At 48.8% G+C, this 106,856-nt stretch overlaps 3 protein-coding genes across 4 annotated transcripts; all 3 read left to right on the forward strand.

Moving 5' to 3' along the window:
- The first annotated feature begins 17,234 nt into the window (after window positions 1-17,234).
- On the forward strand, window positions 17,235-20,314 carry LOC100125642 (uncharacterized). 2 transcript variants are annotated; one of them, NM_001112573.1, is given in 5 exon segments: window positions 17,413-17,752; window positions 18,154-18,514; window positions 19,276-19,448; window positions 19,526-19,730; window positions 19,843-19,862. In NM_001112573.1, coding segments are annotated over 4 exon segments (966 nt in total). In that variant the 5' UTR covers window positions 17,413-17,475; the 3' UTR covers window positions 19,681-19,730; window positions 19,843-19,862.
- A 1,114-nt stretch (window positions 20,315-21,428) lies between these two features.
- On the forward strand, window positions 21,429-35,847 carry LOC103638165 (endoplasmic reticulum metallopeptidase 1). The gene is made up of 14 exons (NM_001347987.1): window positions 21,429-21,775; window positions 28,290-28,607; window positions 29,018-29,256; window positions 29,693-29,849; window positions 30,406-30,483; window positions 30,918-30,989; window positions 31,346-31,465; window positions 32,420-32,584; window positions 32,791-33,316; window positions 33,390-33,546; window positions 33,662-33,771; window positions 34,253-34,365; window positions 34,892-35,255; window positions 35,408-35,847. The coding sequence occupies exons 2-14, from the start codon at window positions 28,299-28,301 to the stop codon at window positions 35,722-35,724; spliced, it is 2,727 nt and encodes a 908-aa protein (NP_001334916.1). The 5' UTR covers window positions 21,429-21,775; window positions 28,290-28,298; the 3' UTR covers window positions 35,725-35,847.
- Window positions 35,848-71,039: 35,192 nt separating this feature from the next.
- LOC100277642 (uncharacterized) lies at window positions 71,040-72,014 on the forward strand. Its single transcript, NM_001151152.2, has one exon. It carries the CDS (start codon window positions 71,131-71,133, stop codon window positions 71,845-71,847), a length of 717 nt encoding a protein of 238 aa, NP_001144624.2. The 5' UTR covers window positions 71,040-71,130; the 3' UTR covers window positions 71,848-72,014.
- The last annotated feature ends 34,842 nt before the right edge of the window (window positions 72,015-106,856 follow it).

The raw sequence follows: 106,856 nt of genomic DNA on the forward strand, positions 1-106,856 counted from the left end.
GGGCGCTGATAGGCGGGCCAGGGGCGCAGGGCGCGCGTGTGCGAAACGGTATTCAACGTTACTATTCATCATCGGTACTATTCACCGTTACTATCCAACATTGTTACTATTCACTATTACTATTCATCATCGTTACTATTGAACGTTACTATTCAACGATGATATCTATAATTACTTTTCTGTCGTCACTATTCATCGTTACTATTTATCGATCATTCGATCACCCCAAATTTCAACTACTCATCCATCATGCTGTCCCGTCCACCTAAGACCAGCTAGACCAACATTCCAGTCATACGAACTCCGGTGACTGTGATTTTTTTCCCAGTGGGAACTTCCCATCTGGTCACCCATCCTAGGTTTCTCCAAGTTGAGCACGCTTAACTTTGAGATTCCTTCGAACCAGGCTTCCAAACTCAGATTCCAATAATTCTTGTTTCTAAATTCTTATCAAACTATTCCTTATCCAACCATGTCATCCCTTAAGCATGGTTCATATTCCAGAAAACTCCCAAAATACTCTTGTCTCATATTCTGCCTATAACTCTCATGTTCGTACTAAGTCATTGTGCTACACCACATACACCCAGCTATAAATACACCCAGCTACCCTCTCCCTCTCCACACACTCAACACCCTCAGCCAAGGCAAACACCCACCCACTCAGTTACTCCGCTCTGCCGGCTACGCGCATAGTGTCGCTTTGCCTCCAATCCACCCTCCTGGTAAGCACCTCCACTCCACCACCAGTAATATCACAACACCATACGACACAGATTCTACTCAAGACTCTACCCATCCATGTATCGCCATTCTGACCACTATACTAAATATTTGTTGATATACTTGCTGGTTTGTATGTTTGCTTATTCATATTGCATAGTTATCGGAGCGTTCGTGCCGTCTCGTGGAGGCCAGATCTGCAAGTCTACGCCAGGCGGTGGAGCCAGAAGCCAGTTCCGCGAGCTCTTCCCTTTCGCCGAATAAGCACGGCAAGCTCACTGGATCCCTTTGATGCATAAATTACCTATGTTTTCAACCACAACCCTCAGCCTGTTATTTTATGCATGATATGATTTTGAGACAAGTTATTATGGCAACCCAGCCGCTTGCCACAATTAATCTTTATACTCCTTGATATCTTTGTTACAAATGGTTTTAGTAAAGGTGTGAGTTTTCAAAAGAAAATGCTTTTCAAAATGGGTATGATGAAGGGTTGTCACCCTTATCACCTTTTGAACGGGATGATCAGGGACTCCCTGGTTTAGAGGAGGGCCTAAGGTGTTGGCTCAGCCGGGTTAGGTGTGAGAAGAAGGATTGTCCCCTCATATAAGGACCAGTTTGTCATCCTTCACTACCTGTACTCATGACAAGTACAACCACTCGAGACTGTATGGGCAGTCACTCAATCTGAACTCGTACGGTCCAAACCCCAGGGTTATGATGGCTGGGGAGCACCGGGAGGATAAGAAGGGGGAACGTTTTGTCCAGTTTGGACATGGCAGTGGCCTGACTCCTTCCGGTATAACCGTTAAGGTAAGGACGTGCGAGGAAAGAGAGAGATTCAGCATTCGGATCTCACGACGGTGAGATTGCAGAAACCGGACTAGTGGGTAAAGTGTACCCCTCTACGCAGAGTTCAAACCTATTCAAATAGTTCGTATCCACTAGTATGGACGAGTCTGGTGTGGTATGACAATTAGTGTTTTGTTTTCCAAAAATGCTTTTGAAAAGTGGTTTTAAAAGGTCCAGCGGTTGAGCCGTGAGCTATGGTGGACGAGAAGTCCAGTAGCTGTTTTTGAAAATGAAAACCAGTGGGAAACTGCTGAGATACCTGGATGGTTTAGTCTAGGGGATTTTGCTCTATATGGAAAAAAACTTCCTGCTCCTTTGGGAGAGGATGCGCTTTGAAAAATACAAAATGTTTTACAAAATAACCCTCCATCAAATATTGCTATTTCTGCAAAATATCCTAAGCTCCACATATTCCATGCATTATATCTGATTTCCCCATTCCGCGGGTGAAGGTGGGCTACTCAGTACGTAAGTACTCACCCATGCTTATTTGTTGTTTTTCAGAGAAGGTGATCGCTGATCGGGTAAGAGTTACGCCTGTTCCCAACCTTGCTTGTGGCTGTTGGATCGCTGATTTGCTTCGCTGCGTATATCGGGCTGCTTCAGTCCCACTCTGATGATATGTCCCGAGTTGTGGACCAACTCTTAAAGTTGATCGCCACCTTTATAGGTTTGTCTCGTTTAAGCAGATCTGGAATCATCTGATGTATAAATGTGTTTACTAGCCTACTGGGACTAGTAATTGTATCACATTTGAGTCCCAAGGGATTGGGGCGCTTCATCGGGACACCCTTCGGTGTGCCCTTCCCCTCTCTGTTTCGTCCGGTCCGCGCTCACCAGAGCGATTCTTGCGCTGCCGGAGCCCCGCCGCCGTCGCCCTGTCGTATCCTTGTGCCTGCACCGTTGCTCCGTGACCCCAACGCTTCCCCTCAAGGTGAGCAACCCGTCTGTACCCTTAATTTGGTCGTTACTGCTCTGTTGCTCGCGCGATTGCTCGCCGGAGCTGTCTCGCATCATCGTTGGCCTGCCTCGCCGTGTGCAGTGCCCTTTGGTGTCCCGCGTCGGCGTGAGGGCCATGGCCGAGTCTGCCAGACCGCCCTGAACACGCCCGAGCTAGCCCCTAAGCCTCAGGAGCCCCGTCGTGGCCAGCCTCCTCGTCTCCGACGAGCCCTCACCGCGGGACCGAGCGGCGCCACCACGCCTGTGTCCGCCCCTGGCCGTTAGATCTCGGGCGTCCGTCCGAGATCGGGCGGTTTAGACTTAACCCGAGCGGATCTAATCCCAGCCCTCCGATCTAGATCTGACCGCCTCTCTCTCTCCCCCTCACCCGCGCCCCTGCCCCTGGGCCCGGCTGGTCAGCCCTCCCTGGCTCGCTGACACCCTGGCCCCGCCTGTCAGCTGCGTCCGCGCGCCCGCGCCCGTGCGATCTAATCCTGGCTGTTGATCTCTGATCCGATGGCCAAGGTTACCCGGTACCCCTTCGGGTGTAAGTTTTGTTTAAGAAACCTCCTGGTTTTAAGAAATCAACCTGTTGTCCTCTGTTTTAGCGTGCAGGCCCCTGGCTTTTTTTAAATAGCCCCCTGTATTTTTATTTAATCACAGATTTAGCCCTAATTTCATATTTCAAACTTCAAAACTTGTTTATTTCATATCTTTTTCATATGAACTCCAAATTTAGTGGTTCAAATTGCAAAATGTTCATAAAATTATTCTCTGTTCAAATAAAATATGACCAGCCATAGTCTGTATACTTTAATTTTACACTTAGAATATAGGATCAAAGTATATGTTGATTTATTCATTTAATGAAATAAATAAAATGAGAATCCTAGGAGTTAAAGTATATTTAATCTTGTGAGATTAATAATATGTACTACATGAATTCACCTTTGGTTTAACTTTTAGGTCTAAATGAAATGAATATAATTAGGTTATGTAATTATGGATAACACTTAAAGGATAATCAAATTCCTAAAGGAGAGTAGTTCATCTTATAATTTAATCTTTTCTTTGTTTAATTACTACTTTATTTTTTGAGCTATGTTCCAACACTTTGAGAGTAATCAATCCCCAATTAAGATTAGTCTATTTTATAAGTTGATCTCATTCTCTTTTATTTAATACTATACCTTTTGAGATGTTTTCCAATGTTGGTATATGCTTGATGTGATGTTCATTTGTACTTTCCAAATGTATTGAATGTATGATCGCTTTATTTAGACAACGAGCAGCTCGTGGTTCCTGAGTGTGTTGCCGAAGATCCCTCTGAGCAACAACCTGGTGAAGGCAAGTGTCCTCAGACCTATCATATCCTACCTTACTTTATAATTCACTGTCCCGCATTACATTATTGAAACTTAAGGATTGACTAGTCTGTATTTACCTTACCCTTGTTTACCTTTTTGGGTTAATCATGGTTAGCTTATGCTATTGCTTAAACTTAATCGATGAACATGATGTGATTATTTATGATACAATGATGTTATCCTGATGAGGTTCTTGTGATTACTTTAGGGGGCTCAGGTTGTTTCCTGAGTACCTCTCCGTAAGGACCTGTTTGGGGAGTGACAACCCAAGATAACAGTGCAACCATGAGGGTGGAATGGGACACCCTTAGCTGATTAATTAGAGGAACCAGAGGAGTAGTTGGCTTCGTCGTAGGGTCGTCAATGGGGTCCGGGCACAATACTTTCTCTGCCAAGGCTGGTTGCAGAGGTTCTTTGATTTGGTTTTGTTAGTCACCCTTCCTTTGGGGAGATGTACTGTGTTTATCAAACTAGAGAAACCTAACGGGCGACTATGACCTCTGGGAAATCTTTGTAAAGGCTACATAGTGAGACCCTGCTAGGTCACCTTGGTAGTGATCAATGGGGAGGCTAGAACCCCGGGCAGAATGGGAATCACGGCTTGTGGGTAAATTGTGCGACCTTTGTAGAGTGTTAGAAACTGGTATATCAATCGTACTCACGGTTAAGAGCAGCCTTGGGATCCTCTTCGATTAGAAGAACTTTGGTTACTTTTATGATGATGGTTAATAATGTTGTTTATAATTCTGATCTATGGTATTTCCTCTTGGAGGGAGTACTTCTGGGTAATAACTTGGTTTATTACTAAAATTTGGCTCTACTTATAGTAATAAAACTTGACCAACTAAAAGCAACTGCTTAACCTTAACTCCACATACAGCTAGTCCACTTTAGCCAAACGGGACATTTGCTGAGTACGTTGATGTGTACTCACCCTTGCTTTACAAACCACCCCACCCCAGGTTGTCCCCACTGTACTCAGTGTTCAGGAGGTGAAGCTGGCAACATGGAGGACTTTGAGGAGTTCCAGGACTACGACGAGTTCTAGTTTACTTTAGTGGCAAACCCCCAGTCAGCTGCCAGTGTAGGCTTATCTTCTACGTTTTGTTACTCCACACTTTGATTTTAATGTTAAACACTATGGATATATATTAGACTCTGTGGATGTCTCAGACATCTTGATGTAATTAATTTGATGTAATTAAGTACCTTTCGGTTATTTAATTCGAGCATTGTGTGATGATGTCCAATTATGTAATCGCTGTGTACGTGAGTTCTGATCCTGGCACGTACATGGTTCGCATTCGATTTACCTTCCAAAACCTGGTGTGACACTGTAGCAAAAATATGCCTTCGACAGACATATTTATACACAAGACAAGCATCTTCGTCAGCAGTATTACTATGCATCAATTGTGGAAAATGTGCAATATTGAATCAACAGAAGGGAAATCTTTTTTTTCGTGAAGCATGAAAAGAAGGGAAGATGTTTTTTCACCAGCAGCTCAAAAACGGTATGTACGGAAGTTTCATGCATCATAAAGAAATATATTACATCAATATACACAAGTTGTTTACAAGTGTTTTCTGCAAGACTAAAAATCATGCTCAACAATTTTGAACTAGCAAAAATAAAAGTTCTAGTCTTCCTTTAGGACCTTCTCGGCAGCTTCGTTTAGCAGCTTGTTGATAGCTTCGTCAACAGCTCCATCGGCAATTTTGATGGTCTCGAGTGCCTCTTTTAGGAATGGGCCAGCTTCTGGATTGTATGGCTCCGGAGACAGAGATAGTTCAGCTGCACCAAAGTATATGTTTGTTAGTTCTGAAGCTAAAACATATTACCAAGCTAAAATATAACAGATGTACCTATAATCCTAGCCCGCTCGACAGCCTCTTCAGCCATTCTCGCCGCTTCTGAAGCATCATGTGACTCCTTTTCGTTCTTTTTAATGGCTTCGTCAGCGACTTCTCGGTTGCCCTTCAGCCATATCTCGGAGTAAAATTTCCCACCGAGGGTAGCAGCTTCGTCTGAAGGATTCTTGATGTCATCAACTGAGAAGGCAAAGTTTGATTGAGCCACAACCTTAGTATGTTCGCAACCAGCCTTCTCCAAGATGGACGTGGCCCCCTGCGCACCAGCAAAGGCACAGAAATCTCCTCGGTCACTTAGAATTTCGTCAAAAGCTTCGGCTTCCCCGCTGATCCACTAGACAACTCCATCAGGGTCACCGCGAATGAATCTCTGCTCAGAGGAATATGCCATAACCCTAGCAAAGTTGTCCTTTAATTTCCTAGCGCATTCCAAGGATATTTCATAACATCTTTCTTTGGAAGCACGAAGCTCATAGTCATTCTTTTGTGCTCTTGACCTTTCGATCTCGCATATCTCATGCTTCACCACCTCAACTTCAAATTTTTCGGTTGTTTCAGCAACCTTCCTTTTCAGTTCTTCCACTTCGGCTTTATGAGCTTCGGCTTGTACATCAAGTTTAGCCTCGTTATATATCTATCCACTAAGGAAAGTAATATCTTATCCTTTTCAAGAGCTTCGTTCCTTAGTGTGATGACTTCTGAACGAAGATTCCCAAGAGTTATTCGGTAGCTCTCATCTTCTGCTTTCTTCTAGGCCTTTAGAGCCTTGCTTAAGCCCTAGAAAATGAAGAGTGGGCACATAACAGTAGCAAGAAAAACCATAAAAATAATTTATTTTACACAAGTCAAAGTATACACACCTTCAGACTATTGCAAGCAAGGCTGTCTGCAAGTTGATCTTTTGACATTGTAGATAGGCCAAGTTAAAGCTTCAGATATCCTATATTGTCCATCATTTCCTGGCAGACATGTATTTCTTTGTTGTCTGGTAGACAGTAAAGGAAGTCATCTTCGTCATTGCCACCATATACCAAGGACCCTCGGGGGTACTTCAGATCCCTAGCATAGTGTTGCACTTCAGCAACGTACTCTTCTGATAGCTGCTTTCTCGAAGCATGTCGAACAATGAATTCCAGCTCTTTAACGGGTGCTTTAGGAGCAGGAGATTTAGATTTCTCAAGAACACTCTCTTTCTCCAGAGCTATCGGTGCAGTTTCTGAAGGTTTAGCTTCAGCAGGAGCTTCTGAAGGTCCAGCTTTAGCAGGAGTGTGGGCCATGCTGGCATTAGCAGTTTCGGTAGAGGCAGGAGCTGATGAATTTACGGACTCTAGAACAGCATCTAGCACGCTAGCCATTCTCCTTTTCCTTGGAGTCACTGCGGGAATGCTTGATGGCTTTGGCAGTCCTATTGCACATGATGGACTCAACACCTTCAATTGTTATGTTGTCTTCTCTAATTTTGGCTCTTCGGTCAGATTTGTACTAGCCTCGACTGGCACAACATGACCTAGTCCTGTGGCAGGAGCAACCCCTGCTCGTTCGATAAGCTTCGGCACGTCGGCTGTTGGGGACCTTCGGCATCCGAAGGTCCTCAAAAACAGGTTTAACAGTGCTTCTGGAGTATAATGTGTGAACAGGTATCTTCGGACTCAAGTCAGGCATCACAGTAGACCAGAATAATATGAAGGTTGGTGAAGCGCCGAAGGTGTAAGCAGGAAAGCTTCGGCGTGACAGCAGCAGGTGAAACCGACTTAAAGATGAAAAGGCTATTTAGACCTTGACAGATTACTATAGAATTATTATCAAGTGAAAAGGGCATTAATGTAATTTTGCACGGGCTGCGTCCCGTGCCTATAAATAGGTGAACAGTACTCCCGTACTGTTCACGCTGACTTGGCATTCGCTTTTTGCGTTACACTTGTACTGTCATCTCCTTCCAATTGAAGGTACACTTGTAATTTAATGATATTTCTGTTTATGCTTGATATTAATATATAATTGTTCATGTTGTCTTTTATATTCTTTACATTTCATCCTTCGTCATTGTCTGAGTTTATGAAGGTACGTCCTTCATAACCTTCGTCCATAAACCATTATATCCTAAGGGAAATAATGCTTTGAAGGACGAAGGACTTTAACGATTAACATTTCTATGTTGCCTCGTTCTTAACTCATAGCACTTGAGAACAAGTCTCCAACATTGGCGCCCACCTCCGGTGAACTCACTTCCACTCTGAGTTTTTCGAACACCTTCGGCGATCATAAACCATCGTTATGGCGCCGAAGAAGGCTTCAGCGACTGGGGCTACAGCTCTGCAACCACTGGACCACAATCAGGAGACAGTCTCCCTGCGGGAGGCCCGAAGCCAGAAAAGGAAGGCTGTCAGCCCGACACCACCAGAGGACGAGATAGATCAAGAAATCAGAAATATGGAGATGCTTCATCAACAAGTACAGAGGAAGAAAGAAAAGATGGCCAGGCTAGCTGAACTGCAGAGGCAGATAGACGAAGCCTCTGAAGAAGTTCGTCATCTTGCTCAGGATGAGCAACACCGAAGGCCTCAGCACCAAGACCTTCATCAGGAGGGTTTTCCCAACGAAGATGACTGGTATGACAATTTCCATCATGGGAATTTTGTTTTTGATGATGCTTCTCCTCTGTCCGCTGAGCTGCAGGCTACACCTTGGCCTCCGTCCTACAAGCCGCCTCAGCTTCCCGTATTCGATGGCCACTCAGACCCGAAGCAGTTTTTGATGAGCTACGAAGCAACAGTATCTTCGTATGGTGGCAATGCTTCAGTCATGGCCAAATCTTTCGTTATGGCTGTTAGAAGTGTTGCTCAAACCTGGTATTCCTCCCTTCGACCAGGAACGATCACTTCATGGCAGAAGCTGAAGGACTTGTTGTTAACTAGCTTTCAAGGATTTCAGACGAAGCCGGTCACTGCTCAGGCTCTGTTCCAGTGCACCCAGGATCACGAAGAATATCTTCAGGCATATGTCCGAAGGTTCTTGCGTTTGAGGGCACAGGCACCAACGGTGCCCAATGAAATTGTCATCGAGGCCATGATCAAGGGGCTTCGGCCAGGACCGTCAGCTCAGTACTTCGCCAGGAAGCCTCCTCAAACTTTGGAGAAGCTGCTCCAGAAGATGGACGAGTACATTCGGGCCGATAATGATTTTCGCCAAAGAAGGGAGGAGGCTTTCAGGTTTTCTGAAATGACCAGGGGCTTCGGAGGGAGGTTCTACCCGAGGCACGTGAGATCAATTCACAACTCTACGCAAAATGATGATAGAGGAAGCCAACAGCAAAGGCCACAATGCTCCTCACAGGCTTCGGGGCAACAGCAAAGCTCCTTCCGACCACCAGCTCCAAGAGGCAGAGGCGCTAGGGGCTTTGGAGGAAGATTTGGCGATCAACCGAGAAGAATCTTTTGCTTATTCTGCGGTGAGAACAAAGGCCATACTACCAGGATGTGCCATGTTACTATTCAGAAGCAAAAAGAAATAGCTGAAGCCGCAGCACAACAAGCTCAGCCGAAGCAGGTCATGCATACAGCTTCGTGTCATTCGCCCTACATCCCAGAATATGTGGGCAATCATCCTGCAGTTTCTGTTGCTTCGGCGAGCCAGCCTCAAGCTTCCTGGCAACAGCCTCCGCCTCCACCCCCGTTGCAACAAGGCCAGCAGCCAGAAGGGAGCCAGTATGCTCCACACCAGAGGGACTTCAGAGAGCAGTCCGAAGCTCGTACAGTCAACAGCACTGTGCCAGAGTCAAAGCACATCTATTGACGAATATCCTACCTTAATAGCAATCTTTTTCATTCAGTTTTATTTTCTGTAATAAAGGACATTGTTTAGGTTTCATGTAATTAGTTTCGTTGATTCCTACAAGAAAAATATGTTTTCTTCACAGGCTTAAATTGATTGAAGTTTAAAGACTTGTGATAATAAAAAGGACCTTCGAACTATCGAAAATTCTTCAAAGCAACAAAAAGTCGTTCTAAGGAACGCAGAGTAAGTTTGCCGAAGTCACAAAAAGTCGTTCCAAAGGGAGCGCAGTGTAAGTTTTCTGCTCCAAAGTCGTTCCAAAGGGAATGCAGAGCATACAGCGAAAAGTCAACGCTGATACCGCCTAAGTAAAAGGCGAAGCGCGAAAAGTCAACGCGAATACCGCTGAAAGTAAAAGGCGAAGAAGCTCCTAAGGGAGGCTTACAGCGAAAAATAAACGCTGATTCCGCTGAAGTAAAAGGCGAAGAAGCTCCTAAGGGAGGCTTATAAAAGATTGTGTTTTATTGCAGGGATGCGTATGTATCTTCGGAATAAACATCATCTCACATAACATAACATCATCGCATCATTTCGCATAGCATAAGCATCATACATCATTTTGCACATGGCACAAGAGGTGGACACATTATCAATCTACAGAAGAACGCTTTGAAAAAAGGAGAAATCATAGTCACAAAAAGATACATCATTGATCTTCGGAAGTATAGCTTCGGAAAATATTTTCACGAAGCCTGGATATTATTCATCAGAACATTGGATATTGTTGTGACAAAGAAGAATTCTTCTTCACGAAGCATGAAAAGAAGGGAAGGTGTTTTTTCGTCAAAGACTCAAAAGCGGTACGTGTAAAGTTTCATGCATCGTAAAGAATTGACTAACAAAAATAGGTATATTACATTTGGGGTAACAAAATGTTACAGTATATTACATTTCAGAAGTTTTCGCAAAAATACTTAATCTTCTCTCAAAACGACTTCTGCAGCCTCGTTCAGGAGCCGATTGACGACTTCGTCCATAATTTCTTCAGCCATCTTTTTAATTTCGTCGTCTCCCTTCGGCTGAGGGCCCGAAGACGCTTTAGTAGGATCTGAAGTAAGACAGGATACAGCTACATTGCTATTACGAATCGCAAACAAATCTTAAAGCCTAAGATTGCAACACAAAAAAAAACTATTAGTTAATACCTAATTGACCTTTGGCCTCTGCGCTCTTTTCAGCAGCCTCAGCTACTTCTCTAGCATCGTGAATGCCCTTTTCACTTCTTCGAATAATTTCTCCGGCCATTTCTCGGCCACCATTATCCCAGATATCGGTAAAAAAATTTCCACCAATTATGCTAGCTTCGGCCGAAGGATCTCTTGCATCTTCAAAGGACAAAGCAGCTTCGGATTGTGCAAAATTTTTTACATGTTCGCAGCCCTTCTTCTCTAAGATGGTGGCAATCCCTCTGGCACCAGAGAAGGCACATATATCTCCTCGGCTATTTAAAATTTCTTCGAAGGCCTCAGCTTCGTGGTCGATCCATTCGATGGGAACTTCGGGATTGCCTCTCGTAAAGTTTTCTTCGCTTGAGAAGGCCCCGACCCTGGCGAAGCTAGCTTTTAACTTCTTAACACACTCTATAGATTTGTTATAGCATCTCTTTCTGGACGAACGAAGCTCTTCAACGGTTATTTCTAGGTGATCGGCCCATTGGTCGCTGAGTTCTCGCTTTGTTTCTTCAAGTATGCGTTCTTCCTTGGCTCTGGCCAGTTGTTTCCGAAGATCTTCAATTTCGCGCTTCTGAGCTTCAGCTTGACCTTTAAAAGCAGCTTCGTCTTCCTTTATTTTATTTATCAATGAGTGTAATATTTTATCTTTTTCAAGACCTTCGTTCCTCAGTTCAATAACTTCGGAACGAAGGTTGCTCAGGGCTATAGAACATCCTTCGTCTTCAGCATCTTTCTGAGCCCTGAGGGCATTGCTAAGTATCAGGCCCTGCAAAGAGAAATATGTGTGCGTCAATAGGTTTAAACAAACGAAAAATTTTGGACTCAACAAAAAATACAAGGATTTCATTTGTTGCACCTTTAAACTATTGTAGGCCAGGCTGTCGGCCAGATCGTTCTTCGACAGCACCGAGAGCCCGTCTTCTAAAGTTGGAAATCCGAAGCTCTTGCTCATCTCCCGACAGACAGAAATCTCCTTGCTGTCGGGAAGACAATACAAGAAGTCTTCTTCTCCACTGCCATTGAATATTAACGCCCCTTTGGATATTTTAGTTTTTGGGCGTAGTGCTGGGCCTCTTGCTCTTCTTTTTCTGATAGTTTTTTCCCCGAAGCATGACGAACAATATAATCACGAACTTTGGGGGATGCTTCGGGGGCAATAAAACCGGTTTCTTCAACAAAAGTTGGCTTTGATATTTTTTCCGCCTCACTTTCCAAGGGTTTTATCTTTGCGGGCTCTGAGGGCCCAGCTTCGGCTTCAGTCTCTTGCTCTGGAGCTTTAGAACCACAAATTTCAGTTGTTGTTTCAAGAATGACAGCAGCCTTCTTCGGAGGTGTGCTTGAAGATTTGATCGTTTCCAGTACATCTAGCACATTAGTCATTCTCTTTCTTTTCGGAGTCACTGCTGGCACTTTTTGATTTTTTACTGTCTCAATGTTTGCTGCAGGACTCAAAACTTCTGATGTTTTGGAGCCCTCAGTTGCTTCCTTTACCTCTTCCATTTTTTCTGTGGACGGCGCTTCGGCCTTCTCTTTCGTTTCTGATAACAAGATCTTTGATTGTTTCAATTCTATCTTTGTTGACACTTCGGCCGTTTCTGCGACTTCTGGCAGCAAAGTTGGCTCGGTTGGTTTTTCAGCTTCGGTGGCCGAAGAAGTTTCTCCAGTAAACTCAGGCACCGAAGCTGGTTCAATATAGCGCGGCCGATGTGTGAGGACCTTTATCTTCTTTCTTTTCGGTTCTGGCTCGCTAGGGGCAATTGCAGCTTCTTCTTTTGCAGAGGTTGTGTTTTTTCTCTTCTGCCTTCGAATGGGATAGCAATAATCAGGATAGATAAACCCGATTGCATCAAATACCCGATTCAGCCTCTTCTTTTTTCGACCTCCGAAGGCTGCTGACATTGCAGTGTCTTCGGCCTTCGAATAAGCCCCAAGCAGTTCATCACTTAAATTTTCAATACTTTTTAACCAGTCATCATCTGGCTCAACGAATTTATCTCCAAATTTAAAAGTGTACTTCAACCTGATAAGTCCACCTTCGTCGGCCTCTTTTACGGTTTCTTGTGGCATTTCCCATTTCTCCGCGAGCGGCCATACCCTGAAGGCAATATGCTCTTGTACTAAGTCTCTCGTTCCAATAAAAGAACAAACTGCGCCGAAGGCCCTCTGGCATTCTTCGACAGCTTCATTCATTTCAACCTTCGGCCTCCGAAGGCCGAAGCTTTGCCAAATAGGGCGCATAATTATACCTTTGATATCTTCTCGTATTGTCAGATCATTCTTCACATAGAACCATTCTGTCATCCAGTCTCCGGGCCATCTCTTCCGAAAGGTTGGCACGGGGCAGCTTGACCCGGACCGAGAAACGAAACTGTAGCAGCCAAAATTGTTGTGATACTGTTCCTTACCCCAAGGTTTTGTTTCATATGATAATTCATGTATATTGCAGAAGCTTTTTGCGTCAGGCTTCAGACCTTGGCTTCTCACGGCCCACACGAAGATATTCAGCTTTATAATTGCCTCGGGGGTAAGTTGATGGAGATAGATTTCGAATATTTTCAGCACCTCCACAACGAAGCTGCTCAAAGGAAATCGCAGTCCAGCTTTCAAAAAGCTTCGGTATACTACGACTTCATTCTCTTCAGGGTGTGGGCAAGTTTTTTCCCCTTCATCGGCCCTCACAATGGACAAATCCCGAAAATACCTTCCTCTCATGTTGATAAGATGATTCTCTTTGATAGTTGATTTTCCATAAACTGAATGGCTTGGTCGCCATGGACGATCTTCGGAGTCTTCGCCACTACTGTCCATGTCATAGCTGTCACTGTCACCAGTATCCTCAGACAAACCTTCCAGAATCTCCTTGGTGATTTTTTCTGTGTTGGTCTTTGACATCGCTATAAGAAACCCCAATTTTTTCTCTTCGTCGAGGCTCAGCTTCGTCTCAGCAGCAGTCTTCTTATCTTCGGACATCTTCGGAGACACTAAAAAACTATTTTTCAAAGCCGAAGCTTCAAAACTAAAAGCTTAGCAAATCGTAGTGCACAAGAGCTAAAAATTGAGTGAGCGGGAGCAGTTGGCCAGAGAGCGTGCCAAATGCGATTGCGGTATGGCCGTATTTATACGCCGAGTACGTTGAAAATTGAAAGACCCCGCTTGTCAGTGAATGTTGCTATTCTAGCAAAGGGAAGGTGTTTTTTCGGACCTTCGGCGTAAAGCCTTCGTCCAGGTCGCAATCTAAATTTATTATTTTGAACAAATTAATATTGCGAGGGGCTACTGTTGGGGACCTTCGGCATCCGAAGGTCCTCAAAAACAGGTTTAACAGTGCTTCTGGAGTATAATGTGTGAACAGGTATCTTCGGACTCAAGTCAGGCATCACAGTAGACCAGAATAATACGAAGGTTGGTGAAGCGCCGAAGGTGTAAGCAGGAAAGCTTCGGCGTGACAGCAGCAGGTGAAACCGACTTAAAGATGAAAAGGCTATTTAGACCTTGACAGATTACTATAGAATTATTATCAAGTGAAAAGGGCATTAATGTAATTTTGCACGGGCTGCGTCCCGTGCCTATAAATAGGTGAACAGTACTCCCGTACTGTTCACGCTGACTTGGCATTCGCTTTTTGCGTTACACTTGTACTGTCATCTCCTTCCAATTGAAGGTACACTTGTAATTTAATGATATTTCTGTTTATGCTTGATATTAATATATAATTGTTCATGTTGTCTTTTATATTCTTACATTTCATCCTTCGTCATTGTCTAATGAGTTTATGAAGGTACGTCCTTCATAACCTTCGTCCATAAACCATTATATCCTAAGGGAAATAATGCTTTGAAGGACGAAGGACTTTAACGATTAACATTTCTATGTTGCCTCGTTCTTAACTCATAGCACTTGAGAACAAGTCTCCAACATCGGCCGCCTCAATACGTCGTGGTCTATGGGTCAAGACCTTCACCTTCCTTGCCTTCGGCGCACTAGAAGACGTCGAAGCAGCAGTTTTCCTTTTTCCCCTTTGTTTCCGAGCAGGAAAACAATATTCAGGGTAGATAAACCTGATAACGTCAAAAACCCTATTTAGTCTCTTTTTCCCTCGAGCGCCGAAGGCTACTGTCATAGCTTCGTCTTCGGCCCTCAAGTAGGCTCCAAGCAGTTCATCACATGTTGCCTCTATAGCATCCAACCAATCATCATTTGGATCATCAAACCGATCCCTAAATTGAAATGTGTACTTCAGATAGATCATGCCACTTTGGCTGGAGCCAGCGGTAGCTTCCTTCGGCATTTCCCATCCACTCGCAAGGGGCCATACTCTGTAAGCAATATGCTCTTGAGTCAAATCCCTTGTGCCGATGTAGGTGCATATAGTATTGAAAGCCGTCTAGCACGCTTGCACATCATTTTCGAGTGCGATTGAAGGTCTTCCGATGCCGAAGCGAGACCATATATGACGTTGAATGATGCCCCTTATATCCTCCCTCTGGTCTAGATCGTTTTTCACATAAAACCATTCCTGCATACAAGAGCCCGGCCACTTCTTCCGAAATGTAGGCACAGGGTAGCTGGTCCCAGAGTGGGGCACGAAGCTGTAGCAGCCGAAGTTATTGTGATAATGTTCTTTCCCAGTTGCTTTTGTCTGATAGGATAATTCGTGAATATTACAAAAGCACCTGGCATCTAGTTCCAACCCTTGGCTCCTCATGGCCCATATGAAAACCCCTACTTTAATAAAAGCCTCGGGGATAAGCTGATGAAGATATATTTTGAAAGTTTTCAAAACTTTGACCAACATCTTATGTAGTGGGAAACGATGCCCAACTTTCATGAAGCTTCTGAAAACCACCACCTCATTAGCTTCGGGAAGAGGAACAATGCTCTCCCCTCCGGCCCTTACAATAGAAATATCACGAAAGTATCTGTCTTTCATTGCTTCGATCTGCCCTTGCTTAATAGATGACTTTCCAAATACAACATGGCTTGGCCTCCATGGCCAGCCTTTGACTTCTTCATTTCCACTTTCTATGTCAAAATTTTCACTATCGCTGGAATTTTCAGATAACCCAGCCATCATCTCATTGGTGATTTTCTCCGTATTGGTCTTCTCCATAGCTTCGTAAAACCCGACCAGTGCAGGGTCAATGATCTTCTTATCCTTAGCCATTTAGATAGTGGTTGCGCAAATGCCGAAGCTCAAAAGGTAATCGAACTCGACAAAGCAAAGAAGATTAAAATGGCATGCACAGTACAAGCAGCTAGATAGGACGAAAAATACTCACGACGCAGGTCTCTATATATACACTCAGAGCCCCGCAGCGTGGTGGGTCCCACGACTCAGAATGATTCGCTATTCTAGCGAAAGGAAGGTGTTTTTTTGGACCTTCGGCTAAAGACATTCGTTCAAGTCGCAATGTAAATTTGTTACAAAGAAACAAATCAATATTGCGAGGGGCTACTATTGGGGGTCTTCCTCTTCTGAAGGTCCTCAAAAACGCGACTAACAATATGTTTTCAGTATGACATGGATCGTTACAGGGGGGCTTCGGCTTAAGGATGAAGGTTTTCTCTCGTGGTATGATGAAGATGTAGCCCGAAGGTAGTAAGAACGGATGACGAATCTATAGCCGAAGAGCTTCGGCTTGATTGCTAACAAAGACCAAGTATGATGATAACCGAAAAGGGATAAAGACTATTCAATCCTTAATGATTCGTGTTATGCATATAGGTGAATGTTAAGGGCATAAATGTACTTTTACTCGGGCTGTGTCTCATGCCTATAAATAGATGAACAGTAGCACCATACTGTTCACGCTAAATTGTAATCACTCTTTCGCGTCTTCACCTTCGAGCAAGCTGAATGCATTAATGTAATATTAGGCCATGTTTGGTTTCTTTATTCTAGAGACTAAAGTTTAGTTAGGGGACTAAAGTTTAGTTCCTAACATGCTTGATTCTAGGGACTAAAATTAGTAAGAATATACTAAATGACTCATAAGAAGACTAAAATAACCTTTAACGTTCTCCTGCTATTAGTACAATTGAACTAAATGAGGAACAAATGTGGAATTAATATGGTTTAGTCCCTTTTAGCCACATATTGAGGGACTAGGGACTAAATCAGTTTAGTCTCTGTTCCTACTGTTTGGTAATTTAGTAACTAAATGAGACTAAAATGGAGGGACTAATCTTTAGTCTCTCAAACGAGCCTTAATACTATCAACATTTATATATGTTTTATAATATATATATATATATATATATATATATATTGATGAGATACAATCATTATCTTCCTTATTTTACATTCTAATTCAAATATTTAATGATAAAGGTAAGTCTCTCGACCTTTGTCCGATATAATACTTTGAAGGACGAAAATTCATAATAATTAATAATTATGTTGTCTCGTTCTTGATCTACAACACTCAAGAACAAGAACAACACTTCTAATGTTTCGAATCCAAATTATAAAAAAAACAATGAAGGAAGGGACGGACGGCGCCGAGCATCCAAATCGCTTGATCTCTCGCCCCCGCGGCCCCACCGACTGACTGCCCTCCTCCCTTCGTCCATTAATTAATGGCCGCCACCAAGAACCCTCCAACCCCCACCTGACCTTCTCTTCCTCCCTCCCCCGACCGCCTGTCTGTCCTCCGCGCATCCGTTCTCTATCGAAAGGGAGGAGGAGGAGCGCGCGGGAGTGGGCTGGGGGCCCACCGATGCTGAGCTCGGCGTCCTCGGCCGGGGCGGCCATGGGGATGGGCGGCGGGTACCAACACCAGCCGCTGCCACTGCCGCAGCGCGGGGCGGCGGCCGCGGTCTTCACCGCCGCGCAGTGGGCGGAGCTGGAGCAGCAGGCGCTCATCTACAAGTACCTCATGGCCGGCGTCCCCGTCCCGCCCGATCTCCTCCGCCCCGCCCCCCACGCCGCCGCCTTCTCCTTCGCCAGCCCCGCCGCGTCGCCCTTCTACCATCACCACCACCACCACCCGTCCCGTAAGCTCCCCCCTTACCTCCATCCCCCTCTTTTTTTTTGTTCGGGAGAGAACAGTTGCATAGATCTTTTGCCCGCCATGCTTCTTACTGGGATTGGATTTGTCTGGTTGGGTATTGCCGCGATTTATCTCATCGAGTGATTCATTAAGCATGCGCTGCCTAGCATCTCGGCATCTGCCTAATGTTCGAGTGGGGTGGATCTTTGTCACCTCCTCACCCGCTTGCTCGCGCAATGGGATGGGGATTCTTTATTATTCAAACTTTTAAACAAAACAAAGTGGGAGAAAGCATCTTCGCATTGGGTTGGTCAAATGTTCATGTGCTTTTTGATCTGCCCCAGTAGCAAGTACACCATTTCATTATAATATATGTATATACTATGGTTTGTTTCCCTTCTGCAGTGAGTTACTACGCCTACTACGGGAAGAAGCTGGACCCGGAGCCGTGGCGGTGCCGCCGCACCGACGGCAAGAAGTGGCGGTGCTCCAAGGAGGCGCACCCCGACTCCAAGTACTGCGAGCGCCACATGCACCGTGGCCGCAACCGTTCAAGAAAGCCTGTGGAATCCAAGACCGCCTCCTCGCCGCCCCAGCTGTCCACCGTCGTCACCACCACCACCACCCGGGAGGCCGCCGCCGCGACGCCCCTTGAGTCCCTCGCGGGGGCGGGGGGTAAGGCTCACGGCCTGTCCCTCGGCGGCGGGGCTGGCTCGTCGCACCTCAGCGTCGACGCTTCGAACGCTCACTTTCGCTATGGCAGCAAGTATGGTTACATTCGCAGTTCCCTTTTTTGTGGTTCTAGCTGTTGTTGCTATCGAATGGCCATGATGCTATAGTTTTCGTTGGTTCTACACTATTATCGCAAAAGGAGAATCACACCGACTCACTCACTCTTCAACGGCAAATGCACTTCTGCCACTGGCTTCTTGCAGTATTAGCCCTTCTACTGTACAATATAGAAATCTTTTGCAGTTCTGTTGTATTAAGTGAACTGCCGTGCCTGGTATGCCCTGGGCCCTGGCTGCTTCTGCTATCTTAGATGTCTATAAAATTTTATATATTTGCATGCTCTGAACAACTTGGGCTGGCGGATGCCCATGTCCATGCCGCTACACAACTTAGGTCTGTACTAGTGTTTCAAACAGATTTTCTTATTGGCCCCCTATTTTGTACTCCGTTTCTTTCGGATTCATTGTTTTTGTGGGTTTGAATTTCTATAAGGATTTGCGCATCAAATATTGATATGACTTCAAGACAATATTGCAGTTCATGTCCTGAATTTGCATCCTGAGCTTGATTTTCTGTCGAGTTGACTTTAATAGCTATTTATTTGTCACTTGTACATCTATTCCACTTCATACCAAACAAACCCACCATGTCTTGCCGGTTCCTGTAGGCAGAAATATGACACTAGATAGACTCCAAAGCTATAGTGCCAGGCTGACAAGTGTTCTGTCAGTTCATAATACTTTCGTTGGCAACTTGTGATTGTCACATACTATCCATAACTAATTGACTGTGCAGGTACCCTCTTGGAGCTAAATCCGATGCTGGCGAGCTGAGCTTCTTCTCAGGAGCACCAGGGAACTCCAGGGGCTTCACCATTGATTCTCCAGCAGATAACTCTTGGCACTCCCTGCCATCCAACGTGCCCCCGTTTACACTGTCCAAGGGCAGAGACTCTGGCCTCCTGCCCGGTGCCTACTCCTACTCCCACATTGAACCACCGCAGGTGCTCGGCCAGGTCACCATCGCCTCGCTGTCACAGGACCAGGAGCGCCACCAGTCGTCGTTCAGCAGCGGCGGGGCCGGCGCTGGTGGATTGCTGGGGAGCGTGAAGCAGGAGAACCAGCCGCTGAGGCCCTTCTTCGACGAGTGGCCTGGGACGCGGGACTCGTGGTCGGAGATGGACGACGCGAGGTCCAGTAGGACCTCCTTCTCGACGACCCAGCTCTCCATCTCCATTCCGATGCCCAGATGTGAGTTGTTTCATACTGATCTCATCTTAGGAACCCGCAGTCCTTCTGTGTGCTTCCCCAATCGTGCTTGGATGTGTTCTGATGACAGCAGCAATCACAATTGTTTCTGCAGGTGATTGAGAACGAAGCTCGTGCGCGGCCAGTAGGTGGCGTTGTCGCATGACGCGCACCCAGCATCGCGCTCGCTGCTAGCGAGCCACCGTCACCCGGTGATTGATGCCCTCATCCTAGCTATTTGTTTCGCTGAATCGCATTAAGAACAGAACTCTATGTAAGAGCAGGATCCTTCCTCATGTATCAATGGGGGCAATGAACTCCATTCTGTTTCTATGGTTGTAGTACCGACCATGCTTTGTATTTGTTGTACCCAGACCGAGAATGAAAACCGCCCAGTCGTCAGGCGTTGTCGTCGCTGCATCAGATGATCCAAGTGTATTGTGTGCTTTCCAGGCTGTGTAAGATCTGATGGCGAATCTGTTACTGCAGTGTAGGTGTGTAGCATCTGTGGTATGGTACCTTTTGTTGTGCTACTGGATCTGGATTGATGCAAAATCTGGTGCTGCCGTAGGCCCCTCTTCCTTTTCTCTACTGCTATAATAATAATACATCTTTTTTTTATGATAGGAAAAGAAATGAGAAGAACAGAAAAAAGATGCCCCCTTTGTTTTTGCTCGCACGAATTCAACACGGATGCGACGCTTCTGATGCGCTCGTTATCTCCTGCCTTTAATATAGTACATGCTTCGTTCATTTTAGAGAAAGTTTAACAATATAATCATCATTTTAGAGAAAGTTTAACAATAATAGTCTACACCGAGCTGTATAAAATTATCACGTCACATATATCCAACCAAAAAGGCTAGTCATATGAGAATGCATGCTATATATTTAATGTTTGACATATTTACTTTGTTGAAGTTTGTGAGCGACCCGCTTTTAGCTAGTTATTAGTGAGCAATCCCTTTTATTCTCTCTATTTTTATCTTTTTTATGTTACTGTGGCATGTTTTTATAACCCATCTATATCATTTTAATATATTTTATAGAGACTGTCACTGCGACCCTAGAGAGACGCGTCCTGGTGGTGGTGAGGGCGGGGTGGCGAGACGGACGGCGCCGCAGGGAGCAGTGCTCGTGGAATTGGGTTAGGGAGTGTGTCCTTTACTAAAATTAGTTTTATTAATTAACACCTGCGGTAAATAAGTATAACAAACAGGAGCTCCTGATCTAAAAGGACAAAACAATAAATAAAAGAAAAGAGGCGAGCCGCACCGCACCGCACGTGAGCCTCCTGAATTGAAAAGGAGCGGACGTGGGGGGACGGGACATGGTCAAAGGCCTGCAGCGGTGTGATTGTGAATGAAAGAAGGGGGGGCAGGGCATGGTTCATCTTTCCCTTCACATGATCACATCCTCCCGATCATTTGAACCGGTGGTTTCCTTTTGGATGCTGTCTGGTTTGCCCTTTCATTTTTTACGTCCCGATTTCGATAGCCTAGTCCTGGGCCTGGCCACATGCAGTTTTTTTCTTCTTTTTCCAGACAATTTCAGCCCAGGCCAAACAAGCCCGAAGAGATTTCAGCCCAGGCTCGTGACCAAAAAAGCCCGAATAGATTGTAGACTCGAAACTTTTTCCAAAAATGTACCATATATATATACATACCATAGGAAGAGATAGAAATTAGAAAGGATAGAGTCCGGGCAGGCAGCCATCTCCGTCTTCTCCGCGCTCTCCATCCTCGGCGGGCGGGTGGGAGGGGCGAGTCGACGACCAGCACGCGCGCGCGTCCAGCGCAACCGCGTCACGGAACCCTAGCGTCGCCTCGTTCGCTGCCCAACTCTCCTCCAGACTCCAGTGCACAGGTCTCCATCACGGGGAATTCTCATATAGCAAGTCGTCGTCCTCGTCCTCGTCCTCGTCCTCTCCTCCGGTGGGTGGATCGGCCATCGCGCCGGGCCGGGCGGGCATACCTACGTACACACTCCCCGGTTCCCGTCCCCGTCCCCGTCCCGCATTCGATTGGTTCCTTCGTCTTCGTCTGCCGGTAAGGAATTCAATTCCCGGATGGGTTTTCTACGATCGAGTGCGCTTCGGTCTTCGTCTGCTTGTTTTGTTATACTCTGCTTGCTCTGAGGTCTCAGCTAGTCCCTCAGCTACCGCACCCAAATCCAAATCCTGCCTGCTGGGATGGATGGACTGCCGTCCAAGCAACAAAATTTGTTGCGGATCTGTTCCTTCGGAGGTGGGACTTTTTTTTGTCCCGGCTTCACCGATTCTTCTCGCTGCTGGGGCGGGACTGCGGCTTTCTGGATCTAATTCGGCGTTCCTCGATGCCGAGGATCACGGGGATGGACGAGATTGTGTGCTAATCCTAGCCTGGCGCACTAGATAAACCAGCGTTAGGTTGTCAGTTATGTGAATTATTAATCCATGGTGACGACTGACCAAGTTGCAAGCTGTTGGAGCAAGAAAAAAGCGCACTTGTCCCCGATATAGTGGGGGCCACGTGTTAGCAGCAAGGATATTCGGATAGGACAGGGATCCAGAAGAGAGGAAGAAGCGAGAACGCCGGCTAGAACGCCGTGGCGGCTGTAACTTGGAAGAGAAGACAAGTATCGTATATTTCTTACATGCCCTTCTCCAGGCAGCTCTCAGGTATTTATACTAGTTACTTTCGCTCAGCCCATTAACCCAGGACGGCCCACAAACTCTAGTATTCCTTCTCCTCACTCTCCCAGACGTGCGTGCTCCAGCGTCGGCCTTGGTTGCTGCAGTTGGCCCGGCTTCTTGATCTGTGTTGCTAACATTCCCTCCCGGTGGAAACGCTGATTGCCCCCAAACAGCGGCTTTAGGAAACTGCTGGCGCAAGTCTTGTAAATTCTCCCATGTAGCCAAAGCCTCCGGCATGTAGGACCAACGCACCAGCACCTGGGAACACGGATGTTGACCACGCATCACAGTACGGTACTGCAAAATCTTCTCAGGAACGCTGAAACCGTAGTCCTCAGTTGGCAATGAGGGAGATACAGTCAGACCAGCTCCAAGTGCCTTCTTCATTTGAGAAACATGAAACACAGGATGAATCCTTGAAGATGATGGCAGCTGCAATTTATAAGCGACAGTGCCGAGACGCTGCTCAATACGAAAGGGCCCGAAAAACTTGAAGGCCAATTTTTGGTGAGCCCGAGCAGCAACCGACGATTGTACATATGGCTGTAACTTCAGAAATACCCAATCTCCAACTGCAAATTGTCTCTCGGTGCGGCCCTTGTCGGCTTGGCGTTTCATACGCAGTTTAGCCCTCTCCAAATGTTGTCTAACCAAGGACGACATCAACTGCCGATCATGAAGCCAGGATGCAAGATCAGTAGAGTGCACATTAACTTCATCAGGAATACCAAAGTGGCGAGGACGACACCCATAAAGAGCCTCAAAAGGAGACATGCCAGTAGCTGAATGAGGAGAGGAGTTGTACCAAAACTGAGCCACAGCTAGCCATTGACTCCATTGAGTTGGACAGGCATGGACAAAACAGCGAAGAAAAGTTTCAAGACACTGATTAACTCGCTCGGTCTGTCCATCAGACTGTGGGTGGTACGCCGAACTCATACATAGCTGAACATCCGCCAAACGGAAGAGCTCCTGCCAGAGATGACTAAGAAATATCTTGTCACGATCTGAGACAATGGACTGGGGCAGCCCGTGATGTTTATAAATTTGGTCATGAAACAATCGAGCCACTAAGAGTGCAGTAAACGGGTGTCGCAATGGCAGGAAATTGGCGTACTTGGTGAAGGTGTCAACGACAACCAGAATGCATGTGTAAGTCTGAGATGGAGGTAAGGCTTCAATAAAATCCAATGAAATCATCTGCCATAAAGAAGTGGAAACAGGTAGGGGTTGCAACAGGCCTGGCAACTTGGAGCGATCAGCTTTGGCCTGCTGACAGACAGTGCAGTGACTGACAAATTTCTGCACAGTCTCCTTCATTCCCTTCCAAGCAAACATCTGCTTGAGACGGGCATAAGTAACAGGTATGCCTGAATGACCTCCGATAGCTGAAGAATGAAATGCAGTTAACAATCTGGACTGTAATTCTGGCGAAGCACCAACCCATATACGATTTTTATAGCGAAGCAACCCATCCTGCCAAGTATAATGTGGCACAGCAGAAGGATCAATGACTAGTTTGGCAATTAAATTTGTAGCTACTGTATCTTGTGCATAAGAATTAACCACATCAGTCACCCATTTTGGTATACAGGAAGATAAGGCCAGACAAGAAGACACCACTCCAGGGTGCCTAGAAAGAGCGTCAGCAGCACTGTTATCTACCCCTTTTTTGAATACAATCCGGTATTGAAGTCCTAACAGTTTGGTGAACATTTTCTTTTGCCACGAAGTGTGAAGTCTTTGTTCATCCAACTGAGCCAAACTTCGGTGATCAGTGAAAATCTGAAATTCCTTCAACTGGAGGTAGTGACGCCAGTGATCGACAGCCGTGATAATAGCGAGATACTCTTTCTCATAAGTGGACAAGCCTTGTGACTTAGGACCAAGTGCTTTGCTCAGATAAGCTATAGGGTGCCCGGACTGCATCAGTACTGCACCAATACCAACCTGACTAGCATCAGTCTCCAAACAAAAAGGTTGTGAAAAATCCGGTAGTGCCAACACCGGTGCTGAAACAAGAGCTGTCTTAAGAGCTTGGAAAGCAGTCTCATGAGATGACGTCCATACAAACAAAACCCCTTTTTTAAGCAGTGCTGTCAGCGGTTTTGCCAGGATACCGAAATGCTTGACAAAACGACGGTAGTACCCTGCCAGCCCAAGGAAACTACGCAATTCTTTGAGATTATTAGGGGAAGCCCATTGAGCAACAGCTGTGATCTTCTCAGGGTCAGTTCCAACACCTGCAGCTGATATAACATGTCCCAAATACGATAATTCCGGTTGGGCAAAAACACACTTAGAAAGCTTGATCTGCCAACGATCCCGGCGCAACAACTCCAGCACCGACCTCACATGGTGACAATGTTCTTCAAAATTGGCACTGTAAATTAGAATGTCGTCAAAGAATACCAAGACACAGCGGCGCAATAAGGGCGCTAGTGTGGCATGCATAGCCCGTTGAAAGGTAGCTGGTGCCCCAGTCAATCCAAATGCCATAACCCGAAATTCATAGTGGCCGGAGTGAGTTTGAAAGGCAGTTTTATGTGTATCATCTGGTTGCAGGAGGATTTGATGATAACCGGCTGTGAGGTCCAAACTGGTGAAACATGAAGCATGGCCCAATTCATCCAGCAACTCCTCAATGACTGGCACCGGAAAGATAGACTTCTTTGTAATGGCATTCAACTGTCGAAAATCCACACAAAAACGCCAGGATTTATCCTTCTTTTTTACTAACAAAACAGATGATGAGAACGGGCTTGAACTGTGCTGAATAATGCCGGACTCCAACATTACTGCTACCTGACGCTCAATTTCATCCTTGATCGCTGGAGGATAGCGATAGGGGCGAATCTGAAATGGTGAAGCTCCTTGGATTAAAGGAATTGCATGGTCACAATTTCTCGATGGTGGCAGACCTTCAGGAGGTTCAAAGACACTGGCATATTCAGACAATAGCTGGAACATGGGCTCCGGTAAATTCAGTTCAGACAGTGACTGAGGAACAGACTGAGCCATTGCTACTTCGACCACTGAACCAGGAGGCAACGAAGCCGATAAACCATGTAACAAAGCTGAAGAACCTTGATATGGAATGAGCATCCACTTATGGAGCCAATGCACCTTCATAGGACTGTGTTCAGATAACCAATCCATGCCCACAATTACATCATACGCAGTTATATCCAAGACTCTGAAATTGGTTGTAAAAAGGCACTGCTGCACAGACCACTGAGTTGCTGTTATTTGCCGAGAACACTGCAACCGTCCACCATCAGCTACACGAACAGCCACTGGACTAGAGAGCTCAGACACACCTGACAACCCCGATGCAACCGACGAAGACACAAAGGAATGTGAACTTCCAGAGTCAACTAATATCAACACAGCAAGACCCTGAAGAGTGCCGTGAAATGTCATTGTATGAGATGATTCCAGACCACGCACTGCAGCAACTGAAACAGCCACAAACAATTGATCTTCAGTAGACACCTCCTGCTCTGGTGTAACCAATGTCTCCCCATCTTCAGTTGAACATAAATCCCAAACTTCCTGGATAGCCTGCAGCTGAACCGTGGGAGGACATTGATGATTCCTCGACCACTTCTCCGCACAACGCTGACACAATCCGCGCGCACGCCGATATGCACGCAGTGCTGCCAACTTATCCTCCACAGCACGCGGTCGAGGGGCCTCGACACGCTTGTCCTCTTCAGCTACCATCCCAGGATGACCTGGCCGTGGTGGCAGGGGCAACGGCATTGGCCCTTTGCCAAACGGCTTACTGGTCATGGCAAAATCAGCACGACGAAGATCCGGTCGTTTGGACGCACCAGCCACCTCTTCCTGCAATAACGCGAGCACGCAAGCAGTATCCAAGGAAGACGGACGATGGACAAAAACAGATGCACGAATATCTTCCCGTAAGCCATCCACAAAACGCTGCACAAAATACATGGGATCCAGCTGCCTACCATAAGCATTCAAATTATCCACTAAAGCCATGAAGTGTTCCACATACTCGGAGACTGTAGCAGTCTGACGAATACGGAACAACTTACGAATGAAATACTCATGCTCATCCTTGCCAAAACGCTCTAACATACCACGACAAAAATCAGTCCATGACACATTCGGACAGTGATCTCCCAACGATGAAAACCAGCGACCAGCTGCCCCTGAAAGGTGCATGGATGCCACCTTAACCCACATCTGAGGTTCAACACTGTACATATCAAAGTAGTCCTGAGCACGACGGATCCATAGCTTAGGGTTTTCACCATCAAATGAGGGAAAATTAAGCTGAGGTAAGCGACCCCGAACCGCCCCCCCACCAACACCGGGATGTGACTGTTCCCAGCGATTACCGACGCACTCCATAGATTTTGACTCCATGCCAGTAAATTGAGGAACCGGTGGTAAGGGCAGACACATACCCTTGACCGGGGGATGAAGAAGGGTGGTGACCGACCCAAATTCACCCTCCCGGTTATGGTTGTTGACGCGGTGCCCGTGGGGCGATGTGGCTGGCGATCCGGCAGATGGGCGCCCAGCAGCCGTAGGAGAAGGCGCGAAGATCGCCGCCGAAGGTGAAGGAGCGAGAATCCCTTCCACGGAGGTTGGCTTGTCCACAACGGCACGCTCCCAGTACCGTGAAACCTTGCCCACCTCCAGCTTCAGGTCATCGACAACTCCTTCCAGTCCTTGACGCCAATCCTCGAACACGTTAGACGCTGTCTCCAGCGCCACAACGCGATCGACCTGGCCTCTAGTGAACTCCGCGAACGTCGCCTCCCAACGCGATTCCTGCTCGGACACTCGCCGATCCCACTTGGCGTCGTGATCCGCAAAGCGCCGAGCGATCTCATCCAAAATGATCTGAGTTTCTGGATTCATCAGTACTTGACGCCGACGAAGACGAGTGAAGTGGCTATGAAGAGCAGAGGAATCCAGCGCGAGAAGAGATTCAAGATCGCTGAATCTGATACCACTGTTAGCAGCAAGGATATTCGGATAGGACAGGGATCCAGAAGAGAGGAAGAAGCGAGAACGCCGGCTAGAACGCCGTGGCGGCTGTAACTTGGAAGAGAAGACAAGTATCGTATATTTCTTACATGCCCTTCTCCAGGCAGCTCTCAGGTATTTATACTAGTTACTTTCGCTCAGCCCATTAACCCAGGACGGCCCACAAACTCTAGTATTCCTTCTCCTCACTCTCCCAGACGTGCGTGCTCCAGCGTCGGCCTTGGTTGCTGCAGTTGGCCCGGCTTCTTGATCTGTGTTGCTAACACCACGCCGCGTCCTTTCTCCTCCTCCAGATTTCCGCGTGGAAGTGAAAGCAAAAAATGACGATAGGGTTTGTAAAAAAACCCTGCGGTGGCCTGCCACATGCTTTTCTGCCGCCCGTTTTTTCTTGTATGATATGGAGAGAGAGAGAGAGAGAGAGAGAGAGAGAGAGAGAGAGAGAGAGACTCATCTCTTGGCTCTTTTCCTGGTCCAGACCAGCTTCTTTACAGCCTGCAGCAGCATGGGGACCTTTGTTGATTTCTTGTCATGACTTGGTGTTGTACACCCGTGGGTGTCTGTACAGCTGTACTGAGTAAAATTGCAGTCACTTTATGGATTGTAGTGAGGAAAGTCACACCAATTATTTACATCTTGTGCATTGTTCATGCTGTATATTTTGCCTGGATCCATGGATAAACTTATTCAGGTAGCATGTACTTATCCTGTTGTCAACAAAAAAAGATAAACATTTTTTAAAAAATATATATATACTTCTGGAAAAAAAACTGAACTAGCTGTTCATAAACTGTCTATTGGCGGTGGTACTTGTGAAGATAACTCTTATCTTTTGTTTCTCTGTTTGTATTATTTGAATTCAGATTATCAGAATGCCTCGAGGACAAGGCTCTTCTGTGTCAACCCGTGAGAATCCCAAAGTTGATCGGGCAACTGATTCAAATGATGACAGCCGCAAGAATAGGAGGGGTGCTTATTTGCTACTGGGATTGCTGATAGTGTTCCTTCATGGATCATGGTCTGTTTATCAGATCCAGTTTGGAAGCCTTCCTTTGCCCCTTGATGCTGAGCAGGCTGGAAAGAGGGGTTTCTCGGAAGCTTCGGCGCTGAAGCATGTAAAGTATTTGACAGGCTTGGGTCCTCACCCAGTCGGTTCAGATCCCCTCGATCATGCTATTCAGGTTGCTCATTCGTGCAGCCTACTTTCACAGTTTTAACACTTGCGATCTTCTAGTTTCTACAGCATAGAATTAGTTTCATTAAGCCCACCATGAAATATGTCTTAATTGTGCCTTTTGTTTAGTTTTGTAGATGTTAATAGATTTTTCTATGAGTTTGATCAAAATTAGAGTAGTTAATGGCTGCTAGGCTGCTGCGAATCCAGTAACAAGAAAATCCAAATTGAAGTTACGATTCATCCATTTAATTCTTCTTGTCTCTTTTTTACATGTTCATGATTTGCCATTTTCTTTCTTACCCACAATAGTGTTGTCTATGCACCATAATACATGGTAATTAACATTAGTGAAGCTGAGTCTTTTTTTTTGTTGAACTCTGTATCCTATCCTATTTTGACATGCCCATGGTGTAGTATGTATATGCAGTAGCAGAAAAAATAAAGAAGACAGCTCATTGGGAGGTTGATGTTCAATTGGAGTTGTTTCACACAGATATAGGCGCAAATCGTCTATCTGGTGGTCTTTTCAAGGGAAAGACTCTCTTGTATTCAGACTTAAAGCATGTGCTATTGAGAGTTACTCCCAAATATTTACCAGAAGCTGAGGAAAACTTGATTCTGGTTTCTTCTCATATTGACACTGTTTCGACAACGTAAGGCTCAATACCCTCTTCATTAATATGTAGGAAAGAAATTAACAACAATTAACTTGGCATTGACTATTGGTGTGAGTTCAAGAGTATCTAATGAGAAGACATTTACAATATGTTTCGAAGGAACCATACGAATAATGTGTGTGACATGGGTTGTATGGGCTACTGCCCAACTTTTTTCTTCTTAATATAATGATGGGCAACTCTCCTGCGCATTCGAGAAAAAAATATTGTATGATTGACAGTGTTATATTTTTACCTGGTTGTTCCGTTTCACTAATAATTTAGATAGCTATCCATATGGGCATTGTGATAAGTGATAACAGTAACACATAAAATTATTTATTTTTCTTTGTACTAGTAGGTCTAATTGTAGTGACATCCACATGTTTTGTCCATTCTTTTTCAGATATTAAATGTGTTCTTGAATTTTCAGGGAAGGAGCTGGAGATTGCAGTTCATGTGTGGGAGTCATGTTAGAGCTTGCACGGGGAGTGGCCCAGTGGGCACATGGGTTTAAGAGTGGTATCTTGTTTTTATTTAATACTGGAGAAGAAGAGGGTCTTGATGGCGCCCATAGTTTTATAACTCAGGTTAGTATCTTTAAAGTTCATTTACATATTACACATATGCGCTGTAAGATTACCTTAGCTACCACCTGTTCCATGTCTAGCAAACTTCTCACTCCTAAATTGTCACACTGTGTCAATGAATACATTCAGTAGGCATTGGTATTCGTGAATGCCTTGTTTTGGGGGCTGCAGAAATTTTGGCAGGGGTCTGCATTGATAGTTGCCTTGTTATAAGGGTTATAATGCTAGTGTTTCCCATAATTCAGCACTTGCAGGAGTAGAGCACATGAGATCGAATAAGTACGTACTACTCTGGATGTTACCTTGCCTCAAAATCTGCATATTCTAATCCATTTCTCTTTCTTGTCCCCAACTTGTTCACTAAATGAGTGCCTTTACCTTCCATTAGTGTAGTAAACAGTCCCCTCATGACACTTAAAGTGTAATAAAATTGGGCAATTGGCCAAATGTAATGCTATTATTTTAAACAAGTCATTGAAAGCCATGTGTCACATTCACGCTATCACCATGGGTGCTATATGTAATTTCCTGTTTGCTAATGTTAACTTTCATGCAGCACCACTGGAGAAATTCAGTAATATTTGCGGTTGATCTGGAAGCTATGGGTATCAGTGGGAAATCCACACTCTTCCAGGTCTGTTTTGGTTCTGTGATATTCCCCATTTGGATGTTGATATTATATTTGTACTTGCATCTGTACCAAACTATCAATGGTTTAGACTCCTGGTGTTTTAAATTTTCTTTCTTGCTGACTGTGTAATCCTAAAAAAAGGTTTTCCTGGGAAATTGGGCAAATGGGAGGTTTAGGTAGATTTGCACATGGAAGAAAATAAGAAAAATATAATCATGAAGGTGTATGTGCCTACTTTGGTTTATAGCTATTCTTTGTTTTGAGTGCTGTAGATTACAATTCATTTTTTTTCCTCGAACACGCAAGAGACATGCACATCATTTCATTAAGGGAGGAAAAAAAGATCCAAAATGGTTCAGTATTACAATTCAATTTTGATCAACTTACAATCAAAATGAGAATTGCACTCTTAGCCTAAAGTTTTAAATGTATGACAGGGTACTGACCATTGGGCATTGGAAAGCTTTGCAGCTGTAGCCAAATACCCATCTGCTCAGATAGCTTCACAGGTAGCATCTCCCTCCCTCCAGCTTTCATGTGTTCACTTCTTTTTCCCATCTGGACAAATTTTGCTCCAATTTTGTTGTTTTTTTGGGTTCAATGTGCATGGTCATGTTTGAGTTAACTGAAATATAACAGCACAAAGCATTTGTTAATTTTCACTTGTCCTGTTTGATTATAAAACAAACTATTAATAAATTAGCTATATACAATTGCTTGCTAGCCTCAAACCAACGTATTTGGTGCTAAAAATGAGCATGAAGAAAAAGGGATTTTTTTTGTTGCTTTGGTGAAAGTAGTTCCAGATCTGTCAGTTTGGTGCTGCACATTGTTATCCTAGGGGATTGATGTTTTGTAATTGCAGGATGTTTTTAGTTCTGGCGCAATAAAATCTGCTACTGATTTTCAAATATATGAGGAAGTTGGCCGTCTTCCTGGACTTGATTTTGCATATACCGATACAACATCTGTGTATCATACGAAGGTTGGTTCTATTGGCTTATCATTATTAATGCCAATCTTATCTAAGTTTTTTCTCTTCCACATTTTTATGGCTCCATACAGATATAAGGTTGTTGATAAAAGTTCTGACATATTGTCCATTGATAATTCTTTGTGTATTTCTGTTTTTAAAAATTGGAGTATTTTTTTTTACGAAGCCTCACTCAATGACTAAGCTTCTTTAACAATGTTGCTTGATGAACGTTAAGACTTCAAACTGAAATATTTCTTTGAAATCGCAAGTATTAACTGGGCTGTTTAATTCTAGAAGATATATGATGTGGCAGTGTTGACGTTCGAGGGTAAACTTGCTCTTGATCAGCAAGCTTTATCAGCTTATGAGCTGCTAAGTTACTCTTGCATTGCATATAGGCATACACATTGGAAACATCGGAACCACAGCATTTTCGATAGCTGCGTCCTTTTTTTGAGCCAGGAATACAGCAGGGTACCCCCACTGTAATAGCTGCGTCCCTGACAACCGAGTGGTGCTACAGGAGGTTAGCCAGCAGGCACTGTTGCGTGTTCTGTCCAGTGGGAGATTTTGGGGTAGGGAGATGGATATGGCTTGCCCTATCTTTCAAGGTCACGAATGTGTTAAAAAACTAACCCTTGCCATGTAATTGGCTTGTAATCGGATTCTTTTTCTATCTTAATGCAATGATTCGCAGTTCTCCTGCGTGTTCAAGGAAAAAACTACTAGTTAAGCAAAAGATTAACAAAATGAGTGATATCTAATTATTTGAATGCTTCAAGATTAGAATTTTATGTGATGCTGTAGCACAAAAGTCATGTAACAATAGATTTGGAGTGGAACATGGCCTTGATTAGTATGGTAAAATTATTACAGGGTCAAAAGAATATTTCATGATCCATTTTGTTGAATCCTAAGCATGTTAACTGCTGGTTTGTGATTGTTTCTATTATCACTTTGTAGAATGACAAGATGGCGCTTCTGAAACCAGGGTCTCTTCAGCATATTGGAGATAACATGCTTGCTTTCCTACTCCATTCTGCAGCATCTCCAAAATTTTTGAAAGATGCACAACAAAGGAAGCAAGGAAAGACAGAGCAGGATAGAGCTGTTTACTTCGATATCCTGGTATTGCAGTAAATTCTTTCCCCATTATGTTCTGCCAATGATCTTGATTGTGTGTCATGAAATCTGTCTTTGTTGGTTACTGGAAAATTTCACCAATTTTAGCTGAAACAGGACATTGTTAAAACTATTTAATTTAAATTTTGTGTAGTTCATATTGCAGTCAACTTATGTTTCCCTGCTTCCTGCTTATGTGTTCAATCTTGCAGGGAAAGTACATGGTGGTCTATCCGCTGCGACTTGCTACCATGTTTCACAACTCAATCATATTGCAGTCACTTCTAATATGGGGAACATCATTGCTTATGGGTGGACACCCTGCACTGGTGTCCTTTGCAATATCATGTTTGAGCATCATTCTAATGTGGATATTTTCTATCTGCTTACCAGTTGTGGTAGCATTTGCTCTGCCCTATATGTGTCCGTTTCCTATTCCATATGTTGCAAATCCATGGTTAACTATTGGCTTATTTGGTTCACCTGCACTGCTTGGAGCATTTATTGGTCAGCATATTGGATTTATTCTCCTGAAGAGGCATCTTCGACGCGTGCATTCCAAAGCAAAAACAGGCATAACTCCTAGCATGATAGAAAATGTTACTGACCTGGAAGCTGAGAGGTGGATTTTTAAATCTGGTTTTGTCCAGTGGTTAATAGCTCTGATACTAGGAACATATTTCAAGGTTGGATCATCGTATATAGCACTCATCTGGCTTGTTTCTCCTGCTTTTGCATGTAAGTTGCTGATACTATCTATGGTAATAGCTTGATTTCACCTTGAGTATTTATGGCTGTTGTTTATTTCTAGATGGTTTTTTGGAAGCTACTCTCTCCCCTGTTCGGCTACCTAAACAGCTTAAGGTTGTCACGTTGGTTGTGGGTTTGGTTGCACCAGTTGTGTCTTCTGCTGGTTTGGCTGTTCGTATGGCGGATGTAATTGTTGGAAGTATAGTACGTATTGACAGGTAATATGTCGACATCTCGCAGTTCATCTTCTCTTTTGATGTTCTTTGAAACATGAAAGTCTGCTATCTAAAGCAACTAAGCTTTTTTCTAATCCCATTTTGCATTGATACGCAGGAATCCTGGCGGACTACCAGACTGGCTTGGAAATGTAATAGTTTCGGTTGCCATTGCTGTTGTCGTTTGTTCCACGTTTGTGTATCTGCTTTCATACATTCATATCTCAGGTAAATCATGACATGCTAGATATAGCTACACTTCCTTTAATGCTAAAGTTATGTTCTCATTAGTATTTGTATTGTATTCTTGTTTGCTTTTATTTTTTACATTCCTCTTCCATTTAGAAATTAAATGGTTGCAATGTACAGCATTTTAAGTTTTGTTCTTCACTGCATAATCAGTAATCATGTAATGTATAAGTATTTGCACTGCCAACAGACACTTCTGTGTTCAGTCTTCTCAGGAAACCTGTTGATTTATAGTGCAGTTATGTAACTGGTGTATGTTAAATAGTCATAGTGTCGCATCTCCTGGTATTTCTTCATCTGCAGAAAAGGGTTCCTACCTTTTCTGTTTAATGTTCACTGTACTTCCATCCAACCATGCTTTAGATTCTTAAACTAATTCACATTTTGTAGGTTTATATTTATGTACTCGTCTTCTCAGTTAACTTCCGAAAGCTTTTGTATAATGTTGTGCTTTTCTTAGGTGATAAAAGAATTCTGGGTTTGCTATTATCCTTATCCTTTGGTCTTTCAATTGCTTTGGCATCAAGTGGCATTGTGCCAGCATTTACGGAGGATGTCGCTCGATCTGTAAACGTAAGCACTTCTTATGCTACTGTTATACTACAGTGTCGCTAGCTGGGTTTATTAGAATATTTGTTTATGCATACATGTGAAATTTTGACGACAAATTTCTACCTTGGTACCCAAACCAAAACAAGCACTCACCAGTTACGTTTTGGTATTTGGGAACAATGCTAGTTGCACCATATCCTAACTGCATAGCAAAACTAGTTATCGATGGTTTGGATGCCATTCTATTTGTACAAGGCACATGATGAATTTTTTTGAGGGACTAGTTGGGAGTAAACCATATGTTGACCATGATTCCTTTTGTTTGGGGATAGCCACTACAACTTGATTGTTTGTTGCATATTTGAGTTCCTAAATGCCCGTTCATATCTCCTATGGAATCCTGCTTGCCTGGATTTATCACAATATCCCACTATGTGGCACTAAGCAAGATCATTGTAGTATCGATACCTAATCGATGGTATTAGCTCCTTTTTTTTTTGCGAAACAACATAATATAGTAACTCGACGATCTGTCTCTTCTTCTCAGGTTGTACATGTCGTCGATACCACAGGAGTACATGGCGGGCATATAGAACCAGTATCCTATATCTCTTTGTTTTCCAATACACCTGGAAAGCTGACGAATGAATTAGTGGACCTTGGAGGCGAAGAATTTTCTTGCGGAAGGAACATGACTACTGACTTGGTAACATTTACAGTGAAGTATGGCTGTTGGAGTTACAAAGAGAGCAGTACCGGATGGAGCAGGTCTGAGGTTCCTGTGCTCCTTGTAGAAAGTGATTCGGTTATAGGTGGTGCTCGACAGACAGTAGTATCAGTGGATACCAAGTCATCGACGCGTTGGACGCTTGGAATCAACAAAGATGGAATCGATGACTTCACAGTTCAAGGTGAGTTGAACCATTAAGTATCACAAATGGGTTCCAGACCAGACTACCAGTAAACTGCCTTTGAGCAAGCTTGAAAGTAAAATATGACTGTAGCTGGTTACCCTATCCACATCATCTGACATTTTTTCTTTTCTTCATGCGCTCTTTTTCAGTGGATTCGGAGAAGATAGTCCTACCTGGTGATAAGAGCGAGATAGATGGGTGGCATACAATCCAGTTTGCAGGGGGCAAGAACTCGCCGACGAAGTTCCAGCTGACGCTATACTGGTCGTCTAGCAAACCATCTGAGAGAGAAGCTAAACAAGCAGCGGACGCTCCTTTGCTGGTGAAACTAAGAACAGATGTGAATAGAGTCACACCGCAGGTGGCAAGGGTGGTGGAGAAGCTGCCACGGTGGTGCACGCCCTTCGGCAAGTCCACCTCTCCGTACACGCTAGCTTTCTTGACGGCCCTCCGTGTCGATATTTAGTCAGTCAGCAGCATTTGTTTCCCATACATAGGCGTCCAGTCCAGCACCTTTCGTTTTGAACTGTATTTTAGTTTGATAGTAGCAAGTTATAGGCCCATAGAATTGTACACAAAAGCTGCCAAGGGCGGTCTGGTGTAAACGTGCTTTGCACTTGCTCTAATTTGTCCTGTATCAAAGTTTCAGATTAGTTTGTGGTATTTGTGTGTACCATTCCTGCCCCCATCCTTCAAGCTACGTTTTCTGTGTCTTATGCTTAGGTTAATAATATAGCTAATAATAGGCTTTATCATGTTGCTATATCACGTATAGCCAACTAAAAATTAACTCATATAATAGCTCATACATGATATAACAAGCTCTGTGTTAGAGACAGTAGATTGATTATTGGGTTAACCCTAGAGGGTAGCTATATAGTCTTACATGGGCCTAGCCACATGGGCCTAACCATATACTCTAACACTCCCCCGCAGTCTGTACTTTCGTCGCAGCGGAGTTCACAGACTCGACTCAAAAGAAAGACGTACATTACACCATAGGATCCCCACAGCCGCAACTAGCCACCACTGATGTTGAGGCTGGAGCGGAACTCGGCGAAGGTCGAGGACGGAAGGCCCTTGGTGAATATATCAACAAATTGGGAGGTGGTCGGGACGTGGAGGACCCGAACAGCACCGGTGGCAACATAATCGCGAATGAAGTGTAGATCGATCTCTATATGCTTGGTCCGCTGGTGCTGCACTGGGTTGGTGGAGAGGTAGACCGTGCTGATGTTGTCATTGGTCGTGCGGATCATGCGCTCAACCTTGCCGTTCTGTGAGGAGGTATACGGGCAAGACATCCGCAACTGCATCCCGTGGGAGAGAAAGAAGTCGCGGGAGGTGGAGTTATCGAACTCCCGACCATTGTCACACTGTACGGCTTTAATGGTGAGGCCGAACTGAGTGGACACCCAGGCGAAAAAGTGGCGGAGGGCGGGGAAAGTCTCAGACTTGGCACGCAAAGGAAAAGTCCACACATAATGAGAAAAATCATCAAGCACCACAAGATAGTATTTGTAGCCTGACATACTGGTAATAGGTGAAGTCCACAAATCGCAGTGTACAAAATCAAAGGCATGAGTAGCATGCGAGGAAGAAGAAGAAAAAGGAAGACGAACATGGCGGCCTAACTGGCACGCATGACAAAGATGCTCATCATGTGATCTAGTACATGGGATAGTGGCACTACGAGTAAGCTACATCAAGGCATCACGTCCGGGGTGACCAAGACGACGATGCCAGGTGGTAGAAGACGTGGTGGCAGCAAAAACAGCAGCTGTGTCAGGTGACGAAGACGAAGAAGATGTGGCGTGCGGAAGCCGAAGGGTGTAGAGGAGGCCGGTGCTATCACATCTGAGGAGGAGGCACCGAGTTGCCGAGTCCTTCACAGTAAGACCAAAAGAGTCAAACTCGATAGAACAAGAATTATCAGCAGTAAAACGACGAATAGAAAGAAGATTGTGGATCAAAGAAGGAGCGACAAGAACATCGGGAATGCGAAAAGAGCCGGGAGGGCCGACGGCACCCACAGATGTGACAGGAAGTCACGAGCCATTCGCCACCATGATGGACGAAGGAAGAGAGGAAGAAGGAGGGCGGACAGAGGTGAGTATACCAGGGTCGAGAGTGGTGTGGTAGGTAGCACCGGTGTCTGCGATCCACTCGGGACCCAGCGGCGGAGTCAGAGTGAGAGTCTGGAAGGCAGCCAGGGCGGTCGCGTCCCAACCAACCAGCCCGCACGGAGAAGTAGCCGACGGCGTGGGCCACGACGAAGCGGCAGGCGACGAAGTCCAGGGCGACGAAGAGGCGAAGGCGAACCCCGGCGGTGAGGTGAACCCCGGCTGCGCACCAGCGAACATGGCCACCGGGGGACGAGCCGCAGAACCTGGCCCCTGGAACGACCACATGGAGATGCGCCGGACCATGGGTGGTGGAAAGTGGGCCAAGGCGCACCCTGCTGGGGTCCCGGTGCCGGTGCGTTGCCATGGGCACCACCGCCGGAACCACCGTCGCCGCCACCGCGGCCGCCACCTCGACCCACGCCGCTCATGCTCGGCCCGGGAGGACGATGGCCAAGGGCAGACTTTGACGGATTAGATGGACGGGTCGGGGTGAAAGCCGCCATTGCTGTCGAGGAGGACGAGGACCCCGGGCCGGAGATCGATGCAGCCTGAGCACCCAGAGTGATCTCCTCCAGGGCGAGGTCGTCACGGACCTGGAGGAAGGTAGGGAAGGGGCGCTGGCGCATGATCAACGACCGGAGGTGGGTGTAGCGATCGCTGAGGCCGCGGAGGACGTTGAGGACTAGGTTGCGGTCCTCCACGGGGCAGCCCAGATCGCCAAGGGAGTCCGCCATGATCTTCATCTTGCGGCAGTACTCACTGACGCTGAGGTCCCCCTGGATGAAGGTGCAGAAGGCTGCGTCAAGACGGAGAGCCTGGGCCTCGGCGTTGCCCAGGAACTGGCCCTCGATGGCAAGCCAAACAGCCCAAGCGTGAGGGAGGTTCCAGAGGAGGCTGTGGAGGTCACCGGAGATTGTCCCCACGATACAGGTGAGCACGATGCTGTCGAGGCGCACCCACGCGGCAGTCGGCGCCACGCCGGTGGGGTCGCAGAGGACGTGGTCATCCAGAGCGTAGCAGCGAAGGGTGAGGAGGAGTAAGTCCCGCCAGCGTGCGTAGGACGACGACTCTGGCTCCAGGACGACAGGAACCATGAGGCGAATGTTCTAGACACTCCTAGCCTGAAGGTGGAGCTGATCCACGAGCGGGTCAGTCGGGTCATGCTAGAGCACCGTGGGGATGGTGCGGGGCCCGGTTCCGACGGTCGATGCAGTCGGGACGCCGTACACGCTGCCCACGGTGTCAGAGGAGGTGACCCCACCGTCGTGGGCCGCAGGCAAGGCGAGGAGCTGTTCCGCCGCGGCAATCTGAGCAGCGATAGCGTCGGCGGCCTCGCGCTCGCGCTCCCGCACGAGGGCCGCTTCCCGCAGACAGGCCTGTCGCGCCGCGTGCTTCGCAGGGCAGCAGTGAGGGCGGCGACGGTGTATCCCTTGGTGGGCGACCGGTGGAGGCAGCGGCTGATCAACGACCGGAGGTGGATCGATGACCAGCGACGGGGGAATTGGCGGGGGAAGGTCTGCCGGACTGGCAACCTCCGCGGAAACCACATCCGCCACAGCAGCAAGGGCCGTGGCGGTGCCCACAGCAGTGAGGATGGTCCCACTGGTGTCGCGGGGCCCTGCCCCCCATGCCGGCCCGAGCGCAGGGGAGGCGGGAACTGACAACCCCCAAGCCCCTGTAATGGCACCACGGCGGCGGAGCGCCTGCCAGGGGAGGCGGCCCGTGCCCAGGAGGAGAGGGGAGGGAAGGTGGAGGGGGAGAGTGGCCGCTGCTCGCCAGCCATGGGAGGAGGCGCGGCGCGCGAAGGAGGCCCGCGCGACGGTCGCGAGCAGGGGTGTCGGCGTTTCGACCCCGGGGGGTCCCTGGACCGACGAGTAAATTGCCGCCGCGTGTCCCAGCCTAGATGGGTCGGCGCGAGACGGAGCACGAAGGGGGGAAACAAGGAGACAGGCGTAAAGGGGAAACCCGCGGCCTTCGTGTTTGTCCTGCGCCCAGGTTGGGTGCGCTTGCAGTAGGGGGTTACAAGCGTCCGCGTGGGAGGGGGCGAGAGGCCTGCACGCGCCGTCCCGTCCTCCCGCACGGCCAACCTCCTCGTACGAGTGCCCTGGGCCTTCCTTTTATAGGCGTAAGGAGAGGGCCCAGGTGTACAATAGGAGATGTAGCAGTGTGCTAACGTGTCTAGCAGAGAGGAGCTAGTGCCCTAAGTACATGCCGTCGTGGCAGCCAGAGAGGTTTTGGCACCCTGTTCATGTGATGTCGTGGCCGTCGGAGGAGCACTGGAGCCTTGCGGAAGGACAGCTGTTGGGGCTGTCGAGTCCTTGCTGACGTCTCCTTGCTTCCGTAAGGGGCTGAGAGCCGCCGTCGTCATAGAGCACGCGGGGCTCCATCATTATTTGTTTACCGGGGCGAGCCAGATGGGATGCCGGTCTTGTTCCCCGTAGCCTGAGCTAGCTAGGGATAGGATAATGATGCCCCCCCTGTGACGTGGTCGGTCCGAGCCCTGGGTCGGGCGAGGCGGAGGCTCCTCCGAGGTCGAGGTCGAGTCTATCTTCCGAGGTCGAGGTCGAGTCCGAGCCCCGGGTCGGGCGAGGCGGAGACCATCGTCTGAGGCCAAGGCTGAGTCCGAGCCCTGGGGTCGGGCGAGGCAGAGTTCGTTGTCTTCCGGAGCCGAGGCTGAGTCCGAGCCCTGGGGTCGGGCGAGGCGGAGTTCATCGTCTTCCGGGGCCGAGGTCGAGTCCGAGCCCTGGGGTCGGGCGAGGCAGAGTTTCCTATGGCGCCCGAGGCCGGACTTGGCTGCTGTCAGCCTCTCTCTGTTGAGTGGCACAGCAGTCGGAGCGGCGCAGGCGGCGCTGTCTTCTTGTCAGGCCGGTCAGTGGAGCGGCGAAGTGACTGCGGTCACTTCGGCTCTGTCGACTGAAGGGCGCGCGTCAGGATAAGGTGTCAGGCCATCCTTGCATTAAATGCACCTGCGATATGGTCGGTCGGTGTGGCGATCCGGCCAAGGTTGCTTCTCGGCGAAGACTGGGCCTCGGGCGAGCCGAAGGTGTGTCCGTTGCTTGAGGGGGCCCTCGGGCGAGACGCGAATCCTCCGGGGTCGGCTGCCCTTGCCCGAGGTTGGGCTCGAGCGAGGCGAGATCGTGTCCCTTGAGTGGACTGAGCCTTGACTTAATCGCACCCATCAGGCCTTCGCAGCTTTGTGCTGATGGGGGTTACCAGCTGAGATTAGGAGTCTTGGGGGTACCCCTAATTATGGTCCCCGACAGTAGCCCCCGAGCCTCAAAGGGAGTGTTAATACTCGCTTGGAGGCTTTTGTCGCACTTTTTTGCAAGGGGACCGGCCTTTCTCGGTTGCGTTTCGTTCTGGTGGGTGCGCGCGAGCGCACCTGTCGGGTGTAGCCCCCGAGGCCTCGGAGGAGTGGTTTGACTCCTTCGATGTCTTAATGCGTTTCGTGATGCTTCGGCCGGTCTGGTTGTTCCCTCATGCGAACTGGCCGTAGCCCGGGTGCACAGTCGAGTCCCAAGTTCTCGGGCTGGTATGTTGACGTTGTCAACGGTTTGGCCGGAGCCGGGTTTGCGAGGGCAGCCCCCGAGCCTCCGCACAGAGCGAGAGGACGGTCAAGGACAGACTTGACTTTTTTACATACGCCCCTGCGTCGCCTTTCCGCAAGGAGGAGGGGGGGAAAGCGCCATGTTGCCCTCGGAGGGCGCCGAACATGGTGTCTCCAGTGAGTTGCTAACGGGTAATCCGAGTGGACGCCCGTGCCCCATTCGTTAGGGGTCGGCTAGTGGCCTGGAGGCGCGCTCCAAAAGTACCTGCAGGTGATTTGTCGGACCCGGTCCCCTTTTGACGGGGTCCGAGGGCTTGATGCCTCCCTCTGGTGGGATTCCGTTACAAGATCGTTCCCGTTGGTCTCGGAAATGTCCTAGGGTACCTCGGGAGCGTAGCCCGAGCCTTGGTTATGTATCGAACGTACCCAGGGTCATCCCTCGCTCTGCGTCTGAGGCGGTTGTCGAACCCTTCGGGGGCCAACCTACGAACCCCTGATCAGTAGTGGGCGCGGAGCCCGAGTGGCCTGAGGCGGCCGTTGAACCCTTCCGAGGGGCCGACCTTCAAACCTCTGACCAGTAGCGGGCGTGGAGCCCGAGTGATCTGAGGCGGCTGTTGAACCCTTCCGAGGGGCCAGCTTTCGAACCTCTGATCAGTAGGGGGGCTCGGGGCACGCTTCCTTCGCGGAGAAGGATCCCTTTCGGGGTGTCCCCTTTCCCGGTCCCTGTTGTAAGAGAGAGAAAGAGGAAGAGGAAAAGGATACGAATCGAACGACGTGGCGCACCTTTTTTGACGCGGTCATTATGGCGGAAGCGAAGCGTCGCCTGCTTCGCCTGCCAAAGGTGCCGCCTGTCCTGCCGCAGAGTTAATGCGACGGGACGAGTGGTTCGCGGGGCAGCCGGTGCGCGTGCGCGAGCCGTTCGAGGAACGGAACACGGGCGCGTCGTCTTCACGTCGTGGGAGAGGGTTCTCTCGCTATCCCAGGAGGGGGCGTGAGCTTGCTGACGACTTGACCGCTGCTTCCGCCCGCCTGCCACCGCTATTACTGCCGGCCCATTTCTGGCCGTATCGATCGTCGCGCCTTCTCCCGCGGCTGACTGACCCGTGACCGATGTGCTCGGTTGGCACTGTTGGGTCATGCGCAGGGTCGCCTCGAGTCGCGGTACCGGTTCCGCAGTCGAGAAGGCGCGGTACTGGTGCAAGTGGCGGTGCAGTTTCTTGCACGTAGTAACCGGCGCGCCGGTTACATGACGTGTGGGCCTGGGCCTCCATGCTGGACGCGTCAAAGTCGAAAGGGTGCGCCCCCTTGGTGCGGTTGCATGCCGCCTGCATGGCGGTCCGCCCTTTCGACCGCTGGCCTGGGCGAAAGTGGAGGAATGCTCGTAACCGCTGGGCAGTTGTGCGCACCGCGCGCGGCGGTTTGGCTTTTTTCTGCCTTGGACCACCTTGCATGACGCGTGGGACCCAACCCCCGTGTCGTAGGGGGAGGACCTTGGAGCGTGTTGGAGAAGACTCAGCCCGCGACGGCTGAGGACGCAAGTGGGGAGAGTTGCCTTTAAAAGGAGGGTGACCCCCTTGAAAGGCAACCATGTCTTCGCACTCCCCTCATGCATCGCGTCTTTCCACCTTCCGAGCCCCCGGATGGGGGGCACTCGCGTCGCTTTCGTCTTGCTGTCGTTGGAGGAACGCAACTTCGCGGAAGTTGGTACCTTTCAGCCATCGCTCGGCTTCAAGGATTTTCATCAGACAGCCCGGCCGCATCCCCTCGCCGGTGGTCACCCAAGACGGTGACCACCAGTTCGATGGTGGGGAGAAGCGAGCTGGGCTGCGATCTTGGTCCCGCCCTCAGCTTCAAGGATCTTCATCATCCTGGCTGGGGCGGAGGCCGGGCTGAGCCGGAGCTCTACCTCCCGCGCGGGTTCGTGGGTCACCTTCTCCCTCAGCATTCAAGGGAGAGGGCGCTCACCGGCCTAGCGGGAGAGTCGGACTTCGACAACACGGGGCTGGTCGGCAGCGAGCGTCGTCAGCTTCAGCGCGTTGGGCTCGCTGGCTCAGCTGGCTCTGGCTCGGCTCCCGGTGCCCCCTCCCGCCGCGAGAGCGGTTGTCGCGCCGCGTGCACCGGAGGACCGCCCAAGACCTCGCGCGCTGCTAGGGCGGCGTTCGTGTTCTGGGGCTGTCCTGCCTTTGCCCCGGTACGGCGCCTCTGCACGGAGGTCGGTGCTCCGCTCGTCCGGGAGGATCCGAGTGGGGATCTACCGGTGGGCAGATGGCTTCCGTCGTCGGCGCTGAGGTGGTGGCGGCTGAAGAAGTCTCGTCGCCGACGGGATCACCGCCACCATCCGCGCTTCGGGCCTCCGGCTCTTTGGCTTTAATGTCTGGTTCGCGTCCCTTGAGTGGGGACGCGAACGAGAGCCTTCCGGTGGCTGTGTCCGTCCTGGGACCATGGCTGTTGCTGCAGAGGTCGCTGGCGAGTCACCCGGAGCTTGTCACCCCGCAGGCTCTCCGGTGTGGAGGTTGTTCATACCCGTGGGGGCGGAACTGAAGTTCCGTTTGTAATGGCACCTTGAGTGCCGGTGTCTTGTTCATTGTGGCTGTCGGGGCCTGAACATGTATGTATTTTTGGCACGGAGCCATGTTTTTTCCTCATTTTGAGCACTAGGACTCGCCTGTCGGCTAACTGAACCGCTTAACCAAGTGTGAGTTGCCTCGTGCGAAGGTGACGAGTGAGGTATCCGTATCCCGGAGGCGTAGGAGTCCCTCGGCTCAGTCGGCCTTGCTGCCCGAGGCTTCTCTTGCTTAGTTAAGGGAACCCTCGGCCGCTCTTCGATGAGCCGAAGCCGGAGGAAGCGGTGTTAGCATGGACAGAGGCAGAGTTGGCTTGGAAAGAAGACTTCGTCGGCCGGAGCCAGGCCGGACCGTCAACTGGCGGGACCAGCGCCGGAGTCGAGTTGCCGAAGCCACGAGCCGGGCTGGTGTCCTCGGAGGACAGCTGGCTGAGGCTTCGGGGCGACCGGCTGAGCCGTCTGCTCGGGCCGGATTCCTGGAGGAGACCCCGACGGCGATGGCCCGGGCGTGGCGCTGACGTCGTCCTTCGGAGTGGAGACCCTCCGACCGTGTTGCCGTCCGAGGCTCGGTCGGACTTCGCCGAAGGTGGAGTTGACGCCGAGGGTGCTGCTGCTCCCCCTCCGTCGACGTCTGAGCCTCGCCTTGACTGTTGGCCAGCTTGTATGTCCCGGGCTTCAGGACCTTGGCGATGACGAACGGCCCTTCCCAGGGAGGCATGAGCTTATGCCGCCCTCGGGCATCTTGTCGCAGCCTAAGCACCAAGTCGCCCACCTGGAGGTCTCGGGACCGAACCCCTCGGCCGTGGTAGCGTCGCAGGGACTGCTGATACCGCACCGAGTGTAGTAAGGCCACGTCCCGAGCCTCTTCCAGCTGGTCCAGTGAGTCTTCTCGGTTAGCTCGATTGCTTTGGTCGTCGTAGGCCCTCGCCCTCGGGGAACCGTATTCTAAGTCCGTGGGCAAGATGGCCTCGGCCCCATAGACTAGAAAGAACGGTGTGAAGACCGTGGCTCGGCTCGGCGTTGTCATCAGACTCCAGACCACCGAGGGGAGATCCTTCATCCATCGCTTGCCGAACTTGTTGAGGTTGTTGTAGATCCGTGGCTTGAGTCCTTGCAGAATCATGCCGTTGGCACGCTCTACTTGCCCATTCGGCATGGGGTGAGCCACGACGGCCCAGTCCACCCGGATGTGGTGATCCTCGCAGAAGTCCAGGAACTTTCTGCCGGTGAACTGGGTGCCGTTGTCGGTGATGATGGAGTTCGGGACCCCAAAGCGATGGATGATGTTGGTAAAGAACGCCACCGCCTGTTCGGACCTGATGCTGTTTAGGGGTCGGACCTCGATCCACTTGGAGAATTTGTCGATGGCGACCAGCAGGTGCGTGTAGCCCCCGGGTGCCTTCTGTAAGGGACCGACGAGGTCCAGGCCCCACACAGCAAATGGCTAGGTGATGGGTATTGTCTGCAGAGCCTGAGCGGGCAGGTGGGTCTGCCTTGCGTAGAATTGACACCCTTGGCAGGTGCGGACAATTCTAGTGGCGTCAGCCACCGCGGTCGGCCAGTAGAAACCTTGTCGGAAGGCGTTTCCAACAAGGGCTCGAGGCGCTGCGTGATGACCGCAAGCCCCCGAGTGTATTTCTTGTAAGAGCTCCTGGCCTTCGGCGATGGATATGCATCGCTGGAGGATGCCTGAGGGGCTGCGGTGGTAGAGCTCCTTCCCGTCCCCCAGCAAGACGAACGACTTGGCGCGCCGCGCCAATCGCCGAGCTTCGGCTCGGTCGAGGGGCAGCTCTCCTCGGTGGAGATATTGCAGGTACGGGGTCTGCCAGTTTCGATTAGGCGTGACCCCGCTCCGCTCTTCCTCGACGCGCAGTGCCTCACCCTCGGGGGCCGAGGGTGCCTCGGGCTGGGCCGAGGCCTTCTCGGGCTCGGGCGTGTCATCGGTCTTGACTGAGGGTTGATGTAGGTCTCGGAAGAAGACGTCCGGGGGGACCGTTGTTCGCCCCGAGGCTATCTTAGCCAGCTCGTCCGCAGTCTCGTTGTATCGTCGGGCGACGTGGTTGAGCTCGAGCCCGTAGAACTTGTCTTCCAGGCGCCGAACCTCGTCGCAGTAGGCTTCCATCTTCGGGTCGCGGCAGTGGGAGTTCTTCATGACTTGGTCGATGACAAGCTGCGAGTCACCGCGAGCGTCGAGGTGTCGGACCCCTAGCTCGATTGCGATGCGCAACCTGTTGACCAGAGCCTCGTACTCAGCCACGTTGTTGGACGCCAGGAAATGGAGGCGCAGCACGTAGCGGAGGTGCTTCCCGAGGGGCGAGATGAAGAGCAGGCCCGCGCCTACCCCTGTTTTCATCAGCGACCCGTCGAAAAATATGGTCCAGAGTTCCAGTTGGATCGGAACTGCCGGGAGCTGGGTGTCGACCCATTCAGCCACAAAGTCCGCCAAGACTTGGGACTTGATGGCCTTCCGAGGGGCGAACGAGATTGTCTCGCCCATGATTTCCACCGCCCACCTTGCAATCCTACCCGAGGCCTCTCGGCACTGGATGATCTCCCCCAGGGGAAGGATGACACCACAGTCACCGGATGAGACTCGAAGTAGTGTCGCAACTTCCGCCGCGTCAGAATCACCGCGTACAGCAGCTTCTGAATTTGTGGGTAGCGGATCTTGGTCTCGGACAGTACCTCACTGATGAAGTAGACCGGCCTCTGGACGGGCAAAGTATGCCCTTCTTCTCGTCTCTCAACCACGATCGCGGCTGAAAGTCGCCTAGAGGGGGGGGGGTGAATAGGGCGAAACTGAAATTCTCAAATTTAATCACAACTACAAGCCGGGTTAGCGTTAGAAATATAATAGAGTCCACGAGAGAGGGTGCAAAACAAATCGCAAGTGAATAAAGAGTGAGACACGTGGATTTGTTTTACCGAGGTTCGGTTCTTGCAAACCTACTCCCCGTTGAGGAGGCCACAAAGGCCGGGTCTCTTTCAACCCTTACCCTCTCTCAAACGGTCCCTCGGACCGAGTGAGGTTTTCTTCTCAATTACTTGGAACACAAAGTTCTCACAAGGACCACCACAAGATTGGTGTCTCTTGCCTCAATTACAAGTGAGTTTGATCGAAATGAAGAATCAAAGAAGGAAAGCACGATTGCAAAAAGCCAAGCGACAAGAGCGACAAATAACACACGAATCACTTTCTCTCTCAAGTCACTAATCACTAATGATCTCTTTTCTCAATTGTGAAACTTGGAGAGATGGAGGCTTTGAATGTGTCTTGGAATGAATTGCTAGCTCTTGTATTGAATGTTGAAGGTTGGAATGCTTGGGTGGAGTGAATGGAGGTGGTTGGGTTGGTATTTATAGCCCCCAACCACTTCCTAGCCGTTGCTCCATTCTGCCGACCGCGGACGGTCCGCCCGCCTGGTCCGGACGGTCCGCGCCTGTAGATCAATGGCTGAAAATGCAACGGTCAGCAGTAACGGCTATATCAACGGCTATATTGCATTAATGCGTCGTCAGATGTCAGATAAAGCCTGGCGCGGACGGTCCGGTCGTGCACCCCGGACGGTCCGCGCGGACGCTAAAATTCATTTTACCGAACCCGTCACCTTCGGGTTTTTCGGTTCCTCACCTACCGGACGGTCCGCGCCTGAGGCCGGACGGTCCGCGCGAGGTCACAGACGGTCCGCTCTTCTCCTCCGGACGGTCCATAGTGCAGACTCAGATTTTTGCATTGGTTCTGTCCGAGGGTCATCCTGGTGGTGCGGACGGTCCGCCGCAAGGGCCCGGACGGTCCGCGCTTGGGCTGTTTTTCCAAAAAGCTTCTCCTGTCCGGAATAATCTACGGTATTCCGGACAGTCGATTTAGTATGTTTGTAGATGAACCTTTGGCACCTGTAGAACGTATATTCTAGAGCAAACTAGTTAGTTTAATAATTTGTGTTGGGCAATTCAACCACCAAAATCAATTAGGAAATAGGTGTAAGCCTAATTCCCTTTCAATCTCCCCCTTTTTGGTGATTGATGCCAACACAAACCAAAGCAAGTATAGAAGTGCATAATTGAACTAGTTTGCATGAAGTAAGTGCAAAGGTTACTTGGAATTTGGCCAATATAAATACTTATAAGATATTCATGGATTGTTTCTTTCATTCTTAATATTTTGGACCACGTTTGCACCACATGTTTTGTTTTTGCAAATTATTTTGTAAATCCTTTTTGAAGTTCTTTTGCAAATAATCAAAGGTAAATGAATACGATTTCGCAAAGCATTTTCAAGATTTGAAATTTTCTCCCCCTGTTTCAAATGCTTTTCCTTTGACTAAACAAAACTCCCCCTAAATGAGATCCTCCTCTTAGTGTTCAAGAGGGTTTTGATATATCATTTTTGAAATACTACTTTCTCCCCTTTTTGAACACAATAGGAAACCAATTAATAATATTCTTGGAAACACGAAGTTTTTGAAATAGGTGGTGGTGCGGTCCTTTTGCTTTGGGCTCATACTACTCTCTCCCCCTTTGGCATGAATCGCCAAAAATGGAATCATTAGAGCCCTTTAGAACTACTCTCTCCCTTTGGTCATAAATAAATGAGTGAAGATTATACCAAAGATGGAGTCCTTGTGCTCATGCTTTCTCCCTCAAGAATGGAGAGTGACTTGGAGCGACGGCGAAGGATGAGTTACGGAGTGGAAGCCTTTGTCTTCGCCGAAGACACCAATTCCCTTTCAATACACCTATGACTTGGTTTGAAATAGACTTGAAAACACATTAGTCATAGCATATGAAAGAGATATGATCAAAGGTATGTAAAATGAGCTATGTGTGCAAATCAACAAAAGAAGTTCCTAGAATCAAGAATATTGAGCTCATGCCTAAGTTTGTTAAAAGTTTGTTCATCAAGAGGCTTGGTAAAGATATCGGCTAATTGATCTTTAGTATTAATGTAAGAAATCTCGATATCTCCCTTTTGTTGGTGATCCCTAAGAAAATGATACCGAATGGCTAGGTGCTTAGTGCGGCTATGCTCGACGGGATTATCCGCCATCTTGATTGCACTCTCATTATCACATAGCAAAGGGACTTTGGTTAATTTGTAACCGTAGTCCCGCAGGGTTTGCCTCATCCAAAGCAATTGCGCGCAACAATGGCCTGCGGCAATATACTCGGCTTCGGCGGTGGAAAGAGCGACCGAATTTTGCTTCTTTGAAGCCCAAGACACCAAGGATCTTCCCAAGAACTGGCAAGTCCCTGATGTGCTCTTCCTATTGATTTTGCACCCCGCCCAATCGGCATCCGAATATCCAATTAAATCAAATGTGGATCCCCTAGGATACCAAAGCCCAAACTTAGGAGTATAAGCCAAATATCTCAAGATTCGTTTCACGGCCGTAAGGTGAGCTTCCTTAGGGTCGGCTTGGAATCTTGCACACATGCATACGGAAAGCATAATGTCCGGTCGAGATGCACATAAATATAGCAAAGAACCAATCATCGACCGATAAACCTTTTGATCAATGGACTTACCTCCCGTGTCGAGGTCGAGATGCCCATTAGTTCCCATGGGTGTCTTGATGGGCTTGGCATCCTTCATCCCAAACTTGTTTAGAATGTCTTGAGTATACTTCGTTTGGCTAATGAAGGTGCCCTCTTGGAGTTACTTCACTTGAAATCCTAGAAAATACTTCAACTCCCCCATCATAGACATCTCGAACTTTTGTGTCATGATCCTACTAAATTCTTCATATGTGGATTCGTTAGTAGACCCAAATATAATATCATCAACATAAATTTGGCATACAAACAAATCATTGTCAAGAGTTTTAGTGAATAAAGTAGGATCGGCCTTGCCGACTTTGAAGCCATTTGCAATAAGGAAATCTCTAAGGCATTCATACCATGCTCTTGGGGCTTGCTTGAGCCCATAAAGCGCCTTAGAGAGCCTATAGACATGATTAGGGTACTCACTGTCTTCAAAGCCGGGAGGTTGCTCAACATAGACCTCTTCCTTGATTGGTCCATTGAGGAAGGCACTCTTAACGTCCATTTGGTAAAGCTTGAAGCCATGGTAAGTAGCATAGGCTAATAATATGCGAATTGACTCAAGCCTAGCTACAGGTGCATAGGTTTCACCGAAATCCAAACCTTCGACTTGGGAGTATCCCTTGGCCACAAGTCGAGCTTTGTTCCTAGTCACCACACCATGCTCGTCTTGTTTGTTGCGGAAGACCCACTTGGTTCCTACAACATTTTGGTTAGGACGTGGAACTAAACGCCATACCTCGTTCCTCGTGAAGTTGTTGAGCTCTTCTTGCATCGCCATCACCCAATCTGAATCTTGAAGTGCTTCCTCTATCCTGTGTGGCTCAATAGAGGAAACAAAAGAGTAATGCTCACAGAAATGTGCAACCCGAGATCGAGTGGTTACCCCCTTATGAATGTCGCCGAGGATGGTGTCGACGGGGTGATCTCGTTGGATTGCTTGGTGGACTCTTGGGTGTGGCGGCCTTGGTTGTTCATCCTCCTTGTCTTGATCATTTGCATCTCCCCCTTGATCATTGCCATTATCTTGAGGTGGCTCATCTCTTTGATCTTCTCCTTCATCAACTTGAGCCTCGTCCTCATTTTGAGTTGGTGGAGATGCTTGTGTGGAGGAGGATGGTTGATCTTGTGCATGTGGAGGCTCTTCGGATTCCTTAGGACACACATCCCCAATGGACATGTTCCTTAGCGCTATGCATGGAGCCTGTTCTTCATCTATCTCATCAAGATCAACATGCTCTACTTGAGAGCCGTTAGTCTCATCAAACACAACGTCACAAGAAACTTCAACAAGTCCTGAGGACTTGTTAAAGACTCTATATGCCCTTGTGTTTGAGTCATATCCTAGTAAAAAGCCTTCTACAGTTTTAGGAGCAAATTTAGATTTTCTACCTCTCTTAACAAGAATAAAGCATTTGCTACCAAAAACTCTAAAATATGAAATATTGGGCTTTTTACCGGTTAGGAGTTCATATGATGTCTTCTTGAGGATTCGGTGTAGATATAACCGGTTGATGGCGTAGCAAGCGGTGTTAACCGCCTCGGCCCAAAACCGATCTGGTGTCTTGTACTCATCAAGCATGGTTCTTGCCATGTCCAATAGAGTTCGATTCTTCCTCTCCACTACACCATTTTGTTGTGGGATGTAGGGAGAAGAGAACTCATGCTTGATGCCCTCCTCCTCAAGGAAGCCTTCAATTTGAGAGTTCTTGAACTCCGTTCCGTTGTCGCTTCTAATTTTCTTGATCCTTAAGCCGAACTCATTTTGAGCCCGTCTCGAAAATCCCTTTAAGGTCTCTTGGGTTTGAGATTTTTCCTATAAAAAGAATACCCAAGTGAAGCGAGAATAATCATCCACAATAACTAGACAGTACTTACTCCCGCCGATGCTTATGTAAGCGATCGGGCCGAATAAATCCATGTGTAGGAGCTCCAGTGGCCTGTCACTTGTCATGATGTTCTTATGCGGATGATGAACACCAACTTGCTTCCCTGCTTGGCATGCGCTACAAATCCTGTCTTTCTCAAAATGAACATTTGTTAATCCTAAAATGTGCTCTCCCTTTAGAAGCTTATGAAGATTCTTCATCCCAACATGGGCTAGTCGGCGGTGCCAGAGCCAACCCATGTTAGTCTTAGCAATTAAGCAAGTGTCGAGTTCAGCTCTATCAAAATCTACCAAGTATAGCTGACCCTCTAACACACCCTTAAATGCTATTGAATCATCACTTCTTCTAAAGACAGTGACACCTACATCAGTAAAGAGACAGTTGTAGCCCATTTGACATAATTGGGATACGAAAAGCAAATTGTAATCTAAAGAATCTACAAGAAAAACATTGGAAATGGAATGGTCAGGAGATATAGCAATTTTACCAAGACCTTTGACCAAACCTTGTTTTCCATCCCCGAATGTGATAGCTCGTTGGGGATCTTGGTTTTTCTCGAAGGAGGAGAACATCTTCTTCTCCCCTGTCATGTGGTTTGTGCACCCGCTATCGAGTATCCAACTTGAGCCCCCGGATGCATAAACCTACAAAACAAGTTTAGTTCTTGACTTTAGGTACCCAAATGGTTTTGGGTCCTTTGGCATTAGACACAAGAACTTTGGGTACCCAAACACAAGTCTTGAAGCCCTTGTGCTTGCCCCCAACATATTTGGCAACTATCTTGCCGGATTTGTTAGTCAAAACATAAGATGCATCAAAAGTTTTAAATGAAATGTTATGATCATTTGATGCACTAGGAGTTTTCTTTCTAGGCAACTTAGCATGGGTTGGTTGCCTAGAGCTAGATGTCTCACCCTTATACATAAAAGCATGATTAGGGCCAGAGTGAGACTTCCTAGAATGAATTCTCCTAATTTTGCTCTCGGGATAACCGGCAGGGTATAAAATGTAACCCTCGTTATCCTGAGGCATGGGAGCCTTGCCCTTAACAAAATTAGACAATCTTTTAGGAGGGGCACTAATTTTGACATTGTCTCCCCTTTGGAAGCCAATGCCATCCTTGATGCCCGGGCGTCTCCCATTATAAAGCATGCTACGAGCAAATTTAAATTTCTCATTTTCTAAGTTGTGCTCGGCAATTTTAGCATCTAGTTTTGCTATATGATCATTTTGTTGTTTAATTAAAGCCATATGATCATGAATAGCATTAACATCAACATCTCTACATCTAGTACAAATAGATACATGCTCAACAATAGATGTAGAGGGTTTGCAAGAATTAAGTTCAACAATCTTAGCATGAAGAATATCATTTTTATCTCTAAGATCGGAAACTGTAACTTTGCAAACATCATAATCTTTAGCCTTAGCAATTAAATTTTTATTTTCTACTCTAAGGCTAGTAAGAGAAATATTCAATTCTTCAATCCTAGCAAGCAAATCATCATCATTATCTTTAGGATTGGAAGTTGAAACAATGCAAACATGAGAATCAACCTTAGCATTTAAACTAGCATTTTCATTCCTAAGGTTGTCAATCATCTCACGGCAAGTGCTTAGCTCACTAGATAATTTTTCACATTTTTCTACTTCTAGAGCATAAGCCTTTTTAACCTTAACATGTTTCTTGTTTTCTTTAATTAGACAATCCTCTTGGGAGTCCAAAAGGTCATCCTTTTCATGAATAGCACTAATCAATTCATTTAATTTTTCTTTTTGCTCCATGTTAAGATTGGCAAAGAGAACACGCAAATTATCCTCCTCATCACTATTATTATCATCACTAGAAGACTCATATTTAGTGGAGGAGTTAGATTTAACCTTGTTCCGTTTGCCGTCCTTTGCCATGAGGCACTTGTGGCCGACGTTGGGGAAGAGAAGTCCCTTGGTGACGGCGATGTTGGCGGCGTCCTCGTCGTCGGAGGAGTCGCTTGAGCTTTCGTCGGAATCCCACTCCCGACAAACATGGGCATCGCCGCCCTTCTTCTTGTAGTACTTCTTTTTCTCCTTTCTTCTCCCCTTCTTGTCGTCGCCTCGGTCACTGTCACTTGATATAGGACATTTAGCAATAAAATGACCGGGCTTACCACATTTGTAGCAAACCTTCTTGGAGCGGGACTTGTAGTCTTTCCCCCTCCTTTGTTTGAGGATTTGGCGGAAGCTCTTGATGACGAGCGCCATCTCCTCATTGTCAAGCTTGGAGGCGTCGATTGGTTGTCTACTTGGTGTAGACTCCTCCTTCTTTTCTTCCGTCGCCTTGAATGCGACGGGTTGAGCTTCGGATGTAGATGGATCATCAAGCTCGTTGATCTTCCTCGAGCCTTCGATCATGCACTCAAAACTTACAAAATGCCCGATTACTTCCTCGGGGGTCATTTTAGTATATCTAGGATTACCACGAATTAATTGAACTTGAGTGGGGTTAAGGAAAATGAGAGATCTTAGAATAACCTTAACCATTTCGTGGTCGTCCCACTTGACGCTCCCGAGGTTGCGCACTTGGTTCACCAAAGTCTTGAGCCGGTTGTACATGTGTTGTGGCTCCTCCCCTTTGCGAAGCCGGAATCGACCGAGCTCCCCCTCGATCGTTTCCCGCTTGGTGATCTTGGTGAGCTCATCTCCTTCGTGCGCGGTTTTGAGCACATCCCAAACCTCCTTGGCGCTCTTCAACCCTTGAACTTTGTTATACTCCTCTCTACTTAAAGAGGCGAGGAGTATTGTTGTCGCTTGAGAGTTGAAGTGCTCGATTTGGGCCACCTCATCCTCATCATAATCCTTGTCCCCTACGGATGGTACCTGTGCACCAAACTCAACAACATCCCATATACTTTTGTGGAGTGAGGTTAGATGAAATCGCATTAAATCACTCCACCTAGCATAATCTTCACCATCAAAAGTTGGTGGTTTGCCTAATGGGACGGAAAGTAAAGGTGCATGTTTAGAAATGCGAGGATAGTGTAGGGGGATCTTACTAAACTTCTTACGCTCTTGGCGTTTAGAAGTTACGGAGGGTGCATCGGAGTCGGAGGTTGATGTTGATGAAGTGTCGGTCTCGTAGTAGACCACCTTCCTCATCCTCTTTTGCTTGTCCCCACTCCGACGCGGCTTGTGGGAAGAAGATTTTTCCTTCTTCTCTTTGTGGTGAGAAGAAGATTTCTTCTCCTTCCCTTTGTTGGAGGAGATCTTCTTCTTCTCCTTCTTCTTGGTGCGGGACTCTTCCGATGAAGTGCTCCCGTGGCTTGTAGTGGGCTTTTCGCCGGTCTTCATCTCCTTCTTGGCGTGATCTCCCGACATCACTTCGAGCGGTTAGGCTCTAATGAAGCACCGGGCTCTGATACCAATTGAAAGTCGCCTAGAGGGGGGGTGAATAGGGCGAAACTGAAATTCTCAAATTTAATCACAACTACAAGCCGGGTTAGCGTTAGAAATATAATAGAGTCCACGAGAGAGGGTGCAAAACAAATCGCAAGTGAATAAAGAGTGAGACACGTGGATTTGTTTTACCGAGGTTCGGTTCTTGCAAACCTACTCCCCGTTGAGGAGGCCACAAAGGCCGGGTCTCTTTCAACCCTTACCCTCTCTCAAACGGTCCCTCGGACCGAGTGAGGTTTTCTTCTCAATTACTTGGAACACAAAGTTCTCACAAGGACCACCACAAGATTGGTGTCTCTTGCCTCAATTACAAGTGAGTTTGATCGAAATGAAGAATCAAAAAAGGAAAGCACGATTGCAAAAAGCCAAGCGACAAGAGCGACAAATAACACACGAATCACTTTCTCTCTCAAGTCACTAATCACTAATGATCTCTTTTCTCAATTGTGAAACTTGGAGAGATGGAGGCTTTGAATGTGTCTTGGAATGAATTGCTAGCTCTTGTATTGAATGTTGAAGGTTGGAATGCTTGGGTGGAGTGAATGGAGGTGGTTGGGTTGGTATTTATAGCCCCCAACCCCTAGCCGTTGCTCCATTCTGCCGACCGCGGACGGTCCGCCTGCCTGGTCCGGACGGTCCGCGCCTGTAGATCAACGGCTGAAAATGCAACGGTCAGCAGTAACGGCTATATCAACGGCTATATTGCATTTAATGCGTCGTCAGATGTCAGATAAAGCCTGGCGCGGACGGTCCGGTCGTGCACCCCGGACGGTCCGCGCGGACGCTAAAATTCATTTTACCGAACCCGTCAGCTTCGGGTTTTTCGGTTCCTCACCTACCGGACGGTCCGCGCCTGAGGCCGGACGGTCCGCGCGAGGTCACAGACGGTCCGCTCTTCTCCTCCGGACGGTCCATAGTGCAGACTCAGATTTTTGCATTGGTTCTGTCTGAGGGTCATCCTGGTGGTGCGGACGGTCCGCCGCAAGGGCCCGGACGGTCCGCGCTTGGCCTGTTTTTCCAAAAAGCTTCTCCTGTCCGGAATAATCTACGATATTCCGGACAGTCGATTTAGTATGTTTGTAGATGAACCTTTGGCACCTGTAGAACGTATATTCTAGAGCAAACTAGTTAGTTTAATAATTTTTGTTGGGCAATTCAACCACCAAAATCAATTAGGAAATAGGTGTAAGCCTAATTCCCTTTCAGCGGCGCTGACCACCTGAGTGGTAGCAGCGACGTAGATCAAGAGGGCTTCTCCGGCAGCGGGGGGCACCAAGATGGGCGCGTTCGTGAGGAGCGCCTTCAGGTTCCCGAGGGCTTCGTCGGCCTCAGGGGTCCAAGTGAAGCACTCGACCTTTCTTAAGAGGCGGTACAGGGGTAGGCCTCTTTCGCCGAGGCGCGAGATGAAGCGGCTCAGAGCCGCAAGGCATCCCATGAACCTCTATACGCCTTTCAAGTCCTTGATGGGCCCCATGTCGGTGATGGCCGCGATTTTCTCTGGATTGGCCTCGATGCCCCGTTCGGAGACGACGAACCCCAAGAGCATGCCTCGGGGGACCCCGAAGACACACTTCTCGGGGTTGAGTTTTACGCCTTTCGCCTTGAGACACCGAAATGTCGTTTCAAGGCCGGAAAGGAGGTCGGAGGCTTTCCTCGTCTTGACTACGATGTCATCGACGTAAGCCTCGACCGTTCGACCGATGTGTTGGCCGAACACGTGGTTCATGCACCTTTGGTATGTCGCACCCGCATTCCTCAAACCAAACGGTATAGTAGTGTAGCAGTACATGCCGAAAGGTGTGATGAAAGAAGTCGCAAGCTGGTCGGACTCTTTCATCCTGATTTGGTGATACCCTGAGTAGGCATCGAGGAAAGACAGAGTTTCGCACCCAGCAGTGGAATCCACGATTTGATCGATGCGAGGCAGAGGGTAGGGAACCTTCGGACATGCTTTGTTTAGACCAGTGTAGTCTACACACATCCGCCATTTCCCTCCTTTCTTTCTCACAAGCACAGGGTTGGCAAGCCATTCGGGATGGAATACCTCTTTGATGAACCCTACTGCCATCAGCTTGTGGATCTCCTCGCCTATGGCTCTGCGCTTTTCTTCGTCGAATCGGCGTAGAGGCTGCTTCACGGGTCGGGCTCTAGCTCGGATGTCCAGCGAGTGCTCGGCGACATCCCTCGGTATGCCGGGCATGTCCGAGGGACTCCACGCGAAAACGTCGGCGTTTGCGCGGAGAAAGTCGACGAGCACTGCTTCCTATTTGGGGTCGAGCTCGGAGCCGATCCGGACCTGCTTGGAGGCGTCGTTGCTGGGGTCGAGAGGGACGGATTTGACCGTCTCTGCTGGCTCGAAGTTGCCGGCATGGCGCTTCACGTCTGGCGCCTCCTTGGAGAGGCTCTCCAGGTCAGCGATGAGGGCCTCGGATTCGGCGAGGGCCTCGGCGTACTCCATGCACTCCACGTCGCATTCGTACACGTGTCGATGCGTGGGGCCAACGGTGATGACCCCGTTGGGGCCCGGCATCTTGAGCTTGAGGTAGGTGTAGTTGGGGACGACCATGAACTTGGCGTAGCATGGCCTCCCCAGCACTGCGTGGTAGCGGAACCCGACCACCTCGAACGTGAGGGTTTCCCTTCGGAAGTTGGAGGGAGTCCCGAAGCAGACAGGCAGATCGAGTTGTCCGAGGGGCTGGACGCGTTTCCCGGGGATGATCCCGTGAAAAGGCGCCGTGCCCGCCCGGACCGAGGACAGATCGATCCGCAGGAGCCCGAGGGTCTCGGCATAGATGAGGTTGAGGCTGCTGCCTCCGTCCATGAGGACCTTGGTGAGCCTGACGTTGCCGATGACGGGGTCGACAACGAGCGGATATTTCCCCGGGCTCGGCACGCGGTCGGGGTGGTCGCCCTGGTCGAAGGTGATGGGCTTGTCGGACCAGTCTAGGTAGACTGGCGCCGCCACCTTCACCGAGCAGACCTCCCGACGCTCTTGCTTGCGGTGCCGAGCCGAGGCGTTCGCCACTTGCCCCCCGTAGATCATGAAGCAGTCGTGGACCTCGGGGAACTCCTCTGCCTTGTGATCCTCCTTCTTGTCGTTGTTGTGGGCCCTGCCACCTTCCGCAGGTGGCCCGGCCTTGTGAAAGTGGCACCGAAGCATGACGCACTCCTCGAGGGCGTGCTTGATGGGCCCCTGATGATAGGGGCACGGCTTCTTGAGCATCTTGTCGAAGAGATTGGCGCCTCCGGGAGGTTTCCGAGGGTTCTTGTGCTCAGCGGCGGCGACAAGGTCCGCGTCGGCGGCGTCGCGTTTTGCTTGTGACTTCTTCTTGCCTTTCTTCTTGGTGCCGCGCTGAGTGGACGCCTCGGGGACATCTTCCGGCTGGCGGCCCTGGGGCTGCTTGTCCTTCCGGAAGATGGCCTCAACCGCCTCCTGGCCAGAGGCGAACTTGGTGGCGATGTCCATCAGCTCGCTCGCCCTGGTGGGGGTCTTGCGACCCAGCTTGCTCACCAGGTCGCGGCAGGTGGTGTCGGCGAGGAACGCGCCGATGACATCCGAGTCGGTGACGTTGGGTAGCTCGGTGCGCTGCTTCGAGAATCGCCGGATGTAGTCCCGGAGAGACTCTCCCGGCTGGTGGTGGCAGCTTCGGAGATCCCAGGAGTTCCCAGGGCGCACGTAGGTGCCCTGGAAGTTGTCGGTGAAGGCTTGGACCAGGTCGTCCCAGTTGGAGATCTGCCCCGGAGGCAGATGCTCCAGCCAGGCTCGAGCGGTGTCGGAGAGGAACAGGGGGAGGTTGCGGATGATGAGGTTGTCATCGTCCGTTCCACCCAGTTGGCAGGCCAGTCGGTAGTCCACGAGCCACAGTTCCAGCCTCGTCTCCCCCGAGTACTTTGTGATAGTAGTCGGGGTTCGGAACCGGGTCGGGAACGGCGCCCGTCGTATGGCCCGGCTGAAAGCCTGCGGACCGGGTGGTTCGGGCGAGGGACTCCGATCCTCCGCGCTGTCGTAGCGTCCCCCACGCATGGGGTGGTAGCCTCGGCGCACCCTCTCGTCGAGGTGGGTTCGACGGTTGCGGCGGTGGTGCTCGTTACCGAGGCGACCCGGGGCCGCAGGCGCTGTGTTGCGCGTGCACCCGGTATGGACCGAGGCTTCCCGCATGAATCAGGAAGTCGCGGCGCGATGCTCCGAGGGGTACCTGAGAGGGAATTAGGCTTACACCTAGTTCCTAAATAATTTTGGTGGTTTAATTGCCCAACACAAATAATTGGACTAACTAGTTTGCTCTAGTGTACAAGTTATACAGGTGCCAAAGGTTCACACTTAGCCAATAAAAAGACCAAGTATTGGGTTCAACAAAAGAGCAAAGGGTCAACCGAAGGCACCTCTGGTCTGGCGCACCGGACTGTCCGGTGCACCACCGGACATGTCCGGTGCACCAGAGGACTCCAATTCACACTCGTCACCTTCGGGAAATTCCAGAGGCAACTCCGCTATAATTCACCGGACTGTCCGGTGTACACCGGACAGTGTCCGGTGCTCCAAGGAAGAGCGGCCTCAGGAACTCGCCAGCTTCGGGAAACTACAATGGCTGCTCCGCTATAATTCACCGGACATGTCCGGTGTACACCGGACTGTCCGGTGTAACTGCGGGGCAACGGCTACTTTGCGCCACCGGACATCCAGGCGGGCCCAGTAGTCAGAGCTCCAACGGTCAGAACCCAACGGCTTTGGTGACGTGGCTGGCGCACCGGACTGTCCGGTGCACCATACGACAGACAGCCCCACCAAACGGCTAATTTGGTGGTTGGGGCTATAAATACCCCCAACCACCCACCATTCATAGCATCCAAGTTTTCCACTTCTCAACCACTTACAAGAGCTAGGCATTCAATTCTAGACACACCCAAAGTGATCAAATCCTCTCCAATTCCACACAAGGCTTTAGTGATTAGCGAGAGAGATTTGCCGTGTTCTTTTGAGCTCTTGCGCTTGGATTGCTTCTTTTCTTTCTCACTTGTTCTTGTGATCAAAACTCAATTGTAACCAAGGCAAGAGGCACCAATTGTGTGGTGGCCCTTGCGGGGAAGCTTTGTTCCCGTTTGATTGAGAAGAAGAAGCTCACTCGGTCCGAGGGACCGTTTGAGAGAGGGAAGGGGTTGAAAAAGACCCGGCCTTTGTGGCCTCCTCAACGGGAGTAGGTTTGAGAGAACCAAACCTCGGTAAAACAAATCCGCGTGTCTCACTTCATTATTCGCTTGCGATTTGTTTTCACCCTCTCTCGCGGACTCGTTTATATTTCTAACGCTAACCCGGCTTGTAGTTGTGTTTATATTTGTAAATTTCAGTTTCGCCCTATTCACCCCCCTCTAGGCGACTTTCAATTGGTATCAGAGGCCGGTACTTCATTAGAGCCTAACCGCTCGAAGTGATGTCGGGAGATCACACCAAGAGGGAGATGGAGACCGGCGACAAGCCCACTACGAGCCACGGGAGCACTTCATCGGAAGAGTCCCGCACCAAGAGGAAGGAGAAGAAGAAGGACTCCTCCAAACGGAAGGAGAAAAGATCTTCTTCTTCACACCACAAAGAGAAGAAGGAAAAATCTTCTTCTCACAAGTCGCATCAGAAAGGCGACAAGCACAAGAGGATGAGGAAAGTGGTCTACTACGAGACCGACACTTCATCAACATCGACCTCCGACTCCGATGCGCCGTCCGTAACTTCTAAGCGCCAAGAGCGCAAGAAGTTTAGTAAGATCCCCTTACACTATCCTCGTACATCTAGACCTACTCCATTACTTTCCGTTCCATTAGGCAAACCGCCAACCTTTGATGGCGAAGATTATGTTAGGTGGAGTGATTTAATGAAATTTCATCTAACCTCACTCCACAAAAGTATATGGAATGTTGTTGAGTTTGGAGCACAGGTACCATCCGTAGGGGATGAAGACTATGATACGGACGAAGTAGCCCAAATCGAGCACTTCAACTCTCAAGCTACAACCATACTCCTCGCCTCTCTGAGCAAGGAGGAATACAACAAGGTGCAAGGGTTGAAGAATGCAAAGGAGATTTGGGACCTTCTCAAGACCGCGCACGAGGGTGATGAACTCACCAAGATCACCAAGCGGGAAACGATCGAGGGGGAGCTCGGTCGTTTTCGTCTTCGCCAAGGGGAGGATCCACAAGATATGTACAACCGGCTCAAAACCTTGGTGAACCAAGTGCGCAACCTCGGGGGCAAGAAGTGGGACGACCACGAGGTGGTTAAGGTTATTCTAAGATCTCTCATTTTTCTTAACCCCACTCAAGTTCAATTAATTCGTGGTAATCCTAGATACACACTAATGACTCCCGAGGAAGTTATCGGGAATTTTGTGAGCTTTGAATGTATGATCAAGGGCTCAAAGAAGATCAATGAGCTTGATGATCCCTCCACGCCCGAAGCACAACCGGTGGCATTTAAGGCGACGGAGGAGAAGAAGGAGGAGTCTACACCGAGTAGACAACCAATTGATGCCTCCAAGCTCGACAATGAGGAGATGGCTTTAATCATCAAAAGCTTTCGCCAAATTCTCAAGCAACGGAAGGGAAAGGACTACAAATCCCGTTCCAAGAAGGTTTGCTACAAGTGTGGTAAGCCCGGTCACTTTATTGCTAAATGTCCATTATCTAGTGACAGTGACAGGGACAACGACAAGAAGGGAAAGAGGAGAGAAAAGAAGAGGTACTACAAGAAGAAGGGCGGCGATGCCCATGTTTGCCGGGAGTGGGACTCGGACGAGAGCTCCACCGACTCCTCCTCCGACGAGGACGCCGCCAACATCGCCGTCACCAAAGGACTCCTCTTCCCCAACGTCGGCCACAAGTGCCTCATGGCAAAGGACGGCAAAAGGAAGAAGGTTAAATCGAAATCCTCCACTAAATATGAATCCTCTAGTGATGATAATGCTAGTGATGAGGAGAATAATTTGCGTACCCTTTTTGCCGACCTAAACATGCAACAAAAAGAAAAACTAAATGAGCTAATTAGTGCCATCCATGAGAAGGATGATCTCTTGGACTCCCAAGAGGACTTCCTAATCAAGGAAAATAAAAATCATGTTAAGGTTAAAAATGCTTATGCTCTACAAGTTGAAAAATGTGAAAAATTGTCTAGTGAGCTAAGCACTTGCCATGAGACCATTGACAACCTTAGAAATGAAAATGCTAAATTAATTGCTAAGGTTGATTCCCATGTTTGTATTGATTCAATTTCCAATCCTAGAGATGATAATGTAGATTTACTTGCTACGATTGATGAATTGAATATTTCTCTTGATAGCCTTAGGATTGAAAATGAAAAGTTAATTGCTAAGGCTAAAGATTTTGATATTTGCAATACTACTATTTCCGACCTTAGAACTAAGAATGATATGTTGCATGCTAAGGTTGTAGAATTAAAATCTTGCAAACCCTCTACATCTACTATTAAGCATGTGTCTATTGTACTAGATGTAGAGATATTGATGTTGATGCTATTCATGATCACATGGTCTTAATTAAACAAAAAAATGATCATATAGCAAAATTAGATGCTAAAATTGCCGAGCATAACTTAGAAAATGAAAAGTTTAAATTTGCTAGAAGTATGCTCTATAATGGGAGACGCCCTGGCATCAAGGATGGCATTGGCTACCAAAGGGGAGACAATGTCAAACTTAGTGCCCCTCCTAAAAGATTGTCTAATTTTGTTAAGGGCAAGGCTCCCATGCCTCAGGATAACGAGGGTTACATTTTGTACCCTGCCGGCTATCCCGAGAGCAAAATTAGGAGAACTCATTCTAGGAAGTCTCACTCTGGCCCTAACTATGCTTTCATGTATAAGGGTGAGACATCTAGCTCTAGGCAACCAACCCATGCCAAGTTGCCTAGAAAGAAAACTCCTAATGCATCAAATGATCATGATATTTCATTTAAAACTTTTGATGCATCTTATGTTTTGACTAACAAATCCGGCAAGGTAGTTGCCAAGTTTGTTGGGGGCAAACACAAGGGTTCCAAGACTTGTGTTTGGGTACCCAAAGTTCTTGTTTCTAATGCCAAAGGACCCAAAACCGTTTGGGTACCTAAAGTCAAGAACTAAAATTGTTTTGTAGGTTTATGCATCCGGGGGCTCAAGTTGGATCATCGACAGCGGGTGCACAAACCACATGACTGGGGAGAAGAAAATGTTCTCCTCCTACGAGAAAAACCAAGATCCCCAACGAGCTATCACATTCGGGGATGGAAACCAAGGTTTGGTCAAAGGTTTGGGTAAAATAGCTATATCTCCTGACCATTCCATTTCCAATGTTTTTCTTGTAGATTCTTTAGATTACAATTTGCTTTCCGTATCCCAATTATGTCAAATGGGCTACAACTGTCTATTTACTGATGTAGGTGTCACTGTCTTTAGAAGAAGTGATGATTCAATAGCATTTAAGGGAGTGTTAGAGGGTCAGCTATACTTGGTAGATTTTGATAGAGCTGAACTCGATACTTGCTTGGTTGCTAAGACTAACATGGGTTGGCTCTGCACCGCCGACTAGCCCATGTTGGAATGAAGAATCTTCATAAGCTTCTAAAGGGAGAACACATTTTAGGACTAACAAATGTTCATTTTGAGAAAGACAGGATTTGTGGCGCATGCCAAGCCGGGAAGCAAGTTGGCACTCATCATCCACACAAGAACATCATGACAACTGACAGACCACTGGAGCTCCTACACATGGATTTGTTCGGCCCGATCGCTTACATAAGCATCGGCGGGAGTAAGTACTGTCTAGTCATTGTGGATGATTATTCTCGCTTCACTTGGGTGTTCTTTTTGCAGGAAAAATCTCATACCCAAGAGACCTTAAAGGGATTCTTGAGACGGGCTCAAAATGAGTTCGGCTTAAGGATCAAGAAAATAAGAAGCGACAACGGGACGGAGTTCAAGAACTCTCAAATTGAAGGTTTCCTTGAGGAGGAGGGCATCAAGCATGAGTTCTCTTCTCCCTACACTCCACAACAAAATGGTGTAGTAGAGAGGAAGAATCGAACTCTATTGGACATGGCAAGAACCATGCTTGATGAGTACAAGACACCGGATCGGTTTTGGGCCGAGGCGGTCAACACCGCTTGCTACGCCATCAACCGGTTATATCTACATCGAATCCTCAAGAAGACATCCTATGAACTCCTAACCAGTAAAAAGCCAAATATTTCCTATTTTAGAGTTTTTGGTAGCAAATGCTTTATTCTTGTTAAAAGAGGTAGAAAATCCAAATTTGCTCCTAAGACTGTAGAAGGCTTTTTACTAGGATATGATTCAAACACAAGGGCATATAGAGTCTTTAACAAGTCCTCAGGACTAGTTGAAGTTTCTTGTGACGTTGTGTTTGATGAGACTAACGGCTCTCAAGTAGAGCAAGTTGATCTTGATGAGATAGGTGAAGAACAGGCTCCGTGCATCGCGCTAAGGAACATGTCCATTGGGGATGTGTGTCCCAAGGAATCCGAAGAGCCGCCAAATGCACAAGATCAACCATCCTCCTCCACGCAAGCATCCCCACCAACTCAAAATGAGGACGAGGCTCAAGTTGATGAAGGGGAAGATCAAAGAAATGAGCCACCTCAAGATGACGGCAATGATCAAGGGGGAGATGCAAATGATGAAGACAAGGAGGATGAAGAACCAAGACCGCCACACCCAAGAGTCCACCAAGCAATCCAACGAGATCACCCCGTCGACACCATCCTCGGCGATATTCATAAGGGGATAACTACTCGATCTCGTGTTGCACATTTTTGTGAGCATTACTCTTTTGTTTCCTCTATTGAGCCACACAGGGTAGAGGAGGCACTTCAAGATTCGGATTGGGTGATGGCGATGCAAGAGGAGCTCAACAATTTCACGAGGAACGAGGTATGGCATTTTGTTCCACGTCCTAACCAAAATGTTGTAGGAACCAAGTGGGTCTTCCGCAACAAGCAAGACGAGCATGGTGTGGTGACTAGGAACAAAGCTCGACTAGTGGCCAAGGGGTATTCACAAGTCGAAGGTTTGGATTTTGGTGAAACCTATGCACCCGTAGCTAGGCTTGAGTCAATTCGTATATTATTAGCCTATGCTACTTACCATGGCTTCAAGCTTTACCAAATGGACGTGAAGAGTGCCTTCCTCAACGGACCAATTAAGGAGGAGGTCTACGTTGAGCAACCTCCCGGCTTTGAAGATAGTGAGTATCCTAATCATGTCTATAGGCTCTCTAAGGCGCTTTATGGGCTCAAGCAAGCCCCAAGAGCATGGTATGAATGCCTTAGAGATTTCCTTATTGCAAATGGCTTCAAAGTTGGCAAGGCCGATCCTACTTTATTCACTAAAACTCTTGACAATGATTTGTTTGTATGCCAAATTTTTGTTGATGATATTATTTTTGGGTCTACTAACGAATCTACATGTGAAGAATTTAGTAGGATCATGACACAGAAATTCGAGATGTCTATGATGGGGGAGTTGAAGTATTTTCTAGGATTTCAAGTCAAGCAACTCCAAGAGGGCACCTTCATTTGTCAAACGAAGTATACTCAAGACATTCTAACCAAGTTTGGAATGAAGGATGCCAAGCCCATCAAGACACCCATGGGAACAAATGGGCATCTCGACCTCGACACGGGATGTAAGTCCGTGGATCAAAAGGTATACCGGTCGATGATTGGTTCATTACTCTATTTATGTGCATCTCGACCGGACATTATGCTTTCCGTATGCATGTGTGCAAGATTTCAAGCCGACCCTAAGGAATCACACCTTACGGCCATAAAACGAATCTTGAGATATTTGGCTTATACTCCTAAGTTTGGGCTTTGGTACCCTCGGGGATCCACATTTGATTTGATTGGTTATTCGGATGCCGATTGGGCAGGGTGTAAGATTAATAGAAAGAGCACATCGGGGACTTGCCAGTTCTTGGGAAGATCCTTGGTGTCTTGGGCTTCAAAGAAGCAAAATTCGGTCGCTCTTTCTACCACCGAAGCCGAGTATATTGCCGCAGGCCATTGTTGCGCGCAATTGCTTTGGATGAGGCAAACCCTGTGGGACTATGGTTACAAATTAACCAAAGTTCCTCTTCTATGTGATAATGAGAGTGCAATCCGCATGGCGGATAATCCCGTTGAGCATAGCCGCACTAAACACATAGCCATTCGATATCATTTTCTTAGGGATCACCAACAAAAGGGGGATATCGAGATTTCCTACATTAACACTAAAGATCAATTAGCCGATATTTTTACCAAGCCTCTTGATGAACAAACTTTTACCAAACTTAGGCATGAGCTCAATATTCTTGATTCTAGGAATTTCTTTTGCTAGTTTGCACACATAGCTCATAAATATACCTTTGATCATGTCTCTTTTATATATGCTATGACTAATGTGTTTTCAAGTGTATTTCAAACCAAGTCATAGGTATATTGAAAGGGAATTGGAGTCTTCGGCGAAGACAAAGGCTTCCACTCCACTCCACAACTCATCCTTCGCCGTCACTCCGAGCATCTCTCCAACTTTGGTATAATCTTCACTCATTTATTTTATGACCAAAGGAGGAGAAAGTAGTTGTTCAAAGGGCTTATATCTCACTCAAAGTATCCGTTTTTGGCGATTCATGCCAAAGGGGGCGAAAGTATGAGCCCAAAGCAAAAGGACCGCACCACCACCTAATTTTAAAATAGAGATTTTCAAATTGGTAAATTTCAAATTAGTATCTTATTGTGTTCAAAAGGGGGAGAAAGTAGTATTTCAAAATGGATATATCAAAACCATCTTGAACACTAAGAGGAGGATCTCATTTAGGGGGAGTTTTGTTTTAGTCAAAGGAAAAGCATTTGAAACAGGGGGAGAAAACTTCAAATCTTGAAAATGCTTCACAAAATCTTATTCATTTACCTTTGACTATTTGCAAAAGAACTTTGAAAAGGATTTACAAAAGAACTTGCAAAAACAAAACATGTGGTGCAAGCGTGGTCCAAAATGTTAAATAAAGAAACAATCCATGCATATCTAGTAAGTGATATTTATTGGCTCAATTTCGAGCAACCTTTGGACTTACATTATGCAAACTAGTTCAATTATGCACTTCTATATTTGCTTTGGTTTGTGTTGGCATCAATCACCAAAAAGGGGGAGATTGAGAGGGAATTAGGCTTACACCTAGTTCCTAAATAATTTTGGTGGTTGAATTGCCCAACACAAATAATTGGACTAACTAGTTTGCTCTAGTGTACAAGTTATACAGGTGCCAAAGGTTCACACTTAGCCAATAAAAAGACCAAGTATTGGGTTCAACAAAAGAGCAAAGGGGCAACCGAAGGCACCTCTGGTCTGGCGCACCGGACTGTCCGGTGCACCACCGGACATGTCCGGTGCACCAGAGGACTCCAATTCACACTCGTCACCTTCGGGAAATTCCAGAGGCAACTCCGCTATAATTCACCGGACTGTCCGGTGCTCCAAGGAAGAGCGGCCTCAGGAACTCGCCAGCTTCGGGAAACTACAATGGCTGCTCCGCTATAATTCACCGGACATGTCCGGTGTACACCGGACTGTCCGGTGTAACTGTGGGGCAACGGCTACTTTGCGCCACCGGACATCCAGGCGGGCCCAGTAGTCAGAGCTCCAACGGTCAGAACCCAACGGCTTTGGTGACGTGGCTGGCGCACCGGACATGTCTGGTGTGCATCGGACTGTCCGGTGCACCATACGACAGACAGCCCCACCAAACGGCTAGTTTGGTGGTTGGGGCTATAAATACCCCCAACCACCCACCATTCATAACATCCAAGTTTTCCACTTCTCAACCACTTACAAGAGCTAGGCATTCAATTCTAGACACACCCAAAGTGATCAAATCCTCTCCAATTCCACACAAGGCTTTAGTGATTAGCGAGAGAGATTTGCCGTGTTCTTTTGAGCTCTTGCGCTTGGATTGCTTCTTTTCTTTCTCACTTGTTCTTGTGATCAAAACTCAATTGTAACCAAGGCAAGAGGCACCAATTGTGTGGTGGCCCTTGCGGGGAAGCTTTGTTCCCGTTTGATTGAGAAGAAGAAGCTCACTCGGTCCGAGGGACCGTTTGAGAGAGGGAAGGGGTTGAAAAAGACCCAGCCTTTGTGGCCTCATCAACGGGGAGTAGGTTTGAGAGAATCGAACCTCGGTAAAACAAATCCGCGTGTCTCACTTCATTATTCGCTTGCGATTTGTTTTCACCCTCTCTCGCGGACTCGTTTATATTTCTAACGCTAACCCGACTTGTAATTGTGTTTATATTTGTAAATTTCAGTTTCGCCCTATTCACCCCCCCTCTAGGCGACTTTCAGTACCCCTGCCTTTGGGAGGCAGAGCTTTCGGCCCGTCGGACCGCGGCATCCTCTAGGAGATTCTTGAGCTCTCCCTAGATACGCCACCCTTTGGTGGTTGATGGCTCCGGCATCGCGCGGAGAAGTATCGCTGCTGCAGCCAGGTTCTGGCCGACCCCACTGGAAGCCGGTGGCGGCCTTGCCCTAACATCGTCGGCGATGCGGTGCTGGATGCCCTGGGGTAGATGACGCGGTTCTCCGGCCGGAGCTTGGCCTGCCCATTCCTGCCCGATGTCCCGGCGGAATGGCTCAAGTGTTCCTGCTCCCTCGTCGAGCCTGGCCTGCATCTCACGGATTTGCTCGAGCTGTGCGTCCTGACCCCCCGCAGGGACTGGGACCATAGCTAGCTCCCGAAGGATGTCAACGCGAGGCGCAAACCTAGGGGGATCACCGTTTTCCGGTATACCGAGATGGTTGCCTTCGCCGGGACCCCCTAGATCGATGTGGAAACATTCACGACTTGGGCCGCAGTCCTCGTCGCCGAAGCTGCGGCTACCGTCGGAACAGTCGGAAAGGCAGTAGTCGCATGCGGTCATGAAGTCCCGCATGGCACTGGGGTTACCGAGTCCAGAGAAATCCCAACAAAAGTCGGGCTCGTCATCTTCGTCGGAACCCGAGGGCCCGTAGGTCGAGACGGCTGTCAGCCGGTCCCAGGGTGACCGCATACCGTACCCCGGAGGGTTTGGACATGCCTCTATGAAGGCTTCCACCGAAGCGAAGTCGCTTGGTGGGTCGAGGCTGAATGCAAAAGGCACGAGATGGGAATCGGTCGGTACCTCCTGGTCGACGGGCGGTGACGAAGTCGCGTCAGGGGCAGACTGCACCGTCATCTCGGGTACGAGGGTGACGCCCAGCAAGTCCTTTGCGAGCGTGATGGCGTCGTCCGTCCGCTTGGAGTTGGCGTGTTGCGGGGAAACGACGCTCGTCTTCGTCTCAGACGCGAGGTCGATGCCCGACGTGTCCCCCGTTGGGGCGCCGGTGCCGTCGACTCGCTCGACAGCCGACGAGGTGCCGCCTCCTGCTTGGCCTTGGTTGCCCCGCCTCCTCCTCCGTCGGCGGGGGAGGCGACGGGACAAACCCCAATGTTGTTCTTCCGCCACGTGGGGAAGATGTCGTTGATTCCGCCGCCGGCGGGCGGGTTGTCGGCCGCCATTGTCGCTGTCGCGCGGCGGAGGAAGGAGTATCATGTCGTTGCTGCCGTCGAGGGACATGAACTCGAGACTCCCGAAACGGAGCACCGTCCCGGGCTGGAGAGGTTGCTGGAGACTGCCCATCTGGAGCTTGACAGGAAGCTATTCGTCAACACGCAGCAGGCCCCTACCTGGCGTGCCAACTGTCGGCGTTTCGACCCCGGGGGGTCCCTGGACCGACGAGTAAATTGTCGCCGCGTGTCCCAGCCCAGATGGGTCGGCGCGAGACGGAGCACGAAGGGGGGAAACATGGAGACAGGCATAAAGGGGAAACCCGCGGCCTTCGTGTTTGTTCTGCGCCCAGGTCGGGTGCGCTTGCAGTAGGGGGTTACAAGCGTCCGCGTGGGAGGGGGCGAGAGGCCTGCACGCGCCGTCCCGTCCTCCCGCGTGGCCAACCTCCTCGTACGAGTGCCCTGGGCCTTCCTTTTATAGGCGTAAGGAGAGGGCCCAGGTGTACAATAGGAGATGTAGCAGTGTGCTAACGTGTCTAGCAGAGAGGAGCTAGTGCCCTAAGTACATGCCGTCGTGGCAGCCGGAGAGGTTTTGGCACCCTGTTCATGTGATGTCGTGGCCGTCGGAGGAGCGCTGGAGCCTTGCGGAAGGACAGCTGTCGGGGCTGTCGAGTCCTTGCTGACATCTCCTTGCTTCCGTAAGGGGCTGAGAGCCGCCATCGTCATGGAGCACGCGGGGCGCCATCATTATTTGTTTACCGGGGCGAGCCAGATGGGACACCGGTCTTGTACCCCGTAGCCTGAGCTAGCTAGGGATAGGATAATGATGGCCCCCCTGTGACGTGGTCGGTCCGAGCCCTGGGTCGGGCAAGGCGGAGGCTCCTCCGAGGTCGAGGTCGAGTCTGTCTTCCGAGGTCGAGGTCGAGTCCGAGCCCCGGGTCGGGCGAGGCGGAGACCATCGTCTGAGGCCAAGGCTGAGTCCGAGCCCTGGGGTCGGGCGAGGCGGAGTTCGTCGTCTTCCGGGGTCGAGGCCGAGTCCGAGCCCTGGGGTCGGGCGAGGCGGAGTTTCCTATGGCGCCCGAGGCCGGACTTGGCTGCTGTCAGCCTCTCTCTGTTGAGTGGCACAGCAGTCGGAGCGGCGCAGGCGACACTGTCTTCTTGTCAGGCCGGTCAGTGGAGCGGCGAAGTGACTGCGGTCACTTCGGCTCTGTCGACTGAAGGGCGCGCGTCAGAATAAGGTGTCAGACCATCCTTGCATTAAATGCACATGCGATATGGTCGGTCGGTGTGGCGATCCGGCCAAGGTTGCTTCTCGGCGAAGACTGGGCCTCGGGCGAGCCGAAGGTGTGTCCGTTGCTTGAGGGGGCCCTCGGGCGAGACGCGAATCCTCCGGGGTCGGCTGCCCTTGCCCGAGGTTGGGCTCGGGCGAGGCGAGATCGTGTCCCTTAAGTGGACCGAGCCTTGACTTAATCGCACTCATCAGGCCTTCGCAGCTTTGTGTTGATGGAGGTTACCAGCTGAGATTAGGAGTCTTGGGGGTACCCTAATTATGGTCCCCGACAAGGGGGCGGCGGCGCGCCCGCTGGAGGGGATATACTAAGATTAGTTCTTCAATTCGGACGACGGTGCGGCGCGCGGAGGAGGCCCGCGCGACGGTCGCGAGCAGGGGGCGGCGACGCCTGCAGGGAAGTGGCGGCTGAAGAGAAGGGAGGGAGGAAACCGTAGCTCGATGATACCATGTTAGAGACAGTAGATTGATTATTAGGCTAACTCTAGAGGGTAGCTATATAGTCTTACATAAATCTAGCCACATGGGCCTAACCATATACTATAACACTCTGCATTTATTACTTATTACACTTCTTCCGCGCGTAATTAGCAGCCACTTCAACTCCAGCTGGGCCGTGCGTTCGTTGGAATCGAACTGCAACGGGTGTACGCTCCCGCCGCGCCATTTCCCTCCGATTCACACGACGCGGCGGCTATCCCTCCCGCCATGTATTGTCCACTCGAGCGAGCCTTTTACCGCCATTTTCTTGGCGCCAAACTCGCCTATCCTTTCCCGCCACGCTTCCCCTCCTCCCCGTCCTCCTATAAACGCCCGCCACGATTCCTCTGCCCCACCCCGCACACCGCGCCACGCTTGCAGTACCAGCAATCCAGAGCGGGGCAGATCTACCGAGATCCGCGTCACAGAGGAGAGAGAGATCGCCATGGTGGCGGCGCTGGGACCCGGCCGGTTCTACGGCAGCGGCCTGCCGAGGCCACGCTTCTTCCCGGGCGACCGCGTGGACCCGCCGGCGTCCGTCACCGACCCGCTCCTCGACTGGGCGCGCGAGGCGCACTGGTCCATGGGCGGCTTCGGCGTGAAGCGCCTCCGCCTGCAGGGCCGCATCGAGGGCTCCATCGACAAGCTCCGCCGCCGCACGCGCCGCGACGCCAGGGCCAAGACCAAGGCCCGCTCTGCTGGCCACGTGCCCGCCTCGCTGTCCCCGCTCGGCTCCGAGGACGAGGCGGAGGAGGTGGCGGCGCCGGAGCGGGCGCTCGTCGACGACGACGTGGACTCGGACGGGTCCGACGAGTCGGAGGGGGAGGAGGAGGACGAGCCCCTCGCTGCTATCGTCACCGCCGCCAAGAAGAGGCGCGCGAGGAAGCTCAGCGACGAGTTCGACCGCATCGCCGCGGAGCAGCAGTACCAGCTGGTCGTGGAGAAGAAGCGGAAGGCGGGTGCGGCCAAGCCGGCGAGGACGTCGCCGAGGAAGCAGGCTTCTGCACCCGCCGCTGGGTCGTCGCCGAAGAGAAAGCAGGCTTCTGCACCCGCCGCTGGGGCGCCGGCGATGGTGTCGCCAAAGAGGAAGGCCGCCGCACCGGCCGCTGCGCCCTCGTCGGCGGCTGGGGCAAGGAGGACCTCGCCGAGGAACAAGCACTGAGCGTAGGTCGCTGTATGTGCTGTTTTGTTTATTGATGTGAATCTTGCGATCGTGGGGTGCTACTCCTGAAAATGTGTAATCAGTGGCTGTGCACAATTGCTGGATTGGAATGACCATGGAATGGAATGAAATCGATGGTTATATCTGAAATGGAATTGAATTGACGGTTATCGTGATTGGAGTGACGATACAATGGAATTGAATCGATGGTTATATTTGAAATGGAATTGAATTGACGGTTGTGTCAGCACATTTGCACGTAAAGGAAGTGGAGGATTCAGCAACAACAAGACAGGCAATGTCGCAGTAGTCGCACGCTCCGAGGATAAGGAAGCTGTATTCGTATGTTGTGATTGGGCCGCAGTGGGTTGTGTAAGTGGTCCATTAGCGAGTCACACATATATATGTTCAGTGGCTGACTCTTGTTGGGGATATGAATAGAATAACAATACAACTGTCGTGTTGCCTATCTTCTTCTCCAAGTCTCCAATCTCTGTTGCTTTCTCCCTTCCCTGCTTTATAGACTTTTAGAAGGTGCTAACATTTGGTATCAGATTAGGTTGTCCTGAATCCCTCTCTGCTGTGCCATGGCACCCCGATCGTCCACGATGGATCATCCAGATCCTACCGTCCGCAAGCTACTCGATGCAATGTCGTTGATGGAGAATCGCTTGACTGAGGCGCTGGCGTGCCGTGGTGGCGAGCAGACTCCTGCCTCCTCCTTCGCCTCGCTATTTGACTCGTTCGAGGGCACCACAACTTCCTCCACCACAGCGCTACAATATGTCGACGACGTGTTCAGCTCTTCGGTGGGCGCGGAGTACGCCGCAAGCCCCTGTGCGCGGACGCGTTCTCCATCCTACGACGACGACGAACCGGTCTTCGATGCATGGCCTCTCTTCGACGAGGAACCTGTCGACAGCGCTACCACTCAGGCTCTCTTCTCCGACGATGCCAACCACTGCTTCGACGACGAGCTCGACACCGACCGGACCATGGAGTTCCACTTCCCCACCTCCGAATTCGACATCAAGCAGGTCGTGGCTGTGGTCAGCAACACCAAGGACTCGCTGGAGTTCGCCAGCGCGCGAAGAGTCGAGATCCGCACGCGCGTGACCGTGGCGTGCGAGGACTGGGTGGTGGACCACAACGTTGATGCCGCGACGGTGGCCGACATGGCGCACCTCGCACACGACTACTTCACGCTTCCACCCGAGGACAAGCCTCCGCTCGGCCCCTACATCGACACGGCTCCATCTCCAACTTCCTTTATCCCGCAGTTGATGGAGACCGAGGAAGAGGATGAGGTTTTCCACACCTCGCCCAGCACTTGTTCGACGATGGTCCCCAACCGCGATGCCACCACCAGCATGCTCGCCATGGTCGAGGCCACCTGGAGCGACGAGTACGCGCTCGTGGACCTGCAGTCCGTCTGCTACTACTCCACGTCCAACGCCAAGCCCACGCTCAATAGCCTCGACGAGGTCGATCCGAAGTTGCTCAAGACCTTCATCCCGCTCACCGAGCAGAAGCACCTCTCCGACGTCACCATCGACGCCGTCATCGACTCCGCCTCCATCACCATCACCCACCACGAGGCGCTGATGGCCAAGGGTGTCATCTTCTGCTCCATCCCCAAGTCCATCTGTGAGTACCCAGACCTTGTCAGGCACTACCTGGGCAGCATCGTACTGCCAGGCGACAACTACTATGCCGCCCTCAATTTAGCGGTGTTCAGCGACGAGTCCTTTTGCTTCGTTCCCAAGGACACAATCTGCCCCATGGAAATCTCGTCCTACTTTAGGATCAACAACAAGGAGACCAACCAGTTCGAGAGGACTCTGATTGTGGCCGTTGAGAGATGCACCTATGTCTTGCTCATTGAGTTGTGTCTTCAGGTTGATGGTGTTAAAGTTCGGCTTCCACCTTGGCCACCACCTGTTTGGACATTCTGGTTGCCTTATGATGTGTGCAGCGGCATGCATTACAACTGCAGAGACTGTGCCTGGTTCAAGGGTATTTGGCAGCCACTATTTTTGGTGACCCCATTTTATATTCGACAGCTGAAGCTTGGTTGGGACGTTTTTCTGGGAAAGGAAATTGGAGAGCCGCAGGGACTGAAGTGGTTGGCTGTTAGTTCGGGGAATATGGCTGAGAAGATGCAAAAAGAGGACAAGTATGATTATTTCTCTGAATTCTTTGAACTTGCAGCTGAATTTTCCAGTTCAGATAATGGTGAAGATGGTGCTACTTTAGTGATGTATAAACATTATGTTGCAACTGCTATTTCCAAAGGAATCCATTGCTTGTCTCTGCGCCTTACTGATGAATACTCCTCAAATGCCCATGCACGGAACCAGTTACTGCCACCAGAACTGTTATTTTTGCTCTCTGATAATTCCTTACTGATGAAGCTCTGATACCAAATGTTAGCACCTTCTAAAAGTCTATAAAGCAGGGAAGGGAGAAAGCAACAGAGATTAGAGACTTGGAGAAGAAGATAGGCAACACGACAGTTGTATTGTTATTCTATTCATATCCCCAACAAGAGTCAGCCACTGAACATATATATGTGTGACTCGCTAATGGACCACTACAAAACGAGTTACACAACCCACTGCGGCCCAATCACATACGAATACAACTTCCTTATCCTCCGAGCGTGCGACTGCGACATTGCCTGTCTTGTTGTTGCTGAATCCTCCGCTTCCTTTACGTGATCCTCGCCACCTATCCATTCCCCACGTGCAGATGTGCTGATAGGTTGTCTCAATTGCTGGATTGGGATGGCGACAGAGGCAGAGGGTATGACAAATTTGATAACATAGTTTGCAAAACACTATTTTAAACTAAAAATGGGGCGGTGAGGATTCGAAACAGCCGCCCGCGTCATCGTGCAGTGGCCACTTGGGCAGAGCCCCGCACCCGCCGACCTCCTTCACCACCTCGCCGTCGCGATTCTTGCTCTGGCAGCGTGGGTCGATTGACGCTGCTGCCGGTACTTGCTCTGGCAGCGCGTGGCGCACAAGGTTATTAAAACGATAAAACGTTGGAACGTTCATGGGTGAAATTTTGACTTTTAAACGTTTAAACTTAGTTTAAACGTAGTTTTAAACAACATAGGAAAAATACCAATACATCATAATTTCAGACAATAATATGAAGTTAAATACCAAAATAGAGATGTTAGTGGCTTACCAAAACTCCACCCATAGTTGGATTGAACCCCAAAAGTAACTAATAGACTGGGTCCAAAAGTAGCTAATGGTCTAAAATGCATAAAACACAGCGTTTTACAGTTTAGAACGCCAAAACGCTAAAACGTGGTTTCAATCTCTAATTAGAGTTTTGACGTTTAAACGTAGTTTAAACATCGTTTAAACGTAGTTTTAATAACACTGGTGGCGCACCCCTCTGCTCCTTTCTGTCGCCGTCGTGTGTCTGTGTGTAGGTTAAGAGATAGCCTCGACGACCTATCGCTCCTCCTTCCCGTCGTCGCGCGTCCACGAGCGGCGGCTGACGGCCGAGACTCCGCGTCGGCGTCGGACCGTTCATGCGTGGTTGTGTCCCCGAAGCACCGTCTCCCACGGTGAAGGTGCCGGGCGACTACGGCCCGTCGGTGCTGGCACGCCATCCGCGACAGGTTCATCGTCTCCCACGGTGAAGGTGCCGGGCGACTACGGCCCGTCGGTGCTGGCACGCCATCCGCGACAGGTTCATGTTCTTCTTTGGGCCGCAAAGGCCCTTCCACCCACTCCTTTTGTTCTCCCTCTCTCTGCCCTCTGCTACGGAAAAAAATTCTGTACATACCGAATATAAACATTATCTTTTACAGCCCCTCACATCCACCACTTGGAGGCCTACAAAGACAGATCAAAATTTACAAAATAACCTATTAATAATTTGTTTTTCTTCTATTTATATGGACCAACAGCTGGTATACGTGAGGGGTTGTAAAAGAGATTCTTTACATCCGGAATGTAAAGAATTTTTTCCCTGTGCTACCATCTTTCATCGGCCACGGGCCTACCTCTCCTGTGCTCCACTGCTGTCTTTCGTCTTGTCTTTCATCTTGGTCACTGTCTTCACCATCGAGGTTCATTTTCCCTTGACCTTCGGTAAGATCTATTGAGTGTTTCCATAGCCTCTGTTACCGACTCATTGCCCTTCGACCACCTAGACTATTTCGCCGATCCTATGTCTAAGGTTTGGGTGTCCGTGCAGCGTCAATCACATTGATTATGAGCGAAAGCACCTTCTGTCAGCCCCGACTTGATGTCACTTTTATGTCATTCATCTTGTTGGAGGCAAAGCCAGGATGCAGCCTTCCATTATCTTAACATGGTAACAGAGCCAAGGAAATCCTAATCAATCTTCACAATTTTCTCCACCGCCTCCTCTCCTCCATCTAGATCTTCCTCCGCGTTGCCTCCCCCGCAAACCTCGCCTATGCCTCCATTGCCTGCGTCTCCTTCCGCCGCATCATCAGTGATCCGTCCTTCCACCTGCCGACCCGCCCCATCCCTCCTCTCCTCCTCCATCTATCTCTCGCTGCCTCTCTTCCTGTACGTCGCCATGACCACCACGCCATCGTCCTCCTCTCCACCAATTCCCATCCACCAAGTTGTCACCATCAAGCTCACAAAAACAAACTATCTCCTTTGGTGTGCATAGCTCCTGCCATATCTTCGCAGTTTGAAGCTTCTCGGTTTCCTCGATGGATCCAATGCCGCTCCTCTCAAGACCAAGCCGATTATCACGTCGGCCGGCACAACGGATGCCCCCAATCCTGACTACGAGCGCTGGTATGGCCAAGAGCAACAGCTGCTCAGCGGTTTGCTTTCGTCCATGACTCTTGAGGTTCTCCAGGATGTCTGGGACGCCACATCTGCAAGGCGGTGTGGGATTCCCTTCAGAAGAAGTATGTCTCCTCCTCCAAGGCGCGAGCCATTCAGATCCGCTACGAACTCGCCACGGCGCGCAAGCGCGACCTCTCTGCTGCTGATTTTTACCGCAAGATCACGGATCTCGCCTCCGAATTAGTGGTGGCTGGGGCTCCTCTTAGAGATGATGAGATTCTCTCCTATATCTTTGTGGGGCTGCCGGCTGATTATGACCTGTGTTTGTCGTCGTTTGTGGCCACTCTTAGTGACGGTTCTCGAGGTCATCTAAAATATGTGTTGGGTACCGTAATTAGGGTTACCCCCAACACTCCTACACACGGCTGGTAACCACCCTCAGCACAAACCGCAAAGACTGATGGGCACGGTTCAGGTCAAGGCCTCGCCAACCAAGGGACGCAATCTCACCTCGCCCGACCCGGACCTCGAGCAGGAACAGTAGTCCCGGACGAATCCACGCCTCGCCCGAGGGCCTCCTCAGGCAATGGGTGCACCCTCGGCTCGCCCGAGGCCTAGCTCGGGCAGGCTTCGTCGAGAAGCAACCTTGACCAAATCGCCTCTCCAACCGACCGTATCGCAGGCGCATTCAATGCGAGGGTCGCCTGACACCTTATCCTGACACGCGCGCCTCAGTCGGCAAGGTCGAAGTGACCGCAGTCACTTCACTCTTTCGCTGACCGATCTGACAGGAAAACAGCGCCACTCACCCTGCTCCGACTGCTGTGCCAGCCACCCGGGCAAGGCTGACAACAGCAAGTTCAGCCTCAGGCGCAACAAGAAGCTCCGCCTCGCCCGACCTTAGGCCTCGGCCTCGGGAGGAGGTCTCCGCCTCGCCCGACCCCAGGGCTCAGCCTCAACCGCGGCCTCGGAAGGTGGTCTCCGCCTCGCCCGACCCTAGGGCTCGGCCTCAACCTCGGCCTCGGGAGGAATCACGTCCTCGCCTGACCCCGGCCTCGGCCTCAGGAGAAGTCTCCGCCTCACCCGACCTTGGGCTCGGATCGACCGCGCCACGGGGGATACATCATTACCCTACCCCTAGCTAGCTCAGGCTACGGGGGAACAAGACGGGTGTCCCATCTGGCTCGCCCCGATAACAAGTAATGATGGCTCCCTGTGTGCATCCATGACGACGGTGGTTCTCAGCCCCCTACGGAAGCAAGGAGACGTCAGCAAGATCCCAGCAGCACCGACAGCTGTGCTTCTACAGGGCTCAGGCACTTCTCCGACGGCCACGTTACCGCGTACACAGGGCTCTAGCACCTCTCCGACAGCCACGTTGGCATGTACACAGGTCTCAGGCACTTCCCTGTCAGACACGTTATCGCCTAGCTACACCCCCATTGTACATCTGGACCCTCTCCTTGCATCTATAAAAGGGAGGTCCATGGCCTTCATGCGGGAGGGCGCGCGGGGGAACGAGCTAACAAACAGGCTCACACTCTCTCTCTCTCTCTCGCGAACGCTTGTAACCCCTACTACGAGCACACCCCCCCTGGTGCGAGATAATACGAGCCACGTTTCTCCCTTGTGTTCCATCTCACGCCAACCCATCTAGGCTGGGACACGCAGCGACAAATTTACTCGTCGGTCCAAGGACCCCCCGGGGTCGAAACACCGACAGTTGGCGCGCCAGGTAGGGGCCTGCTGCGTGTTAACGAACAACTTCCTGTTGAGTTCCAGATGGGTAGTCTACAACAACCTCTTTAGCCCGGGACGGTGCTCCGCTTCGGGAGTCTCGAGTTCATGTCCCTCGACGGCAGCTACGACATGGTACTCCTCCCCCGTAGCGCGACAGCAACCACGACGGTCGTCAGCTCGCCCGGCGGCGGCGGACTCGACGGCGTCTTCCCCCCGTGGCGGAAGAGCGGCATCAGGGTTTGTCCCGCCACCCTCCTCGCCGCAGGAGGAGGAGACGGGGCAACTGAAAGGGAAATAGGCTTACACCTTTTCCTAAATTGATTTTGGTGGTTGAATTGCCCAACACAAATAATTGGACTAACTAGTTTGCTCTAGTCTATAAGTTTTACAGGTGCCAAAGGTTCACAACAAGCAAATAAAAGACCAAAGATGGGTTCAAATAAAGAGAGCTAAAGACATCCCAAAGGCACCCTGATCTGGCGCACCAGACTGTCCGGTGCACCACTGTACAATGTCCGGTGCACCAGGGAACTTGACGCTGAACTCGCTACCTTCGGGAAAATGGGAGGCCGCTCCGCTATAATTCACCGGACTGTCCGGTGTGCCAGCGGAGCAACGGCTACTTCGCACGCAACGGTCGACTTCAACGCATTTAATGCGCGTCTACGCGCGCAGAGGACAGAGCACGCGCAGAAGACGCACCGGACAATCTACAGGACATGTCCGGTGCACCACCGGACAGCCCAGAGGCCCCACCAGTCAGAGCTCCAACGGTCAGAACCCAACGGCCGGCTGACGTGGCTGGCGCACCGGACAGTGTCCGGTGCGCCATGCGACAGACAGCCTTCCAACGGTCACTTTTGGTGGTTGGGGCTATAAATACCCCAACCACCCCACCATTCATTGCATCTAAGTTTTCCAACTTCCTACACCTTACAAGAGCTATAGCATTCAATACAAGACACACCAAAGAGATCAAATCCTCTCCCAAGTCCATAATTCATTCCAAATTAAATAGCGACTAGTGAGAGAGTGACTTGTGTTCATTTGAGCTCTTGCACTTGGATTGCTTCTTTTTCTCATTCTTTCTTGTGATCAACTCAATTGTAACTGAGGCAAGAGACACCAATTGTGTGGTGGTCCTTGCGGGGACTTTGTGTCCCGTTTGATTGAGAAGAGAAGCTCACTCGGTCTAAGTGACCGTTTGAGAGAGGGAAAGGGTTGAAAGAGACCCGGTCTTTGTGACCACCTCAACGGGGAGTAGGTTTGCAAGAACCGAACCTCGGTAAAACAAATCATCGTGTCTCACTCTTTATTTCCCCGCGATTCGTTTTCACCCTCTCTCGGACTCATTCATATTTCTAACGCTAACCCGGCTTGTAGTTGTGCTTAAGTTTATAAATTTCATATTCGCCCTATTCACCCCCCCCCCTCTAGGCAACTTTCAGTTGGTATCAGAGCCTGGTGCTTCATTAGAGCCTAACCGCTCGAAGTGATGTCGGGAGCATCCACCAAGAGGGAGATCGGGACCGGCGAGAAGCCCGCCACAAGCCATGGGAAGGCTCCATCCGGGGAGTCCGCCAACAAGGTGAAGGGATCCCCTTCACACGACAAGTCGCGTCGGAGCGGTGACAAGAAGAAGAAGATGAAGAAGGTGGTCTACTACGAGACCGACTCTTCGTCGCCATCCACCTCCGGCTCCGACACGCCGTCCGTAACTTCTAAACGCCATGAGCGCAAGAAGTTTAGTAAGATCCCCCTACACTACCCTCGCATTTCCAAACGTACTCCATTACTTTCTGTCCCATTAGGCAAACCACTTATGTTTGATGGTAAAGATTATAATATGTGGAGTGATAAAATGAGGCATCATCTAACCTCACTCCACACTAGCATTTGGGATGTTGTTGAGATTGGAGTACGGGTACCATCACCGGGGGATGAAGACTATGATTCGGACGAGGTCACCCAAATCTGACACTTCAACTCTCAAGCCACCACTATACTCCTCGCCTCTCTAAGTCGAGAGGAGTATAACAAGGTGCAAGGGTTAAAGAGCGCCAAGGAGATTTGGGACGTGCTCAAGACCACGCACGAAGGAGATGAGGTGACCAAAATCACCAAGCGGGAGACGATCGAGGGGGAGCTCGGTCGGTTCCGACTCAACCAAGGCGAGGACCCTCAAGCCATGTACAACCGCTTGAAGACCTTGGTGAACCAAGTGCGCAACCTCGGGAGCACCAAATGGGATGACCATGAGATGGTCAAGGTTATTCTAAGATCCCTCGTTTTCCTTAACCCTACGCAAGTTCAATTAATTCGAGGTGATCCTAGATACACGCTAATGTCTCCCGATGAAGTAATAGGAAAATTTGTGAGCTTTGAGTTGATGATCAAAGGCTCAAAGAAAATCATCGAGCAAGATGACCCCTCCACGCCCGAAGCACAACCGGTCGCATTCAAGGCGACAGAGGAGAAGAAGGAGGAGTCTACATCAAGTAGACAACCCATCGACGCCTCTAAGCTCGACAACGAGGAGATGGCGCATCATCAAGAGCTTCCGCCAAATCCTCAAGCAAAGGAGGGGGAAGGACTACAAATCCCGCTTCAAGAAAGTATGCTACAAGTGTGGTAAGCCCGGTCACTTTATTGCAAAATGTCCATTATCAAGTGACAGTGATAGGGGCGACGACAAGAAGGGAAAGAGGAGGGAAAAGAAGAGATACTACAAGAAGAAGGGCGGCGATGCCCATGTGTGTCGCGAGTGGAACTCCGACGAGAGCTCCTCCGACTCCTCCTCCAACGAGGACGCCGCCAACATCGTCGTCACCAAGGGACTCCTCTTCCCCAACGTCGGCCACAAGTGCCTCATGGCAAAGGACGGCAAAAGGAAGAAGGTAAAATCAAAATCCTCCACTAAATATGAAACCTCTAGTGATGAGGATAACTCTTGTGATGAGGAGGATAATTTGCGCACCCTTTTTGCCAACCTAAACATGCAACAAAAGGAAAAATTAAATGAATTAATTAGTGCTATTCATGAGAAGGATGAACTCTTGGACTCTCAAGAGGACTTCTTAATTAAAGAAAACAAGAAGCATGTTAAGGTTAAGAATGCTTATGCTCTAGAAGTAGAAAAATGTGAAAAATTATCTAGTGAGCTAAGCACTTGTCATGATACTATTGCCAACCTTCGAAATGAAAATGCTAAATTAATTGCTAAGGTTGATTCTAATGTTAGTAATGTTTCAATTCCCAGTCTTAGAGATGATAATGTCAGTTTACTTGCTAAGATTGAAGAATTGAATATCTCTCTTGCTAGCCTTAGAAATGATAATGAAAAATTAATTGCTAAGGCTAAAGATTTAGATGTTTGCAATGTTACAATTTCCAATCTTAGAAGTGAAAATGACATTTACATGCTAAGATTGTTGAACTAAAATCTTGCAAACCCTCTACATCTACTGTTGAGCATGTTTCCATTTGTACTAGATGTAGAGATATTAATGTTGATGCTATTCATGATCACCTAGCATTAATTAAGAAACAAAATGATCACATAGCTCAACTTAATGCTAAGATTAATGAGCATGACTTAGAAAATGAAAAATTTAAATTTGCTAGAAGCATGCTCTATAGTGGGAGACGCCCTGACATCAAGGATGGCATTGGCTTCCAAAAGGGAGACAATGTCAAACTTAATGCCCCTCCTAAAAGATTGTCTAACTTTGTAAAGGGCAAGGCTCCCATGCCTCAGGATAACGAGGGTTACATTTTGTACCCTGCCGGTTATCCCGAGAGCAAAATTAGGAGAATTCATTCTAGGAAGTCTCACTCTAGCCCTAATCATGCTTTTATGTATAAGGGTGAGACATCTAGTTCTAGGCAATCAACCCATGCTAGATTGCATAAAAGGAAAACTCCTATTTCATCAAATGATTCTAACATTCCATTTAAAACTTTTGATGCATCTTATGTGCTAACCAACAAATCAGGCAAGGTAATTGCCAAGTATGTTGGGGGCAAACACAAGGGCTCCAAGACTTGTGTTTAGGTACCCAAAGTTCTTGTATCTAATGTCAAAGGACCCAAAACCGTTTGGGTACCTAAAATCAAGAACTAAATTTGTTTTGTAGATTTATGCATCCGGGGGCTCAAGTTGGATCATCGATAGCGGGTGCACAAACCATATGACAGGGGAGAAGAGTATGTTCTCCTCCTACGAGAAAAACCAAGATCCCCAACGAGCTATCACATTTGGGGATGGGAATCAAGGTTTGGTCAAAGGATTGGGTAAAATTGCTATATCTCCTGACCATTCCATTTCCAATGTTTTTCTTGTAGATTCTTTAGATTACAACTTGCTTTCAGTTTTGTAATTATGTAAAATGGGTTACAACTGTCTTTTTACGGATACATGTGTTACTGTCTTTAGAAGAAGTGATGATTCAATAGCATTTAAGGGGGTGTTAGAGGGTCAGCTATACTTAGTAGATTTTGATAGAGCTGAACTCGACACTTGCTTAATTGCTAAGACTAACATGGGTTGGCTCTGGCATCGCCGACTAGCACATGTTGGAATGAAGAATCTTCACAAGCTTCTAAAGGGAGAACACATTTTAGGACTAACAAATGTTCATTTTGAGAAAGACAGGATTTGTAGCGCATGTCAGGCAGGGAAGCAAGTTGGTGTTCATCATCCACACAAGAACATTATGACGACTGATAGGCCACTCGAGCTCCTACACATGGACCTATTCGGCCCGATTGCTTACATAAGCATCGGCGGGAGTAAGTGCTGTCTAGTTATTGTGGATGACTGTTCTCGCTTCACTTGGGTGTTCTTTCTGCAGAAACAATCTCATACCCAAGAAACCTTAAAGGGATTCTTGAGACGGGCTCAAAACAAGTCCGGCTTAAGGATCAAGAAAATAAGAAGTGAGAACGGGACGGAGTTCAAGAACTCACAAATCGAAGGCTTCCTTGAGGAGGAGGGCATCAAGCATGAGTTCTCTTCTCCCTACACGCCACAACAAAATGGTGTAGTGGAGAGGAAGAACAAAACTATATTGGACATGGCAAGGACCATGCTTGATGAGTACAAGACTTCGGATCGGTTTTGGGCGGAGGCGGTCAACACCGCGTGCTACACCATCAACCGGTTGTATCTACACCGAATCCTCAAGAAGACATCATACGAACTCCTAACCGGTAAAAAGCCCAATGTTTCATATTTTAGAGTCTTTGGTAGCAAATGCTTTATTCTTGTTAAAAGAAGTAGAAAATCCAAATTTGCTCCTAAGGCTGTAGAAGGCTTTTTACTAGGATATGATTCAAACACAAGGGCATATAGAGTCTTTAACAAGTCCACTAGACTAGTTGAAGTTTCTTGTGACATTGTGTTTGATGAGACTAACAGCTCTCAAGTAGAGCAAGTTGATCTTGATGAGCTAGATGATGAAGAGGCTCCGTGCGTCGCGCTAAGGAACATGTCCATTGGGGATGTGTGTCCTAAGGAACCCGAAGAACCACCACAAGCACAAGATCAACCATCTTCCTCCATGCAAGCATCTCCACCAACTCAAGATGAGGATGAAGCTAAAAATGATGAAGGAGAAGATCAAGAAGTTGAGCCACCTCAAGAGGAGAACAATGATCAAGGGGGAGATGCCCATGATCAAGATGAGGAAGATGAACAAGTTCCAAGGCCGCCACACCCAAGAGTCCACCAAGCAATTCAACGAGATCACCCCGTGAACACCATCCTCGGCGATATTCAAAAGGGGGTAACTACTCGATCTCGTGTTGCTCATTTTTGTGAACATTACTCTTTTGTTTCCTCTATTGAGCCACATAAGGTAGAGGAAGCACTTCAAGATTCGGATTGGGTGGTGGCGATGCAAGAGGAGCTCAACAATTTCACTAGGAATGAGGTATGGCATTTAGCTCCACATCCTAACCAAAATGTTGTAGGAACCAAGTGGGTCTTTCGCAACAAGCAAGACGAGCATGGTGTGGTGACAAGGAACAGAGCCCGACTTGTGGCCAAGGGGTATTCACAAGTCGAAGGTTTGGATTTCGGTAAAACCTATGCACCCATAGCTAGGCTTGAATCAATTCGCATTTTACTTGCATATGCTACTTACCATGGCTTCAAACTTTATCAAATGGACGTAAAAAGTGCCTTCCTCAATGGACCAATCAAGGAAGAGCTCTATATTGAGCAACCTCCCGGCTTTGAAGATAGTGAGTATCCTAATCCCGTTGAACATAGCCGCACTAAACACATAGCCATTCGATATCATTTTCTAAGAGATCACCAACAAAAGGGGGATATCGAGATTGCATATATTAACACCAAAGAACAATTAGTCGATATCTTTACCAAGCCATTAGATGAACAAACATTTACCAAACTTAGGCATGAGCTAAATATTATTGATTCTCGGAATTTCTTTTGATGTCTTGCACACATAGCTCATTTAATATACCTTTGATCATGTCTCTTTTATATGCTATGACTAATGTGTTTTCAAGTATATTTCAAACTAAGTCATAGATTGAAAGGGAAAAGGAGTCTTCGGCGAAGACAAAGGCTTCCACTCCACTCCATCGAAATTACTCACCCTTCGCCGTCGCTCCGAGCCGCTCTCCAACTTTGGTATAATATTTACTCATATTTTGTTCGCCAAAGGGGGAGAAAGTAGTTAGAAGGGCTTATATTTCACTCAAGTATCCGTTTTTGGCGATTCATGCCAAAGGGGGAGAAAGTATTAGCCCAAAGCAAAAGGACCGCACCAATTTTCAAAATTTAAGTTAAGAAAAGATTTTGAAATGATGAATTTTTCAATCGGTATCTTATTTTTGATAGAATTTCAAATTGGAACATGAAAGGGAAATGTGCCATTGGGCCATTTCTAAGTATTTTGGTGATCTAGTGTCCAACACAAGTGCTTAAGTGTTAAACTATACCAAATGGTGGGCAAAGTGCAAATCAAGTGTAAAGGTATGTTTCTAAGACTTAGTACATTGTTTTGGGACTAATGCATTGTGTCTAAGTGCTAGAAACAGGAAAAGACCAATTTGGAAAAGACTTGGCTAGGCAGCCAAGACTCTGCGCAGTCTGGGTGCACCGGACTGTCCGGTGGTGCATCGAACAGTGTCCGGTGGTGCACCGGACAGTGTCCGGTGGTGCACCGGACAGTGTCCGGTGTGCCAGGCTGGCATCTGTCAACTGGCTGCTCTCGGGAAGCGATTAGCGGCGTACGGCTATAAATCACCGGACAATCCGGTGGTGCACCGGACTGTCCGGTGAGCCAACGGTCGGCCGCGTAATCCGCGCGCGACGCGTGGCAGAGCCAACGGTCAAAAGGGGGCACCGGACTGTCCGGTATGCACCGGACAGTGTCCGGTGCGCCAACGGCTCTGAACCGCCAACGGTCGGCTTCGCCAAAGAAGGAAAGAAATCCGCACCGGATAGTGTCCGGTGGTGCACCGGACTGTCCGGTGCACCAGGCGACAGAAGGCAAGAATTGCCTTCCAGGAATGCTCTCAACGGCTCCTAGCTGCCTTGGGGCTATAAAAGGGACCCCTAGGCGCATGGAGGAGTACACCAAGCAACCTTTGAGCATTGTTGATCATTCACACTTCATTCTTGCACACTTGTTCAACATTCTTAGTGATTTGAGCTCCGTTCTAGTGAGAACCTTGTGATACTCTTTTGAGCTCAAGTTTTGGTCTTGTGTGTGCGTATTTGCTGTGGATTTGAGTGTGTTGCTTTCCCCCCCCTTACTCTAGTGCTTCATTGTGATTCTTATTGTAAGGGAGAGAGACTCCAAGTTGCGGAGATTCCTCGCAAACGGGAAAGAGTAAAGTAAAGAAGAACACCGTGGTATTCAAGTTGATCATTGGATCACTTGAGAGGAGTTGAGTGAAACTCTCATCCGTTGGGACGCCACAACGTGGAGTAGGCAAGTTTTGTACTTGGCCGAACCACGGGATAAATCCTCGTGTCTCTTGTGCTTGTCCTTATTGTGTCTATTGTGCTTCACAAGAGCTCTCCTCTCTACTCACTTGATTCCATTGTTCTAACTCTTAATCAAGCTTGTGGTGTTAAGTTTTAAGTTTTATGAGATCACCTATTCACCCCCCTCTAGGTGCTCTCAATTGGTATCGGAGCAGTTCTCTTCAAGAAAGGGACTAATCGCCCGAAGAGATGGATACTAAGGGCAAGTGGATGGTGGTCAATGATAAGGAGAAGGAGTCCTTCGTCAATGATCCAAAGGATGACAAGCCTACCGACTCAGGCTCGGGCCACAAAAGAAAAGACGGGAGGAAGAAGAAAACAAGGCGCATCAAGGAGATAGTCTACTACGACAGCGACGAATCTTCCTCTTCCCAAAAGGACGACGACAACGACTACAAGAAAAAGAAGACGGTTAATTCAAACTTTTCCTTTGATTATTCTCGTATTCCGCAAAGTTCCAATGCTCATTTGCTTTCCATTCCCCTCGGTAAACCCCCCCACTTTGATGGAGAGGACTACGGATTTTGGAGTCACAAAATGCGTAGCCACTTGTTCTCTCTCCATCCAAGTATATAGGAGATAGTAGAAAATGGAATGCACTTTGATAATATGGATAGTCCCATGTTCATTAATGAGCAAATTCACAAAAATGCACAAGCTACTACTGTTCTTCTAGCTTCATTGTGCAGGGATGAATACCATAAAGTGAGCGACTTGGATAACGCCAAGCAGATTTGGGACACCCTCAAAATCTCACATGAGGGGAACGACGTCACCATGCTCACCAAGATGGAGTTGGTGGAGGGCGAACTTGGGAGGTTCGCAATGATCAGGGGCGAGGAGCCAACCCAAACGTACAACCGGCTCAAGACCCTCGTCAACAAAATAAGGAGCTATGGAAGCACGCGATGGACGGACCACGACGTCGTCCGCCTAATGCTAAGGTATTTTACTTTCCTTGATCCACATCTTGTGAACAATATTCGTGAGAATCCTAGGTACACCAAGATGACGCCCGAGGAGATACTTGGAAAGTTTGTAAGCGGGCGGATGATGATCAAGGAAGCAAGATATGTTGACGATGCGTTGAACGGCCCAATCCACGAGCCTCAAACCGTTGCTCTCAAAGCAACGAGGAGCAAGGAAGTGCTACCTAGCAAGGTGGCACAAGTTGAGGCGGCGGGACTCAATGAGGAAGAGATGGCCCTCATCATTAAGCGTTTCAAGACGGCGCTAAGGGGTCGCAAGGAGCATCCCAACAAGACCAAGACGAAGGGGAAGCGCTCATGCTTCAAATGTGGTAAGATTGGTCATTTTATCGCTAATTGTCCCGATAATGATAGTGACCAGGACCAAGGGAACAAGAGGGAAAAGAAGAAGGCTTACAAGAAGGCTAAGGGCGAGGCACACTTTGGAAAGGAGTGGGACTCGGATTGTTCGTCGTCCAACTCTGACAACGAAGGACTCGCCGCCACCGCCTTCAACAAGTCGGCCCTCTTCCCCAACGAGCATCACACCTGCCTCATGGCAAGGGAAAGGAAGGTAAGCACTCATAATACTAATACTTACGCTTCCTCAAGTGATGAAGAATCTAGCGATGATGAAATAGACTATTCATGTTTATTCAAAGGCCTAGATAGAACTAAGGTTGACAAGATTAATGAATTAATCGATGTATTGAATGATAAGAATAGGTTACTAGAAAAGCAAGAGGATCTTTTGTATGAAGAACATGATAAGTTTGTAGAGGCACAAAAATCCCTTGCTTTAGAAATTAAAAGAAATGAAATGCTTTCTTGTGAATTGTCTACATGCCATGACTCTATTTCTAGCTTAAAGAGTATAAATGATGATTTGAATGCTAAGTTAGAAATAGCTAATAAATCAACATCTTGTGTAGAACATGTCACAATTTGCAATAGGTGTAAAGATTTTAATGTTGATGCTTGTAGTGAACATCTAGTTTCAATTTCTAATTTGAATGATGAAGTAGCTAGTCTTAATGCCCAACTTAAGACTAGCAAGAGTGAATTTGACAAACTAAAATTTGCTAGGGATGCCTACACGATTGGTAGACACCCCTCAATTAAGGATGGTCTTGGCTTCAAGAGGGAAGTCAAGAACTTAACGAGCCATAAGGCTTCCATCTCCGCCAAGGAGAAAGGGAAGGCCCCTATGGCTAGTAGTGCTCACAAGAACCATGCTTTCATGTATCATGATAGGAGACATTCTAGGAATGTTTATAGAAGTTATGATGCTTTTGATTCTCATGCCGTGATTGCTTCTAGTTCTTCTATTATGCATGATAGAAATTTGGCTAGGAAAAATGTTGTTCATCATATGCCTAGAAGAAATATTGTTCATGTTCCTAGGAAAGTAATGAATGAACCTTCTACAATTTATTATGCTTGCAATGCTTCCTTTGCTATTTGTAGAAAGGATAAGAAGGTAATTGCTAGGAAATTAGGGGCCAAATGTAAGGGAGACAAGACTTGCATTTGGGTCCCTAAGACTATTGTAACTAACCTTGTAGGACCCAACATGAGTTGGGTACCTAAGACCCAAGCCTAAATTTGCCTTGCAGGTTTATGCATCCGGGGGCTCAAGCTGGATTATTGACAGCGGATGCACAAACCACATGACGGGGGAAAAGAGGATGTTCTCTTCCTACGTCAAGAACAAGGATCCCCAAGATTCAATCATATTCGGTGATGGGAACCAAGGCAAGGTGAAAGAGTTAGGAAAAATTGCTATTTCATCCGAGCACTCTATTTCTAATGTGTTCTTAGTTGAGTCACTTGGATATAACTTGTTGTTTGTGAGTCAACTTTGTAATATGGGATATAACTGTTTATTCACAAATATAGATGTGTCTGTCTTTAGAAGAAGTGATGGTTCATTAGCTTTTAAGGGTGTACTAGACGGCAAACTTTATTTAGTTGATTTTGCAAAAGAGGAGGCCGGTCTAGATGCATGCTTAATTGCTAAGACTAGCATGGGCTGGCTGTGGCATCGCCGTTTAGCACATGTGGGGATGAAGAACCTTCACAAGCTTCTAAAGGGAGAACACGTGATAGGTCTAACTAATGTAACTTTCGAAAAAGATAGACCTTGTGCAGCTTGTCAAGCAGGTAAACAGGTGGGAAGCTCTCATCATGCCAAAAATGTGATGACAACATCAAGACCCCTGGAATTACTTCATATGGACCTCTTCGGACCCGTCGCCTATCTAAGCATAGGAGGAAGTAAGTATGGTCTTGTTATAGTTGATGATTTTTCCCGCTTCACTTGGGTATTCTTTTTGCAGGATAAATCTGAAACCCAAGGGACCCTCAAGCGCTTCCTAAGGAGAGCCCAAAACGAGTTTGAGCTCAAAGTGAAGAAGATAAGGAGCGACAATGGGTCCGAGTTCAAGAACCTTCAAGTGGAGGAGTATCTTGAGGAGGAAGGAATCAAGCACGAGTTCTCCGCTCCCTACACACCACAGCAAAATGGTGTGGTAGAGAGGAAGAACAGGACGCTACTAGACATGGCGAGGACGATGCTTGGTGAATTCAAGACGCCCGAACGGTTTTGGACGGAAGCCGTGAGCACGGCTTGCCACGCCATAAACCAGGTCTACCTTCATCGCCTCCTCAAGAAGACTTCGTATGAGCTTCTAACCGGTAACAAACCCAATGTGTCTTACTTTCGTGTATTTGGGAGCAAATGTTACATTCTAGTGAAGAAAGGTAGGAATTCTAAGTTTGCTCCCAAAGCTGTAGAAGGGTTTTTGTTAGGTTATGACTCAAATACAAAGGCATATAGGGTCTTCAACAAATCATCGGGTTTGGTTGAAGTCTCTAGTGACGTTGTATTTGATGATACTAATGGCTCTCCAAGAGAGCAAGTTGTTGATCTTGATGATGTAGATGAAGAAGACGTTCCAACGGTCGCAATGCGCACCATGGCGATTGGAGATGTGAGGCCACTGGAACAAAAGGAGCAAGATCAACCTTCTTCCTCAACAACGGTGCATCCCCCAACTCAAGAAGATGAACAGGTTCATCAAGAGGAGGCGTGTGATCAAGGGGGAGCACAAGATGATCATTTAATGGAGGAAGAAGCACAAACGGCAGCTCTAACCCAAGTTCGAGCGACGATTCAAAGGAATCATCCCGTCGACCAAATATTGGGTGACATAGCAAAGGAGTAACTACTCGTTCTAGATTAGTTAATTTTTGTGAGCATTACTCTTTTGTCTCTTCTATTGAGCCTTTCAGGGTAGAAGAGGCCTTGGGTGTTGGCCATGCAGGAAGAGCTCAACAACTTCAAGAGAAATGAAGTTTGGACACTGGTGCCTCGTCCCAAGCAAAATGTTGTGGGAACCAAGTGGGTGTTCCGCAACAAACAAGACGAGCATGGGGTGGTGACAAGGAACAAGGCACGACTTGTGGCAAAAGGTCATGCCCAAGTCGCAGGTTTGGACTTTGAGGAGACTTTTGCTCCTGTGGCTAGGCTAGAGTCAATTCGCATATTGTTAGCCTATGCTACTCACCATTCTTTCAGGTTGTTCCAAATGGATGTGAAGAGCGCTTTCCTCAACGGGCCAATAAAGGAGGAGGTATACGTGGAGCAACCCCCTGGCTTTTAGGATGAACGGTACCCCGACCACGTGTGTAAGCTCTCTAAGGCGCTCTATGGACTTAAGCAAGCCCCAAGAGCATGGTATGAATGCCTTAGAGACTTTTTAATTGCTAATGCTTTTAAGGTTGGGAAAGCCGATCCAACTCTGTTTACTAAGACTTGTGATGCTGATCTTTTTGTGTGCCAAATTTATGTCGATGACATAATATTTGGTTCTACTAATCAAAAGTCTTGTGAAGAGTTTAGCAGGGTGATGACTCAAAAGTTTGAGATGTCGATGATGGGCGAGTTAAGCTATTTCCTTGGGTTCCAAGTGAAGCAACTCAAGGATGGGACCTTCATCTCCCAAACGAAGTACACGCAAGACTTGATCAAGAGGTTTTGGATGAAGGACGCCAAGCCCGCAAAGACTCCAATGGGAACCGACGGACACACCGACCTCAACAAAGGAGGTAAGTCCGTTGATCAAAAGGCATACCGGTCTATGATAGGGTCCTTACTTTATTTATGTGCCAGTAGACCGGATATTATGCTTAGTGTATGCATGTGTGCTAGATTTCAATCCGATCCAAGGGAGTGTCACTTAGTGGCCGTGAAGCGAATTCTTAGATATTTAGTCGCTACGCCTTGCTTCGGGATCTGGTATCCAAAGGGGTCTACCTTTGACTTAATTGGATATTCAGACTCTGGCTATGCTGGATGTAAGGTCGATAGGAAGAGTACATCGGGGACGTGCCAATTATTAGGAAGGTCCCTGGTGTCGTGGAGTTCTAAGAAACAAACTTCCGTTGCCCTATCCATCGCTGAGGCCGAGTATGTTGCCGTAGGACAGTGTTGCGCGCAACTACCTTGGATGAGGCAAACCCTCGGGGACTTTGGCTACAATCTGAGCAAAGTCCCACTCCTATGTGATAATGAGAGTGCTATCCGCATGGCGGATAATCCTGTTGAACACAGCCGCACAAAGCACATAGACATCCGACATCACTTTTTAAGAGACCACCAGCAAAAGGGAGATATCGAAGTGTTTTGTGTTAGCACCGAGAACGAGCTAGCCGATATCTTTACCAAGCCTCTAGATGAGTCGACCTTTTGCAGGCTGCGTAGTGAGCTAAATGTCTTAGATTCGCGGAACCTGGATTGATTTTTAGCATACATGTGTTTTATGCCTTGATCATGTTCCTTAATGCATTTTGTTGTTTATTAATGGTGCTCAAGTTGTACAAGCACTCCCTGGACCTCACAAGTCCATTTGCAAGTGATGCACATATTTAGGGGGAGATGTGTTACAACTTGACCCTTTGAGGCTAACTGTGTGCTTGAGTTTGCTTAATTTAGTCTCAAAGGAGGTTTGAAAGGGAAAAGGTGGACTTGGACCATGCAAGACTTCCACTGCACCCCAATGAAAGAGTAACTGATTCCAAGTTCATCTTTGTACTCTTATTGCCTTTTTACTCTAAAGTTGAAGATTTTGGTGAGGCAATGGGGTTAATGGGCCAAGATTGATCCCGTTTTGGTGCTTGATGCCAAAGGGGGAGAAAATAAGGCCAAAGCAAGAAATGGATCAGCTACCACTTGAGAATTTTGAAAAAGTAAAGTTAGAGTTTTTGTTTGTCAAAATACTCTTGTTTGTCTCTTATTGTCAAAAGTTGGTCTCTTGTGGGGAGAATATTTGATTATGGGAAATAGGGGGAGTTTTTGAAATCCTTGATCACTTTCTCTTTGAACAACTCTCTTTATGTCTCAACAAGTGTGTTTGACTTAGAGATAGGAAATTGAGTTTAATTTGCAAAAACAGAACCAAGTGGTGGCAAAGAATGATCCAAATATGCCAAATTTGAATCAAAACAAATTTGAGTTTTTATTTGCATTGATGTTGCACTTCTTTGTTGCTTTTTATTGTGTTGGCATAAATCACCAAAAAGGGGGAGATTGAAAGGGAAATGTGCCCTTGGGCCATTTCTAAGTATTTTGGTGATCTAGTGTCCAACACAAGTGCTTAAGTGTTAAACTATACCAAATGGTGGGCAAAGTGAAAATCAAATGTAAAGGTATGTTTCTAAGACTTAGTACATTGTTTTGGGACTAATGCATTGTGTCTAAGTGCTAGAAACAGGAAAAGCCCAATTTAGAAAAGACTTGGCTAGGCAGCCAAGACTCTGCGCAGTCTGGGTGCACCGGACTGTCCGGTGTGCCAGGCTGGCATCTGTCAATTGGCTGCTCTCGGGAAGCGATTAGCGGCGTACGGCTATAAATCACCGGACTGTCCGGTGGTGCACCGGACTGTCTGGTGAGCCAACAGTCGGCCGGGCCAACGGTCGGCCGCGTAATCCGCGCGCGATGCGTGGCAGAGCCAACGGTCAAAAGGGGGCACCAGACAGTGTCCGATGCGCCAACGGCTCTGAACCGCCAACAGTCGGCTTCGCCAAAGAAGGAAAGAAATCTGCACCGGACAGTGTCCGGTGCGCCAGGCGACAGAAGGCAAGAATTGCCTTCCAGGAATGCTCTCAACGGCTCCTAGCTGTCTTGGGGCTATAAAAGGGACCCCTAGGCGCATGGAGGAGTACACCAAGCAACCTTTGAGCATTGTTGATCATTCACACTTCATTCTTGCACACTTGTTCGACATTCTTAGTGATTTGAGCTCCGTTCTAGTGAGAACCTTGTGATACTCTTTTGAGCTCAAGTTTTGGTCTTGTGTGTGCGTATTTGTTGTGGATTTGAGTGTGTTGCTTTCCCCCCCTTACTCTAGTGCTTCATTGTGATTCTTATTGTAAGGGAGAGAGACTCCAAGTTGCGGAGATTCCTCGCAAACGGGAAAGAGTAAAGTAAAGAAGAACACCGTGGTATTCAAGTTGATCATTGGATCACTTGAGAGGAGTTGAGTGCAACTCTCATCCGTTGGGACGCCACAACGTGGAGTAGGCAAGTTTTGTACTTGGCCGAACCACGGGATAAATCCTCGTGTCTCTTGTGCTTGTCCTTATTGTGCTTCACAAGAGCTCTCCTCTCTACTCACTTGATTCCATTGTTCTAACTCTTAATCAAGCTTGTGGTGTTAAGTTTTAAATTTTACGAGATCACCTATTCACCCTCTTCAAAAACTAATATCTAAAACCCTCTTGAACACTAAGAGGAGGATTTTATTGAGGGAGAGTTTTGTTTAGTCAAAGGAAAAGCATTTGAAACAGGGGGAGAAAATGTCAAATCTTGAAAATGCTTCTCAAAATCTTACTCATTTATTCCTTGACTATTTGCAAAAGAACTTTGAAAAGAATTTACAAAAGAATTTGCAAAAAAAAAACAAAACATGTGGTGCAAGCGTGGTCCAAAATGTTGAAAATAAAAAAGAAACAATCCATCCATATCTTATGAGAATTTATTGGTTCAAATTCTTAGTAACTTTTTGCACTTACATTATGCAAACTAGTTCAGTTATGCACTTCTATATTTGCTTTGGTTTGTGTTGGCATCAATCGCCAAAAAGGGGGAGATTGAAAGGGAAATAGGCTTACACCTTTTCCTAAATTGATTTTGGTGGTTGAATTGCCCAACACAAATAATTGGACTAACTAGTTTGCTCTAGTCTATAAGTTTTACAGGTGCCAAAGGTTCACAACAAGCCAATAAAAAGACTAAAGATGGGTTCAAATAAAGAGAGCTAAAGACATCCCAAAGGCACCCTGATCTGGCGCACCGGACTGTCCGGTGTGCCACCGGACAGTGTTCGGTGCACCAGGGAACTTGACGCTGAACTCGCTACCTTCGGGAAAATGGGAGGCCGCTCCGCTATAATTCACCGGACTGTCCGGTGTGCCAGCGGAGCAACGACTACTTCGCACGCAACGACCGACTGCAACGCATTTAATGCGCGCCTGCGCGCGCAGAGGACAGAGCACGCGTAGAAGGCGCACCGGACAGTCTACAGGACTTGTCCGGTGCACCACCGGACAGCCTAGAGGCCCCACCAGTCAGAGCTCCAACGGTCAGAACCCAATGGCCGGCTGATGTGGCTGGCACACTGAACAGTGTCCGGTGGCGCACCGGACTGTCCGGTGCGCCATGCGACAGACAGCCTTCTAACAGTCACTTTTGGTGGTTGGGGCTATAAATACCCCAACCACCCCACCATTCATTGCATCCAAGTTTTCCAACTTCCTACACCTTGTAAGAGCTATAGCATTCAATACAAGACACACCAAAGAGATCAAATCCTCTCCCAAGTCCATAGTCATTCCAAATCAAATAGCGACTAGTGAGAGAGTGACTTATGTTCATTTGAGCTCTTGCACTTGGATTGCTTCTTTTTCTCATTCTTTCTTATGATCAACTCAATTGTAACTGAGGCAAGAGACACCAATTGTGTGGTGGTCCTTGCGGGGACTTTGTGTCCCGTTTGATTGAGAAGAGAAGCTCACTCGGTCTAAGTGACCGTTTGAGAGAGGGAAAGGGTTGAAAGAGACCCGGTCTTTGTGACCACCTCAACGGGGAGTAGGTTTGCAAGAACCGAACCTCGGTAAAACAAATCATCGTGTCTCACTCTTTATTTGCCCGCGATTTGTTTTCACCCTCTCTCGGACTCGTTCATATTTCTAACACTAACCCGGCTTGTAGTTGTGCTTAAGTTTATAAATTTCAGATTCGCCCTATTCACCCCCCTCTAGGCAACTTTCAGCAACCGTGGCCAGGCAGGAGGTGGCACCTCGTCGGCTGTCGAACGAGTCGACGACGCCGGCACCCCGGCGGGGGACATGTCGGGCATTGTCCTCGCACCTAAGACAACGACGGATGTCGTTTCCCCGCAACGTGCCAACCCCAAGCGGGCAGATGACGCCAGCGCACTCACGAAGGGCTTGCTGGGCATTAGCCTCGTACCTAAGATAACGGTGCAGTTCGTCCCCGACGCGACTTCGTCACCGTCCATCAATCAAGAGGTACCGTCCGTTTTCCACCCTGTGCCTTTTAGATTCAGCTTCGATCCACCAAGTGACCCCGCTTCGGTGAGTGCTTTCGTAAAGGCATACCCTAACCTTCCGGGGTACCACATGTGGTCAACCTGGGACCGACTGACGACCATCTCAACCTATGGGCCCCGGGTTCCGAGGAAGAAGACGAGCCCGACTCTGGTTGGTATTTCTCCGGGCTTAGTAATACCAGTGCCATGCGAGACTTTATGACCGCATGTGACTACTGCCTCTCCGATTGCTCCGATGATGGCCACAACCTTGACGACGAGGGTTGTGGCCCAAGTCGCGAATGTTTCCACGTCGATCTAGGGGGTCACGACGAAGGCAACCACCTCGGTTGCTGGAGGATGACGATCCCCCTGGGCCTGCGCCTCGCGTTGACATCCTGCAGGAGCTAGCTATGGTCCCAGTCCCTGCGGGGGTCAGGACACACAGCTCGAGCAAATCCGCGAGATGCAGGCCAAGCTCGATGAGGAAGCAGGGCAACTTGTGCAGCTCTGGCAAAACATCGAGCAGGAGTGGGCAGGCCGAGCACTCGCCGGAGAAGCGTGTCATCGGGCCCGGGACGTCCAACGTCGTATTGTTGACGATGCCAGGGCAAGGCTGCCCCCGGCCTCCAGCGGGGTCGGCCAGAATCAGGCTGCAGCGGTAATACTACTCCGAGCAATGCCGGAGCCATCCACCACCGAGGGGCGGCGTATCCAGGGAGAACTCAAGAATCTCCTGGAGGATGTCGCGGTCCGACGGGCCGAAAGCTCTGCCTTCCGAAGGCAAGGGTGCCCCCCGGAGCATCACACAACGACTTCCCGACTCATGCAGGAGGCCTCGGTCCACACCGGGCGCACGCGGGACGCGACGCCTGCAGCCCCGGATTGCCTCGGTAACGAGCACCACCGCCGCGACCGTCGAGTCTGCCTTGACGAGAAGGTGCGCCGAGGCTACCACCCCAGGTGTGGGGGACGCTACGACAGCAAGGAGGATCGGAGCCCCTCGCCCAAACCACCAGGTCCGCAAGCCTTCAGCCGGGCCATACGACGGGCGCCGTTCCCAGCTCGGTTCCGGGCCCTGACTACCATCACCAAGTACTCGGGGGAAACAAGGCCGGAGTTGTGGCTTGCGGACTATCGGCTGGCCTGCCAGCTGGGAGGAACGGACGACAACAACCTCATCATCCGCAACCTCCCCCTGTTCCTCTCCGACGCCGCCCGGGCCTGGCTGCAGCATCTGCCTCCTGCGCAGATCTCCAACTGGGACGACCTGGTCAAGGCTTTCGCTGGAAACTTCCAGGGCACGTACGTGCGCCCTGGGAACTCCTGGGATAACCGAAGCTGCCACCAGCAGCCAGGGGAATCCCTGCGAGAGTACATCCGATGGTTTTCAAAGCAGCGCACCGAGCTGCCCAACATCACCGACTCGGATGTCATCGGGGCGTTCCTCGCCGGCACCACTTGTCGTGACCTGGTGAGCAAACTGGGCCGCAAGACTCCCACCAAGGCGAGCGAGTTGATGGACATCGCCACCAAGTTCGCCTCTAGTCAGGAGGCGGTCGAAGCCATCTTCTGGAAGGACAAGCAGCCTCGAGGACGGTAGTAGGAAGACGTCCCCGAGGCGTCCGCCCAGCAGGGCATGAAGAAGAAGGCCAAGAAGAAGGTGCAAGCAAAGCGCGAAGCCGCTGACGCGGATCTCATTGCTGCTGTCGAGCACAGGAACCCACGGAAGCCTCCCGGAGGGGCCAACCTGTTTGACAAAATGCTCAAGGAGTCGTGCCCCTACCACCAGGGTCCCGTCAAGCACACCCTTGAGGAATGCATCATGCTTCGGTGCTACTTCCATAAGGCCGGGCCACCGGCGGGAGATGGCAAAGGCCAAGACAACAACAAGGAAGAGGAGTTCCCCGAGGTCCACAGCTGCTTCATGATCTACGGTGGGCAAGTGGCGAACGCCTCAACTCGGCACCGCAAGCAGGAGCGCCGGAAGGTCTGCTCGGTGAAGGAAGCGGCGCCAGTCTACCTGGACTGGTCCGACAAGCCCATCACCTTCGACCAAGGCGACCACCCCGACTGCGTGCCAAGCCCAGGAAAGTACCCGCTCGTTGTCGATCCCGTCATCGGCAACGCCAGGCTCACCAAGGTCCTCATGGACGGGGGCAGCAGCCTCAACATCATCTACGCCGAGACCCTCGGGCTCTTGGGGATCGATCTGTCCACAATCCGGGCCGGTGCGGCGCCCTTTCATGGGATCATCCCCGGAAAGCGCATCCTGCCCCTTGGACAACTCGATCTGCCCGTCTGCTTCGGAACTTCCTCCAACTTCCGAAAGGAAACCCTCACATTCGAGGTGGTCGGGTTCCGAGGGACCTACCACGCGGTGCTGGGGAGACCGTGCTACGCAAAGTTCATGGCCGTCCCCAACTACACGTACCTCAAGCTCAAGATGCCAGGCCCCAATGGGGTCATCACCGTCGGATCCACGTACCGACACGCGTACGAATGCGACGTGGAGTGCGTGGAGTACGCTGAGGCCCTCACCGAGTCCGAGGCCCTCATCGCCGACCTGGAGTGCCTCTCCAAGGAGGTGCCTGATGTGAAGCGCCACGCCGGCAACTTCGAGCCGGCTGAGGCGGTTAAGTCCGTCCCTCTCGACCCCAGCAACGACGCCTGCAAGCAAGTCCGGATCGGCTTCGAGCTCGACCCCAAATAGGAAGCAGTGTTCGTCGACTTTCTCTGCGCAAATGCCAAAGTTTTTGCGTGGAGTCCCTCAAACATGCCCGGCATACCGAGGGATGTCGCCGAGCGCTCACTGGATATCCGAGCCGGTGCCCGACCCGTGAAGCAGCCTTTGCGCCATTTCGACGAAGAAAAGCGCAGAGCCATAGGCGAGGAAGTCCACAAGCTGATGGCTGCAGGGTTCATCGAAGAGGTATTCCATCCCGAATGGTTAGCTAACCCTGTGCTTGTAAAAAAGAAAGGTGGGAAATGGAGGATGTGCGTAGACTACACTGGTCTAAACAAGGCATGTCCAAAGGTTCCCTACCCTCTGCCTCGCATTGATCAAATTGTGGACTCCACTGCTGGGTGCGAAATCATATCATTCCTCGACACCTATTCAGGTTATCACCAAATCAAGATGAAAGGTCCGACTAGCTCGCGACTTATTTCATCACACCTTTTGGCATGTACTGTTATACTACTATGCCATTTGGCTTGAGGAATGCAGGTGCAACATACCAAAGGTGCATGAACCACGTGTTCGAAGAGCACATCGGCCGAACGGTCGAGGCTTACGTCGATGACATCGTTGTCAAGACGAGGAAAGCCTCTGACCTCCTCTCCGACCTTGAAACGACATTCAAGTGTCTGAGAGCGAAAGGCGTGAAGCTCAATCCCGAGAAGTGTGTCTTCGGAGTCCCCCGAGGCATGCTTCTGGGGTTCATCGTCTCCGAGCGGGGCATCGAGGCCAACCCAGAGAAAATCATGGCCATCACCAACATGGGGCCTATCAAAGATTTGAAAGGAGTACAAAGGGTCATGGGATGCCTTGCGGCTCTGAGCCGCTTCATCTCGTGCCTCGGCAAAAAAGGCCTACCCTTGTACCGCCTCTTAAGGAAGGTCGAGCACTTCACTTGGACCCCCAAGGCCGAGGAAGCCCTCGGAAACTTAAAGGCGCTCCTTACAAACACGCCCATCTTGGTGCCCCCCGCTGCGGGAGAAGCCCTCTTGATCTACGTAGCCGCAACCACTCAGGTGGTCAGCGCCGCGATCGTAGTCGAGAGACGAGAAGAAGGGCATGCACTACTCGTCCAGAGGCCGGTCTACTTCATCAGTGAGGTGCTATCCGAGACCAAGATCCGCTACCCGCAAATTTAGAAGCTACTGTATGCAGTAATTCTGACGCGGCGAAAATTGCGACACTACTTCGAGTCTCATCCGGTGACTGTGGTGTCATCCTTCCCCCTGGGGGAGATCATCCAGTGTCGAGAGGCCTCGGGTAGGATAGCAAAGTGGGCAGTGGAGCTCATGGGCGAAACACTCTCATTCGTCCCTCGGAAGGCCATAAAGTCCCAAGTCTTGGCGGATTTCCTGGCAGAATGGGTCGACACCCAATTGCCAACAGCTCCGATCCAACCGGAACTTTGGACCATGTACTTTGATGGGTCGCTGATGAAAACAGGAGCAGGTGCTGGCCTGCTCTTCATCTCACCCCTTAGGAAACATCTCCGCTACGTGCTGCGCCTCCATTTCCCGGCGTCAAACAATGTGGCCGAGTACGAGGCTCTGGTTAATGGGTTGCACATCGCCATCGAGCTAGGGGTTCGGCGCCTCGACACTCATGGCGACTCGCAGCTTGTCATTGACCAAGTCATGAAGAACTCCCACTGCCGCGGCCGGAAGATGGAGGCCTACTGCGACGAAGTTCGGCGCCTGGAAGACAAGTTCTACGGGTTGGAGCTCAACCACATCGCTCGACGATACAACGAGACTGCGGACGAGCTGGCGAAAATAGCCTCGGGGCGGACAACGGTTCCCCCAGACGTCTTCCCAAAGACATACATCAACCCTCCGTCAAGATCGACGACACGCCCGAGCCCGAGGAGGCCTCGGCCCATCCCGAGGTATCCTCGGCCGCCGAGGGTGAGGCCTTGCGCATTGAGGGAGAGCGGAATGAGGTTGCGCCAAACCGAAATTGGCAGACCCCGTACCTAGAATATCTCCTTCGAGGAGAGCTACCCCTCGACAAGGCCGAAGCTCGGCGACTGGCGCGGCTGAGAGCACCTAGAGGGGGGGGTGAATAGGTGATCCTGTAAAAACTTAAACTTATAGCCACAAAACTTGATTAGGCGTTAGCACAGTTTATGCCAAGTGGCTAGAGAGGAGTCAAAACACAATAACCACAAGAATCCAATCACAGAGATGACACAGTGGTTATCCCGTGGTTCGGCCAAGTACAAAACTTGCCTACTCCACGTTGTGGCGTCCCAACGGACGAGAGTTGCACTCAACTCCTCTCAAGTGATCCAATGATCAACTTGAATACCACGGTGTTCTTGCTTTTCTTTTCTCAATCCCGTTTGCGAGGAATCTCCACAACTTGGAGCCTCTCGCCCTTACAAAAGATGTTCACAGAGAATCACAGAGCAAGGGAGGGATTAGCAACTCACACACGACACAAAGATCACAGCGAATACGCACACACAAGACCCAGACTTGAGCTCAAAAGACTAGCACACTAGAACGGAGCTCAAATCACTAGAATGTCGAACAAGTGCGCGAGATTGATGTGTGAGTGATCAAGAGTGCTCAAGGAATGCTTGGTTCTCCTCCATGCGCCTAGGGGTCCCTTTTATAGCCCCAAGCCAGCTAGGAGCCGTTGAGAGCACATCTGGAAGGCTATCCTTGCCTTCTGTCGTCGGGCGCACCGGACAGTCCGGTGCACACCGGACATTGTCCGGTGCCCGATTTATTTCCATAAACAGCCGCAGCCGACCGTTGCCGACCACTGCAGATCTGGCGCACCGGACAGTCCGGTGCACACCGGACAGTCCGGTGCTTTCTTCCGACCGTTGGCTCGGCCACGTGTCGCGCGGCGATCGCGCGGCCGACCGTTGGCCCGGCCGACCGTTGGCTCACCGGACAGTCCGGTGTACACCGGACAGTCCGGTGAATTTTAGCCGAAGTCGCCGGAGAAAAACCCGAGAGCGGCCTCTTCGGCCGAGGCAACCTGGCGCACCGGACACTGTCCGGTGCCCCACCGGACACTGTCCGGTGCACCACCGGACAGTCCGGTGCCCCAGACCGAAACAGCCCCTTGGCTGCACACAGCCAAGTCTTCTCTTCTCTTCTTCTTTCTGTTTCTAACACTTAGACAAAGATATTAGTACACAAAACCAATGTACTAAGACTTAGAAACATACCTTTGTTGAAGATTTGCACTTTGTTCATCCATGGGCGTTGATTCACATTTAAACACTTGTGTTGACACTCAATCACCAAAATACTTAGAAATGGCCCAAGGGCACATTTCCCTTTCAATCTCCCCCTTTTTGGTGATTTATGCCAACACAACATAAAGCAACTAGAACAAGTGCAAAATCACTTCAAATAAAAACTAACTTTGAGTTTTATTCAATTTTGACATATATGGATCATTCTTTGCCACCACTTGGTTTGTTTTTGCAAATCAAACTCAAATCTCTATCTCTAAGTCAAACACACATGTTGAAGCATAAAGAGAGTCATTCCAAAAGAGATTGATCAAAGATTTCAAAAACTCCCCCTATTTCCCATAATCAATACTTCTCCCCACAAGAAGCCAATTTTTGACAAGAGAGACAATAAAAGAGTTTAACAACACAAAAACTCTATTCTATTATTTTCAAAATCTCTCAAGTGGTAGCTGATCCATTTATCACTTTGGCCTTTATTTTCTCCCCCTTTGGCATCAAGCACCAAAACGGGATTAATCTTGGCCTTTTAACCCCATTGCCTCACCAAGGTCTTCAATTAAGAGCAAATGGCAATAAGATTTCATGAGATGAACTTGGAATTAGTTACCCTCTCATCGGAGTGCAGTGGAACTCTTTCATGGTCCAAGTCCACCATTTCCCTTTCAATCCTCCTTCGAGACTAAAACATCAAACTCAAGCACATGGTTAGTCTCAAAGGGTCAAGTTGTAACACATTTCCCCCTAAATATGTGCATTACTTTGCAACGGACTTGTGAGGTCCAGGGAGTGTTTGTACAACTTGAGCACCATAATAAGCAACAAAATGCAAAAAAGGAACATGATCAAAAGCATAACTACATGTATGCTACTATTCAATCCAGGTTCCGCGAATCTAAGACATTTAGCTCACTACGCAACCTGCAAAAGGTCTTCTCATCTAGAGGCTTGGTAAAGATATCGGCTAGCTGGTTCTCGGTGCTAACATGAAACACTTCGATATCTCCCTTTTGCTGGTGGTCTCTCAAAAAGTGATGCCGGATGTCTATGTGCTTTGTGCGGCTGTGTTCAACAGGATTTTCCGCCATGCGGATAGCACTCTCATTATCACATAGGAGTGGGACTTTGCTCAGATTGTAGCCAAAGTCCCTGAGGGTTTGCCTCATCCAAAGTAGTTGCGCGCAACACTGTCCTGCGGCAACATACTCGGCCTCAGCGGTGGATAGGGCAACGGAGGTTTGTTTCTTAGAGTTCCATGACACCAGGGACCTTCCTAAGAATTGGCACGTCCCCGATGTGCTCTTCCTATCGACCTTACATACAGCATAGTCGGAGTCTGAGTATCCAACCAAGTCAAAAGTAGACCCCTTTGGATACCAGAGCCCGAAGCAAGGCGTAGCAACTAAATATCTAAGAATTCGCTTCACCGCCACTAAGTGACATTCCTTAGGATCGGATTGAAATCTAGCACACATGCATACGCTAAGCATAATGTCCGGTCTACTAGCACATAAATAAAGCAAAGAACCTATCATTGACCGGTATGCTTTTTGATCAACGGACTTACCTCCTTTGTTGAGGTCGGTGTGTCCGTCGGTTCCCATCGGCGTCTTTGCGGGCTTGGCGTCCTTCATCCCAAACCGCTTTAGCAGATCTTGCGTGTACTTCGTTTGGGAGATGAAGGTGCCGTCCTTGAGTTGCTTCACTTGGAACCCAAGGAAGTAGTTCAACTCGCCCATCATTGACATCTCGAATTTCTGCGTCATCACCCTGCTAAACTCTTCACAAGACTTTTGGTTAGTAGAACCAAATATTATGTCATCGACATAAATTTGGCACACAAACAAATCACCATTACAAGTCTTAGTAAAAAGAGTTGGATCGGCTTTCCCAACCTTGAAAGCATTAGCAATTAAGAAATCTCTAAGGCATTCATACCATGCTCTTGGGGCTTGCTTAAGTCCATAGAGCGCCTTAGAGAGCTTACACACATGGTCGGGGTACCGTTCATCTTCAAAGCCAGGGGGTTGCTCCACGTGCACCTCCTCCTTGATTGGCCCATTGAGGAAAGCGCTCTTCACATCCATTTGGTACAACCTGAAAGAATGGTGAGCGGCATATGCTAGCAAAATACGAATGGACTCTAGCCTAGCCACAGGAGCAAAAGTCTCCTCAAAGTCCAAACCTGCGACTTGGGCATAACCTTTTGCCACAAGTCGAGCCTTGTTCCTCGTCACCACCCCGTGCTCGTCCTGTTTGTTGCGGAACACCCACTTGGTTCCCACAACATTTTGCTTCGGACGAGGCACCAGTGTCCAAACTTCATTGCGCTTGAAGTTGTTTAGCTCCTCTTGCATGGCCAACACCCAGTCCGGATCTAGCAAGGCCTCCTCTACCCTGAAAGGCTCAATAGAAGAGACAAAGGAGTAATGCTCACAAAAATTAACTAATCGAGATCGAGTAGTTACTCCCTTGCTAATGTCACCCAGAATTTGGTCGACGGGATGATCCCTTTGAATCATCGCTCGAACTTGGGTTGGAGGTGCCGGTTGCGCTTCTTCCTCCATCACTTGATCATCTTGTGCTCCCCCTTGATCAAGCGCCTCCACTTGAGGTACCTGTTCGTCATCTTCGGTTGGGGGTTGCACCATAGTTGAGGAAGAAGGTTGATCTTGTTCATCTCGTTCCTGTGGCCGCACTTCTCCAATCGCCATGGTGCGTATAGCGGCCGTCGGAACATCTTCTTCATCTACATCATCACAATCAACAACTTGCTCTCTTGGAGAGCCATTAGTCTCATCAAATACAACGTCGCTAGAGACTTCAACCAAACCCGATGATTTGTTGAAGACTCTATACGCCTTTGTATTTGAGTCATAACCTAATAAAAACCCTTCTACAGCTTTGGGAGCAAACTTAGAATTTCTACCCTTCTTCACTAGAATGTAGCATTTACTCCCAAATACACGAAAGTACGATACGTTGGGTTTGTTACCGGTTAGAAGCTCATACGACGTCTTCTTGAGGAGGCGATGAAGGTAGACCCTGTTGATGGCGTGGCAAGTCGTGTTCACGGCTTCCGACCAAAAATGCTCGGGGGTCTTGAACTCTCCTAGCATCGTCCTCGCCATATCGATGAGCGTCCTGTTCTTCCTCTCTACCACACCATTTTGCTGTGGTGTGTAGGGAGCGGAGAACTCGTGCTTGATCCCTTCTTCTTCAAGGAACTCCTCCACTTGAAGGTTCTTGAACTCAGATCCGTTGTCGCTCCTTATCTTCTTCACTTTGAGCTCAAACTCATTTTGAGCTCTCCTGAGGAAGCGTTTGAGGGTCCCTTGGGTTTCGGACTTTTCCTGCAAAAAGAACACCCAAGTGAAGCGGGAAAAGTCATCAACAATAACTAAACCATACTTACTTCCTCCTATGCTCAGATAGGCGACGGGTCCAAAAAGGTCCATATGCAGCATCTCCAAGGGTCTTGATGTCGTCATCACATTTTTGGTGTGATGAGAGCCTCCCACCTGTTTCCCTGCTTGACAAGCTGCACAAGGTCTATCTTTTTCGAATTGAACATTAGTTAGACCTATCATGTGTTCTCCCTTTAGAAGCTTGTGAAGGTTCTTCATCCCCACATGTGCTAAGCGGCGATGCCACAGCCAGCCCATGCTAGTCTTAGCTATTAAGCATGCATCTAGACCGGCCTCTTCTTTTGCAAAATCAACTAAATAAAGTTTGCCGTCTAATACACCCTTAAAAGCTAGTGAACCATCACTTCTTCTAAAGACAGACACATCTACATTTGTAAATAGACAATTATACCCCATATGACATAATTGACTCACAGATAGCAGATTATATCCAAGAGACTCAACTAAAAACACATTAGATATGGAGTGCTCATTAGAAATTGCAATTTTACCTAAACCTTTTACCTTGCCTTGATTCCCATCACCGAATATAATTGAATCTTGGGAATCTTTATTCTTGACGTAGGAGGTGAACATCTTCTTCTCCCCCGTCATATGGTTTGTGCATCCGCTGTCGACAATCCAGCTTGAACCCCCGGATGCATAAACCTGCAAGGCAAATTTAGGCTTGGGACTTAGGTACCCAACTCTTGTTGGGTCCTACAAGGTTAGTCACAATTTCCTTAGGGACCCAAATGCAAGTTTTATCACCTTTGCATTTTGCCCCTAACTTCCTAGCAATTACTTTTCTATCCTTTCTACAAATTGCAAATGAAGTATTCAAAGCACAATAAATTGTAGAAGGTTCATTCACTACTTTCCTAGGAGCATGAATAACATTCTTTCTAGGCACATGATGAATAGCATTTCTCCTAGACATATTTCTACCATGCATAACATGAGAACTAGAAGCAGTCATAGCATAAGAGTCATAAGCATGTGAATCAAACACATCATGACCTCTAAAAGCATTTCTAGAATATCTCCTATCATAGTACATAAAAGCATGGTTCTTTTGCACATTACTAGCCATAGGGGCCTTCCCTTTCTCCTTGGCGAGAATGGGAGCCTTATGGCTTGTTAAGTTCTTAGCTTCTCTCTTGAAGCCAAGTCCATCCTTAATTGAGGGGTGTCTACCAATTGTGTAGGCATCCCTTGCAAATTTTAGCTTATCAAAATCATTCTTGCTAGTCTTAAGTTGAGCATTAAGACTAGCCAGTTCATCATTAAGCTTGGAAATTGAAACTAGGTGTTCACTACAAGCATCAATGTCAAAATCTTTACACCTAGTACAAATTTCAACATGTTCTACACAAGAATTGGATTTATTTGCTACTTCTAATTTAGCATTTAAATCATTGTTGACACCTTTCAAAGTAGAAATGGTTTCATGACAAGTAGATAGTTCAAAAGAAAGCATTTCATTTCTTTTAACTTCTAAAG

This window comes from Zea mays, chromosome 9 (assembly GCF_902167145.1).
Source record: "Zea mays cultivar B73 chromosome 9, Zm-B73-REFERENCE-NAM-5.0, whole genome shotgun sequence".
Lineage (NCBI taxonomy): Eukaryota > Viridiplantae > Streptophyta > Magnoliopsida > Poales > Poaceae > Zea > Zea mays.

Excerpts from the sequence above, each read along its gene's own strand:
- LOC100277642 (NM_001151152.2), top strand. The coding sequence starts at position 71,131 with ATGGTGGCGGCGCTGGGACCCGGCCGGTTCTACGGCAGCGGCCTGCCG.
- LOC103638165 (NM_001347987.1), top strand. The coding sequence starts at position 28,299 with ATGCCTCGAGGACAAGGCTCTTCTGTGTCAACCCGTGAGAATCCCAAA. Across the intron at positions 30,990-31,345 it reads CTGCTCAGATAGCTTCACAG|GATGTTTTTAGTTCTGGCGC; the intron begins GTAGCATCTCCC and ends TTGTAATTGCAG. Across the intron at positions 33,772-34,252 it reads TTCATACATTCATATCTCAG|GTGATAAAAGAATTCTGGGT; the intron begins GTAAATCATGAC and ends TGCTTTTCTTAG.
- LOC100125642 (XM_020543439.3), top strand. The coding sequence starts at position 17,476 with ATGCTGAGCTCGGCGTCCTCGGCCGGGGCGGCCATGGGGATGGGCGGC. Across the intron at positions 17,753-18,153 it reads CCACCACCACCACCCGTCCC|TGAGTTACTACGCCTACTAC; the intron begins GTAAGCTCCCCC and ends TCCCTTCTGCAG. Across the intron at positions 18,515-19,275 it reads CACTTTCGCTATGGCAGCAA|GTACCCTCTTGGAGCTAAAT; the intron begins GTATGGTTACAT and ends TTGACTGTGCAG.